Here is a 122,657-nt window from a genome sequence, read left to right on the forward strand (position 1 = left end):
ATATCCTCTAGCACAGTGGTTCTCAACCTGTGGGTCGCGACCCCTTTGGAGGTAAAATGACCCTTTCACAGGGGTCTCCTAAGACCATCAGAAAACACATATTTCCTCTATTCATCTCCGGGCAGGTCCGCCCACATGCAGATACACCCACATACGAGTACCCGGCGTGAAGACTGTTACCCATGCTACACCATGCTTTAAGACAAAATTTCATTTATTTGTAATTAGAAATAAATATTTCACAATATATAACTACATATTGCTTATGTGATTCATCACTATGCTTTAATGATGTTCAAGTTGTAACAATGAAAATACATCCTGCATATCAGATATTTACATGATGATTCATACTGGTAGCAAAATGACAGTGATGAAGTAGCAACAAAAATAATTTTCTAGTTGGGGGTCACCACAACATGAGGAAGTGTATGAAAGGGTCACAGCATGAGGAAGGTTGAGAACCGCTGCTCTAGTATATCAGCGCTGATGAAGATGGCACAGGACAGGCAAGGTTTCATTGTCACACAGGGTCACTGTGACTCAGAGCCCGTTTGATGGCAACACATAACAAAATACAGTATCATACGACACCTTTGAGAGGAAATGGAGAAATAAGTTGCACAAATGCCCAGCGACTGTGTACTTCCTAGTGCGCAGGATGTGCCTACGAGTTGGCCCTTGGAAAGTTTTGGGTTATTTTGATCGCCACTAGTTTCCTACCCCAAATCCAGGAGCAGCAACCCTCTTTGGGCAAAGTACTTCATGCAAATGCACTGCAGGGGACTCTTGCTCTATGCGCTGCAGCTACCTGACCCCGCTCTGCTAAGACACTGGGGAGCAGCGCCTCCAAGATCGCGCTGGACCCCCAAAGTCTCCGGGAGACAGAAAATGCATAGCCCACGTGCGGTGCCCTAGCCTGGCTTTCCATGCCAACTCTGGCCCTCTATAGAAGGCACTTAACTTCTCAAGACTGGTGTCCTCTCCCACATATAAGCTCATTTCTAGAAGGGGGCTCAAGGAGATGGTGTCTGAGGTTCCCCAGAAATACATTTTTATGAAAAGCAAAGTCAAACTCACTAGTGATTCCCAACACATAAACAATTCCAGTCAACCCGAAGAATTTTCTGTGAAATAAATGAGAAAGGGCTGATCCCTTTTTGAAGGAAAGGAGACTTTAAATGAAACCACGAATCCTCATACTTGAGCACACATGACATGTCTCGTGGCCAAGACCACCTAAAACAGGTGATTGCAAGACGATATGCCTTCCAGGAAACTGATCTGTCCAGTTTAATATCTTGACTCTGCCTCCTAGTCCTCTAGATCCCTGTCTGCTCTGCGGCCCCACTTGCGATGGCCTTTAGATGGCCTCTAGAGTTTCAGTTAAACGTTTGCTGGACCCGGAAAGGTTGAGACCTTGTGAGAGAACCTCCTCAGTGATATACAGTCTGAGCATCTCAGAGTTAGGAAGGACGTCAGAGATCCTCTTATTCAAGGGTTCCCAAAGTTTCCAACATGAACCCTAACTCTTGGCTTCTTGAATCCTAACTTTTTATGTTAAAAAGGTGAGTTTTCCTGAACCCTCATTGATACTTTTCCTTTTCTCAGAATAAGTGTGTATATGTGTTTGCATGTAGTGTATTTGTGTACATATATCTGTATATACAGATATATGAGTTCATCAGATATTTAAATATTGGCTCTACTTTTTCATATTCTGACCATTGCCAATTCTTCTCTGAATAAATGTCTTTGGGTCCGCAGACTACTGCTGACTTGGTTTGTTGTAAAGATCCTTTATCAATGCCCCGAAGGTGCTCCTCATTGTCCTTTTTTCTTTCTCTATGTTCAGATTGTCATGATTCCTGGTGGTGTTGTGGGTGATGAGTTGGACTGCCAAGTACAAGGTCCTCAGTTTGAAACCACCAGCTACTCTGAGGGCAAAAGATGTAGCTTTCTACTCCTGTAGAGTATTACACTCTCAGAAACACACAGGGGGCACATCTACCTTGTCCTGTAGGGTTGTTATGAGCTAGAATTGACTTGATGGCAATGAGTTTGGTTCTCTCTCTCTGTCTCTCTCTCTCTCTCTGTGTGTGTGTGTTCAAAATAAAATTAGCCTAGAATCTATAAGGGGAAAAATGAAATTAAAAACCATCTCATGATTTTTGCCTTTACATGTCCCACACAGTATGCACAATACAATCTTTCTTTAAAGACTGAGAACATCACACGTCTCATGGCTACCGCACGCTGTTATCTCACTGTTAGTGGCCCCATAGCCTCTGAGAGTTCTTGGAGTACTTTCAGATTCAATCATTTGGAGACAATTTACTGGAAGCAATGCGTAGGCTTTGTATATCACCAAACAAGTTGGCAATCAGTACAGCACAGCCACCAGCCCCATCTCTCAGCATCTATTAAAAGATCCACAGTTGTCATACCATATACTTGTCCAACTCTTCGCTGCTTCTGACACTGTGTCATTCTGTGACCATGTATTCTCAAATCCTTATGAGACAGGCTTCTCATCTTCCAGGAAACAAGAGGCCTTTCTTACATGCCGATTAATCGTCTCAGGGTCTGCTCCTCACTGTCTACTAGCCAGCAGACATTCCCATTACCTGGTGTATACTCAGTTCTAAAACCAAAACCAAACTCACTGCCATCGAGTTGATGCTGACTCATGGCGACCCTGTAGGACAGGGCAGAACTGCCCTTGTAAGTTTCTGAGACTGTAACTCTGGGTTTTTTTGGGGTTTTTTTTTTTGAGACTGTAACGCCTTATGAGAGAAAAAAGCTTCTCCTTTCTCCCTCATAGAGGCTGATGGATTCGAACTGGTGGCCTTGGCATCAATAACCCCGTGTGTAACCACTGTGCCACTGGGGTTCCTTATACTCACGTTTAGTAGAAATAACTTTTGTCTCCTGTGAGTTTATGGAACATTCGTTAAAATCCCTAGGTCTATGACCTCAGCTATAGCAAAATTAGGTATAAAAATTGAATTGAAGTTTGTCAAGTATCCCCTCAAAGGATATTTGAGACACACACTCCCAGCTGTAATACAAATTTGACCATGGGTGAATTTTCTTAATTCTATTTCTGTTCATTCCTAACCAAAGAAATACAAATATAATGGAGCCTGCCTCTGTGGGCTATAAAGACATTTCTGAACAGAAGTGGAGCATCTAATTTAGGTGTTAAATTTTGCTACGGAGTAGGGCTTTCGCATGTCTCCTTATACAAATTGTAATGGTCCAGGTGAAAGCAAGGTAGGAGCGATGTTCTGGTACTATACTTTGGGAAATTGTCCGGTAAAACCCCCAGGGACCCCAACAGGACTTTGTCCTGGATAGCGATGAAAGATTAGCCCCCAAAGTTGGGGGGCACTCAGCATCCACAGGGATGCTAGGAGCCCATGTTTGGGAAGATGGTCCAGGACTGGGCAGCACCTGGGTGTGTTGTCCATCCACTGTGAGTCACTCACAACAACTGAATGGTCATAGCATCCAGCAGGCATCCGCTCCACAACTCCGTACACCCCTGGGAGGATTTCCCATGTTCTCCTCACCTAGGGAATTTTGTAGGATGCTTGCCCTAAATAACTGAGTTTTAACTTCAATATCCAAGAATCATCACCTTCCTCTCTACGCTTTTGTGGGGTTATTATCACTGGACCTACTTACTCTCAGGTGCATCAAGATGAAAGACAGTCTTGACCAGTTAGGTCAGTGGACAGACAGTTCACACAGACATCAACCCCCACTACGGTGAGGCCAGAAGGACCGGATGGTGCCCAGCCCCTGTTGCCGACGGCTCTGAAAAAGGTCACAGGAGAGAGTGGGAGAAAAGTGCGGAACAAAACTGAAAATCCTGAAAGAGCCCATTTAAGATGCAAAGGGCAGCGGTTACCCAAGGCCAGTGTTCAGAGGGTTAGGAAGAAGGAGAGCGGCGCAGGAAAGATTGGGAGCCGCTGATGATGGTCAGCTGAGGGCACCACGACAGAAGCATTTAAACCAAAGGATTGTTGAATGTAAAACCGGTGATCTGCTCGTAACCTGCACCCAATTCACAATTAAAAGTTGTTCTTGTCTTGTTTTTCAATCCATGTGTACTTACATTACTGAGTTGCTGAGATTCTTGGCTGCTGTCCCCCCCATTCACGGCTGGTCCACGTCTCAGGCAGCAGCCTTGGGACAGGCCTGGATCAGGCTCACAAACGCAGTCCGTAGGACCTGGAATTGCATCGACAGCAGGGAGTTAGAGTTTGTCTCTATGTGCAACGCCTGTACAGGGTGCAACCAGGCTGGGCGGTGGGGTGGCGGGGGGGGCGGCAGGCGTCCCTTGAACTTTGAATGGCGTGTTTGACGCTGCCCGACACACCTCATGGCTGCCGTTCCAGCTCACAGTGCAGCACAGTTCTTAACCCATTCCTCTTAGATTGCTCTGCTGCCCAGCTTCGGTTCCTGCTGGCCTCTGCTGCTGCTTTTGCTGTCTGCTCCGGGGCCAGGGATTTGGCCGTTTTGGGGTTTTTTTGGTGCCAGTTTCTTCTGATGGCTCTGCTGTCCTCCGAAGCTGATAAATACCTGTACCTGGGGCAAGGCTGGGGCCAAGGGGGAGTTCTTCAGCAGAGAGTGTCTGGATCCCCAAGGGACATATTGGACTTTCTGCGAGGGAAGAAAGCTTACATTTTCCAACTCAGAGTACTCCCAGAGTCCAGGACACCTAGGCTTTTGTGGGCCTCACCAGAGGGCTCTGGGGGCTTAGCGAGCACCGGGGCGCCCAGGTGATCCTTCTTAGTCGGGGCTGCCCTCACATTGGCCTTAATTGAGATGCTATAATCAGAACTAGGACGCCAAGACCAAATGGTTCCCCGTAAAGGAGTCACCGGTATCCAGGGAGAGCAGGTCAAAGAACATTCGAGAATGTCTGCCCTTGGTGCATCCAAAAGGTCCTAGATACGTACTTTACTTAATTGGAACATAAGGATCATCGGATCATAGAACCAGGAGAGCCCTCAAGTTCAAATGTCTTATAAGTGAAAAAGAACGCCATTCTTCCAAGGCTCAAAATCACTCAGCTCCATGGACAAGTGCCGCCCCAAATCCATCAAATGCCTCGTGGGTGTCAAGCACTGCAGCACAAAGATGAACTAGGGCGCTCCCCATCGAAAGAGTCAAAGTGATGTGGGAACAACGAAGCCAAGTTCTTTGTGATGAGCAGCCTGAAGAGATGTTTCGGGAGCTCCGTCTGACCCAGTGGAGTCTCCCCTGAAGAGGCAGCCTCTGCGTGTTGTGGGGAAGGATGGTTATGAATGATTCCAGCGGAGAGAGAAGGTGAAGGAGGCGAAGGACATTCCAGGCAGAGGACCGAGCCCGAGCACAGCACAGAGGCATGAGAGTCCCGGTTATTTTGGGAGAAGAGTGATTAGAACTGAAGAGGCTGGATGATAGGATAAAGCCAAGGGCGGTGCTGGGAGAAACTGTTGCAAAGTAACTTGGAGCAAGAGGAAGAAACTTGAATGCCATGCCAAGAATGTTTAACATGACCCCGTGGTCAGAGGGAGCTCACAGGTGTCAGGAAGCAGGAAAGTGTCACCTCCAGACTTCTGTTTCCAAAGACCCCTCTGGTGGCAGTGTGAGAGATGGAACAGAAGAAGGGGAAATGGAAGAAGGCTTCTAGGAAAACATCTAGAGGCAGGATTTTGAATCAGGGCCCCAAAGAATAAGGAATTCAATGAAGGGCTGAATTCCAAAGACCATTTAGCGACCTGTTGTTGTAGCCTTTTTAGGAGCCCCGGTGGTGCACTGAGCTGTGTACCACAAGGCCAACATTCAAACCCACCAGCCACTCCATGGGAGAAAGAAGAGGTGGTCTACGCCCACTAGGATTTAAAGTCTGTCTCAGAAACCCAAAGGGGAAATTCTATTCTGCCCCATTGGCCTTCTATGCATTGGAATTTACTCACTGGCAGTGAGTTTGGGTTTTTGGTTGATGTGCAGAGTTATACATTGGGCTGCAAGATCAGTCGTTTGTACCCACCAACCACTGTGCAGGAGAAAGAGGCGGCTTTCTGCTCCCGGAAAAAGTGACCACCTTTGAACCCCATAGGGGCTCTTCTACTCTGTCCAGTAGGGTTTGCTGTGAGTTGGAATCGCCTCAGAGGCAGCGAGGATGCTGACACATGTCAACAATCAAAAAGAGTTGACCCACAGAAATGCCGCCTTAGAAGATCCCACGTTCACACCTCTGAGTTGATTTGCCTGGAACGACCCCCTTCAGTTGTTTGTCTAGAGAATTCATCCTGGCTGCATAGTAAAAGTAGGAATAGCCTCTAAGAGCCAGATGGTCTATTTATGTTAAGCCCCGATCCTATTTCAGTGCAAGATGGATGTGTTAACCATTCACACCCTTTAGCGATTCCCCAATGCCAGCCAGAGCAGTTAACCTTTCTATCAGAGTAGTGACTGTCATTGAGAGTGTGGGTTCAAGCCCTGGCTTTACCTAATCTTTCGGGCTAGTCTCTAACCCATCCGGAGGCAGGTGATAATGACATCTCTATCAGAGATGAAGGGGCGAGAGACAGAGAGCAGAGAACTGCATCCGAGACCAAAAAGATAAATAAGTAAAACCCATGGCAGTGCTTTGAAGCCCAAAGGCATTCTGTCAGGCACAGTTATCACTTTAACCAGCGAGAGAGGGACGGACAGAAGAGCAGGGACACAGTGAAAGGGACACAATGAATCCAGATCCTGTGAGTCAATGGCTATTTGTTTCCCTGAGTCTCATTTGATGCAACGTTGCGTTTCTCTTGCAGGAAATCGACGGGCTGGCCATGAGTGCCGAGAGCGACGGGCTGCGTTCATGACTGTGTTTTTCACAAATGGCATACACGGCCAGGAGCAACCTGCAGAATGCAGTTTGAATTAATTCTCTTTTTGGAATAAGAGCCAGTGACCAGTGTCAGGCCACTGGTGCAAAGAAAAGGCCTTAGTTACGCTAAGAATGTGGCTGGCATGGAATACAATGTCCAATTATGCGGCTTTTCAATGACGCTTGGGTGGGCAGGTGGAAGCTGAGTTTGGCAGCCGATGAGTTCTTCCGGAATATCCCTCCTTTTGTGTGGTCAGGTGTAGAGCAGGGGGGCCTGGAGCAGGAGGCAACAGCCCCTGGAGGGCGTGGAATGAGGCTGGCGCACGAGAGAAGTAACGAGAATGCTTACTTATTTTTACCCTTCTCAGTGCAGTCATGATTATGTTTGTTTTCTCTTTTAATTATTTTATTGGGGGCTCATACAGCTCTTTTCAAAATACGTAGATACGTCCATTGTGTCGAGCGCATTTGTACATTTGTTGCCATCATCATTCTCAAAACATTTGCTTTCTGCTAGAGCTCCATACATAATACAATGATAACATGCTCACCTTAGAAATAAGTAAATGTATCCACATCTAAACATTCATCACTATCTATCTAGTTAGGAGAAAATGGGCTTTCTGGTCCCATAAAGAGTTAGAATCAGAAACTCACGGGCCAGCTCTACCCTGCCCTATAAGGTCACTATGAGTTGACAGCAACTCAGTGGCAGTGAGGTTTTTTGAGAGATGTAGATGTAGATCTAGAATTCTCAGAAATGTTTCCCGAAGGGAGCCTGGTCAAATCCATTTGACACCATTCTTATAGAAGAAAGAAGTGTTTGGAGTTTTCTTTGAGTTTTATTCACTGCCAACTCCGTGATGAGTCTTTTCTGAAGATGTACCACGTTCACTTAGCCTGGACAAAGAGTGGAGTAGAAAGAGGCGGTTCGAGTCTTAGCACTGCCATTTCGCTCATTGTTGGCCCGCCCATGAGACCCTGGAGGAATTCCTTACGTCTCATGGGCTGCATTTTCTTCATGTCTCAGGCACCCGATGGAGCGATGGCCTTTTGCAGAGTTGGTTTGAGGACTCAAGAGGGTTCCGTTAATCATTTGCTGCCCCTTTCTTTCTGCTCTTGGGTATCAAGGCAATGTTTTCAGGTGTGCGTGTTCAGATTGCTCTCACGGTCCCGCCTCCCTTGCTTGCCTGCTCTGCTCTGTGACCTGTTTTCAGGGGCTCGCTCATTCTGATTAGCCAGGAATCACGAGGCGGACTTTAGCCATAGACCAATTATCCACTTGTTAAGTGGCCAGTGTGACTGAGGAACTGGGTTTCTAGTTCTGTGCATTTAATTTTAAATCATGTCAATTAAATAATGAATTTTTACATGATTTAAGAATTCAACTATTGAAATAGCCACACGGGGCTATTGACTACCCTATTAGGACAGCTCTAGAGATTGCCAAGGAAACACAGAAATGAAGATATTTAAAGGGCGGTAAATCACTAATGGCATGGGGGAAAAAACGAAAGAGTTCCCATCACCCGGTCAGAAACTTTGGAGGATCCTGGAGAGAAAGCAGAAAGATGTGGGTTTACAGAGTGTGTGGCTCTGGGAGCCCAGAAGCAGCAGAGTACTGTGGTAAATGAGAACATTCCGAACTCAGAATCTGTCTCCCCAGAAGTTCAAGGAGGCTCAGGGTCATGACTAAAGTGACGAATCAGAAACCAGAGCCAGCTCGGTTGGGCCAGTAGCCTTCCTTGCCTTTCCCTACTTGTGACCGGTGGGCATTACCAATAGGACTCCAGCCGAAGAGGCCAGGAAGTCAGAGGAATGTCTTCATAGGTATCCAGAAGCTGGACCACGCTTTCAGAAGACCAAAGAAGCACTGGTGCCTTTGAATGATGGTGTTGGGGAAGGACAATGATTATCCCAAGAGTCACCAGAAGAACGAGCAGTTCCCTGTTGGAATAAGTACAGCCAGACTGCTCCTTAAAAGCGCGATGGCACGGCTTCATCTCATGGACTTTGGGCGTAGTCTCAGGAGGAGCCAGTCCCTGGAAAGGACAGTAAGCTTCGTAAAGTAGAGGCTCAGCCGAAAAGAGGAAGACCCTTGTGAGGTGGACGACAAGTGGCTACAACGTCCTGACGTGTAGCAACGACTGAGAGGATGACCTAGGGCCCGGCCCTGGTGCCTCCTATTGTACATCAGGCTGCTCGAGATCCAAAATGATTTGACCACATCCAACGACAACTGCACTTTCTACTCCCGTCAATAGTTACAGTCTTGGACCCCACAAGGGGTCGCCAGGAGTCAGCATGGACTTGATGGCATGAGTTGGGTTTTGGGTTGGAAAAGCAACAGTGACTTCCAAACGAAACCTGTTGGCATACTGGGACCTTGTTCGATGCCAACCAAAAGAGTGGTGACTTCAGTCACTGTGGGGGAAAGATGTGGCAGTCTGCTTCTGTAAATACTTACAGCCTTGGCGGTTCTGCTCGGTCCTACAGGGCTTCTATGAGTCCAAATGCACTCAGTAGTGATGGGTTTGGCTTGGGGTTAGTGACTTTCAAAGGCAGAAAGACTCAGCCCCAACCCAAACCAACCTCACTGCCATTGAGTGATTCTGACTCATTGTGACCCAATAGGACAGGGTAGAACTGCTCGTGTGGGTTTCCAAGACTACATCTCTTTACAGGAGTCGAAAGCCTCATCTTTCTCCGTTGAGCATCCGGGGGTCTCACACCTTGAGGTTAGTGTCAAATGTGAATGAACAATGTATGGGCTAAGCCACTACCCAGGACAGCGGCTAAGGCCCCTACTAGCTTTGATATTCTGGAGTTTGCACAATTTTTATATTCTGGGGTTTCATCACTGCCCTATTTCTATGGTGAATCCCATGTAAAGCTGTGCTAGAACTATTTTTGTGGAAACTACACATCTTTCTTCAGTGAAACATTCCTTCACTCATCCTATTGATTGGTTGACTAGCTGCTGATAAGGCTAAAGTTACCATTTAAAGGACTGAGTTCTAGAAACCTCTTGATTGGATACCACTGACAACCGACCTTAACATCCAGATCCACTCTACTAGAAAGGGCCCTTGTCTGGGTGACAGGTGACCCGAATTTCATTATGGACCCTACCCATAACCCATTATGTAGTATTGGGTAAATTAGGTGCCAACCTTTCTTAAAAGTAACACAAGATCATGGTCTTTATGTCAGGCATAAAACTCTCTAACCGCCTGAGTCTATAAAGTATATCCAGAGCCCAAATGTGTACATGCCAGCCAAAGAGAAACTACCAGAAAACACGGGCTGCAAAGAACTGTCATGACGCATCGTTACAAATCCGATGCGGGCGTTTCAAACACGTAAGTGGAAAAGGATGACGAGCAAGGGGATGCAAAACTCTCTTTGGAGGAAACGCCTCGTAGGACACCGGGCCTGGAATTTGTAGCCCCCCACCCCCAGCTTCTTTAAAGAGATTATGTAAGTATAATTTCAGGCACCTATCACTCTTATTTTTAGCTCTTACATCTCTACATGAGTGAGGAGACTTGTGTCTTGGAGTTCCAGTCTTCCAGCTATGACTCATGACTCATCTGCAGGTGCCTTGTACCGATTTCCAGGAAGGTCACGGGAGAGGGGGCTGGAAAATGGTTCTGTGCATGAATTCCTTCTTTGTCTTGTTCCCAGTCCAACAACGGGATCAGAAATCATGCATTCCCCAAATTGATATCTTGGTGCCATAGGCAATTAAAATAGAATCCAAGTGATGCTGCTCTTCAAGGGCCTCACAGCTGGTGTGTGTGTGTTGGGGGGGCGGCGGAGAGTGGGGGACACCAAGCTCAGGCCTTTGGTCACAGGCTATTTTCAGCCTCTGATAGCAGTTGTGTTACTCATGTCTCATTCACCCTCTCCCCTCAGCCTCCCTCCCCTGCCTCCTCCATTGGCCAAGGCTGGTGCCGGCCTCCACCCTATTTAAAGAGGACAAGAGACCCCCTTCGTCAGCTGAGCCGACACAGAGCACACCGGCAGGTAAGTGGAGCGGAGCAGTTTGGGCCAGGGGTGGGCTGGCCTGCGGGCTGGTTGGGACTCTGAAGGGATCCACAGAGTCATGGTTTGTTTCAAGTCCAAAGTACCAGCCCCCACTCCGATTCTGTGTGACGAGGCTTCAATTAGACTTAACTCTGGCCTGGACCTAGTGGTAATCACAAAGTTTGTGAAAGAGAGTGATTCATAGTGTCAGACTCAAGGGAACCTCATCGACAAAGAAATGGTCACGGGATTATTTTTGGCTAAAATGATTTTCATGATGGAACGATGTTTTGTATTGGTTTTGTTAGGATGGTGAGAGAACAATAAGAAGTGATGGAAAATCCACTGGATTCAGGGTCAGAAGACCACTAGTCTAGTCCAAGAATTAATGGGTGTGACTTTGAGGCAAAATTTCTACCTATAGGGTCTTGGTCTCCGTTCATGAAAGGATCAATACTGAGGGGTGACCCTTTTCTAGGCTGTCAAGTACTGCACGATTACTAAGTGGTTGCCCGAAATGCAATATAGCAGAAGTGCATTTTCTTGAGCTCAAAAGATGAGGAGCGTGTCTCAGAGATCCAGAATTGGGCAGGGAATACGAAGGGTGTTGGCTTAAAATTGGTTTTAACTTCCAGAGATGCTTCTTAAGAGATTTACTCTTAAGAAATTGAACATTAATCAAAGCTAGCCCCATTTGGGGAACAGTCCATTAAACATTCTATAATTTGGTGCTAAATGACCCCACGTTGGATAAGGGCTGGGGGAGGGGTGACTCCAAACTTTCTCTAGGCTTCAGTCAGGATGTTTTTCTTCTGGGTGTGGCGAATGACAGGCACCGCAAGAAGCGGTTTTAAGCAATGATCTGAGTGGACATGCCCCCCAAAGTTCCACACTGCCGCCTCAGTCTCTGGTCCCACCCTGATCCGGAGTGGACACTCGTCTAAGGAGGAGGAGTCGGGTGACTGGTCCCTGAACTCGAGTCTCTGCAGCACAGGTCAGTGGACTGACCACGTCCCGTGTCAGGGCTGGGGAAGGCAGCGCAGGATGAATGCAGGGAGGGCTAATTATGACTGCGCGGGGGAGGGACAGGAAACAGTCTGACCGGTGTCTACAGTGTACTGCAGTGGGTCCTCAGGAGCGACTTGGCAATTGGGGGAAATGGTAGAGACAGACAGACAGACAGACAGACAGCGGGGCCCAGGGGCTCCTCGTCCCTCTATCAGTAGGGTTTCTGACTATTGGCTATATCCAATTCACATGAGAGTATCAAACTGCTATAAAATGGCTTAGATGGATTCCAATCAATGGGCTCTCTGGATTGGCCTTGGGTCTCTTCTGAACAACTCATTCAGTTGTGGTCAATGGCAATGAGCCCTGGCTGTTGGGCAAGGGGTGCAGCCGACCTCCAGGGCTCAGTGGCCTCCTCAGGGCCAGGTAGACAGGTGTTCTCAGCACAGATGCACAGGTACAGGGCAGGCAGGACAGGGGGCAGAGGGACAGTTCAAGAAGGGACGAGTGAATGGGAGCAGCCAAGAGGCAAGTAACTTCAATCTTGTTGAAAGGGTAGAGAATGGTTCTTTGTGGAATACTGTGGCTTGAGGGGGTCCCCACAGTCGAATGGGCCCTCAGGAGCGACTTTGTAATTGGGACAAATGATAGAGACAGACAGCGAGGTGCAGGGGCTCTGTCAGGACCAAGAGAGTAAATGTAATTTCCAATGAGTATGTACAATGGGGCCTACAGATCTTTCAAAGGGCATACAGGTCATACAGAGAACATTTTACATAGTCAGTGGTTAATATCACAAGCGGGTAACATGATAAACAAGCACTGAGGTGAATCACCATCTTGACCTGATGTCAGTTGACCTCAGACACCCCGGAGCACTCCCCAGGGGAGTGATTTATCCAAAGAGTTTGCTACATTTTACAGTGGGTTGGGCTATAGAACCTGAATGTTCTTATCTGCAGACAACCTCCAGGCACAGGCAACAGTCAGCCACAAGAATGATTCATCTTTTATGGTAGCTCCTTTATGACTGTGTCCACTCATGAGAATGTGTATTAGGATTTTTGTATATCTCATAACTCTAAGGGGCGTCCTCCACCAGAGTGGAGGCTTTCAGACCCATAATCATGCACATAGGGGATTTAGCTGTGTTATATTCTCATCCAGCCCCTCCGTTTACCTTAGAATACAAATCCAAAAGCCCCAAGGACAGAGCGAAAGAAGTAGAGCAGAGCAAACAGCATCAGCCAGCCACAGAGTCCGTTCCAATCCCAGCTCTGAACTCTGCTTCACAGTACTGAGCCCCTGCTTTCTGAATAGTACCGTCCAGGCCACGCCAGCCACCTGCTCCAGGGGGTTTGTGGAATGAAATGAGACAGGGGACAGGAATGCACTCTTTAAAGGGTAATATTCCAAACCACGGACACCAAGTCAATTCCAACTCTTGTGGCCTTATGGGACAGGATGAAGTGCCTCTGAGGACTTCCAAGGCTGCGCGCTTCTACGGAAGCAGACAGCCTTATCTTTCTCCCGGGGAAAGTTTAATCAGGGGCCAGGGAGACGCAAGGTCTCTGAGAAAAGGTGCTGGGCCAAACCCTGAGGGCGGTGGAGGAGCTCCTACTGAGAGGAAATGCGGTGATCAAACCACAGAGCTCCGCTCCCTCAGATGACAAGCTCAGCAGGTGCTAGAAGATGATCAGTTTGTTTCCCGAGGGAGGGACACGACGGAAGGCCTATAACATGCAGGAAACCCAACTCCTGAGGCCGGTGGATCTCCAGCCTGAGCCTGTAGCTCAGATGGCTGGAAATACCGACACCAGGGTTGGCTTCGTGGCCAAAGAGAAACGGCGCCTGCAAACGTGGAAAACCGCAGCTGCTGGCCCTGGGAATGAAAGCAGGAACGGAGACAGTGGTGATTCTGAGAGTTTGTGTTGGATGGAAGCCTATCCTGAGCTTCAGCTGGACCACGGGTGCTGAGTCGGCTGGCTGATTGTACACGAACCAGGTGTGGACCAAGCACGGCTGTTTGCTGTGATCATCAGCTAGTGGGACTCAGGCAACCCCAGGGACCAAACCCAAACCCAAGCTCACTGCCACTGAGCTGGTTCTGATTCATGGATGCTGCCCAGCCCTGTGCCTTCCCCACATTTAGACCCATAGGTGGCTGCTTCTTCTTCTTCTTCATTTTATTGGAGGCTTGTACAAATAAGCGTTGACTTCCTACGGGCTGACTTTTGGAAACAGGCCACCTGCTCTTGGATCCTAGTCTGTCTTCATTCGGCAGCTCCCGGGAAGCCTGTCCAGTGTTAGTTCCCACAGCAGATTCAGAGGGAGAGAGTGGAGTTCAAGGGACCCAAGGATCGGCTCCGTGTCACAGGCTATAATACGTGGCAGAGCCGTGATGTCAATCGGCTTAGAAATAAATGACAAAGGTCAAAAGGGAACAGGGAGTGGGTTTCTGGGAGTACTTCAGAGGTAATTTCAGAAAAGGTGTCATTTGATCATGGGTCCCAACAGTCGCTTAACTGGTGTGTGCACAGGTGTCCTCAGCCGCTGTATTGTAACTGGTCAGAGGCAATGCTGAGGTTCTCCTCTGGGCCGGACTCAGCAGCCTGTGCTTGGCAGGCTGTACCATGGGTCTGTGGATGAAGCACTGTGCATATCGAGTGAGGTTCAGAGGCTGACCTTGAGTGTCCTACACAGGATTGGGGAGCTGCATGTATGCTCCCCTCACAGCCCACAGCTCAGGGGGCTGAGCTCCCTTAGAGCACCCAGGGTACCAAAAGACACCTTGACTGTCCCGAGGCAGAAGCGCAGTACCTCTCTGACAGGACGTCAAAGGCTCTAGGAGCTCTAATTCTCGCTGGGGACGCCACTGCTCTCTGGACACACACCTCCGTCCCTGAAGTCTAGGGGGCAGCATGGGGTCAGTCGGAACCAGCGGAGCCAGGAGAAGGAACAGGGAGAGATTTGTTTGTTTCAAAAACAGGTATGAAAATCTGGAGATAACATAGTAATAGCAGTTCTTAAATAATCACAGCAATAATGAGTGATACGGGAAGTCACTAAAATGATTAAATATCTGCTCTATATTAAGTGAAATCCTGGGGTGGGGAGAGGAAGTGTTCTCAACTGTTAGATTTAAGGTTCAAGTCCACTCAGGGATGCCTTGGAAGAAAGGCCTGGCAATCTACACCTGGAAAAACAAAACAAAAACATCCATCAAAAATCCTGTGGAGCACAGTTCTACTCTGATACTCATGGAGTCACCAGGGATCAAAATCGACTGAATGACAACTGGTACACACACACACACGAGGGGGTACACCCCCCAAAACAGGTGTGGCATTTATTTTTCCTGCTAGGTGAGCATCAAGCAACACGCTCTGAGTTAGTGCACCCAGTGGTGATGCCTGGGAAGATTCTCTCTGGTCACAGTGGCATTTTTCATAAAAGCAGTTCCACTCAAACCTCATTTGTGTGCGTGAGTGTGTGTGTGTGTGTGTGTGTGTGTGCGCGCGCGTGCGCCAATTTAAGAGAACAGCTTGTGGCTGTGAAATTTTGTTTCCTGCTCGGGAAAAATGCTGCAGAAACTGATGTGATGTGGAACACAGCTTACAAGAACAGCCCTATGGCAAAAACTCAAGTGTACGTACAAATGGTTTTCTCGTTTCAAAGCATTTCTCATTAAAATGTCGGTTGATGACAAACCTTTTTCTGAACATCCATTAACTTCCTGAATGGACGAAATGTCGACTTGCAGACTTGCAGTGCATTTGGAGTTCGTTCCACCAGGTCAGATTGTGAATCACACTTTCCATTTAGAGGTTCAGAAAAGATTGCATAACAGTGTGCGACCCCAAAGGCCTGATGTGTGGCCCAGGGACTGGTTCTACCACCTCACCAATGTACCTGCTCACAGTCTTTCTCTGGGCAAAAACCAGCATGCCCTGTCTTGGCCCACACACCGGACTCTCCTGACCTTGCTCCTTGGGACTTCTTCTTGTTTCTGAGAATGAAGAGGACCTTGAAAGGACAGTGATTGGACAATGTAGAAGAGGTAAAAAAAAATTTTTTTAAGAGGGAGGTGCTGTCAGCCATCCAAACAGATGAGTTTGAAAAATGTTTCCAAGAATGGACTCGCAAATTTGACAAATGTATTAAGTGTCATGGAGAGTCTTTTGAAGGTGATAAGGTTGATTTGTTAAAAAAAAATTAAACCCAGGTTTAATGATTTCCTGGGTTATACATTTTTAAAGAGGCAAGATGAAACTAGAACTCCAGCCTCCTAACATCTGATCCAGTGCTTTCCCCACTCCATCCACTTCCGGTGTGCCTCCAGCAGAATCCCATGCATGGTATTATTTGTTTAAAAGGCTGCACAGGTCATGTCTCAGTGAGCTCTGCATAATTTCCAAAGGTCTGGAATTGACCCACCCCCCAGCTGCTGTGAGCGGGGCCCCTCGAGTGCTCTTTCATCCTCAGAAATCCCAGTTCGTGTCTATTTTGATCCTGAGTATAACCCCATCTGTGACAAGACAACCCTCGCGGGGGCCAACCCAGAGAATAGTTCCAGGTGGCGCGATGGAGACTACGACCCAAGTGACAAATGGGGCTGAGTGACGGACCAGCCTATATTTGGTGCCCCACCTTCAACGACCCTGCCTGTGCCAGGCAACAGGGATAAACAAATGGCCCGTCCCTCTGTGCTTTGGCCAGGGCAGACTCACATTTGGGGACTGGCTAGCAGAGTGTTGAGACACAGGAATGCCACAGCATTGTGGGAGGCCAGGAAGGTCATGCTGTGTGTAAGCCAGACCCTAAATGTGGCTCCCAATCATAGCGACTCAATTAGCAGGCTGTGCTGTTTGAGCGCCTAAAATAAAATGTGGAAGAATGCCTTTCCTTTGAACGGCCTCTCAGTACTACTTTACAGTCCATCCTGTTTCCATCATCTTCACCACCTTCACAGCGACCCCCTGAAGCATGTGCATGGCATACTATGACAGTCATTTCCACCCAAGTTCAAGGCCTCGCAGAAATAAATGGTAAAGCAGGATTAGAGCTCAAGTCTCTGGATTCAGGACTTTTCCCAACACCTTCCAGCTTTGGGCCAAAGAAAATGGAAGAAGAAATCGAATGCCTCTTCTGTGCTTAGCCCTGTAGCTACATGCCCGTCTTCAGAAATGGAACCAAGCACCTGCTTCGGAGAACATTTAAGAGGTCTATTTTGAGCGTTGAGTCCTGATAGATGCATGTCAGGTATTTACGATCACTTAAAAACAACCCGTGAAGAAGATATTATCTGCAATCTTATGCTTGTTTTGAAAAGGATCATGTTTAGGCAATTGCTAGGAAAGAATACATATGTGTATGAATATCTATGAGTGTGTGTATATGTAATCACATGTACACATATATGTCTGTGGGTTTATATCTATTCATTCCCTGAGAGGAATATCTATCTGTCTGCTAGTAACTTGCAGTACATGCCAATGAAATTTCCACTGAAGATTTAAAATGAGAAATTTGACCTAGGGTTGTTTTCATGGAAAGTTTCCACATCATTAATTTCACAAGTGTCGCTGTCCTGTTCCTGGATGAAATATATTATATTCTTTTCTATTTTACATTATGCTGAAGCTCAGATCACAATGAACATAGCAAAATCACCTTTTCCAGACCCTGCGTCACTGTTCATCAGAAAAGGAGGGGTCTTGGAAAGAGAAATGAGCTTAGAAAACACTCTCAAATCTGTACTTTTAACGTCTCACCACATTGATAGATGAGGAAGCTGGTCATTCTTGAAAGTCTACTCCAGGCCTCAAAGAAGAGAATTTAATTGGAGTCCAGAATCCACCATCTAGGCTCTTTTCAGGGATATAAAGGTCCTCATGTCTTTCTGTGTGCTCACCCTGCCTCCCTCCTCTCTCTTTAAAGTTCTTGCCCCTTTGTCTACCTGGAAATTCCCTACTTGCAAGCCCTGTTTGGATGCAGTCTCTTTGTGACCCTTCAACCTAGGTCCAAATGCTCTCGAGACTCTTATGGGCAGAGCAGGACTTCAGTTCCTGTCCTTTGGGCTTTACTTACATTTTCTTTACAATGCAGGGGCACTGGATGATATTTTCTGATTTTTCTTCTCTTCGATCCTGGACAGAGGAGCTTGGGGAGTGCTTGACACATGATAAAAGAACAACACGAAATGAAATCGGCTGCCATCGAGTCCCTTCCGACTCATGGAGACCCTGTGTGACCGAGCAGGGAAGGTGCACAGGGTTTTCTTGGCTGTGATCTCAGTAAGAGCAGGTCGCCAGGCTCTCCTTCAGTAGGGTTTCTGGGGAGCTATGAACCAACAACCTTTAGGTTAGTAGTCAAGCAAAAAACACACGATAGGTAGGTAATAAATGCATGGTGAATGAATGGGGACTTGATTCACAGCAGCTCAATTAACTACCTATTCCTGTCTCCACGATAGTTAACCATCTGAGCAGCAGACATAGGGAGGTGAAAGGTTCCTCTCTTTTTTATATAGTTTAAAAAATTATTTTAAGGAATTGAGAAAAAACAAACAAACAGAGAGCAGCCTGCTGCTGTGAGGGGAATGACGGGATGTTCCTGGCTGGCTGCGCAGTTTCTCTGTCAGGCAAAGCTCTTTAGGGGCGTATTTAGATAGGAATGTTCCCTTCAGCCCTAGTATCAGGTTCAGTGATCTGTTTGCTATTTACCTTCTGTTTCTTAGTAAAACTGTCTTTGTTATGAGGCTGTGAGATACAATCCGCACCAGTCAGCCCAGGAGGGCTTAGTGTTAATCACCAGCTATTATAAGAAGGTGACTGGCTTTCAGAAGGAGGAGAGAGAGGTCAACAGCAGCCTCTCCCGAGGGTCTGATGGAGCTTGGTGTCCACGACAAACCACACACTCCACACCAGCATTCTTAAAAACCGGAAGTTAGGAAACCCCAGACAGATTGGTGGGGGCGGGGGGGGGGGGGGACCGGGGTGGGGCGATTCAGCCCCTTAGGACTGGCAGGATTTCAGTATATTTTGACTGGCAATGGCTTATTTCACTTCTGCCCAGGGGAAATGGAAAGCTTGGATTCAGACTTTAAAAACTAGACAGAAAAAAAGAAAGAAAGAAAAAAAGGAAGGAAGGAAAGAAAATTAGGATTTCTCTTCCAAAGTATCCTCTTTCAATAAACTTGCTCTTTCCGTCTAAACATAAAAAAAGAAGAGGAAGAAGACGGTCATGTTCTAACTTGGCCCCTCGGGTGGTGCCTGTCCCACATAATCCTCTAGCAAGGACGCAGGACAGCGGGGCTGTGGCTATCAGCAGCTCTTTACAGGGAAAGAAGAGGCCCCAGAGCGAGGTGCTGCCTCGTTCTTGCCAAGCCCTGTGTGCTCTGCCAGCCAGCTCCCTGCACATCATGCTGTTCTGTCCCCCAGCAACACTGCGCAGCAGTCAGGCGTGCACACGGCCTCCCTTTTCTCGCTGGGAAAATACATGTAAGCAAAAGCTGTTCTGTTCATCTCGATGCCCTGATGATAGCTAGTTACGCACTTACATGTACTATCGTAGTCCTCTGGGGGCAAGTGGAAGGTAGTCTAGGTGTCCCTGGGTGATGCAGTTAGCAGCTGACTATAAATGCATGGTAAGTGGATGAACGAGTGGGGACTTGATTCACAACCTTGAAGGCTGCAGCCCACCCACCTTGGAAGCGAGGCTTGGCAACCGACTTCCACAAAATCAAACCCTGAATCATGATGAAGCACTACTTTCTTCAGACACAGGAGGGTTTCCTGTGAGTGGGTTGGCATTGACTTGAAGGCCACTAGCTCACTTTGCATTGGAACCTAGTCGACAGTCCCTTAACAAGAACCACGGTGTAAGTCCAATGTATCCTACTTTCAGGATCATTATCATCTTAAACGGACTTAATGAAATGTAGGAGTAAATCTGAATAGATGGTTTTAGATGTTCCATGTTTCTATCAGCCTCTGCAAGTTCAGGTCTTGCTACCACAAAAGGTGGTCCACTAGTTACAGCCTCTGTGTTTGCTGAGCGTCTCAGAGAAGGGAAGATTGGACCCTCCCCAATAGCCACCAAACCAGACGCTGCATTCTAACAAAATCTCAGGTGGTTTGAGAAGTTCTGAGCTAGATAAGGAGGTTGTCATGTTATTCCCACTGTCAGGGGGACACTTTTTAAGACCCTAGATGGAACCACTCACAATACTTAGTGTTTGTGCATGATTTGATGCACACCAAGTTAGCTTGCTTATTCATTCTTTCGAAGAACCCAATGCGGCCCAAAGGGCCAGGTGCTATTGAAACTTTCCAAAGGAGAGAACAAGAGTCCCAAGGCGGTAAAGTGACTTGCTCAAAGCCATCTGAGTACGTGAAGAGAAGTTCATAAACTGCACCAGGAAACGATCCACCAAATGAATGGATGAACCAGCAAGCAAGCAGGAGCCTGGATCCTGGTCTTCAGACATGAAGATGGGCTGCCTTCCCACGGCGCCCCTAGGGGCGGGCCACTCCTGGGTACTCAGAGAATTTGCTTTGTCTCCGTCAGGTCTCACCTTGACAAGAGAGCCTTCAAGATGCCAAACTGGGGAGGAGGAGCCAAATGTGGAGCCTGTGAAAAGACCGTCTACCACGCGGAAGAAATCCAGTGCAATGGGAGGAGCTTCCACAAGACCTGCTTCCTCTGCAGTGAGTAGAGGGAACATTACTCAGGGCATTGGGATCAGGGACGGGGGGACTTCTAAGCATACATTTAACTGAGGGCCCCAAACCCGCAGTATCAGCATCACCTGGGAATTGTTTGCAATATACCTTTTGGGGCCCCCTTAAGAAGGGCTAACTCCCAGAGTGCCTTTCTTCACCCACTTGCCCAGCTCAGAGGCCCTGTCGCTGTAGATCAACAGCAGAACAAGCTGACCCGCCATGACTGTGCTGAAAACCTTGACCCAGTGGCAACATTTACCATATATGACTTGGCAGGGAAGGGAAGCCAGCGCTTACCTGGAGCCCAGATGGATTCGGCTCTCTGGGCCGCCACACTGGCCAGCTGCCACTAGCGCCGGCTGTGATGGCCCCTTCCTAAGAACAAGCCTGGGGCTTTTTCAACCGGAGCCTGGGGCTGGGGATAACATGTGCCCATCCTGTAAGAGGCACAAAGGGACATTTCGGGGCATGTGCACCAAACTTGATGAGGGACATTTTTACCGTTGCCTCTTGGTCATGGTAAAATTCATTAAATGCTGGAACCCTGATAGTATAGTGGTTTTGTGTTGGGATGATAACCACGAGGTCAACAGTTCAAAACCACTAGCTGCTCGATGGGAGAAAGATGAGACTTTTTATTCCCATAAAGAGTTAGAGTCTCAGAAAACCACAGGGCAGTTCTACCCTGTCCTAGGGGGTCGTTTTGAGTTGGCATGAACTCAATGGTAATGAGTTTTAGAGGAAAGCATGTAAGCTCTTGGGTCCATCTGAAAATCTGGTTCTGTCTTAAAGCAAGTGACTTTGGACAAGCCACTTCTCATCTTTAACACAGCGCTCATGCCTCTGGTGCAGAGCCAGGAGTCGAACCGGTACCTTCAGCCCTCCATGTCAGTGCTCTTTTGATCCTACTGCATTCTACAAAGTGTCCCAGTTCTGTGGGAGCCCTGGTGGTGTAGTGGTTATGTATCGGGCTGCTAACCACAAGGTCAGCAGTTCAAACCCTTGCTTCTCTGGAGGAAAGATGAGGCTTCCTAGTGCTGTCGTCAAGAGCTACAGTCTCAGAAACCCACAGGAGAAGTTGTACCCTGTCCTATAGGCCAGCTTTGAGTCAGACTTGACGGGATGGCAGTGAGTTTGGCTCAAAAAGAGTCCTGTTTGGGGCTCCCTGGATGGGTTACGCATTGTGCTGCTAACCACAGCGTCAGTGGTTCCAACCCACCGACAGCTCCACGGGAGAAAGACGAGGCTGCCTGCCCCTTTGAAATGCACAGCCTCAGGGCCCACAGGGGAAGTTCTACTCTGTTCTACGGGGTCACGGGGAGTCAGAATCAACTAGATGGCAGTGAGTTTGGTTTTGATGGGTTGCAAAGGGGTCTTGGGGATGCAGTGAATTAAGCACCTGGCCGCTAACAGAGACGTCGGTGGTTCAGACACATCAGTTGCCCTGTGGGCTGAAAGATGAGGCTGTCTCATCCTGGAAAGAGGCACAGACTTGGAAATTCCAAGGGGCAGCTCTACGCTGTGCCACAGCATCGCTGTGTGTTAGAATCAACTCAGTGGCAGTGAGCTTGGGGGTGGCAAACGGTTAATGTCTCAGCTGCCCATCGAAAGTCCAAGTTCACCCGGGGCTGCCTCAGAACTGCTCAGTGATCTATTCTGAAAAATCAACCCACGAAAGCCCATGGAGTCTAGTTCTGTCTTGACACACGTGGGGTGCAAGTCAGAATTAACTTAATGGCAACTCGTCTGGTCCAGTGTTCGTGCTATGGGGGGGCGGAATTGGCCGTGACTTTGAAATGGTTGCTTCCCACTTCCACGCACCCCCAGTAGGTTTAGCTTAAAAGCTAGCTTAGCCTGATATCTAGCAGGCTCCCTCCCTACAGAACCCTTAGCCACCCACCCCACTGGGGCCTCCGCTCAGTGACTGTTTGGCACCCACATGCCTCCAAACTGTCTGAAGCAGCACTTCAAGGGCTCGGCGCCATCTGTTGGGACTCTGGGGATCCTCCATCCTTAAGCTGCCAGAAATAGAAACATTTTATAAGCTTGAAGAGCTTCCGTTTCCCCTCCCTCCCACAGAAATCATTATTGTCAGGGAAGGACAGGGGGAAACGCTGCTTGTGGGGAGCGTGCTGGCGGGTTTACTGGTGTTTGGGGTTTCAGCGATGGGGAATTATTTTCAAGCCATCTTACACTGGTCTTTATTATTACAATCATCCGGAATTCACTGCTCAAGACAGCTCATTTCATAGTCCTCTCCGGCGTTTGTTAGAGCACGAGAAATGTTCTTTTCAAAGAGTGGGGTTGGGGAATATTGCCAAGACTCAACCCCTGGGAGTGGTGTAGAGAAGACCAGGGTTGGAGGCCGGACTCTCCCGTGGTCAACTGTGTGCCCTGGGGCAAGTCAGCTCACCTTTGCCAGGCTCACGGTTAGAGATCGATACCTTCGGCAGACAGTGCTCCAAGACTGGAGCCCTGTCTTTGAGCTCTGTATACTTCTTTGATCTCACTTTGGTGTCTGGTTTATTTCCCTTGGGGTAGCTGGAAAATTCTCTGCTCAAGGGAGCCACCATAAAAGGGGGTTGAGCATTGGGTGGGAGGCGAAACTACCTTGAACCCTTGGGTATCATCCTTAGCACTTGCACATCATCCGTAGAACTAAGTACACACCTAGAACTTGTCCATCTGCGCAGTGAACACCTCTGCGGTGGCAGGCAGGAGGCTGTGGGATGAAGAACACTTTCCTGCATCAGCCTCGCAAGACGTACCTGCCCATGGGGAGTTGCTCAGGAGGCAGGGTCTCCTCTAGCTTTCCCCGTACCCCGTCTTCTCATCACTGCTAGACAAGTGCTTAATCCTCCACACCAGCACTGTCCGAAAGAAATCCAGTGCAAAGCCACACACGTACATGTAACATTTCCCATACACTTACCATCCCCAGTGTAGTTTCTGTGGAAAGAAAACACAGAGACCGGTGAGAATAATTTCTAAAATTTGCACTGAAGCCGGTATAACCATGTTCTCATTTCCACATGTGATCAGTGTGAAACTACTACAGAGCTAGTTGACATCCTTCTAGTGTTGACCTATGTCTTCCCAGGCTGGTGTGCATTTTACACGCATGGCACACCGTGGGGCTGCTGCCCACCGTGGTGTACAGCATGGTTCCAGGTCGCCTGCGACCAAGAGTGATTAGAAGCCAGGGAGGGCTGTGGAACTGGCACAGGCAACCTCGGCATGACGGGGATGAACAGTGGACCACGTCAGAAGGACCCAAGGTCATGCAAAGCTTTGCCACCCCCTTGTGTCATCTTGGGAAGGTCACTGATCTCCTCTCATTCATTGTGCAGACAGACATTTGCAGAGGGCTAACCCTGCCACGGGCCTCACGCTAGGGTCTGAGGACTTACGATCAAACAGCTCTGTGCCCAAGTGATTCCGAATCCAGAAAGCTAGCAAACATGTGAGGAGTTGTTTTGGGGGTAGTCTCAGACTGCGGCCATACCCCAAAGAACACAAGTTGGGGGCTTTAAAGAACAGAAGTCTATTTTCTTGCTGTTCTGGAGGCTCAAAGTCTAAGTGAGGGCATCAGTTGGTGGGGAGAGCCCTTCCCTTGTTGGCAGTCTTCAGGCCTTCCTTGGTTTGTAGACAAACTTTCACAGGACATCCATCTCCTCCTTGTCTGTGTGTCTCTGGGACCTGTTTTCCCCATCAGAAGTGATTAGGTTTAGGAACCTCGTGCCTCATCAACACACAAAAATAAAGTCTCTGCTACCAAACAGAGTCCTATTTACAGATACAATGAGTTAGGACATGACCATCCCTGTCTCAGGGGATGCTATTCACCCTGCGCAGTGACTGGTGGTCACAAGGAGGGCTCTGATCTGCTGTGCAGCCAGGACTCCCAGCAAGAAGAGTAGAGACCGTATATGGCCAAATATAAGGAATGTTTTATCCTGCCAAATTTTCCCTTGTGAAAAAGTTTTTGCTTGGTAGGCGACCCAAAGCCTTAAAGAGTCTCTCTTATTATATGGTATTTTCTCAATTACTTGGTTTGTTTCTTTAAACTTCAGTAGAGATTTATAATACATGCAAATGCTGATGTGCTCGTTTAATGAAACTTCCACACGCCCGTCTTCCTAGTCCTAAAGCACCAGCCCCTGCCCAGTCCTCTCTTCTTCTTCCCCCAGCCCCATGGTCAATGGCTTCATTTTTCAACAACAAAATATTGTTTGAGGAAGACAAAAGCCCTGTTCAATACTGATTTTGATGGTTCATAGAGATCACTTGGTAGAACTGGTAGTTTGGGGGAGGGGGGAAGGAGTCAAGTAACTTTAATACAATTTTGTTATTATTCCGGGGGGCATGACTTTAGTATGATAAGTGACCTTTAAGAATCACGATTACAAAGTTACACAGGAGGTTATGAAGTTGCAGAAACCATGCATCTTATAAAGGCTGCTGCCTTATGCGTGACTTCTGGTTGCGGAGCAGTTTCTGGATGACAGCCTCCCACTCTGGCTCTCAAAAGGCTCAGACAGAGGGAGGAGGAGCTGCTCTGGGAAGTGGGGCAGCGGCCTGGAAACGTGACCTTGAGGATGAGGAAGACGCTGGGGCTGAAGGGGCAAAGGAAGGATTTGTTTTCTGCATTAAAAAAAATTTTTTTTCCTGGGGGCTTGTACAACTCTGATCACAATCCATACATCCATCCATTGTGTCAAACACATTTGTACATTTGTTGCCATCATCATTTTCAAAACGTTTCCTTTCCATTTGAGTCCTTGGTATCAGCTCCTCATTTTTTTCCATCCCTCCCTCTCTCCATCCCTCCCTCCCTAATGAGCCATTGATAATTTATAACTTATTATCATTTCATGTCTTTCACTGACTGTTTTCTGAATTTTTTTCTTTTTTTACATTTTATTAGGGGCTCATACAACTCTTATAACAATCCACACATATACATACATCAATTGTATAAAGCACATCCGTGCATTCTTTGCCCTAATCACTCTCAAAGCATTTGCTCTCCACTTAAGCCCTCTGCATCAGCTCCTCTTTTTTTTCCCTCCCACCCCACTCCCCCCTCCCTCATGAGCCCTTGATAATCCACAAATTGTTATTTTGTCATATCTTGCCCTATCCAGAGTCTCCCTTCCCCCACTTCTCTGCCGTCCATCTCCCAGGGAGGAGGTCACATTTAATCAGTTCCCCCTTTCCAACCCACTCACCCTCCACTCTCCCAGCCTCGCCCCTCACACCCCTGGTCCTGAAGGTATCGTCCACCCTGGATTCCCTGTGCTTCCAGCTCCCATATGCACCAGTGTACAATCTCTGCCCTATCCAGCCCTGCAAGGTAGAATTCGGATCATGGTAGTTGGGGAGAGGAAGCATCCAGGATCTGGGGGAAAGCTGTGTTCTTTATCGGTACTACATCGCACCCTGATTGACCCGTCTCCTCTCCTAAACCCCTCTGTGAGGGGATCTCCAGTGGTCGACACTTGGGCCTCGGGTCTCCACTCTGTACTTCCCCATTCATTCACTATGGTATACACACACACACACACACACACACACACACATATATATATATTCTTCTTTTTTTTTTTTTTTTGCATGATGCCTTATACCTGGTCCCTTTGGCACCTCGTGATCGCACAGGCTGGTGTGCTTCTTCCATGTGGGCTTTATTGCTTCTGAGCCAGATGGCCGCTTGTTCGCTTTCAAGCTTTTAAGGCCCCAGACACTATCTCTTTTGATAGCCGGGCACCATCAGCTTTCTTCGCCACATTTGCTTATGCACCCGTTTGTCTTCGGCGATCATATCATGGAGGTGTGCAGCTGATGATATGATTTTTTGTTCTTTGATGCCTGATAACTGATCCCTTTGGGACCACGCGATCACACAGGCTGGTGTGTTCTTCCATGTGGGCTTTGTTGCTTCTGAGCTAGATGGCTGCTTGTTTATCTTCAAGCCTTTAAGACCACAGTTACTATCTCTTTTGATAGCCGGGCACCATCAGCTTTCTTAAGAAAGTCTAAACAAGTATGTTATGAATTTATATTATTTCATACTATGTTATGATATGACATTGTGTGAATGATATATCATTGACATGAACTTAATTAAGTTAAATTAAGTAGACATTTGATACTTTCCTTAACAACCCCTAAAGTTGATTTAAGCATATAAAATAAAACATCTTTCTTCATACTGGTACTAGACAGCAAACAGGGGCTGGAGCAAATCAAACCTCAGAGTTGACTCGGCCAGTCTCCCCTTCGCCACTTCCCCCACTCCAAGAACTTGGTCAAAATTGGCCTCTATGACAATTCAGGCCTGAAGGACAGGCCTCTGCATCTCAAAAGCCATGAACAGTACAGAAATGACTCAGTCCTGAGTCTTATGGGGTTAAGAGAAAACTGGCTTTCTCTCCACCCACAGACCCCTCCGCGTACGTGCGCACACACACACACACAGACACATGGCCTTCCCTACTGTCATTTGGGCTGAGACATCCAGGAGTCAGGCTGTTCCAAGGTGGAGATCCCTCACCTGCTTCTGCTTCTGGGCCCCGCCCCTTTCTCGCTGGGTGCCCCTTTGGGCGTGACTTCCCTTCCCCTCTGTGTTCCTGCCCTCTCTATAGTCAGGAAGTGAGCTGTGTCTGGAAGGCCCCTGGCCTTGGGACTGTTGGCTCCCAGTCTGCATTGAGTCGCCCGGGGAGGAGGGGGCACCTCAGCCCCAAGCCTCTGACCCTCCTTTTCTCGGCAGTGGCCTGCAGGAAGGCTCTGGACAGCACCACAGTCGCAGCTCACGAGTCGGAGATCTACTGCAAGGTCTGCTACGGGCGCAGGTACGGGCCCAAAGGGATCGGCTTTGGACAAGGCGCCGGCTGCCTGAGCACGGACACTGGCGAGCACCTCGGCCTCCAGTTCCAAGAGTGAGTTACCACCCCCTCCCCCCTCCCGGTGATGGGTCGGCAATGAGCCGGACAGGCCATTCCGTTCCCATAGCAATGCGATCGGCAAGTGGGAGAATGGACTCCGTTGCTGACTTGCCAACAATAGGAATACTCAATCTGACCAAGTTTTAACAATGCCATCAGCTCTGCGAAGGCCCTCTTTAAGGGAGCCGCCTCTTCTGAGGGGCAATTACTCCTACTCCTGGGATCTTAGTTTGCCTGTCAAGAGAAAACCCACAACATCACAGTGTACCATTGTGTGACCTTTGCAAAACCACACGGAGCCTCCTTTTAATTGCCTGGTGCTCGTTTCTGGGTAAATCACATCTACGTGGTAGGGGAGCAATGGGGATTCTCTGTGCGCTTGGCCCAGAAAGAGTTCCTCCCTGGGGCTGTGGGGTGACTGACGGTCCCGGGCAGGGCAGGCAGGTCTCAGGGGAAGAGCTATGTTTCAGAAGGGAACGATCCCTCAAGACCCACTTGACTGGGCTGAGGTCCTGCCCCAACATGATCCCGGGGAGCTTGGAATCCACCCTGTCACCCTCACCCACCAGGCCCCAAGCCCACGGCCTTGATGATCTCGCCAACCCCCAGCCCAGACCTGACGACATCCTGACCTGCAGCTGCTCTCTGGCCACTAAAAGAAGCAGCTCTGTGGTGGGCAAGGCCATTTAGGCCAGAGAATGTCCCACGGAGCACTTCCCCCGAGAGCAAAGGGAGCGTCTGATCCTACATTTACCCCTGGCCCTCCCCTCTCCAAAACCAGGGCCAGTGAATCCATTCTCACTCACACGGGTCCTCTGGGTGTCAGACAAGAACTGTGTCCATGGGGTTCTCAATGACTATGACCTTACTGAAGCAGAACACCAGGCCTTTCTGCAGAGCCATCTCTGGATGGATTACCATGGCCAATCTTTTGGCACGTAGCTGAGTGCTAACTATTTGCCACCATCCCTTCCGCCCCACCCCTCCTCCAGGCTGCCTGCCTCCTGGTGGAGCCTGGGCAACTGGAGAACCATGAAATGAAGGAAAGATGGTCCTGAGGGTCTTTTCTGCCTCCCATCACTCAGAGCTCGGCGCCAACTTTTCTCTTTAGGGGCTTGCTTGTGAAGCTCTGGCAAAGAACAGCAAGAGTCTGTAGAGCAGAGATTTCCACCAGTTACGGGCTGCGTGACCTTGGGCAAGGACTTCTCTGATCCATGTTCCTCCAGCCAGTCCCTCCTACTTTATAGAGTTATGGACGTTCAAGGAAGTGCCAACATTCATGGAAGCAAGGGGGTTCATTGTTGCCTCCCGATGGGTCATTGTTCTCATGGGAGCAGGTGACTTTGTGTGCAGGGTAGCAACCTGAATTATGACAGGGAGTGCCTCAGCTCAGTGCACTGTGGTGTGACCGGCGCCGATGTGCTGACAGTCAAGGGCCCATTCACAAGCCATTCTTGCCCTGGGCAATCCTTTTTTCAGAACTCATTTCAGAAAGAAAAGGCCGGTGTTTTTAGGATAGGATGGGCAAACCTAACCCAATGACCACAGCACCAAGGACGGCACACAGCAATGTCCGCAATCATACATGGCGCCCTGGCGAGTGCTTTACAACAGGAAAGGTGGAGTTAGGCTGAGCTAGTGTATGAGCAAGAACCAGTGGTGCTGAGTAAAGAAGTCCAAGCTGCCCTGAAAGCACTGGCCTAAAACAAGACTTCAGGGATTGATGGAAGACCAATTGAAATGTTTTGAAAAGCTGATTAAGCACTGGCATGGCTCACTGGTCTATGCCATACAATTTGGAAGACCACTACTGGATCCACTGTCGAGAAGAGATACATAGTTATACCTCTTCCAAAGAAAGGAGACCCAACAGAATGCACAGACCGTGGCACAATATCATTTTCACATGCAAGGGAAATCTCACTGAAGGTCATCCGTCAATGGCTACAGCGCTATATTGCTAGGGAGCTGCCAGGGGCTCCGGCCAGGTTCAGAAGAGGATGTGAAACAAGGGCCATCGTTGCTGACATCAGATGGATTTGGGCTGCAAGCAGAGAACATTGAAAGATGTCTACTTGTGTTTCCTTGGTGACTGTGTGGACTGTCACAAACAATGGCTATTCTTCAGATGAATGGGACGTCCAGAGCCCTTCATTGTGATCATGTGGAACCTGCACACAGATCAAGAGGCAGCCATGCAAACAGGACAAGGGAATATAACATGGCTTAAAGTCAGAAGAGATGTGCGTCAGAATTGTATCCTTTCTCCACACTTAGTCAATCTGTAGTCTTGAAAAACCATCAGAGAAGTTGGATTATATGAAGACAAATAGGGCATCGGGATTGGAAGAAGGCTTATTAGCAACCTGTGATATCTATGCACATGCTACGACTTTGCTGGCGGGAAGTGAGGAGGACTTGAAGCACTTGCGTGATTGATGACTATCAAGGATTTCAGTCTTTCGTATGCATTACGTTAGTATGGATTACAACTCAATGTAGAGAAAACAAAAGTCCTCAGAACTGGACCAATAGGTCACATCATGATAAACAGAGAAAATATGAAAGTTGCCAAGGATTTTGTCGAGCGTAGGTCCTCAATCGGTGCTCAGGGGAGCAGTAGTCAAGAGATCAACAGATGCACTGAACTGGGTCAATCAGTCAGTTACACAAGACCTCTTCAGAGTACCGAAGAGCAAAGCTGTTTCTTTGAAGACTAAGGTGCGCCTGACGCAAACCAGTGTTCTCCACCGCCTCCTGTGCATGTGAAAGTTTGGCATTGAATAAGGAAGACCAAAGAAGCATCACGGGATTTGAATTGTGGTGCCGGCCAAGAATACCCAAAGAACCCTGGGCTGCCAAAAGAACAAACACACCAGTCTTGAAAGAAGGAGCCACAATGCTCCTGAGAGGCAAGGATGGCGAGATTTCCTCTCATGTACTTTGGACATGGTCTCAGGGGAGCCACACCCTGGAGAAGGACATCATGCTTGGTAAGTGGAGGAGTAGAACCAGGAGGAAGGCCCTCACCAAGGTGGCTTGACATAACTGCATCAATGGGCTCCAACAATGAGGATGGCGCAGGCTGGGGGGTGCTTCCCTCTCTGTATGTACAAGGACACCTCACAACAACAACCTCCCAGCAGGCGCTGGTCTCGGTTGGAGCTCTGGCACCTCATTCAATCCTCTCTACAATGCAGCACTGTGACTATTCCTCCCTTTCCCATGAAGACCCCGAGGCACAAAATATGTAAGTAGCTCCCCACGGTCACATAGCGAGTTCTTATACCTGTCCACCTGTCTCTTTCCATCAGGTCCCCCAAAGTGGCACGCTCAGCTACCACCAGCAACCCTTCCAAGTTCACAGCCAAGTTTGGGGAGTCAGAGAAGTGCCCTCGATGTGGGAAGTCAGTCTACGCGGCTGAGAAGGTCATGGGAGGGGGCAAGGTAAGAGCTTGGACACAAGGCAACGGAGAATTGCTCACCTTCACAGCATTGGCCAGTGGCACTGAGAGAAGAGAGTCGGAACTCTGGGCCAGCGGGGCCCAGACTCCTCATTCTCCTTATAATCCTGGTGGTTCCTTTAGAAAACACATCCTTTCCCATTTTCCTGGTCTGTGGCAATCATCTTGCTGCACCCCGGGAAAGCTAGAACCCCTGTGATCGATGTCACATGCACTAATGTAACTATCTTCTGAGATGGAAGGCATCAGCCAAAAGATCTGGGCCACCCAAAGGTGGACAAGTTGCCCTGTCTTTGCAGAATGTCACTAGTGCACGGCTAAACCTGCTGCTGGAATTGAACCTGAGCCTATTCCAAACCCCTCACAGTGAGGAGGCGCTTCCCCAGTACCCATATCCCGGCTGCCTGGAGAGTCCTCAGTAGCCCAGACAGCAATGCAGGCTTGCTCGCTGCCTCTGGCTTTAGGTCTGAAGCTGGGCTGATTCACCAGAGGGCTAGGGCTTGAGGGAAGCGACAGTCTTCTCAGGCTGAAGTTGCAGGAGGAAAGGCCATGGAGAACGTCTGACTTCAAAGACCAGGGCAGTTTCCATCCCGAGACAGACCAATGGAAGACCCATGGACACTTCCAAGCTGCATCGGGGGGGTTGGAAGGAAAGCCATCTTCCAGATGAAAACCAAGCCAAAACTTCCCCTTTAGCAGAAATGTACCCTCAAAACAATGTTGTATAACCTGGTAACTGACTGACTTCATTGTCTAAAATGTGAATGTTACCCACTGACCCAAGCCCTCTGGGGAGCTGGTCCCTCAGCATGGAGACACCACTCCTAGTCTCTCTTTAAGGAGTGCAAGTGGAAATCTACAGGGTCAATCTATTTTGAAGGTGTTCTGAGAATTGATACCAGCTCCGTAGCATCTCATTTCCTTCAGAACCCTCATAAGAAAATGATTTCGGGATTGCTGATGACATCAGATGATGGCTAAGACAGTGACATTCCTATAAATATGCTGGTCAGGGGACCACATGGAAGTAGATGATGCCGCTGACTCCACTGCATGCCCCACTTTCCTCTGCCCCGCAGCCTTGGCACAAGACCTGTTTCCGCTGTGCCATCTGTGGGAAGAGTTTAGAGTCCACGAACGTCACCGACAAAGACGGGGAACTTTATTGCAAAGGTGAGTGTCGGTGAGGGGGGCTTCTTAAGATTATGGTTTCCCGGGGAGGGTCCTGGGGAGGGACAGGTGTCTCCGTGTCTACAGACCGCCCTGTTGTTCCCCAGGAGGGATGGCTGCAAAGCCTGCAGTGTTTGGGCTCTCAGAATGAAGGGCAAAACCAGCCAAGAGAAAGAAATCCTACCGGATTCAGTTCTGCCCTCTCCTTTGGAGCACCTGGAGGATCTGTGGTTGGGAGATGCTCAGTGGTCCAGGAAAGCTGGAGACCTACAGGAAGAGAGGCAGAAGGGCAAGCATGGCCTGGCCCCAGCAGAGGGCCCAGAGAGCATCACAGTCATTTTCAGAAACCCCAAGACGTTCCATCTATCTGAGTGGCGGGTGGTGTTGACCAGAGCAGACGGACTCAGCTTTCTTCCTGCCTCCCCCTCCACCCCTCCTCTTCACTGCTCTCTCTGGTGTTGGGCATCACGTAATGATCACGGGGATCTGACTGACAAGCTGAAGTTCCTCCTGGTCCTCATACCTCTGCTCCTATCGGCCTCCATGAGCCCGTCATCTGCTGGGGAGGCCCTTGAGAGTGAGCTCCTTCCCCCTGCTTCCAAGAGGCAGACAGGCACTGCCTGGCCGCACCCTCGTAGTCTCTCCTGCGTCCACTCTATTGCTCAGTGGGCTTCTCCCACCCATTCCCTCGGTGACGGTGTCTCAAGGTCCCCACATGTGTGGGTTAAAATGGGATGAGTGGACAGGAGGGAATAGGTTGTAAGTTGTCCAAGCTTTCCCCATGATGATCAAGGGATGCAACCGAACCCACGTACCCACCAGGTAGGTGTTGCCTTCTCCCAGCACTAGAACTCACAGCGAGCACACAAACCTGAACTTGTCATGTAGCCAGCAAGGAGAGCGGCACGGAAATAAACAGCGGTGTGTGCAAATGCGGAAGCTCTAGAGTCGAGGAACTTTCCCAGTGCGGGCACGGGTGCCCAAAGAAGACACGCAGCTTAGAAGAGACGCGTCCTCTGGGGCCCCCAGGGTGAATGTAGATTTGGGAGGGGGAGCGGAGCGCCATGGGTGCCAAGGTACCAAAGCCTGGGCGTCCCAGTTCATGATGAGAAGTGCTGTGTGCTGGCTGCTGGGAGGGAGGCAGGGAGCAGCGGTAGGTGAAGTTGGTCCACCGCCAAGACAACCGTCAGTCAAGCACAAAGGATGATAGTTGAGTTCTCTTGGTGGGTTTGAATTATGGTTAAATGTGTTGAAAAGCGAATACATGCATAACTTCATGCAAAGGCATCTCGCTGTGACAAACAGGAGAGGGCTGTGACCAGAGGGAGGCTTCTGAGATCATGGCACTGACGCCTCTCTGTTCTCTGCCCTGACGCCTTTTCCCTGCAGTTTGCTATGCCAAAAATTTTGGCCCCACGGGCATTGGGTTTGGAGGCCTCACACAACAGCCGGAAAAGAAGGAGTGAACCGGGTCTCTCCCACAGCTTCTGAACCAGGAGTGAACCAGGTCTCTCCTACGGCATCTACCGACAGCCTTCCCCAAACAGCCTCTCATCTGTAGCTGGAGACGATTTCCTCTTCTCTTCCTCACCCTGGTAGAAAATCATTTGAATGTAAACTGTAACAGAATGCTTTCTTGTTTGTGATACTTGGGGTGGGAGAGGCAATAAATGTTTTAGTCCTACCTTCCACATCTCTGGATCTTTCCTTTCAAAGAGAGGGAAGCTTTCAAAAAACACGTTGGCATTGTAGCTAGGTGCCCTCCCGTCGGTTCAGCTGCCTAGTGACCGGACAAAAACAAGAGCCCCGCCCAGTCCTGCACCACCCTGACAACTGTCGCAGCGTGACGCCAATCCATCTCATCGAGGGTCTCTGTCGTGTTTACTGTCCCCCTGCGTGACCAAGCATGATGTCCTCCTGAGGACTGAGCTCTCCTGACAACATGCCTGAAACATGCCCATGAGACACAGTCTCACCACCCTTGCTTCAAATGAGCATTCTGGTTGTACTTCTTCTAAGAGAGGGTTGTTTGTTTTTCATGGACTTTTATTGGGGGCTCTTACAACGCATATCACCATCCATACATTGATCCAGTGTGTCAAGCACATTTGCACATATGCCGCCATCATCATTTTCAAAGCATTCTCTTGCCTCTTGAGCCTGTTATTAGCTCCCCATTTCTTCCCCTTCCCTCCTCCGCCTGCCCTCCTTCACAAACCCTTAATAAGTTGTAGATTATTGTTTTCATATCTTACATCATCCTCCATTGCCCCTCACCCACTTTTCCATTTTTCGTCCCCCTGGGAGGGGGTTATAGCTTGATCCTTGTTCTTGGTTCCCCCTTTCTCCCCCACCCTCCCCTAATCCTCCTGGTGTCTCTACTCTCCTTGTTGGCCCTGAGGGGTTGATCTATCCTTGATTCCCTGTGTTGTGGGCTCTTATCTGTAGCAGTGTGCATGTTCTTATCTAATCTGTTTTGTAAGGTAGAATTGTGGTCATGATAGTGGGGGAAGGAAGCACCAAAGAACTAGAGGAAAGTTGTATGCTTCATCGGTGCTATACTGCACCCCGACTGCCTCATTTCTTTTCTGTGACCCCTCTGTGATCAGGTATCAGGCATCTAAAACCCAGAACCAAATCATACCCAATGTAAATGGAGTGGGGAAGGGCATGGAGTGGGGACCCAATGCCTATCTGAAGACAATTGGAAAGACTTATTTGTTCATGGTATTTTTCATATACTTTGCTAGCCCCATAATTCAAACGCATCTATTCTTCGATGGTCTTCCTGATCTATTGACCAACCTTTACATGTATATGAAGTGATTGAAAACACCATGGCTTGGGTATAAAACATAAAGAAAGTAATAAAAAACACTGCTATTGAGTCAATGCTGACTCATAACGACATTATCGGACAGGATAGAACTGCCTCTCTGGGTTTCTGAGACTGTAACTCTTTACAGGAGTAGAAAGCGCTGTCTTTCTCAAAACAAAACAAACACACACACACACTCAAAACAGAGATAGGTAAAAGAAAAACTATCTATGAAGGAATTAATTTGGATGTCAAGTGGTGGAGGATGGAGAAGGAGGAAACAACAGGCTACGGAAGGAAGGTCTTCTCCCAGAATCTGTCCGCAGAGCTGCTCCCAAGTTCCTGCTGATGGAGAAGCAGGCTGTGGTGGGAGGTGGGCGTTGGGTAGCCGGAATGAACAAGCCCGCCGAGTCGTCAGCCTTTGGTCTCATAGAGGGCTTTGCGGCGCTCCACGTTCCTTGCAAGGCCCACGTGACGACAGAGTGCGGCCTTGGCTTCAGTGCTGTCAGCGAGGCGGGACGGCTTTCCTTTATTGGGGGACCATTCCCTGGGGTCTGGCAATTTTCTTAAAGCTTTGAGAACATCAAATTGGCAAGGCCCCCAGATGAAATGCGGCCAGTTAAGAACACCTTCCCCTGCCTCCTCAGCAAGTTCTGCGTGGCACCAGTGCTCGCCTCGCCCTGGGTCTCTGCTTTAACACGCACGGCACTCCTCGCGATGCGGAATGATCTTCGCTAGGCGAAAATTCACTGAGACAAGCTGCGGAACGTCTGGTTCAAGGGTGCCTTCCTGCACACTCCACATCCCAAGCAGGCAGTCTTTCAAGTGGCCATTTAGTCAGGGCTGTGAAGTGCTGTCGTGGACACAGCCCCGGCGATGGGTGGCCGGCCTAAGACACACATGGGAAAAAGCCACAGGACGGGGCGCATGTTTGTGGCCTTTGGATCCCCCTGTAGCTTCTCGCTCTCCCGCACGCATCCTTCCTTGCTTCACTCCCCAAACCGCCTTGATGCTGAGGGGAAGATGTCCCAAGAGGCCCACTTCCTTCCTTCTTCTGTCATGTCAGGCCTGTCACAAACGTACCTCAGCCTATCCCTGAAATTTGCTTTAGACCCTCTTCCACAGCGTCCAGCGACATCAAACGACAACAATGTGCCTAGTAGTTCAGCTCCAACTCCGTGATGGGAAAAGGCCCAGTGGCTGTCAATCAATTCCCCCCAGCGAGTCGGCATCCACGGCCCCAGGCTTTCTTGGAAGCATGTCTCCACTCCATCTTCTGTGGCTCCACTGGGGGAGGCCGTGGAACAGCCAGTCTCCAGGCTAGCAGCTGATCACCAACCACTGTGCCACCGCATCAAGGGTGTGACGCTCCCCACAGATGGGCATGCCGGGCACGTCTTCAGGAACACTGCTCTGTCTCCAAAATGCCTGAAGATACAAGCCCCTCCACTGAAACTCCTAACCCCACTGCTGTCTGGTGAGCTCCTGTTAATAAAATCATAGGTCAAAGCTCTCTCTTCTGCAAAACTCCTGACTACCTGAGCAGAACTAACCCACCCCGGGGTGCCCGCAGCCGGGGTGTCATCACACAGTGCTGGGCTCATTACGCTGAAGTTTTGAATTCCCATTTGCCTCCTGATTGGAATGCTTGCCTTGACAAATGGTGTACTGAATAAATACTTGCGGACTGAATCAAGTTGGAGAGGCCATAGGTCAGACTAAGTGCGAATTTGGCTGGGACTTAAAGGGGGAGGTTATCATATACCAAAGAGTTTATGTAGGAAAAATGCAACATAGAAACCAATTTCCTGTGCCTACCCATATTCGTGCGGCTCCTCTTTCTCCTGGGCACCCTGTTTACGACATGCCCTTCTGGGGTGGACGGGACATGTGACTGAGCTTGGCAAGTGGAGGCCTGACCTTGAAGACGTCTTAGAAGAGTTTCCATTCTTTCTTCTCATGTGCCTGGAAGCAGAAGACCCAGTGGGTAGGGATGCCCTTGACGGTGGTGGAACCACTAAGTGGAAGGCAGTGTGGGTCACTGCATGGAAGGCCACCTGCTCACAGCTAACTGGACGGTGCCATGCGGGGTAAAAATAACCTATTCTTTGTGAAGCCACTGAGATTGGGCAGGGTTATGTAGTTCCCCAGAGCTTCCTCACAGTGGGTGACTGACAATGGAGTTTACTCTCTCAAACCCAAACCAAGTTCATTGCCAGAGTTGATTCGGATTCATAGTGACCCTGTAGGGCAGAGTAGAGATGCCTCTGTGGTGTTCTGAGACCCTATACTCTTTACAGAAGTAGAAAGCTTCATCCTTCTCGCTCAGTGACTGGTGGTTTTGAACTTTCAACTTTGTGGTCAGCAGCCCAGCTGTGTCACCAAGGCTCTGGTGACAAGTCCCAACATTAAATTGTTGGTAGGACCATCCTCCCTCTGAAGCTCCTCGTGGGGGACCTTTCCTTGTCTATTCTAGTTTCTGGGGACCCCAAGTGTTCACTCACTGGCTTGTGGCATCCTAACTCCAGTCTCTGCTTCCATCCCCATGTGGCTGTCTGCGTCTGTCTCTACATCATTTCTCCTTTCTAGAAGGATGCCAGTCATACTGAAGGCTCATCTACTTCTACTGTGGCTTCATGCTAACTAGTTATGTTTGAAATGGCCCAACTGCCAAATAAGGTCATACGCTGAGGTTCTAGAAGGCCATGGGTTTTGGGGGAGATCATATGTGTCTAAGTAGAAGGTGTGTGTGAAGGTGAGTGGAATCACAAGTTTAATTTCAATTTTGGACACATTCGGTGTGAAGTCTGTTCATTTCACAATGGATGTCAACAACAGATTGGAGTTTGAGAAGTCTGGACTAGACAAACATCTGGGAGCTTTGGCATATAGATACACTTATGCCATCTTGTAATTGGATGAGATTATCAAGGAAGAGAGTTTAAAGAAGAGGTCAAGGATTAAACGTTCCAGCGTTGTTGTGGGTCATTGAGTAGCGTTCTACTCACAGCAATACCAATGACAGAGTAGGTACGCCACATTGCCAACGTGTCTTGAACTGAAGGTGAAGGTGCGCTCCAGCTCCCTGGGTCGGTGCACCAAGTGCCTGGAGGCACCTTACCTGCCAGCAGGTCTCCTGCTCAAAGGCACTCAGCGTTCTCCCCGTGGGTCTGGAAGCCAACTGCACCCTTTCCGGCCAGTCTCCTGGTTCCCCTGCCACTGCTGCTCAGTGTCCTGGATTGAGGAGGCTCAGCTCGGGGGGGGGGGGGGGTGTCTCGGGCCCAAGGAGGCGCTCCGCTCTGAGCTTCTTTCAAGCTGTGGGATGGAGAGCCCCGTTTCCTGCTTCGGGGCCTGCTCTGTCAGCCTAGTAGGAGAGCAAACCTGACCAATTTCCCTAGAGGGTCCCACCAGGTGCCCAACTGACATTATTCACAAGCTCTCCAACACCCTGGGTGGGCTCTATTCACCTCCTTTTTGCATCCTGCTGCTGAGTTATTTGGTGGAGTAACAGAGACTATGGGTAGAGGCAATATTGCTTCTCGAGTAAGAGAAATGAGCAGTTACAGGTGCTCCAGCCTAACAGGCTGAGGAGACTAAGTTATATAAAAAAGTGCTTCGGCAGCGGCGTGCTGACGTGCTTGACTGCTAACCAAGGTCAGCACTCTGACGACTCCAGCCACTCCACAGGAAAGAGTGCACTCGGCTTCCGCACAGAAGCCGCCTTGCAAACTACTCTGTCCTGCAGGTGGTTTTGGGGTTTTTTTTGGGGGGTGGGGGTGAATTAAAACTTGCAATCCCTTGTTCAGACTTTCCTATGTTTAGTTCCGAAGCAAGACAACAACTAGTTAAACCGGGCCTCTCGGTGTGAACAGGGACCTCCCCGCTCTCCCAGGACTGTGAATCTTGTCCTTGTGCCCCGAGTCCCTGTTTTCAAGATTCTGTGACTGTCATGTGTTAGAAATGAAATCTCAACTACAAAAAAAGGAAAAAAATTTATGTGTGAAAGCAAAACAGACATCTATTTAAATATATTTTACATATTGAAAGCTATAACAAAGACAAATAATTTATCAAAACTCTCAAGTTTAAAGAATAGAACTATTTTGAGACGGCCAATGCAGTGTCTGAAAACACTCCATTTGATCATAATTAGGGAATGTTATCTCCAAAAAGAGTGACTTTTACTTTCTGGTGAAAAATACGTTTTTTTTCAGACGTGTGCCACGATCATCGTCCATCTCGCCAAATCTAAAACTGTGCAACGCCTTTCTCAAGAACTTCCATCTTCTCCACACGGCCTGTGGGACGCCCCGCGTTTTCCTTTGGGTCTAGGGGAATTCTGACACCTTCGCTTCCCTGCCCGTCCACAAGGCAGCGTTACAACGTTACAAAGGAAAGCAAATCGGCGCGCGGGAGCCTCTGCTCAGACGGAGCGCAGGACCTTCTCCTTAGCTGGGTGGAAGACCATGGTGTACTGTGATGTCCAGTCGACCAGACAGGGCTTCACCAAGCCGCAGCAGCCGCACCGGAAGAAGTCTGCGAGGTTCTGCGTGAATCCCAGGCTGCCAAGAGAAGAAGGGACACGCTCCATTCACCACAGTGTCTGGTTAACTCAACACTCATCCGCTGAAGCTCCGGCAGGAGCCAGACACAGTTCCTGCGTCTACTAAGGGACCGTGCAAGGGAAGCCTGCTCTGTTTATGAAAGCGAACCCCTATTCTGAGATTCCTTGGCCTCTGTCCAGAAATTTAATTGGGCCTTTTGTCACCATCTTATCGTTGGCCCCTCACTCTCTAGAGTGGTCACCGGCTTTCTTTCCCTCCCCATTGTCCTAATTCAGACTCTTATTGGTTTCGACCTAGGCGACCACAATCGACATGATTAATTTTTCCCTCCTGAACCCTATAAGCAGGTCTCTAAATGTCACCACTGTCTCCATTCCTCCCAATGCATCTTAGGGACTGGAGACTGTCAACTCTTCCACTCACAACCCCTCACCTCCTCATCAAAACCCTGGACCGTGCCACCTCTGCCCATAGGCTCAAACCCAAATCCCTCGTCTTGGCACTCAATCCACTGCATGGTAGGGCATAGGCCAACTCCCCTCCCCCCCGCCCATTTCACAAACCCCTTGCTCCAGCCACGCTGGCACTATTTCTTCTCCCACAATCATAACAGCTGGGGCCGCTCTTGCCCCCTGGGACCCACCGGGACCTCAGCATCACTCCTTGTTCCCGTAAGGCCTGCTGGTTCCCGTGGCCCAGGCTCTATGCCCACGTTTCCTCTGGAGCCTTACTGACTTCAATCATCTTGGCATTATTCTTCTCCTCCAGTACATTCTTGAAGCACTACTATCAATCTCAGTCATGAGGGGCATTTTTATGCAAATAACCGATCTTTTAAGTGCCAGACCCAATCCTCGACCAAATGATGCCCACAAGGATGCCTCCTGCCCACGAGGATGATTGTGGCACGGTGGCGGCTGCAGCCAGCTTAGTGACAGCGATCAGGAAAAGGCTCCACACGACCCAGAAGTAGTGGCCTACGAGAGCACTCTGTGGAAAGGATGGGGCGGCAGAGGAGACATGCTGGACACAGACGCGTCTGGCTCAAGAGTGAGCAAAGGGACTTGGGCGACAGCAAACAGAGGACAGCAAGCAGCCCCAAGGTTTCACCCGCTAGTTTCTCTAGCTGGGGTGCCATGCCTCTGTCTCAGCTCTTTCCACTCTTCTCCGGGGCTCAGAAGGGCCTCCCTCCAATCTCACCATGCCCTGCCCCACATCATTCACGAGCGGCTTGACAATCCCACTGCGAGCACACGGGCTTCCTGACTGCCAGGGAGCATGTATTCCCTGGACCAACCCCCGAGAAGGAGACTTCAGACTGCTGCCGGTCTGGGCTCCCACTGCTGCCCCTATAGTGTCCTCCTTCCCACAGTCCATTTCCCTCTCGCGGACGCCCTGGTCTAACAGCCTAGCAGTTTCACCTTGTACCACGAGCATGCTTTAAAATAGACTGCTCACGAGACGGGTGGTGAGTGTCCCCAGCCTCGAGGGTGACCGCGGCGGCACTCAGAGCTCCACGTGGCAGTTAGATACGCTTGAGAGTGGGCCATTCTAATCAGGTGACGCCAGTCCTCCCCCAGCGCTCACTTCAACTCAGGACAGGCTTCATGCCACCGGCACGCTGGGGAGGAACCTGTCAAACTTGCACCTCTCTGACCCCGGTGGGCGCCCTGAGCACAGGGCTCCAGCAGCTCCCGGTGGTGGGGAGCGAAGCCGCAGATCTTGGCAAGGCTCATGATCCAACGCTGTCTTCAGCGTCTGGTGCTTGGCGCTCTCAGCCACGCGCTTAAGTGATCTCATGATCTTACCTTGGCTTCATGCCAGCAGCACGCACCTTGTGACCAGGCGGCTTCACTGCAGAGATTCTCTATGTTGGCAACACTTCAAAGTCACTTGCTATTTGCACTGAGACCAGGAGACTAAGTCCCAGACTTTTCCCACCTTGGGGCTCCTGACCACCCTGTAGCCCCGTCACTGACGTGTCCTCAGAAGAAGGGGCTTGGGTAACCATGACAGATGGCAATTCAGAGAAGAGAGATGTGGTCACTGGTGGGTCCCTAGGGTCAGATCTCCCATAGCCCTGAGCGGCAAGTGACTCTCACGTACTTGTAGGGTGTCCTCCGTAGGGACAGAGGCTGCTTCATCTGCCGGCTCTGCTTCAGCAGGCTGGTTTTCTCGTGGGAGGTCAGGCCCAGGAAAGCAATCTGAAAGAGAAGAGTGGATGGTCCATGAGAAACTCCATGGCACGGAGGCTCCATCCCTCTAGCCAGGCCATCAACAAACAGGCCCCTGGCAGGTGTTCAGTGCCTCCCTGAAGGCACCACCATGAGCGCTCTAGCTGAACTGAAGAGCCAGGACACGGTGCAGCAGCCAGAAACTACGGTTTCAAGTCTAGTCGTTGATCTGTTTTGTTTGCTGTTTCTGTGTGCACCAACTTACGAGTCATGACATGACCGCTTTACGAACTGAAGCCAAGGCTTCTGGTCATGGTGGGATTCGTTCACACAAGTAGCATCTAACTTCTAAGTGAACACGCAAGGTTAAAGTCTGTTCAATTATTTTAACTTGTTTGGTTCTCTTAGTGGCTCTTTGAAAAGGCCAAATAAAAATGCTAATAATCAAGTGAAGAACCTTACTTATTTGTGAGTATTATTTTATTCAGTCGATTTGGGGTTTATAATAGACACCTGTGGAACTCAATATCAAGACCCCTGCCCGTGAGGTTCTTATCAGCTTCAGAAGGGTGTCAACCTTGTGCTCTCCATCGTTCTGTTGTGCTTTGTCCAAGTGAACCTTTAGAAGCCAACTGCCGCCGAGTTCTGCATGGATCCTCTGGCGCACACTTTCACTCGGGAAGCCCAAGTCTTCCAGGACCGCGTCGTGTCCCGCGGTCAGAGCGTGGCTGTTCGGAAGCTTTTGGCTGTTCTGTTTTAGCTCTTCTGATTTGGTTTAGGCAGAATTCTCCTCTGAGCAACAATGTGCTTTGTGCTTTCCAGTGAATTGGTTCTCCAGCTCAGGTACTAGCAGGCTTGGGATCTCTGGAAAGACTTCAGTGGAGTTAGAAGGTACAGAGATGGTAACAGCTTTCTGACCACCACCAACTTCAATCCCTGGATGCCTTCATTCAGCTCCCCTTTGAGTCTGATCTTGTTTGATCTCCAAGTTTCATCTTGGTTTTGAGGTCTGGGTTCTCCTGCTCAGAGGAGCCTGAGAAATGTCAGACTCAGACCCATCCGGCTTCCCACCCCTGGGCTTTACATCTTCGCCTTGAACCGTCATGGGCTTTCTGAGTTCATCGACAGGACCCCCACTGGGCGAAGAGACTGCTGCTCTCAGACTAATTCCAAAAAGCATTTTTCTCCATCTGAAGTAAAGGACTTTAACCCCAGAAATCTCAGGGAGCGTTAAGAATTAAAGGAGCTTAAACGACCCCAGACACCGAAAAACACTACCATTCAATGAGCTGTCGTATTTAATCCTCATTTAGACAACTCCAGCAGGATGTTTCGCACATGGAAAGCAGAGGTCATAATACTGTCCTGCTCAGACTGTGTTAAAGCCTGCTGATAGTGTATTTGGAAACCTTCACCCGGAGCCTGCGAGACGCGCAGCCCCTGATTGGAGCCACACAGTGAGGAAGTGGCAGAGCTGGGCTGAACCTCGCCCATAAGAGTAACACTCATGACCCTAAGCAGCAGTCTAGACTCAGTGTGACTGGCGACAGCCAAACTCACTTAGGAAATAAAACCTTCCAAATAAAGGAAGGGTTTTGTTAACTAAGGATGGATCAGAAAATAACTTTTCTCTGGATCTTTGCTTCTGAAAACTATGCAACACTGAGTTTGTTTCCCTGCCTTAGAAAGTACAGAAAAACACATTAACCTTTCTGTAAAACTGAAGCGTCTTATAGTCTCATATAGTTGTCCTTGTTCCAAGAGCCCAAACAAAATAAAAAGAATTAGAATTGACGTCTTGGTCTTAAGAAGCCCTGGTGGTGTAGTGGACTTATGCTGCCGACCCCAAGGGCAGCAGTTTGAAACCACCAGCCACTCCAGGGGAGAGAGATGAGGCTTTCTGTTCCTGTGAAGAGTTACAGCCTGGGAAACCGGAGGGCTCCCACGAGTGAGAACTGACTTCCTAGCAACACGTTTTGAGTTTTTCAAATTTTGATCTTGGTCTTCGGTTCTTCTTTGAACTCCCACTTCTAAATTGTCTTACAGCATTTAATGACTTAGGAGTATTTTAGCACTTGCTTAGACCTCAAGTACTTGTGAGGAAAGGACACGAGAGTGCTCCGGGCAATATGCAGCATATATAAATATTAGGGATTACTAACGATACTCACTCATATTCATAATCATGGATGTTAATATCCATTCTCACTGTCTGTGTCTGAGGATGGGTATTAAGAAACCTCAGTTCAGTTAATTTGATAATTCGATTCCTTTCCGTAACACCTTTACTTTTCTTTTCTTTGCTTGGAATTGCTTCCTTTTGGAATTTCTTTGCTTCTTGATGAATAAAGCTCCAATTCTTTGAAGTCTCAAAGTAACTGGGTTAGGCTGGTCACCACTGTCCACTCCATGGAGGCAGGCCTCAGCCACAATGAAGAATGGCTGGGTCCCTAAGCAGGAGAGGAAGGCAGCAGGGGAGACAGCACTTGCTGTGCCTCTGAATAAAATGTTTAGTCAACTGCAGAGTGACTGTCCGAAGTTCTGAGTTTCCTGTTCTAGTTCTGTCACTCATTGACTGACCTTGAACAATTCACTGCCTTTCTGCACACCTCCACCTGTAGCATTAGAGGTCAGGATAATACATTTTAAGGCTCTCCCAGCTCTAAAAACGTATTATTCTAACTTTTCAACCATCCTGGGAGACTTGTTCTAAGGTGCCTGCAAGTCACTTCCACCTCACAGCGACCCTGCGTGCAACAGCATGGACTGATGCCGTGCTGTGCCACTCTCACAGGTGACATCTCGGCCCTACCACTTTAAGGAGCTGCAGTACAGGGTTTGGTTTCTTGACTGCTGCTTCCACGAACACTGATTCCTAATCCAAGCAAAGCAAACTCCTTGACAGCTTCGGTCTTGTCTTTATTGTTGTTATGCTGGGTGGTTCCGTGGTGAGGATGGCAAGTTGATGTTGAGGTGGACTACTCTCCACACTGAAGGCTGAAGTCCTTGCTCTTCAGCAGTAAAGGCTTCGAGTCCTCTTCACTTTCAGCAAGTACTGCTGTCCATCTGCATCCCGCAGATCATTAATAAATCTTCCTCTGATGCTGTGCTCCTCAAATAATCCAGCTTCCCGGATTATTCGCTCGGCATATAAGCTAAGAATGGTGAGAGGATGCAATCTCGATGCACATCTTTTCCAATTTTGAATGACACAGCATCCCCTTGTCCTGTTCAGAAAGATGGCCTCTTGGTCTGTGCAGAGGTTCCGCATGAGCACAATCCAGTGTTCTGGGATCACCATTCTTGACAATGTTATCTTTAGTTGACTATGACCTACACAGGGGAAAGCACCTGTACAGTCAATAAAACACAGGTAAGTATCTTTCTGGTATTCTATGCTTTCAGCCCAGATCCCTGTGGTATCAGTCATGATACTCCTTGTTCCATATCTTCTGAATCTGGCTTGTATTTATGGCAATTTCCTATTGAGGGATTGGTGCAACCATTTTTTAATTTATTTCAGCAAAAATTACTTGGGTGTGATATTAATATCACTTCAATAATTTCTGCATTTTGTTGGATGTCCTATCTTTGAAATGGTCACAAGTGGGAATCTCTTCCACTCCGTTGACCAGAAGATAGGCAATATTACCCAATTTTCAGACAAGGAAACTGAAATTCAAGTGATCAAATTAAAAAAAAAAAAAAAGCATGCTTAGGCCTACAAATTAAATGGCTGGAGAGGACCTAGAATCTAAGTCTTATGATTTAAATCCCAAGTCTGTCTACCCCACTCTACAGTTGACTAAACATTTTATTCAGAGGCACGGGAAGAGTGTTAATTACCTGAAAAAGCTGATTCAATAATAGAAATGTTGACCATGAGAAGTGGAAAATTGCCAGCCCGAAGATATACAGAACCCATGGGGAACAGGCCACAATCTGATTGAGGTATGTCCATAATCCGTCTTGTTTGAACGTTGTGGTGCAATGATTGGACCAATCTGTGAATTCATAAGAGAAGAATGAATGAGTGATGCTTTTCCAAGAAGATGTAATCAGTCAAGGAGAACAGAAAGTAAGACATGATGGCATCTATCGGAACTCGGGGATTTTGTCTTCCAAGTGACAGCTCAACTAGCGAAGCTGAGAAAACGGCCCCCGATGTTAATGAAGGCTACGACAGCGCTGTCTCTGTAGTTGGCAGTGAAGGAGTAAAAGTGAATATTCCCTGGAACCTTCTCTAAGATCAGCAAATTCAGCATAAAAATGCGCTGCCAAGAAGTTAACAGCTCAAAGATATGACAACTGAAAATGATTATATTTAATAAAATACTTTCCTCCGGTGAGTCACATTTCCCCCTGGTTTATGCAAAAGAAATATAAACTATGAGATCAGTTTAAAAATCTGAAATAGAATCCACCTTATCCATGTGGCAGCAAGTGATGGGCCCATTGCAAACCCCACTGAGAGTTCAAAGACATAGTTATTGTGGATATCACAGCTCCTAGCACCACCCAGCACCACATGGGTGTCCTTCTGCACAGACCCCAGAACTACTCTAGCACAGGAAGGCTGACCAGGCTAGGGAATGCGGGGGCCAGACACCCCAGGCAAAGAACACACAGTAAGTGATACGCTCCCCATTCAGCTTCTCCCCCAGAACATTCAGAGCCAAAGGCCCCCATGATCTTGAGGGTTAACTATGCAGCTGGGAACATCAGGAATGGTTGGTAAGTTCAATGAATTCCACAGGCACCATGCCCATGATGGAAGGTGGCTTCTTCGTGAAATGAGAATTCTGTAGATGGGCCCCTTGAGGTTTCATAAATACCTCTGACATGACACAATGCTGGGTACACACACAGTGTCCCTATGCAGCACCCAAGGGCTCCTGGGACCGGAAGGAAACACGCCCATGGCTTCACTAACAACTGTCTGATTTTGTCCTAAAAATCTAGTTTATTTTTTGGGTCTCATCTGATTCCAAACCATTTCCCATGGATATCTGCTAGGATCACACTTAGAGCAATCATCACAGAGGAACAATGAAGGGAACACGTGAGGCAAATGACACTCTCTCTAGTCTCATCAGGACCCACCCCGAGAGAGACGCTCCCCAGGCCCGACAGCACAAGGGAAGGACCAAATTTCCATCAGCAGGTTGCGGAGACAGCTGCCGCCTGTGAAAGCACCTCTACTTCCTTCAGCCTAAGCAGTCCTTCTGCTGCCTTCTGGGAAGCCCTCTGACAACATGGCATGACCCCAAACAGGAGTTCTCAGAGAACAGATGGCAAACTTGACATCAAAGATACAGCTGCCCCAGACCAGTGCCCTTGGTCACCCTCACGTCTGAGGCTGAACTCCCCTCTCTGCCAGAATCACCAGCCACCTGAGACCAGAAGGGCAGCATGCAGTTCAGAGTTAAGAGAGGAGGCATTTGAGGAGCCGATACCAAAGGCTCAAGTAGAAAATGGACTGGAAATGAGGATGACAACATATGTACAAATATGCTGGATACAATGGATGTATGGAAAACTGTAAGAACTGTAAGAGGCCCCAATAAAATGATTAAAAAACAAACTGTTTTTCATATCTCCAGTTCTCCTCAGGAGAAACATGAGATTGTTTACCCAAAAAAAAAAAAAGTAGGAATGGAAAGAGGGAAACAGTATATTGAGGGGAATACAAGGGTTGAATTGAACCAAAATGTGTATGCATTGTTGAATGCTAAAACTGACGATCTGTTCTGTAAACTTCCACCTATCTCTCTCTCTCTCTCTCTCTCTCTCTCTCTCTCTCTCTCTCTCTCTCTCTCTCTCTCACACACACACACACACACACACACACACACACACACACACGAGCTACAAGTGGCTGTGTACATTATTTATGCAACTGACTATTTTAACTTACTCGTATGCATTCCTTTCAAGTGGTCATTGGCTAATGACAAGTTAACCTTTTCCGTCCTCGGTGAGCTCTGACAAAGCTTCTCCTGACCCTGAACTAAGCATCATTCTCTCTGTTGTCACTAGTAGCATGCTGCCCCTCCGGAGGGGAAGACGGCCCTCACATAAGAGGCCATGGATGGGGGCGGGTCTAGGGCGGGGCCGCAGCAGCGGAAGCCTTCCTGGTTAAGGAAGGCGGTGCCAACAGTGAGGACTTGTCAGGGGAACGGAGGACAGGCTCATCTTCCTGCCCGTAAAGCGGTGATAAGGCGCATTACGCCCTCCATCAGGGTACAGATACACTGTCAGAATACAGATGGGATACACGAGACAGAACATGCCCGTCTACACAGCCACACGTGAACGTGAGAGAACACTTCCCGAGGAAGAAGGCAGAATATGAGAACCGGTGCAGGTCAGAGAAAGAGCACACACAGAAGTCATGAAGCAGCATGTGAGGGAAACCTGCTTCTGTCTTTATCAAGGCCGCCTTGTGCCACACACAGACGCCCAACAAAGGTGACTATTTTTGGCGAAGGGGCAGAGAGGGGAGAGACAGGAGTGGTGCCAAGTCTGGCTCTGTTGCCCTAGGAGCAGGTCCAAGAGATGAGCTGGTCCGAGGACCCACTTAAAAAGGTTTTCCAGGAATATGCTTTACTGCCAGGCCTTAAAAGGCAGCTCTTTCAACAGCCAGGAAAATGGTCAAAACAACCTTTTCTTTCATACGCCACGGGGCATAATTCAAAGCGGTTTTACAATGCCAGTGCTCAGGATCACTGGCGTCCTTTGCCAAAACCTGGGGCCCTGTGTTCTCAACCCTGAGCCTTTTAGACTCACTTGACACGGGGAAGGTGATGCTTCGCTACGGAAGCATTCCCAAGGGGCAGGGGCACCCAGATCTAAGGGGGGAAGGGCTGACCAGGGCTGAAGCCTCTGAATGCTGATGGCCCAGCAAATAAAGAACCCATTTCACAGATGTTTTAACTAACAAGTTCTAAAAATGAAAAATAAAAACAAACGACAATTTTGGATGTCTCTTGGGAGGGGCCCTGGGAGGCTGGGAAATAAGTGCGGGAAGAAACATGACCCCAACTTAAGCTTGAGATACAAAAGAGCAGTGACAGGAGGAGGGAGGGTGGTGGGCTGAGGACCCAAGGGAGAAATAAGAAAATGTGGAGGGGAACCCCCACCCAGGGAACCCCCACCCACCCACCCACCAAAAAACCTTTCCTAACATCTCCTTCCATTACTGTCGATTTTAGCTCCAGCAGCAAATGAGTAAGCTACTGGGCAAACCACACGTGGGCAAGAGCAGAGCGTGAAAGGGGCGGGAAATGGCTTAGAAGCACCCCTCAAATCCTGGCCCCCCTTCAAAACAGACCAACGAGAGGCAGCTAAACAAAGTAGGAGTAGGGTCACCAGGAGTCAGAATCGCCTCGATGGCACTGACTGTGCTTCTGGTTTTGGAGGTGGCACGTGAAATGCCTGACTACTAGCTGGAAGGCCAGCAGTTCAAATCCCCGTCCCCGTAGGCCCCTGAGCAGACCTTTCTGGCCATCTGCTTCTGAAAGGTCCCAGCCTTGCCCAGGCCACAGAGCACAGCTCTCCCCGCACACAAGGAGACGCCGTGAGCCGGCGCAACACACACAGCCTGCGGCGGACACACCGTGAACCGAGGGGCGCTCATCAGAAAACCCACTCCACCTTCTGGAAATACGTCCTGCCATGCATTTCGCATGCCCGCTGCCTTCTTCCCTCGGTTTAGACCCTGTTCTCAATCAACAACAGCTGCCTCAGGACAGCGGGCTAGCGATCTCAATTACGAGAACGCCTCTCCTTTAAGCCGATACTGAGAATTCCTTTGCCTCCGGAGGAAGTGGTCAAACATTCTCTTCCCAGGTGTTTTCCCCAACCTTCCAATGACCGCAACGGCTTTCCTTCCCTTTAGCTCTCAGCTGCGACTTGGTAAGCATCACAAGGCACTGTTTCCCGTGTGCTGTGCGCTGTTCATGTTCTGTAATGACTGTGACCAAGGCCCTGTCCATGACCTCGGGTTTGTTTTCTATTTTAATTCCTTGTCAGGCTTCGGGCTGCACGTCAGCCGCTGATTTGCCTTTCGGCCACCGAGGAACTGGCTGCACTTGCTGGGACCACCGCGTCTCCGATGCGTCACCATAGAGGGGGAGCTAACCTCCTTAGCACTTCCTCCCACTCCCCAAAGAGGCCTGGCCTCTTTTTCACCCAGGGCACGGTTCAGCAGCCCCCGCCGGAAGGCGATACACCAGGGTCGACCAGGGGAAGCAGTCATGGATCTGGGTCATGAGTTTCTGGTAAGAAAAATTATACTTACAGACAAAAGATTCATAGATAATCCAGTCACACACCACCGAAAGGAAAAACAAGAAGAAGATGTAGTAGTGATGGTTGCCAAACCCTAAATCAAAAAGGGGAAAAAACACACTTAATGCTTCAAACAAGGATATTCTAGATTAATATAGTGCTAACATTTTCCTATAAAAAATTCTCACCAAGTAAAACAGAAATAAGGCTGTTGCTTTTAGATATCATGACACAACAACAAATCAAATGTTTCTATCATGCCACGGGCAAACGTCCACATTAGCAGCACTCGTTGGTTGCTCTAAAAGAAGGCACTGTTCAATAGAATGGACTTTATTAAGCACAGCAGTTGTAGGCTGCCCTATATCGGTCTAGAGGGAGAAGAGAAAGCTGGGTCCTAGAGAGATTCAAGTCATCCCTCTCTTCCTTCGTTCTCTCCTTCCCTCCCTCCGTTCCTGCAGGTTCACCCCAATACTCTCTGAGCACCAAATAGTGACTTCATGGGGAATCCAAGCACAAGACTAAAGAGTCAGCTAAGTTGCAATGGTTGACGGGAGCCAAAGAGGGACACCTGAAGTGTGGGAGGGATCTACAGAGAGGAGTGGGGGAGGGTGCCAGGTAGCCAACCCCTCCTCTTCCAGGCCGCCTGGTGCTAATGACACACACTCCTCAGAGGACACACCCTGTTCCCCGCATCTCCTGAGGCAGGAAAGCCCAGTAGAAGGAGCAATACTTATTGGATCATGAGACCAGGGTGCCCATTTGTGTGACTTCTACTATGCCTGACTTCTCCGGTACAGAGTCCTGACTCTGATACGTTCTTATTCCTATTTGACGGGCCGTGGGAACCAAACCAGTTGAAGTCTCAGAAAACACTGTGTTAATTGCAGTGTGGGAACACCATATAAATACATTACTTCCTTTTTCTACTGCCATTCGGGGTTGCCTGGCATTGGCATCATCTGATCTCTACGGAGGGATGGGGCCCATCAATCATGGTACCTCAAGAATCCTCCATCTGCCTGTTCTTGAGGAGCAGAAGAGAACATCACAATGCACCCAGGAAACCTGACAGAGCTGAACCAGCCCCTGCAATGCAGTGGTTGTGAAACTATACTCTCTCGTAAGGACTGTGGCCAGAGTTTCTCAAGACACACACACACACACACACACCACCACCACCACCACCACCCCCCAACACGGTTTTTACCACGTGTTTACCATGATGGTTCAAAGGAAACCCAGGGCTACAGAACAGGGAAGGGAATAAATATTCCCTCAGTGGAAAGCAACCCCCAGGGCTCTGATATTCAGGGATTTTAGTTTCTACCTGAACCTTGAAGGAGGCAAGTGGAGAATATAGACAAGCTTCAAATATGAGAAGAGCAGGGCATGTGGAGTAGAAAACTGACACTTATGAGTGACCTCAGCCAATGAATGTCACCGTCAATATGCCTTGTCATCACTGAGACTGAGAAGCTCAGACCAACCTGAGGTGCACGGATGGCCGAGGGATGATGCTACAGGAGAAACTACACTCTACAGGGTGATCACTATGAGCAGCCTTGGACAACTGTTTTCTAAGTCTCATGCCATAGAGCTGCTCCACTGACAAAGGAGATCCAAACAGACCCCCGAGATGCCCTTCTCCCCCCACTCCCACCCCCAGTCACACAGTGACTAAATGTCTGCCTCACGCCCCAGGGAGAAGCAGTCAGTTGCGTCTCACCAATGCACCGTCCGGTCCACAGGCAGTGTTGGTCGTAGCGAGCCACGCAGGAGTTGCACACATGACAATGGAGCGACCTCAATGGCTTCCGGATCTAAATGGGTGACCGAGAGAGGCCTGAGCAGAAGCCCGTGTTTCCAGATGGCAGCAGTGGAGGAGACAGAGGCACAAACAACCCCAACCAGACCATCGGCTCACACAGGCTCTGCATGCCTTCTGGCTGCGCCTTTCTCCACGTCAGCCTGAGCAGGCCACCACAAAGAGAGATGCGCATTCCAGAGCGGACTAGGGGAAAATGAGGCAGCATCCCGTAACAGAAGGAGCACTGGGCTGGGTAAAAGGGACCGAGAGTTCCAATTCTTGTCTTGGTCTGCCAATATTTGGGGGCGGCCCCTTCCTCCCTCAGCCCTTGATTTGTCAGTTGCACGATGAGTGGGTTCACTAAATGTTTTTCGGGGTCAGCATGAGCCTGTGACTTGAAGTTGCTCCCATAGTTCCCTCGTGAGAGTAAAACCACACAGCACGTACTGTGGATGTTTCATAAAGAGAGCTACCACAGGCAACTCCAAAAGCTATAAACATCAGTCTTCCACGGGCTTAAGAGCGTTGTTCCTACAGTGTCTCAAAGTTAGGACCTGAGAGAAACAAGACCGTGTAACGGTGCCATAAAGGTTTGACAAATGCTTACACGTACAATGATATCAAGCATTTACTTTCACTGTGGAGGGAAAAAAATACAGAAAAGACTCACTCACAAGACACGAAGAACAAAATGTTCTGAAGTCCAGAGAACCCGTTTCTGCCAGGGTGATGATACTCTGAAAGACATGAAGCTGACCTGACAATCCTGTCTTACTGGATGATAAAGTACGCATCGTTAGATACATCCCCAAACCGGGGTAGCTAGAAAAGCAATTTGAAATACTTGCCACCAAATCATTTCATGCTTGAAATCGTGTGACTTATCAAGGGTGCATTTCAAACCACAGCCAGTAAGCTAGAATGCACAAAATTACACCACAAACCTTTCTCTCTGCAAGTAGTCATCACGCCCCAGCTCACCCCCAAATCGGTTAAAGAAGCACACACACCATCAGCATAGGAGGGTATGTAAAATAAGCACAGCTACGAAACCATAGAGACCTTCATTAAACACACATAGCCGAGTGTGACGCTATTGTTTCCCGACATGGCCTCCCTCTAGGTCTCCAGACTTCTGAAGGCGATGTTTCCACCCCTGAAGGGCTCCTTGTGGTGCTGCTGGGTAACCACTGTCCGTGGTTCAAATCCAGCAGCCACGCCACGGGGAGAAAGATGAGACTCTCTGCGCCTGGTCGCCTGCAGTCTCAGCACCCTACATCAAGTCCCATGCACTGGACTGACCCACCAGTGGGTGGGTGCCTGCGTAAACCTACAAACACTGGTGTCTGCCACGTCAGAATGGCAATTTGGGCAATCTCAAGGTACTCAAACTGTATTCCTTTGGAATGTTCTATAGCTTCTGGAAACAAAAAAAGAAGCCAGAAGGGACAGGATATGGGTTATAGGGTAGAGGGGATACGGTTTCCCAATTAAGTTCTCGCAGGTCAGCCTTTGCTACCCTTGAAAAATAAACACGTGCACTGTCACAAATTCAGGGTGGGGATGGGGTAGGGTAGGTCTTCAGCACAACTTTTTTCATATCAATGCAGATTCCAATTTTCTTAAAATGCCTTCACAATATGCGCCTATGATCATCTTGTGTCCTTTAAGAAAGCCTATGGAGATTGCCCCTTTGGATAATGAACCAGTCACCATAACCTCTTGGCTTTGAATTCATCTTTGAAGTCTTCTTGACCTTCAGTCCGATGCTTGATCCATCTAAAAATTTCAGTTTTGGGGGCAGCCTTCTCAAGTGCTTGATGCACAGCTGCAATGACTTTGGGAAGATGTCCACTGGAGTTTAATTGGAAAGGTGACATCAGTCCTGATCTCAAACTTGCTTTTTTCCCAGTGGCACAAGATGCTCTGTTTTGAAGGCATGGGACGAAGACAAGTCTATTTCTAAGAGAACTTGCTTGCAGCCATCCACTGACTGCAGAGACATGCTTCCACACATGCTGTGCAGGAATGAACTGGAATCCAGGAGCAATGCTTTGATTTGCCTTCATAAAGCAAAATGGATGGTTACAAGCACCTAGAGTTGAGTCTCCTCTTCTCCCAGAAACAGTCTTTGCCCCTTTCCCACCTCTCTGTCCCCCGCTCCTAACGACTTACAAGCAACAGAAAATGAACCATGTCATTTAGCACCGTCACATTTGAGGGATATCCCCTGACAGTAAAGAGGGCTTTCCCTTGACTTAGCTGCCCTTCATCTACAAAAATGGGAAAAATGCAAGTGAAAGGAGGAAAATTTAAATGGCATCATAAAGAAGTGGGGGTCATCGAAATGACTCTTGGAAGACACAACACATAGATGGAGAAGCCTCCCCTTGGGGGGGCTTGCATCACCTCCCATGGTGGGGCGTCTGTTTTGGTGTCCGGCCTTGCAGGTGCGATGATGAAAAACCCCAGTGTGGCTGCTGACCTGCTGGAGTTTGCACACCTTCCTGTTTGAAGGGCGAAAGCTCACCTTGTTCCTCTCCTCCTCGGACGACTTGGTGTAGCCTGGATCCGTTGCCCACGTATTGTAGAAAAAGTAGAGGAAGGCTAGGATGCTGAGAATGAAAGTGAAGTAGAACGGGCTGCCTGCCAGATGTTAGGACCAAGTTAAGGCAAACACAGGGAACTCCCACAGAGCCTGGCACAATGACGACGCAAGAGAAAATCTGCGCTGGTGTCCAAAGGCTCTCAGTGAGGCACTCGACTACACGGACCGCCGCCTGGTGTGGCCCCAATCTACGCTGTAACCCCCAGGAGTTCTTCACTACGACGTGGCTAACAAGTAATCCCGCATTACTGCGATTAGGTACACCAGGGAGAGCTGCAATTCACGAGGTGCATTCTGAAAACAAAAATCATTCAAGGGCTCAAAATACATTCATCTCTCATGGTGTGACCGTGGCCAGCCTGTGAATAGCCGGGAAAAGATTTTCCGACAATTTTGACTACGCCATCCAAACAAACTCCTTCAAAAATTACAACTGCAACCATTCCCCTATAGATCAGATTCAAATTGCTTGCCAAATTTTGCCTCCTCGGAGTTTATTAACCAGTCTTTCCAATTTTGTTAGGCTGGGCTAATTAAAACACCAACAAAAGGAACTCCTCTCCTTGCCAAGTAATTACAAATCCAGTGGTACTGGGGGAGGGCAGATTTATGGATAAATTGAGATGAAACTGCTTCAAGTATGATAGTTGCCTTGAAATGGTTTCAAAGAGGTATACATTATTTTTATAAAGGGTAAAATTGTGCTGCACAGAATACAAGTGACTGTACAGTATCAGTGAGCTTATTTTTCTTGCTCAATTTAAACCCTGCTGGATAGGGTGGGTGCAACAAGCAAAACTCACTGAGCGTTTGAATGATACTCTCTAGTGGCAAACTTGGCCACAAAATAGACTCCCAACCCTGGCTGGTCAAAGCGGGGTCCATGGACCCATGGCGTGGACATCTCCTGGAGCACATTCGAAAGGCAACACTTCATGCACCAGCCCCAGCCTTCAGATCCTAGCTCTTGGTAGACCCCCAGGTGATCCAAATGCACTTTGAAGTCTGAGAAGCTCTGGTCAAACCCACAGAGCCCACCACAACCACACCTGGTTCAGATGAAAACCAAAACCACACGAGTCAATTCTGACTTGTAGCAGAGCGCTTAAGGAGCTCTGGGGGTGTCGTTAGTTACAAGCAGGCTGCTAACCACATAGCCAGCCGTCTGAAAACTCTGCTCCGTGAGAGAAAGATGCAGCTCTCTGCTCTTAAGGGGATGTGCAGCTTCACAAACCCACAGGGAAGTTCTATAGGGTCACCATAGGATTACTGGTATCCCTTGCTGTTATCTGCAGGTAGTCTGGCTTCAAAACCCAAAATAAAAGATATTGCCCAGCATGAACCAGTTCAAAGCCATGGCTGACTCACTGGGCAGTCCTGATCCCACACACTGAGCTGGGAGCTGACTGCCTTTTGGGCTCCTGTTGCACATGACTTTTGCACTGTTGTCCAAAACTGCAACTAAGTAAAATCCAGTCAGAATCACTGACTGAACGCCCCCTCCCCTTTCCAAGGGAACAGAAGTGCCACATCAGGGTGTGTGTGTACTTTTCTGCCCAGTGTGGATTGGGATGGAGTAATTGTACCCAGTCCTCCAGGGTCACTGTAACATGGGATTGAATCCACGGTGGGTAATGGACCAAAAAGAAACAAGGACAGAATTAAGAATAGTAAAAGACTTTAAGGCAAGACGGGCCTTCTCTTAATAGTCATATGTTATCTTTTCTCATAAAATTCATATCAACACACAAAACATTGTCCAGTTGAATCCAGAGCTTCAAACTGGTTCATTGTGGTTTGCCTTCCACTGCTGAGAATTTGCATTTCCACCCACATATCATGAATCACAATCTATGTGTTAAGAGCCCAGGTGAACTTTATGCAGACTTAAGGTGTAATTCACCAACCTGTGGGTCACGATCCCTTTGGGGGGATCAAACGACCCTTTCACAGGGGTCTCCTGATTCATAATAGTATCAAAATTACAGTGATGAAGCAGCAACAAACATATTTTTATGGTTGGGGGTCACCACCACATGAGGAACTGGATGAAAGTGTCACGATATTAGGAAGGTGGAGACCCACTGTGCTAAATGTAAATTCTCAGCAAGTGGCTGGACTGGAATGCGCAGGCTCGAGGCCTTGGCTGATTCATTGCATGATCCTGCTCAGGGAGCTGAGAGCTGACTGCTATTTGGGTTCCTGTTCTAAATAACATACAAAAATATAAATATGTAAAATCCAAGAAAACCACAAGACAACCCCCTTTTCCCAAGTAAATGGAATTGCCCCTCCCTTGCTTTGATGCCTGTACTTGTGGGGCTCACCTACGACCCGAAACACTCCCGTGTCCCTCATTCTGACACTTAGAGGATTCATGTCCTAACTACTTCCAGGGCCAACTGACATCACCCTCCGCTTGCAGGCCTTTTCTGGGTCCCTACAGGAGGGCCCGCTTCCTTTCTCTGGTACGTCCAGCTCTTTGTAGACAAGTCACCCTCTTCAGTGAGCTTGCGAACTAACAGGCAAGTGTCTCAATGTGGAGGGAAAGCACGGCGTGCTGTGATTTCCATCAGTCAGTCAGCGGTCTTTCTTGAGGTCTGTTAGTCCCACTACCCACGGCCTACCCAGCTACCCGACATCAGCTCATTCTCCCGATTCAATGAATGTGGACTGAGTACCCATTCTACTCAAATACTTTGGCTTCCAGTGATACAAATTCCAGCTACTTGAAATGGAATGGCAAAGATCATGCCTGCAATAGAAACAGCGACACTGCTCCTTCCGCGGCCAGCTGGGCCCCTCTGCCCCTGCTCTTGTTTGGCGTCTTTTAGGACAGACTTGAAAGCTGAGCAAATCCACTGCAGGTGTCGACTGAGCAGCAGGGCTGAGACGGCTGTCTTTGCCTGGATCCTCAAACCCTCGTAAGAGGGAGTGAGAACACGCCGGCCTCCCGGAACGCCAGGGCAGCGCCCACCTCGGGCTTCCTTCCACACTCCTTGTTCTGTCTCACTTGCCCTGACTCCATGACGTGTACGGCAGACTCTGGAATCAAGCACAGGACTTGCCTTGCCTGGAGCTCCGGAGAGTGAGCTCCGTCAGCGTTACAGCAGCATCACAGCTCACTGTTGCAGGGTCTTGCTTGACCACCGGCCTCAGCAAAGCCCTATTCTCTTTCATTCGTGCCCCCATAAAAGCCAAGCACATGGCTTGCTGAACAGACAGAGAAGCGGAATGCCTGGGGAGCTCATCCAGAGCTGTCCGGAAAGCTAGTTTTAGCATGCAGCCCCTTTATAGATGTTTTTTCCCTAAGAATAAGGAATAACACATCTTCATAATAAAACGAGAAAACACTTGTCAATCTGCTCCTGTGACAAACACAGTTTTGGAAATCCTATGGGGTAATTCAACTCGGTCCTCTAAGGTGACCACGAGTCAGAATCAACTCCAGGGAGACAACAGAATTAACATATCTATTATTTATAAGATACTCAGAACAGGGGCGGTGGGCAACACCTTAAGGTGGCACAGCCTAGTAAGCCATGTAGCCAGCCCATGAGCTTGGTACTGTTGCCCCCAATTTACAAGAACATTTGCGACTCAGTGAAATAAATGGCTAGCCCAAGGTTAGACAAGTGGGAACCCAGTCCGTGCGGATACAAAGATTCCGCTTTCCCACAGAGGCCCAGACCCCTTCCCACAACGGACCAGTGACTGTGGGAGAACGAAGCTCACCTCAGTACAGAATTGGCAGCCTGGTAGCTCGTCAATGTGCCTTAGACAGAAACGCGCGGCATTTCAGGTTCAGCTTGGAAATATCTGACAGTGAAGTGTGCCACCTACTGACTCACTCCAGCTCCCGCGTAGCAGATCCCAATGGGTGCTGAGAACAAAAGGCTTTATGCTGTACACGCAAGTGAAAGATTCATCTCATCACCTCTGACCCCTTCACATTCTGCCCCACTATGGAAGCCCATTCCCAAGTGTACCACGTAATAGCATCTTCACCAATCGCGTCCACAGAGCCACCCTGCAACGGAGGTGACAGGCTGAAAGTGAGGTTTCCTGGCTGCAATAAAAGCAGAGCTTTGCCAATTTAGAATCTACGAATTTGAAATAACTCAAGTACATAAGAGAGCTCCTTTTATGTGCAAAATGTGAAATGACATGACTTGCTCAAAATGTAAACATGCGTCAAGTAACACAACTTAGAAAACGGTTTATTTCACGGCTAACCGGGTTGGTATACGAACAGGTCAGCCGGCCCTTCTCAGCATTGTGCTCATTGTCCTGGAACGCCCAGCACTCGAACTTCTACAAGTAATTTCCGCTATACTTTACTCATGGCCTGATGAAGCACTTCTTTATCATGTAAGGATATCCCTCAGGTTGTCAGTAAGTAGCTACGATGGCGAGCACTTCAAAAGCTATGCCGAAATCAGTAATTGTGAGAGAAAAGTTAGTTGTGGTACAATCTTTTTTAAAATGCCAAGAGACTTCAAAGGCATGTTGTGCTATTAAGTTACACTAAATAAATTTGTAAAACATTAGAAATACTACTCAGAAAATAAAAAGCTGCAGTAAAGCAAAAATGTGCCATAGCGGACTACATGCAGATCTAGGCGCCTTATTGATTAAATTAACATTTATTCCTATGAAAACCCATTCTTGAATTAAATGCATCTCTCCCAAACACTTCTTGCTTTTGAAAAGATGACATAACCAGGAAAAGAAACAATTTAAATAAATATGCTTAAAGATATATTTCTCTCTCCTCCATCCATGTGCTACACTCTATGCAAAGCAAGGCAATATTCACTTCCCAGAATCCTCAGGAGGGGAGAGGTGGGGAGAGGTAAACAACGGATGCAATAAATGGCTAAAAGCCAAGAAGTAAAGCCTGTCCCCGCTCCCCACAGGCAACTGAACTTGGCCAACCCTAAAAGCACATCCCACTCCTAAACTGGGAGTAGGCCTCGACCTTGATCCTCAAACAATTTAACCGTCCCTTAAGCAGTATTGTGAAACCATGGGTTGCTATTCATTAGTAGTCATGAACCCAGTTAATGGTAACATGACCTACATTTTTATAAGAGGAAAGATAAAATAAATGAAATGAAGTTTTGAAATAATGTGCTAAGGACACATTTTAAGGGCTGCTATCTGACGCTTTTGTTTCACCTATGTTGGGGGACAGCAATGTACATTCATTTCTCCTATGGATAACCTCCAAAGGGCTTGAGAATCACCGACTCGCATAATACCACTGCCATTGATCTGCTGCTGCCCAGTACCCTGCCCAATAATCATGCCATCTTTCTATCCAGAAGATTTACTCAACAACTGTCACTGCTGACCAAGTTAGATGAACCACCTGGCCTTGAAGAGAATCTCAGGGCAATCACACACATGATTATAGGTTCTAGTCCAACACTCACTGAAGCCACTGTCTCCCTCGTGTGAGGAATTAATACCGGCCCCTCCATTTCCTTGGTGTGCACGGAGATTATTTCCAGAGTGGGGCAGATTTTCAACAACCAGAATCGTTCAATGAACATCTTCAAATATCTAACTTCCTAACAATGGCATCACGCATTTCAAAAGGCAAAGGGAGACACGTGCGCATTCACAGTCGCAGTGGAAGGATATGAGGAAAGAACAAGACGAGCCACGTCATAAATATCCAAAAGACGGAGCTTAGTAGAAAGACTGTTGGCAAGTACACAAGGTTCCTATAGCCGACCAGCAACCTAGAAGGAAAAGGATACACACGGCATTAGTGGACTGTGCGACTCGTGCGCATTTAGTTCTGATTGTCCCCAAGGCAGTCAGAGTGGTAACAAAAGCTTCCACTTCCTCAGTGCTTGTTGGGAGCCACTTTCCATGTGGCCACGGAGTTCTGCACCCTCCACCCACTGCACGCGAGGAAACTGAGGAACAATGCTTCTAAGGAAGTATGTGTTCCAGGTCTGATAACTGACGTAGGCATGATTTCAGTCCCCGTAATAAAACATGGGTTTCCATGATCTGGAGCCCCGGTGGCAGAGTGGTTCTACATTGGGCTGCTGACCGTAAGGTGCATGGTTTGAAGCTACTGGGCGTGCCACGGGAGAAAAATGGGGCTTTTCACCCCTCTAACAGTTCCAACCTCAGAGATCCACAGGGGCAGTTCTGCCCTGTCCCATGGGGTTGCTAGGAGTCAGAATTGACACCCTGGTAGTGAGGTTGTTTTGTTTTTGAGTTTTTTATACTGTGATGCATATTTTGCATTTCTATTCATCTTCTTTGCATATTTGTATTTTCTGACATGTTGCATTTCCAAATACTCCAAAAGTGCAGAGGTTAACACTTAGAAATCCGCTTTCACATTTAACACGCTCTCCTCGAGGGTTACTTGCTTCTGTGAAACACACAGGTGCACATGATCGTAACAAGCACGTCTGTCCTGCTAGCAGCTCGAGCAGCCAATGCTCCACAAAGAAGAGTGAGGTACAGGGCTCAAATGGCCTCGTCATTGAACACGAATGGATCCCACTTGGATAAAAGGCAACCATAAGCCCACATCTAACGTACTCAACTGCCTAGCATTATAAGGTCGTGGAAAAATGTCTTTCCTAATACTGAATACAGTCAGTGTATCTATATGAATGCATTTTAAGTTTATCCCAGGAATTGATGGTTGGTGGCTATGAAGTTTTAAAAATGACCAGGAAGCCCTCACTAAGGAGATGGTGCTTGAACTGAGGCCTGACTCCAGCTACAACGTCATATAGATACAAGCAAGGGCTGTGGCCCCAGGTGGGAATTGCATGTGATCAGGGGGGCGGATATATATATATATATATATATATATATATATATATATATATATATATATATATATATATATATATATATATATATATAGAGAGAGAGAGAGAGAGAGAGAGAGAGAGAGAGAGAGAGAGAGAGAGAGAGAAGGCTGGGTGCAGGGAAGGAAGACAGGGAAGGAGCGGGTGACTGATGTTCACAGCCCATGTACATTAGGGCCTTAGGTTCTATTCGAAGCACAGTTATGGCAGCCGGCCTGTATAGAGTTCTGGGCCTCTGCTTTGCAAGATCAGAAATACATTTTTGGGGCACTTTGGGGTTAACTGGATGCCAGTTTGTGACAATAAATTTGCAAGAATTTAATTTGTAAACTGCAATCCCAATTTACTGAGTGTCTTACAGGTTGCTGGACTTGCTCACCCAAAGGCCCTCTCTGAGGATGGCCGAATGGCTCTAACCTACAGGTCTAAAGGGCTGAGTCAGAAGTGGGCACAACCAAAGCTGGGGGCCTGGTTTGAAAAAGAAAATTGGAAAATGTTGAGAAAGAAAAGCAATTGGAGGGTTTTGAACAGGAGAAAAGACAGGAACTAGTCCACCTTTTAAAGAGACCACCCAGGTTGCTAGGTGGAGGTCAACTAACTCCAAAGAAGTCAGGGTCAAGTCAGAAAACCAGGGGAAGCTTGTCGATGTCTGTAGGGCTGCAGAGGAGCCAACTGACTGAGACTAAGCAGGCTTTGGAGGGAAATGAGGAGGGCTGGTGAGGGGCTCAGTGGGAAGGGAAAGGAAGCATCAGGATGATGTCTTGCATGAGGGACTGGATGCCAGCTTGCGAAGATGGGGAAGGGAGAGCGCAGGGAAACCGGGGCAGTGAGAGATGACTAGGAAGTACGAATTACGTGTCAGCCGTTGTTTTACACATATAAACTCATTCAGTCATAAGGCAGACATGATCACCATTGTTATTCCCATCTCACAGATGCAGGAATGAGGCACTGAGAGGCTAAACAACCTGTTCAAGCACATGCCGATACGTCGGGAGATCTGACTAGAACACAGGCAGTCTACATTGACTTCTTAATAATTATAGCAAGTCTATCAAGACTGTCCTAAAAATGGGATCAGACCACAACGAACACTTTATCACCTCCTGCCATTTAACTAGGTTGTTTAAACAAAAAACCAAAAAGAACAAATACTACTGCATTAATCTGGACTCAAAAATCAAAACAAGATTTCTAGAAAATGGGCAAAAATGCTGAGAGGCATAATGGTGTCCCGAATCATTCTACACTCACCAAAATTACTAAGTAAAAAAGTGACAAATACTTGGTTTCCCCCAATTATCATTTCAATAAACTTAGTAGGCTGACCCATTTGCTTTCAGTCAAATCATATGGTACTAAGACCTGTTTCTCCCATCAGTCCTGAGGGTTTTGCTATGTAGTAACAATATGTGATTCTCTATAATTACCAACAGAAACAAGCAACTGAATTAGCGATGTGATGATGAGCCTTGGGAAGACTAATATACACACCTTGGAAATAAAGACGTCAGGAAGAACAATGTTACGAGAAGGCTTCCTTTCAAAAGCCAAGAATCGGAATTGAAGTCCAGTATGTATCCAACAGCGCCCATGGTAATCAGGGAGAGCAGCAGCAGCAGGAAGAGCTGTAAGAGATTCAGATTTCAGAACCCGATGGGTCTTAGCTCCGAAACGTGTAACAGTCATTCATTCAGTACAGGAACTTAAGGGTACAGTAACAATGAGTCCAGCAGCAGCACTAATGAGAAGAATGCTTCAAAAGAGCGCATCAGTCAAGTCTGACGTTGGAAAAGTCACAGATTTCATAGACGACCTTTATTTGAACAGCCCTACATGTTATAACATATTGCTCAAACTTATTTTGTTTGTTTTTCTCCCTATGAGTTGTGGTCCTTTGAGAAAAAGGCTGGTGCAAAGCTGTGATGTTTACAAGCAACCTCCTTCCGATGGCGTTACCTATCAGAAAGCGTAACGTAAGCTAAAGGGAGCACCCCAAACCAACATGCCCAAGATTCAATGGAGGTGGGGGCGAACAAGAGCTCCCACGGGAGCACCACAGGGTACCACGCCCCAAGGTTCCAAGAAGCAAGTTTTCAGAAGAGCAGAGTTTACCTTGGGCATATGCAATCTTAAAGGCCCAGGAATGTCTGGGAGAGAGCCAGTTCCCAAAGCAGGGGTGTCCTTCCGGAGAAGCCTTGGAGTTTATCACTACAAGTCTGTGCCACTGAACGACCCGATATGCTCTGTGAAACAGAAGGTTATGTGATCCGGATGCTGTGCAAACACCCTATTAAAGCCTTCTGGGAGCCCGCTGCCAGCATCTTCACCTAGCTGCTCTGCTGTGCCTGCCGTTGGACTGTGGATGCAGGCGAGCCTGACAGGTGCAGCCTCAGTGGATGAGAAGGTAGCAGTGGGAACAGACTGAGAGCCAGTGGGCGGGGAAGAGCAGCAGGAGCCACCTGGACCCCCCCCGCCCCGCCCACTGAACAAAACCTGAAGCCCAGGTCAACAGCCATGTCCTCTGCCCGTATCTAACCTGTGCAGCTTTGCAAGAGTCTACTTTGGGGCTTTTAAAACTAGTAGGAACAAAGAATAAACAAAAGGAGAACTACTTCCCCTTCAAAACAACAACGACAACAACAACAAACCCCACACACACAAAATACATATCTATATGCAGGTAGGTGTTGCCCAAATGGATGTTCAGTGATGCACACTCATATGAGGGGGCTTCAAAAAGCTCTGCTATCTTTTCCTTCGATTTTTAACAAACCTTTTGAAGCACTTCATATGGTAGGCAGGGAAGCCAGGAGCAGGCAACACACCACTGACAGCCTGCGGAGCTGGGGCAACGCACTTGATTAGAGAAAAAGAAAAGCCAGAGACCCAAAGGAGCGCAAAAGGCAGAAATAGGAAACAGAAAGGCAGAATGAGAATGAGGGAGGAGAGGTCCGGAGAAGCCATTGGAAGGGCTTCAAAAGGGAGTCATCTCGATACCAAACTCCTCCGCAGAGGTCAAAAGCGGATGCGTGTCCTCAGGATGCAAGTCACTCGGTTTATCGGTTTATCTTGGAACAGAGCGTGAGCCTCCATTCTGACTGCACGATGAAAGGCGCCAGGTAGGGTATTTGGGCTATGTGTTTCCTTAACTACAACATACATGACCCCCTCCCCCCGCCCACACATACCCAACAAAGTGTCTCTTTGGAACAGCAAAGAGGAAAAATAAATTTTGCCCTATCTTCTTTAATGTTTACTTCTTTCAGCCATATTCTGGGTGATGACTTTGAATCTTTAAAATACTTCTGATTCTAATACACATGATCACCCGTAATGAGTGAGTCCTAACTAAAAAGAGAGATAGATTTAGAATCTACAAGCAAGGCACACTACTAGGCACTTGGGACACAATGACTTTAATTAAGGCTGTTCTAATAGAACTTACATCCTACCAGCGGATAAACAAATAAACATAGTGGGTGCATTGCAGTCTGTGGACAGATGGCTCGGGTAGGCCATTCTAACAGATTTGGTGTTTACTCTGGGTGCATTGGGATTTTCAGGAGATAGTGGACAGGATTTGACTTTTCCTTTAAAAATAATTCACCTGGCTGCTATGGGGAGACTACACGGAGAACAGAGCTCAGAGAGGTTTGTCAGAGAGGCAGCTACAGGAATCCAGTGGTGGGTGGGCGAAAATGGTATTCACTGGTAAAGCGATGAGAGGGGGTCAAGTGCTCAGACATGCTGAAGGCAGAGCCAGCAGCATGCCTTTCTGATGGACTAGAGAGGCGGAGGGCAGAGACCAGGCAGAGATGACTGGAAAGCTGGAGGTGCCACTGAGTGAGATGGGGCAGGTTACAGGGCGAAGGGCAGGGAGGAGCTTGGGAGCTCAGTACTGAATAGCTTCTGTTGACAATGCTTAGGAGACACTGGATTGGTAGCTGAATATATGAGTCTGGAAAGGTCTGAATTAGAAAATTTGAAGTTGTCATCATATAGAGAACGATATGACAGCATCAGTGGAGTGGGTAAATAGAAAAGAGGTCCAAGAACAAAACCCTGGGACACTAGCACAGTGGTTGTCAACCTTCCACATGCCGCCGCCCTTTCATACAGTTCCTCATGTTGTGGGGATCCCCCAAGTATAAAATTAGTTTCGTGGCTACTTCATAACTGTAATTGTGTTACTGTTATGATTTGGGCGACCCCTGTGAAAGAGTCATTTGAGCCACAAAGGGGCTGTGCCCCACAGGTTGGGAACCGCTGCATCTAGCAATAAGAAGTAGGGAGGAGAGAAGAATTGGCAGCGGAGGCTAAGGCCTAACTGTTACTTCTTTCACTCCCTCAATTTACACCTATGTGCAAACCAGGTATAGTATGCATGACCCTCTGCCTAGAAATCTGTTCATTTAGGATCACACTAAAAATGGAATTACTAATTATTAAAACAGGATAAGGTCACTATGTTTGAAAAGCAGGGAATCAATCCAACATCCCGCTTAATAACCTGAATTGTATTCACTGTGTTTTCTTAAGTCATTCCTAAGAATGAGCTGAACTTCTCAACTTTTCCAATGGTCCGGTTCACTCCAGATTGCTAAGCTAGAAAAAAATGTCAAATCTGAATTTCAACTTTCAAGTAAAATGCCAGATGTGTGACCTTAAGAAGAGGCTGCATGTTACATGTAAGTGTCCCAAGCTTTTCAAAAATTCACTTTTACAAAAGATCTACGGGAGTACCTGTTTATGCTGATAGGAAGAAATTAAGAGGATTTTTGTTTTACTTAAGAAAGGAAGAAAGTGGAACCACAGGGGACAACACTGGGGACAGTGTGGGAGCTCCGCCCGATCTGGACCCACCACACCGAGCCAAACACTAAGGGCATGGAACAGAACAGTAAGGGGAACAGAGCAACGAAGTCCCCAGGGAATACCAAAAATAGACTTTGGGGCCAGGGCTTGGCACCCCATCAGACTCGACTGGAAAGCACCCCTAAAGGCCAACAGTCCCTGAACTAACTACAAGCTCTTCTTTCTTGTGTTTGGTAATGTTTGTTTTTTTGTCATTGGCTTTTTGTTGTTGTTGTTTTGTTGCTTGGTTTTGCCCTGTCTTGTTTTTGTGCATGTTATTATCTCCCCAGGTCTGTTTAAATAAGATTGGCTGGATGAACAATCTGGAGGAGAAAACAATGGAACGGACAGTTCTGGGGGGACATGGGAGAGGGGGAGGTTGCGGGACAGGTAGTGGTGTTAACAAACCCAGGGACAAGGTGATCCAAATCGGTGGTGAGGAGGGTGTAAGAGCTTGGTGGGACTTGATCAAGGATAATGTAACCAAGAAGAATTACTGAAACCCAAATGAAGACTGAGCATGATAGTGCGACGAGGAAAGTAAAAGGAAATAGAGGAAAGAACTAGGAGGCAAAGGACATTTATAGAGGTTTAAATAAAGGCATGTATATATGTAAATATATTATATACGAAGAGAGGGAAATAGATCCTTGTGCATATATTTAAAGGTTTAATATTAAGGTAGCAGATGGACATTGGGCCTCCACTCAAGTACTCCCTCAATGCAAGAATACTTTGTTCTATTAAACTGGCATTCCATGATGCTCACCTTCCAGACACAATCACTGAAGACAAAGTGGGTGAATAAGCAAATGTGTGGAGAAAGCTGATGGTGCCCGGCTATCAAAAGATATAGCGTCCGGGGTCTTAAAGGCTTGAAGGTAAACAAGCAGCCATCTAGCTCAGAAGCAACAAAGCCACCTGGAAGAAGCACATCAGCCTGTGCGATCATGGGGTGTTGAAGGGTTCAGGTATCAGGCATCATCAGAACAAAAAATCATATCGTTGTGAATGACGGGGCAGAGTGCAGAGTGGAGACCCAAAGCCCTAGGTCACTGGACATCCCCTTACAGAAGGGTCTCTGGGAGGACATGAGCCAGCCAGGATGTGATGTAGCAACGATGAAACATACAACTTTCCTCTAGTTCCTAAATGCTTCCACCCCCCCGCCCCTATCATGTTCCCAATTCTACCTTACAAATCCAGCTAGACCAGAGGATGTACACTGGTACCGATAGGAACTGGAAATACAAGGAATCCAGGGCAGATGATCCCTTCAGGAGTAGTGGTGTGAGTGGTGATATTGGGAGGGTGGGTTGGAAAGGGGGAACTGATTACAAGGATCTACATGTAACTTCCTCTCTGGGGGACAGACAACTGAAAAGTGGGTGAAGGGAGACATTGAACAGTGTAAGATATGAAAAAAATAGTAATTTATAAATTATCAAGGGTTCATGAGGGAGGGGGGAGTGGGAAGCGAGGGGATAAAATGAGGAGCTGATGCCAGGGGTTTAAGTGGAGAGCAAATGTTTTGAGAATGAGGAGGGCAATGCATGTACAAATGTGCTTTACACAATTGTTGTATGTATGGATTGTGAGAAGAGTTGTATGAGCCCCTAATAAAATGATTAAAATAACAACAACAAAGAGAGGAAGGCCCTGAAGCCAGTACTCAGCGTTTGCTTTGCTGCAGGTCTGCCAGGTGGCAGTGCACACCCGGAGCAGTGAGAGCGCCATCACTAAGCTCCTTCCCCAGAAACTAAGCTTAGCTCTAGACCAACGGGCCTGTGCATGCTAGGTGAGTGCCACCTTAGGGTTCATATGCCATTTGGTATGACCAAATGGGCTATTTGGGGGCACGGGAATACCTGAAGCATTTCCCTTAGGAAGCACTGGTAAATATTCTCCACTTTATGCCATTTTGGCTTACAACAGGTTTCATTAGAATGCTCCCCTCTTCGGATAATAGGGAAGCTTTCATTAGTCTAACTAACGAAAGTTAGCCAAGTCTGACTCTTGATTCTCAGAAAACATTCTGAGTGTTAACTATTTTCCTTTCAGAATATCACCATAAAAACTTCAATGAGCAACAGGCTAAGAAAACATCTGTACAGTTTCCTGCAGAAATATTTTTTTCTTTTCTAAGAATCTACACTGCTTGCATTTCATTTCAACTAACGGATCAAGGCAGAAGTACGCCGGCAAAATGTTCACAAGGCAGCAGGTGGCCGGGTGCCACTTAGTTGGGGACTGGCCTACAGAAGTCGATGAAGACATCCAGCTTCCAACCCTGGGGGAAGAGAGACTCCGCAGAGAGCGCGCAGCATTGAGCCCTCACTCAGGCTTCCCTCGTGCCCTATAAACTAACCCCCTACCCCCCAATGTTCTTAGATTCCTTAAAACAGGGCCCAGAAGAGAGTACCTCGCATTTCTGTAGCCACCTCCAAAGTCTGAAGTTCTTGTTGGCTCTCATTTTGGCCTCTGCTTGTAGCATGTGAATAATGAGTCGGTTTTTGGTTTGTAGAGCCATGTCAAGAGGCGTCTCTCCCTTTAGAAGAAAAAACCTTTCAATTTTATTTTCCCTCTATCATGCTTGTGAGACTTTAAAAAAATTCACCAGATTCAACACACAGATTATTTACATCTTCCTGAGGTAATGGAAACGAAAACATACAGGTTATCTTTACGCGAATGTATAAATCTTCTAGTGAGAGAGATAATAAGCTAAGGAAAAGAAACACCTGGTTCGTACCTTAGCATTTTGGATATCCAGGCTAGAACCAGCTTCCAAAAGCTTGTCAACTGCATTAACATTTCCCGCTGTGACTGCCCAGTGAAGTGGAGAGTTTTGGTGTACTTTGTCAACCACGTTGAGAGAAGGATTGAACTTTAATAGAAATCCAGTTGGCTCTGGCCTGTCTCAAAACAAGAAAATGCCAATGGGCACTTACAGGGATGAGGATTTGAGGGGTGAATGAAATAACTAACCTCTTAAATGAATGCACCGACCAACCAGCCAGCACCTGCTCCGAAAGAGCAGGGGGGCTTCTTTGGGTATGGCAGTACTCTATATGCGACAGAAGAGGTTTTTTAAAAAGTCCCATCTATTAGAGAACAATCTGCTTGCTGTACAGATGATGGTGTTGTTCTCTTTAGTTATTGATTAGGAATTAGATGAAGCTTTACAGAACAAATCTATTTTCCATTCAAAAATTAATTCACTTTCACTCCCCCCAAAATAAACATTTAACACACAGTAGAATAAGTGCTTGTGGTCTCCATCCGTTAGTTAATCATTTTTAAAAGAAATCTTAAATTTAATGCTGTCCAATAATAAATGTTGTGTTATCTATCCAATTAATTACTGAATGTACGTGATTATATTTTAGGAGGTGGCTGTCCTGTAAAGAAAAAAAAAACCCCCCATTGGTCGTTCTCAAAACTAGTCACCGAAACTGTCAGCACAGAGAACATTATTTCACGGGTGCTTTTAAAACTAGCACTCCGGCAGAAGTCTGTCTCCCTGTCCAACACGTGGACGCCACCTTTTCTTCTTGAGACTGTAAAGTCATGTCACACAGACTGAGAGGCTTACATTACACACACAGACAGGAAGCTGTCAGAACCAGCAACCAGAATGAGGCATTTCAGCTAAACTCACTTACCCAAGTACTTTGTGAGCTGATAACATGAGAGGTGTCTGCCCATTTAAATCTGTCATATTCACACTCTATTCAAAAGAGAGAGTCAATCAGAACAACTTTTCAACTATGACATCTAAACTCAGTCAAAATTCTTTTTTTTCCTCTTCCCTAAATATGAGAACCTCTTTAGTACACTCAACTCAGCAAGATCACTGCGTCCACAGAAGAAGGTTTCTCATTTCCTTTGCATAAAAGAACACTCTGCTCCACCACCACAGACCTCTACAAAAGATTTTTCAAGGGGAAATCTAAGCATCAGCTTTAAACTACGGGATAATGTGAGTCAAAACTCACTGCCAAACACACTTGGCTGCTGTGGTTGGCAGTTCGAACCCACCAGCGTGCTCCTTAGGAGAAAGATGAGGCTCTTTACTCCCATAAACTCCATCTCAGAAACTCACAAGGGCAGTTCTGCCCAGTCCTAGGGGTCGTTATGAGTCAGTGTTGACTCGCTGGCAGTGAGTTTGGTTTTGAGGATAGGGGGAGTGGAAAAGAGCAGGGAGAAAAACAATGCTGATAACCTGATCACTCTCACCAAGTAGACACGACTATAAAAGGCTTCAGAGGTCATTTGGTTTGAGCTGCTCTGACATGAATTCATACTGTAGCTATTGTCTCTTACACTAAGTTACTCAGCCTCTGCTTTAAGCACGTCCAGTAAAAATAACTCCAGGTTTGCGGTCCACAACGAGAATGGTGCCAACCAAGCCAAAGAGAACGAGAAAATTATTTTGGGTCTTCGAGGAACGCAATTTGGGAAGGGGCTCAAAGAGAAGCTGATAGGGCTCCTTCTCAAGCATCCTTTCAAAATGAGACTCAAGAGGTTATAATTATTCCCCTTCAATTGGCTAAGTCTGAGAGAAAGTGCTTATTGAAATTCAGCCCAACAGCATTTGTGCAAACATGTCTCCCTGACTGTTACAGGAGCCGGCCGATACGGAAACGAGCCAGTTAGCAGGAAGCACATCCCAAGCGAGTGCAGTCGACAGTGAAACTCTCACCAGCAGTGACCTATAATTTCACCTGTGCCGTAAGTGGAGGCCCCTTCGGGTGAGCCAGTTTTCATGAATCACTTCAGAGAACATTCAACTTGCCCTCCCATCTGGGCTCACATAACGCAAGCAAATGAGGGGTTAATTTAGCGATCTAATTACCATTTCTAGAAGGGTCCAGGCTTTGAAATCTTATTTTTGAAAAGCAGTACAAATTGCTGGGCTCACATAGAAAACTATTACAGGCTTACAAGTTTCAGAAACACCCAGCTGTATGTTTCTGAGCTAAATGACCTGTCTTTTTGTCACCGTGAAAGCTAAAAAAGCAGAACTCCATAGCTAGGCTCACTGAAGCTAATGTGTCAAATATCTGGGTAGCTATAACTTTAAAAATGAGGACGTGCTATTCATAATACTCTACCGAACCTTTTCAGATTTACAAATCCCAGCGTATAGAACACATTCAAAAAACATACCTGTCCTTTTGAGATGAGATATGCTATAATAGGCATGTGCTGAAACAGTACTGCCAGGTGGATGCTGCTGAATCCCTCTCCATCAATGAGAGTGGGGTCTGCCCCGTGCTGTAGTAACAATATGACCATAGGTAAATGCCCTTGTCTGTAAGCAAAAGACAAACACATTACGTTGTATTTTGTAGGGGGTGGGGTGGGGTGGGGTGTGTGTGTGTGTGTGTGTGTGTGTGTAAGAACAACAACTTAGGGAGAACCTGACATGAGGGACTTGGGATAGAGCATTTCCTAATCGAATTTATAAATGTTTTATATTTAGATGCTCCAGACTTAGAACTATCTGGACAGTCCTTCTTGGGTACAGGTGATAAAACTTGGCAACAATGTATAAAACTTACTTATGGCCAATGCTATGGTATTAGGAAAGGCTACAACCCTGACACGTCCCTTTTCTGGTTTTAAACGTCTGTTTGACCGTCTGCCTCTTGGTGTGTGTACAGGTTCCACACAAGCATGGTGAAGTGTTCTGAGATTCTCGTTCTTCGCAATATTATCTGTCATTTGTTTTGATCTGCAGAGTCAGCAGCATACAAGTCAACACCTCTCTGGTATTCTCTGCTTTCACCTCAAAGCTATCAGCAATGACAGCCCTCATGCCATGTTCTCCTCTGCAGCTGGCTTGTATTTTGGGCAGTATTACTGCAACTGATATTATTTTTAGAAATGATATGATGGGGTTTCAAAAAGTCAATGGAAAGAATTCCTAGCCTTTCATTTTTTTTTCACCCGTGTTTGAAGTCCCCATATATATAAGCTTATGTGGTTCAACTCTCTTATCGTCTTCTATGTAAAGTACTGTCCCTCAAAGTTTAAAGGGGATGATGAGCTAACTCCAGATTCCTCAGCATTCTCAGGGACTCACCATACTTTACAGGGGGCTTAAGATCGCTGTATTGGAGAATGCAGAATAGGCAAGAAGAATAGACACCTGCCGCAGCATACATGACTCTATTGGCAAACCATGGTTTGTGACATTCAAAAAATGACCTTGATTTTAAACAGTGATTCCCGGCTTTAAAGAAAATCTACCTGATGGCCCAGTGAAGAGGAGTCGAATTCAAATCTCCCCCCAACTGGTCTACAACAGCACCTTTTGAAATATAGAACCTGTGAAAGCAAACACAAGTTACAGTAAGATTTCAAATGAATAAATTCACATGGAGAAAGAAAACTGTTTTCTTTGTAATTTGCGTGTTGGGACACAGAAATTACAGTGCTGACATTTCTAAAAACACCCTAGTACTTTCTGATCGAGTCAGAGAGATCCACAGGGCAGTATCAAACCAGTTCCTGGTAGAACATTCTTAGTATGCACCTCACTGTTCCTGCTAAAATCAGAATTCAATTAGAGCTGACACACCAAACACAGGATAACCACTTTACGCTTTCTAACTACCACACACTCAGGAAAGACTTTATTTTGAAATGGTTTCATATAACAAACAAATATTCTACTGCTTAACTTGGGAGGAAGAAGGTGAAATAATGTCATTTGGCAGGAGTAAAATCGGAATCATTGCGTGTGAATGAATTCCAAAAGAAGCAAAAAGCAAAATCCTTCCAGAAAAGATCAATCGATTTGAATACTTTGGAGCCTGCTTTTACAGCACAGGTGTGACGCACCGTTTACAAAGGTTGATGCGAGCCCATCCGGGAAAGAGACTGGTTTCCTGGGTGACGGGAACTAGCCTCCTTATTTCAAAGCGGTGCCTTCCTGTACACATCACCTCAGCAGTGCGTCCCCTTAGTGCCACAAGGAGTTCGCCTGTGAGCGCAATGTGCCTTTTCAATTGAAAAGTCTTTTAAATTTGGTATATTTCGATTTCTTCAAACTGCATGGATTTTAATTAGGCATAAAATATCCACACATTTGCATACATACATTAAATGAAGAAACTAAAGCTACTGATGAATAGGCAGTACTGCATTATGAAAATGAAATAGTTCATAAAACCCAGGTCTACTGAAAAGTGTCTTCTCTATTTAGTTTACTTGAAAAAGAGAAAGTTAGGTGCTTGGCCAGCCAGTCTTCCTGACATGACAATGTAAAATACTTCAGTGCTTCTTCCTCCCTCGGGGAAACTCTGTTTCACTCTGAGAATGTTCTGCGTTTCCTTTTTAGAAACTGCTCAGTTTCACTCCTGGGGCACGGCTCTCTGGCACGACAGGATGTTAACAGGTGCACATGGCAGCAAGTTTCTGTTCACTTACAAGAGAGACCCGTGGTTGGCTCCTGACTCATATATGCACTTGAACAAAAAGAAAAGTGACAGAGTGGTCCAGACAGAAATACACCCGTGTCTCGTCTTACTGCACTCTGCAGAGACTGCTCTCAAACAACAACGACACGTGGAAGGTTGGTGCCCACGCTGCATGGAGCAAGTCGATTGGCGCCATTTCCTCAATGACCTGTCGTCACGCTGTTTCTCTGAGACATTTCATGATGCTCACAATAGTTCAAAGTTGTTCATAATGCTACTACGCACTTATTAATTCCCAAGCCCCAAACCCAGGCAAAAACAACTATCTTCAAGTTGTTTCGGACTCATTGCAGCCCTAGATAGGGTTTTCAAGGCTTTGTAAATCTTTACAGGAGCAGGCGGCCTCATCTGCCTCCCAAAGAGTGGCTGGTGGGCTTGAACCGCCAACCTGGTGGTTAGCAGTCCAATGCTTACCTGACAGCACTGCCAGAGAGCCTCTACTAGACAATGGTCTAGTGCAAACACAGCAAGACACTCTTCTGACCCCCTTTTTATGACACTTGCTTTACTGATTGGTCAGGAACCAATGTGCCAGAGCTCCGAGGTATGCCTATGACACACGTTACGTCTTGAACACACATACACTGCGTCTTACTTTACAAGATCCAGTCTGTTGTTAATGGCAGCCCAATGAAGAAGCGACACGTTTTCTTTGTCTGGTTGCCTGACATCGTAACCGGCATCTACCAACTCTTTGCATCGTTCAAAAATCCCGTATCTTAAATGAGAAGAGGGTAAAAACGGCATTGTAACACCAGTTACTACTAACAAAATTTCTCACACTTACCATAACAAAACTTATTAACACCAGTTGAAAGCATTCCAAATATCAACATTTCTTCATCTTATCAAGTCTTTGTGTAACCTAACTTTTCTTTCAGCCCACAGAAATACAGTAAGGGCACATGAAGTCCCAGCAGAAGTAACCGTGGGTCATGTACTGGTCAGCTTCATCCAGGTGGGGTGAACTCTGGTTTGCTAAGTACACTCACATTGCTCTCCTTCAGAAAGGTTCATGGGATGCCCTCATCTGCCAGGAATGCACAAGGCCGATTCCCAAATACCACCTCATCCCTGAATCAATCCAAGCTCAGACCTCACAATAAAGGAGAAACAACAACAACTCATTGTCATCATTTCTGACTCTACAGAATAGGATAGAACTGCCCCTTTTGGGTTTCCTACACTGTAACTCTTTACGGCAGTAGAAAGCCTCATCTTTCTCTCTAGGAGTGGTGAGTGGTTTCGAATTGCTAGCATTATGCTTAGCGGCCCACTGAATAATACACTACAGCACCAGGGCTTCTAGAAGCAAATGCGGCCTGGGAGAAGTTGAACAACGAATACCAAGACAGAGCAGATGCAGCATGATCAGGCCCTCGGGAAGGAGCAGCAGACCCATGAGCTGGGCTATCCGGACGGGTGGGAGGAACATACGGAACTGCACGGCTAGTCAGAGAAACACAAGCGAGTCAGCATTGCGGAAGCACGGCCGTTAAGACACTGGGTGGCAAGGTGTGAGCGTAGAACTGCCAGAGCTTTCCGCAGCATGCTATGAAATAGAGACTTTAGAACTCGACAGAAACCACCAATGAAGTTTTTGAAAAGGAAAATATTCGAACTTTGAGTTTGAAGGAAGATGGTATTACTGGCAGTCCAGAAGACGCTTGGGAAAGGATGAGGCTAGGAGGGATACCATCTTAGGGGTTGCCACATGGACGCAGGCGGAGGCGGCAAGCCCCTCGGTTCGAAAGCGGAGCAGGACGAGAGCAGGGGGGTGGTCCGGGGAGAGCGTTTAGTGATAAAGTTGTTGTGACTGAGCAACTCTCTGACTGAGCAGGAGGAGCACGACTCTTCAATGCTGTCATAATCATTATTATGTTTAACTTAGCACCTTCAATCACGTTATTTTCCCAACAGAAACCATTCAGTCCCGACAGACCCTTTAGCCCTTTCTTTGACACTTATTTCTATGCAGAGAGATCTGAGAGTTTCTATAGGCCTTTAGAGTCAAGAGGACACCAAATAGTGGGGTCACCTCCCTTTCTCAGACTGTTAGATTCATCTCTGCCTGGACAGGAGGCAGCGCAGGCGCATATGTGGGCCTTTATGGCCTAGCGACAACATCTGCAAGGCAGCAACACCTGCTTGACAATGGCAAGCGGACACCTTAATGAGCGAGAATCGCCAACAAGGGGACAGAGGCTAAAGCTCTTTGTTTTTAAATGTCAACTTCAACATTTGACTGGAAAATAAATGCTCCCTCTGGAAACACACACACCACCACCACCACCACCACCCACATCCTAGTTCTTTTTGCCCAAATATAACTCAAGACCTCCTCACAAACACTTGAGAAGGTTCAAGACCGGAAGCAAGCCTTAAGACAGATGGAATATTGAAGTTTATACTGAGACTTCTCCTTCAATGTGGCCCCATTTCTCACATTACCCTAACAAAATTTTACTGGTAACAGAAACAGTTAAATGCAGGTATCTTCCTGCTTTATATTCCTTATATTTTTAATCCTCAAAGAAATTAAAAATATAAGGAATATAAAATTATACTTCTTTAAAGCAGTCTGGCCTTCTAGAGCTCACAGGAATGAGAATCCTCAAATTATCATTATTTTTTTAATAACGAACCTAAATCATACATGTTAAAGCCAAACACAAGCTAATTAACCACCAAATAGCTTTGCTTTTGACAGAAATGCTTATCAAGCTACTGTAATAACTTTCTTCCTGATTAGAAGGAGTGATGGGCAGATTTGGGTCTTATTAACTAAAAATAGGAAATACAAATGGGAAATTCAGGTGGCCTCTTATTTGCGGGCAGGTGGACGTGAGGGAACAGCCCGTGCTATGGGTGATGGTGGGGAAGTTGTGCAGAGACCCGCAGATGGCAATCTCAGGTAGGGAAAGCTATCAAACGACTTCCGGGTTCAGTGAAGAAAACCACCCCCCACACACTCTGAGGGGTCAGAGGGCACTCCCTAACTCGGCGCCCTGCCCCCACTGCTCCCAGCATAAAAGGCTCGATGACCACACACTTGTTAAAAAGTACCCACAGATGCATGGCTTTTTCCATGAGCATTGTGGTTATGGTACAATTTAAGAGGCTCTGATTTGTGTTTCTAAATTAAGTTTAGAGCCAATTTTAATCACTCACTCAGTTATGAAGCATTTACTAGGCACCTCATGTAGCAGAACTCGAGGCGGCGGGAGCTGGTGGAAGGCACGAGCCCATCAGAGGGGAAACTCACAGAGCAGGAAAGTGGCAAGTCTGAAACACTCGGGAGGGAGGGACCCATGAATTCAGGCTCTCACAGCTTTCGCTGTACAGGGTTTCAAAAAGTTCTTGGAACAAATTCCATCTTTCCACCAACTCTTTAACACCTGCTCCATTCCTCCCAACCCCACCCCTGTATCCCCGACAGAAAGTGTATGGAAGCACTGGCCAACAGAACCACAGAGCGGGAAGAGGTTACTCACACGCTAATCACCCATAAGCCACTAGGGCCCATCACTGCTGGTTATGTACCATAACGATCACTGCTGGAGGTGCTCCGGGCCGGCATGACACACTGCTTCATGAGCAAGCAGCAAAGAGGGAGGCCGGCAAACCTACAGGCTACCGTCAACTGCATGTACAATGTTACAGTCCGGCGGAATGTAAGGATAGGCAACGCATCTGGAAACTTACTGAGTGGCCTTTACAATGTCACAGTTACTGGAGTCCTCTATAAGAGGAAGGATTTCTTTTGCCTTTGCCAGCTCTTTGTTCTCAGGGGCACAGGTGCAGTGCCGACCAAATCCGGGCGGGTGGGGTCCGTGGCTGTGATTCCTGCACTAGAGAGGGGGAGGAATTGGACAAGAGCACAGGAACAGAATTAGCATCACATCACATACGATTCAGCTCCTATCAGTAATCGTCGCAGTACTAAAGCCAACATGGTGGGGAGTCTTTGGTGGGTATCCTAGGGAAGATTTTCTTCATTTAATTCTGTTCACTAGGAAAGATGCTTAATATTTGACCACCTTATCTATTTTGTCATGAAACAAATGGCCACCTGCAGAACAAGGGCCACCCACGAACCTTGTTATTGGCCCGGGGCGGAGATCGCAGCCATGTATGTGGTAGGACTGTTGTCAGGTCTGTTCGCAGGAGTTGTGTAGGCACATCTAAGGACCCCTCTCCCTTATAATGAAGCACCCACTCATACACTCTCCTGTCCCCTTGACAACAGGTAGAACCTATAACTCGATTCTAGCCCACAGAATATGACAAGGACAATCTTTCCCACGATGATGCAATGTTATGCCCTGTCTTGGCCGACTAACGCAGAAGGTTCTGCTGCTAGCCTTGACAAAATACAGGGGACCATGTGGGCCCCGGTGCCTTGGTGGTTACTAGCTGGGTTGCTGAGTGCAAGGTCAGCGGTTTGAAATCACCAGCCGACTGAGCTGCAGGATAAAGACAAGGCTGTCCACTCCCATAGTTAGTCTTGGAAAGCCCTGGGGACAGTTCCCCCCTGTCCTACAGGGTCACCAGGAGTCAGCATTGACTCGATGGCAGTGAGTCTGAGGGTTCGCTGACCAGGAACTATGAGTGGCCTCTGGGAGTGAAGGTGGTCCCAGAATGACAGCCAATAAACAGGACCTGCTTACTAGTTGCAGCTACAGGTCTCCCATAGAATTAGCTGGAAATAACCTGCCTGTCATCCAAACTGTTTGTTTAGACAACTTTCTCACTGGATTGCCCAAATATCCCATCAAGACAGTCCACAATTTCTATATTCCCTCATAGGAACACAATAATAAATAACAGTGCTTCAAAACATTCGTGAAAAAACAAAACTAAAAGATAATGGAACTTTTCTATAAATGTTTTGGAACCCCTTGTAATTATTATTCTACTAGTTTTTATCGTAAAGATACTCGTGTGAGTCTGGGTACTCTAGAGAAACAAATCCACAGACACTCATGTGTAAGAGAGAGCTTCATATAGAGGTTACGTGCACAGCAAGAAAACATCCCAATCCGGGGCTGCCCAAGCCCACAAGTACAACATTAACCCCTACGTCCGACACCAATCCACAAAGTCCTCCTCCATCTCACAAAGCACACACTATGACGCCAATTGCAGGAGGAAAGCCGAATCAGTGAACATGTAAGCATCCCAGCACCGGCATGGGTCTCCACACGGCAGCGCCAGTACCCAGAGCTGCACCAGGGTAGGTCCATGCGATTTCTCCTTGGAGATGTCTTGCAGGAAGTGAGCCTTGCCAGCTGAAGCAGGGAACTGACTAAGGCAGCTGCACCCTGGTCCGACCATCACAAAGCAAGAGAACCGAGAACTTGAAAGGTGAGGCTCACTGCAGCCATTTATCTCCCAACCCTTCAATTAACCCCACAAGTGCTTATCGGCCAGGTTGGCACAATAGACTTTATATCAATGCTTAACCCAGTAATTCTAGAATGACCATCCCTATTTCATACATGTAGAAAGAATGCCTGTAGCATGTAACAGTAAGAGATGTAACACATTTTTTTAAACTCTAAATTCAACTCATTTCATAAACACCTGCTTGAATATAACACATATTTCAGAGTCTGAGACTAACCTCTCCTCAAAATATTAAACTTACATTTGTGAATTTTCCTACTGCGTGCTTTTCTACTTTTACCTACCGTATATACTCATGTATAAGCAGAGTTTTTTTAGCACGGGTCAGTGGTACCCCAGCAAGGTGTAACATCTCACGGGTGATTGCCGTTCCTCCGCTGTTCATTCAAAGCCCCGCGGACGCTGCAGGGCTTTGAATGTTTGTTTACTCACATCTAACCAATCAGAGCAGTCCTATGACGTGGACGACTACAATTCGCAGAAGTACCTGTAGTGATTCACTTAGTCGCAGCTGAACTGGTAAGGATGTGTCTGTGGCTGCGCTCCATCTCTCCCCTCTGGTCTCTTTGTTAATTCATATCCTGTATTTCCCACCGTAGGCTTATACTCGAGCCAATCAGTTTTTCTGGTTTCCCAGGTAATAATTAGGTACCTCGGCTTATACTCAAGTATATACAGTACTTCTTAAATGTTTATGGCTTTAAGAGTCCCTCTTCTTACTTGATGTTTTTTTCCTGTGAGACAGCTGGTAGGTCTTACTTGATGTTTTTTCCTGTGAGACAGCAGGTAGGACAAACCTTGTTGGTCCTGCAGACGTGTCTTAGCTACACTGGGCTTTGTGATTTTCCAAGGAACTGACATATTCAGCTCAGGCCAATTTCACACACATACAACACAGGCTTTTTGCGATGCTGACTAGAATTTTATGAAGTCTGCAGGTCTCCCATAGTGACTCTGAAACACGTGTGTGAGTACACCGGCGGGTTTTCGAGACTAACTCTACACAAGTACAAAGTCTTGTCACTATAGGGTCGCTGTGAGTCAAAATCGACTAGACGGCAGTGAATTTGTTTTCTGTTTTTCCCATAGGATTGTTATGCGATGAAGTCAACTAGATAGCAGTGAGAGTTTGTGAGACTGATGAGTTTCGAAAACAGCGGCTATCTTTTCAGGATTGAGTCTTCCAGGTCACGAGCAGTAATATTCTAGTTCATGAAGCGTACAACAGCATTTGTGAAGAAGTCTGAAATACTGTGAGGATTACTGCAACGTGACACAAGACATGAAGTGAGCACATGACGTTGGAAAAATGCAACCGGCCGACTTGCTCAACGCAAGGTTGCCCCAACTTCCATTTGTGCAAGTAAAAATGTGGAATATTTAAGAAATGTGATAGAGTGAACTGCAAAAAAACAAAACCGGTATGTATACACTTGATCTTTGCCAAAAGGTTGAGAAGCAATTTGCTATTATGAATATTATATAATATATAAGTATTATATAGCTTGTCTGTTTCAGGCACTTACAGGCTTATGCTGTTATAAATTGCATATTTAAAATCTTCAGTTTGTTGCTGGGATATAAGTGCAACTGATGGGTTATTTCAGGTGCGCCTTTTTTCAGACCCCCAACATTCCCTCCTCTTTCTAATTCGCCAAGGACGGCATTGAACTCAGGAGCCCTGGCGGCCCAGTGGTTACACGCTGGGCTAATGGCAAGGTCAAGGTGGGCAGCTCCCACTCACTATCAGGAGGCTGGCAGGGGCAGCGCTTCTCTGGCCTACAGGGCTGCTGTGAGTCCGGATTAAGTGAATGGCGATGAGTCTGAGTTTGGGTGTGGTGCAGAAATTATGGAATGGTATTTAAGCATCCTTTTAAAACAGGAACGAAGGAAAGCTTCGTGCTCTCACGATCACAAGGAGTGGATTCTGCCCCTAACCATGTGAGCATGAAAGGGGACCATGAGCCTGGCCAGCCCCTTGATTTCACTGGCAGGGACCCAGCTGTGCCTGGGCTCCTCCAGAACAGAAACCGCGCCCATTATGGGGTATCATCTAAGCTTTTACATTGGGGTAGTTTGTTTTGCGGCCATTGATAACTAACACGGAAGCAATCACAGGGTTCAGCCAGGGTAAAAGGGCGCACGGCCAAGCCCCTCCCACCAGCTGACTCAACAAATGTGCTACCAAGATTGCACATCAGCAGGTGGCAAGCTGAAGGCTTCTCTTTAAAGAAGGGCTTAATCTCAAATCCGTCAGGTCCTGCCTGATAGCTCACCAGGCCTTTCTTTCTGGTCACCCCTGGTGAACCCGGAGCTCCATCTTTTTGGTAAGCAACTGAGTGGCCTCTTAAACACAGGCCAGCATGGACACCACCCAGGGACTCTCAGGACCACGCTAACCACCACATGCCCTGGAGCTGAATGGAGTTCACGGAGACCCCAGTGTGCTGGAGCAGAACTGCGCTCCCTCGGGTTTTACTTGGTTATTTCTTTGAAAATTGATCACCAGGCCTTTCTTCTGAAGCAGCTCTGGTCGGTCTCCAACCTCCAGCCTGGGGGTTAGCAGCGCGTGTGGTACCCCTCTGCACCACATGGACTCTAGACCGACGCTGCTCTTGCTGCTGGGGGTCACTGGGCAAATTTTCAACTCATAGCTTCCACTCTGGTTTCCCTGCCTGTCATCTTACAGGGCTGAGCACCAGATCGTGCCCCTGTGCAGCCCTGGGTGGGTCTGAACTACCAACCGAACCTTAAAACCTTAATGCCTGGCCGGCTGCAGGAGAGAATCCTGACTTCAGGGTTTCCCAATCTGACCTGATTCATTTATTTCAAAACAAAGGATGTGCCAGGTGGTCCATGTTGTAGCTGCTGAGGTTATCACAGTGAGCAACAAAGAAACTCCCTCCCTCCTGCAGTTTACACTCTGGTTTAATAATTGAAATCATACTAGTGAAATGATTAGACTAATTCAAAACACAGCATCTAAATTTAACAAAAAGGACCCCTGGTGACACAGCAGGTTAAGTACCTGGCCACTAACTGCAAGGTTGGTGGTTCTAACCTACCAGCTTCTCCTTGGGAGAAAGACAAGGCTGCCTGCTCTTGTAACGTTACAGCCATAGAAACCCTACGGAGCAGTTCCACTCTGTCGTATAATGTCACTATGCCTCTAGAATTGATTCCACAGCTGTGGGTTCACGGGTTGATTTTCCGAGCAGTATCCTCCCAAAGCTATGTATGAGGTTTTCTGCAGCTACTCCCTCCAAAGTGGGCAGCTGAGTCCTTCGTGATCTGCTTAATCTGGAAGCTCTGCTGAAGCCTGTTCACTTGGGGGACCCTGCTGCCATTTGAAATACCAGTGACACAGCTTCCAGCACCGCAGCAACACACAAGCCACCACAGTGCAACAATCCGACAGACAAGTGCTGGACAAACTGAATGAGGAGGATTATGGAAGAATCGATGAGGCTGACTGAGGGTCCCGGCGGAGAATATTGGAAGTGGCAGGGGCTGCTGAGAGAACAAACAAATCTGTCCTGGAGTAAGTCCGGCCAGCGTGCTCCTTTGTGACAAGGATGGCAAGACTTCATGGGATATATGTTGAGCATGGTGTCAGGAGAGACCAGTCCCTGGAGAAGGACGTCATGCTTGGTAATGAGGAAGGGGGTGAAGAAGAGGAAGGCCCTTGAGATGGGCTGACAGAGTGGCCGCGGCAATGAGCTCGAGCACAGCAACAATGAATTGTGAGGATGGCCCAGAAACCCTTTTCATTCTGTTGTGCACAGGGTTGCTATGGGTCAGAACCTATTCGATGGCACCTAACAACATCCTCCTCCTGAAATGAACAAGTGGCCTAGCATGACTCGTACAAAGAAGCCATGAATCGAAGAAGTCATGAATCTTTTACAGTAAGAGTAACATAAGCACAAGCAAACACGAATGACTGGTCACACGACGTAAACACAGTCTAATCCAACCTGATACAAAGTCAGACCCTTCAAAGGCAAATCCAACTTACCAAAAAAGGTGGATTTGAAGTCAATTTATATAGTCTTTCTTTTCCTCAAAACCAAGCCAGAAGTATACACTAAGCAATTAACAAGATTAATTTGGAAACACAGCATAAACAAAGCTCTTACATAACACCTCTCATGACCATGTGAATTTGTCTATTGCTTCCTGGTCCCGGCCCCCAAGCTCAGGCAGAGGGGAGCTGGGATTTTTGTTTTCTGTGGGGACTGAGTGGGGTGAGGAGGCGGAGGGCCAGAACAGGCAGGGACACAGACAGCTGCACTCCTACCTCTGGTCTTGAGAAAGTCACCTTGTGTCTCCAGCACTGTCTAGGACAGCTCACTCCTGACTGCACGATTATGCAGATGCCAGCCCTCGGTGAGAGCCCTGCAACTGTCACCGCTCTCCTGGGGTCCCTGCCAGCTGCATGATGCAGGATCATCCCCACCCACACTTACGGGGGGAGTGCCTGCCGATGAGTGGCATCAAACCCTTAGCACCAGCACGGTGCCGCCTGTACAGCAGGGCCGGAGCTCCCACCCGGCCTGAGGAACAGCAAGCTGTCACTCCAGTAACTTCCTAATGCATGACATTTTACACAAATGGGAAAGTGTGGGGCTCCCACCTTCACATATGGTGAGATCTTAGTCCACATATGACAGTGGAGAGGGTGGGGAAAGGCAAGTTCAAAATCACTCTACTGAAAGGAGTACATGATCAAAGCAAGCTTGGAAACTATAGTGCTGAGTTATCTCCATTATTCTGCCTATGGCTCCCGCCCAACATTTTACCACAAGAGCTAAGAGGCTGGTCTGCACTGGAGGATGCTCCCTCTGCCTGAAGACAGTCCTAAAGATCTTTAAGGAAAACAAGCAAGCTTTCTCATTACAGAGACTAGAACAAAGCTTGTGGCATGTTATGATAGCCTTCCTAGAAATTGCTCTTTCGTTTTTAAAAAACACCACATACTTTTCCCCCCTCTTTTATTAATTTTATTTTGTTGTTATTGTTGAAGATACATACAGGGAAACATGCACCAGCTTGACCATGCTAGTTGTAAAATTCAGTGCAACTTCTTAAAGAGTCTCGGGACGTTTCATTTTTACTACACGGGGATCTAAACTCCTCGAGAACAAGGACAGCTGTCTCCGGTGTCTGGCTGGCTGAAGGATGGCACTTACTCGCCGACCCTATTCTTGGCTTCAGTTTCTATTACTGTAAAACAAAAGGGTCCGATCGATACAGCTACATGAAGTTCCTTCCAAACCCGCGTCACATGATCCTAAGGTGCTATTACTTTAAGAGCCATTATTAATGTGGATACCGATAAAGACAGCCCCGCATACGCCGACGCCCTTTGTGTTTAACTGCTACCCAGCTACACAATGTTAACAGATTCTCATGATGCCGGCGACCTCATGTGGGGTTCCATTCCTTAAACTCAGGTGAACGTAGAGAGCAGCTAGTCTGCACCACCACGGAGCTAGGCAGCAGGAATAAAAGGTGAGTGAGATACGATTCCTGCCACAATCCAGTCACTTCCGCATTCGCCACTTCTTTACTGAACGCCTACTAGGTACCAGGCGCTGGTCTCGACACACAAGCCACCACAGAACGGCACAACAGACAGGACCCCGATCCCTGGCTTTCAGGGAGCTTGCATTTGTGTCCTGGAGACACGCGTTTATCTCATCTTGCAGCCCCAAATACAGACGACTCCTCAGGCCTTGGACTGAAGCAGGCTTCCGGGTGACAGCAAACACACAAAGAGTACCATATCTCGAGCCCCAAGACCTGCCTCTGGCCCCCCTAAAGTAAAAGGGTTTGGCTAGATCAATGCTTCCTACCCTTCCTAAGGCCCTGGCCCTTTGAGAAAATGGCATCAGAGCGAAGGGCCTAGTCAGAGAAATGCACGTAAGCACGTACAAACAGAATTTCACAAGTAAATGTCGAGGTGTCTGCCAGCCCCCAGAAGCTTATCCTGAAGACCAGGTAAAAAAAAAATCTCTGAACTGGACAGTTCATTGAAGAGGCTTCCAGGTTTTCTGATTCCATTCCATTTACCCCACATGGTCCTTCTAGGATTTCTAGTCTACCACTGACTCACAAGAGGGTAATATTTCGTTTGTTTGTTTGTTTACGATAGTTTTAGCTCGAACCCCTGAAGCTAGGGCCTGGAGTCCCCTTCAGGTCTGGAAATGAACTCTCAATTTTCAGCCAAACAATAGAACTCTAAGGAGGAAAAGAACAAGCGGGAGGTAAGCACTCCTAAGCACTCCCAGAACAAAAGGACAGCATCTGCCCAAGGGCTAAGTTGGCAGAAGGCAGGAAGGGATGGACAGGAGGAATGGAAACAGGAAATACAAGCACAAGTGTATGCGTGATGTTACACTGTGGAGACTGCAATCAATGCCAGGGCTCTTGGTTTTGCAATACAGTCCCGAATTCTCGGAAGTTTCTCCCATCAAGAGACAAGGATCCATATCCTTCCTTTAGGTTCTGCCTCTGCTTTGCCAACAGAACACTATAGCCATGACGCCGTGCCAGTTGGCAGGCCCAGGCCTTAGAAACCAGCGCTTCCTCCTCTTCCTGTCTCTTGACATGCTCGCTCTTGGAACCCGGCAGCCATGCTGTGCAACATGTGGCTGCTGCATGAGCCCAGGCCACAGGTAGATGACCTGCTGAAAATCAGCATCGACTGCCAGACATATGAATGAAGACCCCTTCAAATAGTATCAGTCTCCGTTTTGGAGTCACCCCCGAATTAGCTCCAGACACGGTGCAGCAGAAACAAACCATCTCTTACTATGTCTTGTCCAAAATCCTGGTCCACAGAGTTTCCGGAGCCTAACCACTGCAGTTTGACACCACCAAGTTTTAGAGTGCTTTGTCACATAGCAGTGACAACTGGCTCATCTGTAAGCTATAAAGGACAATGTAATAGCTCCCGTTGAATCAAATCATTTTTCTGAGTAGTAAACAAATACCATTGAAGTCCCAAGCAAAATAAACCCACTGTCACTGAGTCAATTCAAACTCATACTGACTCATGTAGAGGTTCAGAAGCTGAAAATCTTCATGGGAGCAGACAGCCTCATCTTTCTTCTGAGGAGTGGCTGGTGGGTTTGAACTGCCAACACTGCCATTAGCAAGAAAGAGCTCTCCAGGCAGAAGGAACAGCAAGTACCAAGGCCATGAGGCCAGTGTAGCTGGGGTTAATTAAGGGAGCAAGAAAGTAATACAAGATGTGGTCACATCGGAAATAGAAAAGGCAGTTTCTAACCAACAAAATCCCATCCACCCTGGACTCTGAGTCAGGAGAAGCAAAGTTACAAAGAAGAACTGTAATGCTTCTGTGTGTTTTGTCCACTGGATTATCACTAGTGTCTGGAACAGTGACCAACACCTACGATTCAAAACACTCCAAACACACGTGTTGAACAAACTGATCCAATCCTGGCTGTTACTCACGAGCCATTTGACTCTGCAAGTGACTCCAATTTTTTTTTAAACTTCACTTTTCTGAGTTGTAAAACTACAACAGCAATCCCTTCCTCCGGAAAGGGTCAGAGTGAGGCTCAACAATGCAGGCGGCCTTTTAATGACTGCACATATTCCCGATAGCAGTTATTATGAACAGTGGTCGCCCTACATGTGGCCCCGCCCTTGCCCTGCTAATTTCAACCTTCCTATCATGCTCTCCCTCCACCCGGCCGGGAACTGGGGAAGGGTATGTCTTCCCATCAGTAAGGAAAAAGTGAACTTTGGCTTCTAGCAAATGAATGACAGCAATTAAGACCTGATTGCTACTCCTACCAACTTTTCCTGGAGGCTGAGGAAATGAATGGATCATAGCTTCCATGTGAAGAATCTACACCCATTGGGAAAAACTAGTCAACCTGCAAACCATTTCTCCCTCCTTCCCCCATCCCCCAGACTGAATGCAAGAACCACCTGATAAGAACACACTGCCATTTCCCCAAACATCTTGCTCCCCATTTAAACCGACCCAGAGTGGACTTAAGTTAGGAAAATGATGGGAAGGAAAAGGGGGGACATGAGGCATAGGTGTTCAGGATGGGAAAAGGCACAGCTTGGGTCCCACTTCAAAAGCAAACCTACACTCGTGGCCATCAAGCGGCTTCCCATTCATAGAGACCCAGAACTTTACCACCCCACAGAGCAGCTCACTCCAGGGAGACCCGCTGCAGAGGTTTCCTCTGTAAATGGGGAGAGGACCGTGCTCGCAAAGAGGCTTCAAGCACGAAGTAATTTAACTGGGTGGTGGCAAGTACTTACTAAATTCACTGAACCTGGGACTCATCCACTTAATAATAAATAGTAAGTGGACGCCTGCCATTATGTCAGCCAGTATTGTGGGCACTGGGAAAATGCCCGAGAACAAGACACGAATCTTGCTTTCTTAGAGCTTAAGCTCCAAGTAACTCTCCTTCAGAAACTCTCCACTAGCCCAGTTCCTCCCTCCAGAACCGTATAGATGGCTTCTGTATATGAACAATCCCCCACAGAAAGTCCCTTGAGATTTGGCAAGTAGAGGTCACTTGCACCCCCCTTTCTCTGGCCTAAGAGGCCAGAGAAAGGCACCCTGGAGCCACCCTGGACTGCTCACCAAAAGGTCACGACAGGGGAGAAATCTGTGGCAATCTGGGTCAATAGATTACACCACTACCATCTAGGGCAGTGGTGCTCACTCTGTGGGTCGTGACCCCTTTGGGGGTCCAACGACCCTTTCACAGGGGTCGCCTGAGTCGTAACAGTAGCAAAATGACAGTGATGAAGTAGCAACCAAAATAATTTTATGGCTGTGGGGTGGGGGTGGGGGTCACCACCACTTGAGGAACTGTATGAAAGGGTGGCAGCATTAGGAAGGTTGAGAGCCGCTGGTCTAGGTGATGCCGACTCCTAGTGACTCTATATAAGGTTTCCAGTCTCTTTCCCCCAGGGAGCAGCAGCTAGTGGGTTTGAACCCCACCCCCACCCCCCCGACATTGAGGTTAGAAGTCCAGGGCACCCCGAGGCCTTGGAGATCCTATGGGACTGTTTTATTTCAGTCACCACTAGGAGTTGGGACTCAATCCAGGGCGTCGGGAAGTGCGGTGGGGTGTGTGTTTCTTGTGCGACAGCCTAAACACTAAGGTGTATGTGCGTATATCTGGATTTGCTATCCCCTAAATAAACAGCCTGACTTCTTCCAGCGAGTGAGCGAGATGTGGGAACCAACCTTGAAACAGGGCTGGGCTGGGAGAAGCGGCCCCAGTCAAAAGAAAAGGATCAATCAAGGAACCGCTCAGACTCCAGGCCAAGGTCAAGAAGGGCTGGTCCAACGCAGGTGTGTCACCGGACACCTCTTCCAGGGACGGCCGCCTCCTCCCTCGGCAGCCCACAGCGGTCCCCACAAGGCATCGGGGAGCCTGCCACAGGGGGCGGCCTGGGCGGGGGTGCCGCCTGGGGCCTTCATCCCGTCTCTTTTTTTCTCTTCCTGCGCGCCTCGGAGAGAATTCCCAACATCTTTCTCGATGCTTCCAGGTTCCCGCCTCCCAGGCCCAGGTCCCGGCGTCCCCAGAGGCCCTCCCCTCATCCTCCCTCTCCCCGCAGCCGCCGCTCTCCGGGACCCCAGGACAGGCGACCCTCCGCACTCACCTGCGAGCCCAGAGCCGGGCCCTCCATGTCCTTAGGTGCCCGCAACAGTGGCGGCGCTGGCGACCGGGCACAGTGGCGGCCGCAGCCCGTTCCCCAGCACGCCCAGGGCTGCCCCTACTCCCACTTCCTGCTCGCGGCCCCGCCTCCGCCGCGCCGCGCCGCTGGCGCCCAGCGCTGTCAATCAACCAAGGAAAGCCAATCCCAGCCCTCCCTTCGCTTGGGGGCGGGATTTTCGCGCCGCCGGGGGCTGAAGCCCCGCCCCCAGACCTGCCCTCCGACCGCCCCCAGCCTCAGCCCAGGCGGGCCCCCTCGCATCGCAGGAGTCCGCTCCTGCTAGCTGCTCAGGAATAGCATCAGGTCGTTATTCCAATCTTACCGAAATCCACGGAGAGCAAATCCGAACGTGGCTGTTTGCAAAATGACCTTGTGAAAGTCTTCTTTTGCATCTGACTTCGACTCCGTGGAACGGGGAAAAAACGTTGTCTGCTTCTCCGAATTGTCCGAGGATTAAATGAGAACAGGTCCCTCGGCCCCAAATGACACATAGTCAAAGACGAACAAATGTTTGCTATTCCGACATTGGCCACACTCCACCTCACTGACCCTTGGCCAATCGCTTCTACAAGTTAGAACTCTGTCTCAAACAACTCTATTTCTGTATCTCAAGTCCACTGCCAATTAAGTCAGTTCCAGCTTATAGAGACTCCACATAAAGTTTCTGAGACTGGAGCAGACGCCTAGGGACCCACTTCTTAAAGGACCCTTACCTATTTCCCAAATCCCAGGCCCCCTCTTTTTCCAACTCCCTCAGTCCCGAACTGTTTCATCCTTCCCTTTCAGCCATTCCTTAGAGCTCCAAGACACTAAAATCCCAATCCAAGAAAAAAAAAAAGTTTCTGAGACTGTGCCTTTTATGGGAGCAAGTGCTGATTTTGAACTGCTGACCTTGTGGTTAGCAGCACAACACTTATCTGACAGAGCTATCAGGCTGTGTGTGTGTGTGTGTGTGTGTGCGCGCGCGCGTGCGAATTTCAAAACCACAAACCATTTTAGAGACGATGTACAGTTTTGGAAATCTTATGTTTACACACACACACACACACACACACACACACACGAGCTGCCCTGCTGTGTGCAGTCCTGTCCTGATGGGAAGGCTGTGGATCTAGGATAATGCTTGCATCTGGTGGATTTGAACCAGCAACCTTGCAGTTAGCACCCCAATACCTAGCCCACAGCACCACCACGGATCCTTAACCATTGCACACAGGATTTTGTTTGCGATTATTTCATTATGTGTCTGTTGCCAATAGGAACTAGATGAAGTATTTTGAAAAAACAGAAAATATGGCAGCACAGTGGGCCTGGGGCGGGGTGGTAGCCATCCCTGGAAGATGTGTCCAGTGTCACACCTCGGTTAGACCCGCCCATCGGACCTTGGCCTGGAGTCGGTGCCTTTCTATTGATTCCTTTTTTGGGCAGATGCGCCTGGGCACTCCCCTTTTCCCAGCCCAGCCCTGCCTGTTAGGGTTGGTTCCCACATGCTGCCTCCCTCCTTGGAAGGACTGGGGTTGTTTACAAAGGTCAAGCAAACCAAGCAAAGAAACAAAACAAAAAGTCTATGATTGGGCCCTATAGGTCAGGGGTGGGAAAGGTCTGGCCCACGGTCTGTAGAAAACTCCAAATCAGACTCACTGCCTTCAAGTCGATTCCATGCATAGGGATCCTGTGGCACCGGGTGGAACTGCCCCTGTGAGTTTCCAAGACTGAAACTCTTCATGGGAGTACAAAGCCCTGCCTTTCTCCCTCAGAGCAGCTGAAGGTTCCCGCCTGCCGACTTCGCAGCCAGCAGCCCAGCCCTTCACCCCTTTACCACCAGGGCTCCTCATAAGGCCCCACATCATCAGTCCCAGCCAACATCATGCACTTCACCCAAGAGAAGCGGTTCTGGCCATCCTCTCAACTAAAAACAACAACAACAACAACAACAACAACAACAAAATATCCTACAACAAATCAATGCCATCAAGTCTATTTAGAATGACAGAGGCCCTCTGGGTCAGGGTAGAAATGTCTCTGGGTTTCTGAGACCAATCAAATGTTTGACTAAATGCAGCAGGTTAATTTTTAAGTTGATCATCCCGTACAACCTGCTAATGATGTTATAAATATCCAAGGGCGTTGGCAGAAAAGGTTCCCCACCTCCACTACAGGACAAGGAGCTGCCCCACAGGGTGTCCTAGGCTGTGACTCTTCACAGAAGCAGACGGCCAGATCTCTCTTCTGCAGACAGGCTGGCAGGTTCGAATCGCTGACAGTTTGAGTAGGCCACCTGGAGCTTAACCGCGGTGCCATCAAAGCTTCTGATGACTCCTCTTACCCTGGAATATTAATTTGATAAGATTAAAAGTGTATCTGGAATGGAGATGGGTGACACGGATCTCAGAAGCTTGGGAGCAGCCTTCTAAGATAACCACCGCTCATCTTTTCCCCTCTGGAGCAAAGAAGCGGGAAGAAAACCCATCAAAGCCTCCAGAAACAATGAGTCCAGAGGATGAAGGGACTACACTCCCCCACAGTCTCCCCTAGCCTAGTGGGGTGCACTGCCTCCTAGTCAATACCAGGAGACCGGAAGGGCAGCATTTGGCCCATAGAAGGTGGGAAGAGCTGGAAAAAAAAAGTGAAGAGAAGTGAGGAATTCAGGAACAAAGTGAGAAGAATGTGGTCACATGGAGGGGATTGGCACTAATGTCATGAAACAAAACAGGTGTATAAATTGTTGAAAGGGAAACAAATTGGAGCCATAAACTTTCACCCAAACCATTTGAGAAAAATACTTGAGTGGGGAGCAGGGGGAGTCTCTGGAAATCCAACAAACACTGCTTTTCCCAGCAAAAACAACAACAAAAAAACCTACCTTAATGCAAAGCAAGTGCAAATTATTTAAGTTCCCCTGTCTATAGGGCACACCGCCTTTCCTCCCATCACTACTGGGTCAATACCAACTCATAGTGGCCATATAGGACAGAGTAGAACTGTCCCTTTGGGTTTCTGAGGCTGTAAATCTTTACGGGAGCAGACAGTTTCAGCTCTCTCCCTGGAGAAGCTGTGGGTTTGAACAGTTGGCCTTGGGGTTAACAGCCCCACTCACACCCGTGTATAACACTGGGCTCTTTATACCAGTTTCAGCTGCCCACAAAGTCCAACCCTTTGAGGGTAGCACCATGCCCTATCTATGTCTGAACTCCCAGCACCCAGCTCGGCACTGGGACAGGGAAAATGCGCTGTCAGACGTTATTGAGTGGGCGAGTGGAGGAAAAAGTGTGTCACCATCAACTTCTATGAAACAAGGAAGGACAACTTGAGAGGCAACAAGAAGTACAAGCAACTTCCTGGGAGAGTCCGAAGAAACAATTAATTCTGACAGCGAGGATGAGACTCGAGCCAAGACTTACGAAGAGAGAACTTTGGGGTGAGGTCATTTTGCTTCACTAATAAGAGCCCTGCTTATTAATCACGTACTACATGCTGTCACCTAGGACAGTGTTGCGAACACATTACATCTGATCTATGAGATGGGTGTTGCCATGTCCATTACCCAGAAGAAGAGACTGAGCTACCGACAATGTCCATAAAAACAAGTCAGTCTGCTGGTAAGTGGTGACTCAAACTCAGATCTCTTCCTACAAAGTAGCTTGGTCAAGGTGGTTTGGGTTTATTCCGTTTAGGGTTGGAACTAGAAGATGTATTGGATGAGAAAGACTTTCTGTGAGAGAGACTTGAAAGGTGCTATCTGAGTGCTTGGACATTGATACCATAACGCCAACACACCTCCCACTTCTGAGCGCCGTTTCTGGCCCCTCTTTGCTTGTTTTGCTTTGGGAGAAGCATATCCATAAGTAATGGGTATGCTCTTGGGCAAATCGCTCCAGCTCTTTGTGCTTCAGTTCCCTGCTCTGTAAACCTGGGGATAATAATAGTGCATACTTCACTGGGCTGTTGAGAAACTTGCATGAGCAATGTATGTAAAGTAGTCAGGCGAGTGCCTGGATCATAATAAGCATGAGATATGTTTAGCTGTTACTCCCCTATCATTTTCATTGTCTTCGTCACCATCATCAGGAGTGGGCGTCTGAGGAAAGAGAGCACTGAATGGACCAGTGGGATGGTGTCATCAAAAGGTCCAGGATAAGATCCAGCAGATCCGGATCCCAGTTCTGGCTTTACTATCACTCCCTGTTTGTCCCTGGCCATGTCATCTCCCCTCTCGGGAGATGTTTTGTTTGGAGCACCAGGGTGAGTAGGGAGGCTGGAAACACTAACTTCTCGGGTCATCCTTAGCTGGGTTGTCCAGGTCATGTTTCCCCAGCTGAGAGCAGACTTTGCCTCTCAGGTCCCTCATCACTCACTGCCACCGAGTCCACTCTGACTCATAGCGACCCTGTAGGACAGGGTAGAACTGGCCCTGTGGGTTTCCTGAGACTGTGCCTCTTTACAGGAGTAGAAAGCCTTGCCTTTCCAGATCCCTCACAGCACTTTTGAAAATAATCTCTTTGTGGTAACACTATTCCTTTAGCAAACATACACTGAGTGTGTCTATGTGCTAGGCACTGTTCAAAATTGAAGATTTATGGAAAGATAGAGATCGGTTCCCTTGACTTTATGGGCTTATTGTCTAGCAGCAAGAGACTCAAGGTTTTGTGTCAACTTAAGTGGGCCAGAATCCTCCGCACTTTGGCAGTGAACATGTAGTAAGCTCCCCTAATGAAATCTAGCATACCTTATCACATAAGTTTTCAAATAATCACCTCTCCTAGAACCCTGGGGCTGGCCTTCCTCAGTGGCTCCATGAATACCTGGCTCTGTTGGGCTCCTTGTGTGCATGCCTCTGGTCCTGCACTCTGCTGTTTCTGGAGTTCAAATATTTTAGGGTGTCTTAGGCTGGATGATCTAGAAAAACAAAACCAGGGAAGCTTATATACGGATGTATTCAGAGAGATTTATATCACTGCAACGGCTAGCACAGTTGTAGAGGAAGGCAAGTTCCAAGACTGGGTCAGATGTCAGGCTGGAGGTATCCTTTGACTCATGTAGCAGCAGGAGCTGAGAAACTCAGTATTCGCAGGTCAGACGGCAAGCTTCTGGCAGTAGAGGTGAATGACCCTATGGTTGGCAGGCTGTTGATAACTCCCAGGACTGATGGGCAATGTGTCAGGCCACTGGCTCAAGTCCAAAGAATCTGAGGTCAGAAAACCAGCCAGATGCGGGATCCAGATCAGGAACAAAGCAGGCAAGTTTTCCCACAATGTTTACATATACTGGAAATAATCCACACCTCTGAAAAAAATTTCTTTAACTTGATTGGCTGTTTCCACCATGGTGGTGATTATAATATATTAGATCTCATTATGGGGAATTGCCATCTAAACTACCCAGCCACTGAGAATCCTAACCCAGCCAAATTGACCCAAAACCTTAACTACCAAATAGGGGGAGACAAATATGTAAAGAGATAGGTGAGCAGATAGAAAGAAGAGACAGTCATAAAAGCTAAGAAAGTTGTATACAGGACAATATAGTGGCTTATGGTATAACACGGGACCCAACTCAGTCTAAAGTGGGGCATCTAAGGTGGGGCAGAGAGTCTTCTTTAGAAATCCTTCAAACTGTCTCCAAGGAGCTTTTCTAATTCTCTGTCTTCATAAATGGGGAATATGGGGTCTAGGGAGGGAAAGTGACACACACAAGGGCCTTGTGTTAGCCTCGGTAAACTAGGGACACAAATCCACAGAAACTTGTATCTATAAGAGAGAGTTATTTTTAATAAAAGGTAAGTGTACATTAAGAAAGCATCCAAACCCAATGCTGTCCAAGCCCACAAGTCCAACATTAGCCCATATATCTGACACTGATCTACAAAGTCCTCCTCAATCTCACAAAACACACGCAATGCCGCCGACTGCAGGAGGAAAGCTGAATCAGTGAGAGTGTAGGCATCGAAGCACTGCCAGGGGTCTCCACACGGCTGCTCCAGCACCCAGGGCTGCATCAGGGTAAGTCCATGTGTCTTCTCCTCAGGGATGTGTCACAGGAAGTAAATCTTGCCAGCTGAAGCAGGGAACTGGCTAAGGCAGCTGCACCCTAGTCCTACCATCAGAAAGCAAGTGACCTGAGAACTAGAAAGGCGAAGCTCACCGAGCCATTTATTTCTTCGTCCTTCAATTAACCCCATGTGTTTATCGGCCAGGTTGGCACAATAGACCTTAACTATCTCAGACTTTCTGCAAATTGGAAGTGAAGGCACCACTAGGATAACACAGAAGACACCCCCAACTCTTTTACCAGTCCGAGGACAGCCCTGACTTTCTAACCATAACCGGCCTCCCAGATGCTCAAGGGTGGGTGTCAGGGACAAGATGGAAATTGCTTAGTTGCCTTTCTCGATCTCTTGTCTTCCACCCATGGACAAATGTCACTATTAAAAAGTGACAATCTACATGCAAACCACCAAGATCTGTGCCATAATTTTCCAGGAAGCACAGTTAATGTGGGTAAGGAGCCCATGCTGGGCTTGTACATTCTCAGATGTGTGTGTATGTGTAAGGGTGAGGGAGCAACAGAGAAAGTCAGCAAGGCAAAAGGACGTGTTTCCACCCTTCTTTACTGGTTGCTATTTTGAGTGACAGTCACCTGTGCACCGTCATATATGTAAGTGTCTATTCCTATGTTAGCTTTGCTGAACGTATCCAAATCATGACAGCAACACCCTGGCTTGGGCAGAAAAGCCGCTTTGATGCTGATAACTCTGGGGGCAAGGTTTACCTCTATTATGTAAATTCCACTATCATAGCACGTTCTTTACATACACATCTCCCCATCCACCTCCCGCATCTCTATGCTCTTAGAGGGCACTTTTTAGGGGAACTGTCCCTACCTCTAGGCCAAGGGAGGATTCCTTATTAGGAGCTCCCAATAGCCTCCTGGAACATCTTTGCATTCACCTGTTGAACATCTGTCTTCCCTGTGCACCATCAGCAGTTCTGTGCTCTGTGGGCACACTTATCTCATTCAACATTTCCAACAGGCAGCACAGTACATAGTCCACGGTGGGTGCTCAGTATTCTGTGGTTGAAAAAGTAAACAGCCATCTGTTATGCATCTTTATTTAGATCTCTGACATCTAGCACAAGTTCTAACTCTGACTAAAAAAAATGTTACTCTGAGTTAAAGACTCCTCTCTATGACTCCCACAATGGCAGCGATAATTCCGCAGCAGAACGCTTGGCCAACGCACTTCAAAAACGCTCCGTTGGCTCTCCTTGCGGGCCTCTGTGCCACCATCATGCCGAGGGGGGTGCGTGGAACTTCCAGAGTAAGATGGACCAGAACGGAAGGCCTGGACAACTTCTTCTGAAGAGTTGCCGAGGAAAACCCTGTGGATCGCAATAATCCAATGCTATAATTCATAGCACCGTGCATGGATCTGACTTGATGGCAGTGAACAACAATATCCATTGCTCCGTAGGGTTTGACATGAAAACATCTTAGATGCTTTAAAACATCTTAGATTGCTTCCACTATCTTATCTTGAAACTCATAACATTCCTGTGAAGTAGGCAGAGTGGCAATTAGCACCCTGCTTCACAGACTATAAACTGGGGCCCTTAGGGATCTTGAGCAGCTGGCCCACGGGCCTTGGGCAAGAGAATGTGAAAGATCTGAGGCTCACAGCCCCTAGTGCCCAGGATATGCCGTCTCCCTATTGTGACCTGGTTCACAATGAAGGTCAGGGTTCATACAGATCATTTTTTAGTTATTGTACAACTCCTGCCTTCTTGGGTTTCTAACTGTGTGAACTTGGCAAGAGACCTTGCCACTTTAAGCCTCTGGGCAGTCATCTATAAGTTGGAAATAATTACAGCCCACACTTTATAGAGTCGTTGTGAGGATTAGATGGGATAATGTATGTAGATGAGGTCATGAGTGTAATGCTCTATACCTGTTGGTTGTCACTCGGTACAGAAGCTCCTGAGAAAACCTCTTGGGGGTAAAACTCAGCCTTAACATCCCAGCCATGGCATGGTCATGACTCCCTAACACATCGAATGACTAAAGTTCCCAAGCTAATGCAGTCCTCAACTAAACAGATGCCGCTTGTCCTCTGTCCATCACCGCCGTTCCCTACACAGGAAATTGCTTGGGTTGATGAGAACTGCTTTCCCCAGAGCTCTGCCTTCGCCAGAGGACAGGCATTGGTTAAATCTGTTGTTGGCTGTTGCCTGCCTGTTTCCCATTATAGCCATAGAGTGGTGTCCATGGTAACCAGCCAAGCTGTTCAAGGATATCGAGAAAGCGATCATCGGAAGCTGAATTGGTTAACTGGGATCTCAGTGTCTACATAATATAATGTCACACGGTACTTTGACCCTAACACAATCAGGATTTCTTGGGTCGAAGGCACTGTTTGTCACAAATCTGACCTATAGAGATGTAGGTTACAATCAAGGACAGGAGGGGGTAGGTACGATGGCAGGCACTCAAAGAGGCAGAACACGGAGTAGAATGGTGTAGAATTCTGCCCCTCCCTTGACCCGTCAGCAGCTCCCTTGACTCCTTCAGCAATCTGTTTGGCTTCAATGCTCGCCATCATCCATCCATTCACTACACAGCTCAGTTGTGATTTTGGAGGGGGATATAAGCAGCAGAAACATATTCAACCCAACTCAAATAAAGCTTAGTGGAGTGAAATTATTAGAAGGACCCCCTAAAATTAGTTAGGGCTTGTGGGACTGGAGTTGAGCACTGAGACACCTGCAGGAGCCAAGATAAACATGCTTGCCATTCTCTCCCTTGTCTTCTCTCACATATCTGGCCTTTGTTCCTGTTCTCTGGCCATGTGTCCTGTCCTCATCTGTGTAGAGCGGAGACCTCTTTGAACATACAGTCCTGCCTCCTTATAACTTCTACAGGCACATGATATGGACTCCAATCCTGACCCTACAAGATTGTACCGTACCCACTGTCACTTGCCACCAACTCCATGCCTCTTCATTCAGAGCAGAGTCTGACAGGTTCTTGCTTGTTCCGTGGCCTAGATGGCCCTCACTTATCTGCCCTGAGCAGCCAGCTGTGATGGAGAAACTGATTTTCCGAGATTACCAAGGACTTGGGCAAGGATTGTCAGTAGGGGCTATTAATAGAAGGGGAGCCACGTGATTTAAACTGGAGGTTTGTCTGGCTTTTCACAGGACCAGCACAAGACTTTCTACTCCCAGAAAGAGTCACAGTGTCAGAAACCTACAGGGGCTAGTCTCCACTGTGGGTGAGATTGGACTCAGTGGCAGGGAGTGAGCTGCCCTCCCAATTAAATTTCTTTGGGAGGGTTGTTGTTGTTGTTAGTGGCCATCAAGTTGACTTTGACCTGTGGTAAGTTGACATACAACAGAAGGAGCTGCTGCCTGCACCCTGCCATCTTCCCAATCATGGGCGTGCTCATGTTTTGTAGCCATGGTGATTTGAATGCCTCCCCACCTAGTGGGCCATCTTCCAGCATGTGGACATTGGACAATGCTTGATGGGCTAACTTGGGGAAGTAGAGGGCCAGACTTTTTATGTCTTAGTCTTTCTTCATCTGGAAACTCTACTGAGACCTGTCCACCGTGGGTGACCTTGCTAGCATGTATAGATTCCAGCATCATGCAAGGTGCCACAGTAGAACAAACCAACTGGTGGGTGGTTGGGAAAAGCACGGAAGGAAGAAAAATGGGTTTCATCCCGGTGCATCTCTCTGAGCAGTTCTGAGAAAAACAGCAGTTTTGATTTGTGAGATATATGAGCTAGACTGATTCTGAACTGAGGTTCTGCTTCCTGGAGGGAAAGGCCAGAGTAAGGTGGACAAAGAGTGTCTTTGGACAGGAAGTGGCCGTAAAGGGTTTCCTGAAATGAAAGTGTCAGGAAATGGAGGGAGACGGAAGAATCCACTTGTTTCAACACTCTGTCTAGGACCATCTCAGTGGATCCAGAGGATCCCAGCCCGGTAACCCCCGTGACACCTAGGACACTGTCCGGGGAAATAGTAAGTGTGGAGGGGGTTTAGCATGAGAGGGAGAGGTGGGGGGCACAAGGAGTGACAAAAGGAGAGGAGAAGGGAGACAAAAAGGAGGAGGAAAACGGAAGCGAAAATAACAAGAGTTGGTTCGGGAGCCGAACAGTCCACCTCCCACCACAGCCAGACCAGGAACTCAGATGTCAAGGAAGCCACATGTGACTGGGCTCAGACTCATAGGCGGGGATGTCCTCAGGATGGGGCAGATCAGAAAGGAACTTCAAGACAGGGTGCTCCACGGTGACCTGCACAGAGGGCACCAGCGGTCAGGGCCCCTAGCTGTGATCAGGGCTGGGTCACAGGTGACCAGAGGGCCTGAGGCAAAAGGCCAAGCTTCCTTGGTTCAGGTCCTTCCTTTGTCGGCCTCATGAAATAGTAGCTACCTGGGCAGAAGGAGATGTGTGTGGAGCAGTGACTGGAGAACGGGACAAAAAACCAGGGGGTCCAGCTCTCAGGTCTTTACACAACCAATCACCAGCTGTTTGGCCTTTGGTAAGACAATACGTCTCTGTGGGCCGTAGTGTCTGTACCAACAAAAGGGAACTTAGGGCTCAGCACATCCGAGCAGCGCTGAAGAATGCCATCTGTGCCATCGAAATGCTATCTGTGTAGGTCTTCGTGTGGGTAGTACAGATTGCTAATGCACTGAGTTACTAAGCAAAAGGTTGGAAGTTCAAGTTCACCCTGAGGTACCTTGGCAATCTTTTCTGCAAAATCAGCCACGAAGAACTCCAGGGAGCACACTCAGGCCCATGTGGCTCCCCAAGAGTAGGGTTCGACTCACTGGCAACTGGTTTAGTTGCCAACTGGTTTAGTTCTTCATCGACCCCAGAGGAGAAGAGAGAGCCCTGAGCGCCAAGGCCTCACTTGGTCCCAGCCTAAATGTCCATGGGCATCTGCAGGCGATTCTCCACATGGAAGACACACGGAGCCTCTGCCTCGGGAAGTGGCATAGCACCACACCAGCACCTCAACACAGAGCTTGGGGGTAATGGCTACCGGAGCAGAGAAGAAGGAATTACTAACAAGATGCTTCCAGAGCCCAGGCACATGGAACCCTTGTCTGCCCCCTTTCCTTGTGTCCTTTCCCCCACCCCCCTTTAAAAAATGTTTTATTGTGGTAATATATATACAAGGGTGCTTCAAAATTTCATGGAAATGGAATTTTCAAATAATGGGATTTTCCCATGAACATCTTTTGTTTTTCACTGAATTATTATTTTTTAAATTTTTCCCCATGAACATTTTGAAGCCCCTACCTACAGCCAACCGGTTGCTATTTGAACCATGGCTAAGTGTACGATTCGGTGCCGTTAGTCATAGTCACCGTCATGTGCAGCCGTCACCACTGTCTTCTCCCGAGTTCTTCATCGCCCCAAAGAGAAACTCAGCAGCCTCTTTCCCTCCACCCTGGCCCCAGGTATCCATTAATAAGTTTTTGTCTTCATGCCTTTTTCTATTCTAGATATTATATATAGGCTCATACACTATTTGTCTTTGGGGTCTAGTTTATTTCACGCAACAGAATGTTTTCAGGGATGACCCTTGCTGCAGGGTGCATCCGAACTTCATTTCTCCTTAGGGCTGAATACCAATGATATGCATGTTCCACAGTTTGTTTATGCACATTCATATGTTGATAGGCAGATGGGCTGTTTTCTACCTTTTGTGTTTTGTGCAGAGCACATTGGTGTGCACATAGATGTGTGAATCTTTGTTTTCCAGTCTTTGGGGTACATACCCAGGAGTAGAATTGCTGGGTCATGTAAGACTTTTGGGAGAACTGCCAAACTGCTTTCCACAGTGGCTGCACCATTTTATGATCTTACCAGCAATGGTTCTCACCAGAAATGGTTCCCATTTCTCCATGTCCTCACTCAGACTTATTTTCCATTTTCCCTGAAAATAACCATCCTAGTGGGTAAGAAGTGATATCACACATGGTTTTGATTTGGTTTTTTTCCTGATGATGTTGAGCATGTTTTCAAGTGAGTATTAGCTATTTGTACATTTTCTTTGGAGAATTGTTCATTCAGGTCCCCTGTTTAATTGGGGTAGGGTGTATGTGGATTTTATGCTTTAGGTGAAAATTTAACCAGCAAATTAGTTTCCCAATCAACAATTCATATGCAAATTATTCCATGAAGTTGATGTCTATCCCTGCAATGTGTCAATGTGCTCTCCATTTCCACTCCGCCAAAGTACTCTGGAGGCATTGGGCTGTGAACTGCAAGGTCAGCAGTTTGAAACCACTGGCCCCTGTGAGAGCGATGAGGCTTTCTACTTCCTTAAAGATTCCAGCCTTTGAAACCCACCAGAAGCCCCTCTCTCCTGTGGGATTGCTCTGCGTTGGAATCCACTCAATGGCAGGGAGTTTGGTTTTGGCTCTTCCATTTCCATCCCTTCAGTTCCTCTGCCCATCCTTGACTTCTTATTTCTTTTGGACACCATTGCTCACTTAGTCCTGTGTAGTTGGATTTTCTAAGGAGCACATTCCCCATGGGTGCTATTATTTAATTTATTGGCCAGCATATCCTTGGCTGAAAGATGACCTGTAGGAGTGGCTTCAGTTACAGATGGTAAGGGTGCCTTAACAAGAGACCCTCTAGGGTTCCTCTCGTCTCTGGAAGTCTAAGAATCTGGTTTGTTTTTTAAGAATTTGAGTTTTGTTCTACCTTTTACCTCCTATGTGAACTAAGACCTTCTGTTGTGTCCCTGGTTCGCGAGGTCGGGCACCATCTAGTTCTTCTAGTTTCAGGATGAGGTTCATGTAGGCCATTAATCTTATGGACTAGTTGCTTCCTTGAGTTTCCTTTGCTTTCTTGGAGGAAAATAGTTGTATCTTACACAGCACTCTCAAGTTTTTAAGATCTCAGATGCTTCTTGGCAAATCAGGGTGCAGAACATTATCTTTATGAACTATTTATGCCAATTGACCTAGATGTTACCTGCCATGATGGCCTTCAAGCTCATTAACTTAGTTCCATGAGGTATTTGGGTATGACCCAGTCCTTTTTCCCTAGAGGCAATTCACTAAGGGTCTGTGACAAAGTATTAAACATAGTAAAAACACTTTGAAAAAAGCAAAATAATCTTGGATAAAAATTGAGTGGTTTTTTTTCTGGTTAAAAATTTTTTTTAATTTAATAAATCATTTTATTGGGACTCATACAACTCTTATTATAATCCATACATACATCAATTGAGTAAAGCACCCTTATACATTCGTTGCCCTCGTCATTCTCAAAATTTGCCTTCCACTTGGGTTCCTGGAATCAGCTCATTTTCCTTTTTTTTTAACATTTTATTAGGGGCTCATACAACTCTTATCACAATCCATACATATACATACATCAATTGTATAAAGCACATCTATACATTCTTTGCCCTAATCATTTTCTAAGCATTTGCTCTCCACTTAAGCCCTTTGCATCAGATCCTCTTTTTTCCCCTCCCTCCCTATTCCCCCTCCCTCATGAGCCCTTGATAATTTATAAATTATTATTTTGTCATATCGTGCCCTATCCGGCATTTTTAATGACCAACATGGAGTTCAAAACTCTAGAAATTTCTAAATCAGATTAAAATGTTTATAGATACATAAAAGTTTATGAAACTTCGCTATGACGTATCAACACATGATTTTATCTTTCAACCAATGTATCAAAAAAAAGAAAGAGAGAGAGAAAAGCAATTTACTCTCTGGAATTGACCTGAAATCCTAGGTCAACTTTACAAAGATATTAAGATATTAACTCAGTAAAAGGTTGGGCAGAAAATGGAAAGTGATTTCATAAGCATAGCACATCAGAACTGGAGGGAATCTTAAAATCCTTCTAACGTATCACCTAATAAAACTATGGGCCTTTTGGAGACTTCACCTCCTGAGTATGCCAGAGAGCACAGCCAGGACATCACACACACACACACACACACACACACACACACACACACACACACACACCAAAAGAGGAAGAGAAAGAGAAAGAGAGAGACTGATTAAATTTAAGGAATCCACTCATTGTGGGCACTGACACAGCCTGAAATTTTTGGGCCAGGTGGAATGGCTAAAAACATGGTTGAAGTTCACACTAGTTTATTTGTTTTGTTTTGAACACACTCTAGCCTTGGAGTAGAACTTCTTGTTCAGAAAACTTCCGTTTTTGCTCTATGGCCTTCAACTGATTCATTGAGACCCACCACATTACTGAAGGTAATCTCCTTTCCTTAAAGCTAACTAACTGTAGATTCTAAGTATATCTACAAAAGACCTTCACAACAGCACCGAGATTCGTGTTTGATTAAATAGCCTAGTCAGGTTGACAGATAAAGTTCATCGACACAACCTGCTATTCACCCAATCACGGTCCCTGGAAGCCCTGCACAAATCCAAGTCTATGGAGTGAGCGGGTTCACCCCTCAAGCAGACCGATCCCAAAGGAAAGGGCACGAGGCTGCACTGAGTGTGCATAGCTGTGTCCCAAATCCTCGGATCAGAAAAGTTACTCCTCCTCCTCTCAACAGGGGTGGGGTGGGGTGGAAAGGATGGACAAGAGAGGGAGAAAACAGTAGAATTATTCTGATTTTCTTTCCCTGGAAACACAAAAGTCAGGGGAAAGGAGACTCCCCAAAAGGATCTATTGAATTACTGATTGATTAACCAATCAATCAACCATCAAATAAATACTACAGATGCTGTTCCTTTCTAATCTTACTCTTTGATCATTTGTTGGAGAACTTGATGCTGGACCTGGTTCACTCGACCTGTAGCTACGAAGCCCATCCCTCAGGTCCAGCGTGTAGCGAGGACAATGGTGTTAGCATGCTGACCACACGCTAAGCTATCCCCCGTTTGCTTAGGGTGGGGATGTTGATGTTGCTGGCGGTCATGATGGGGTTCTCTGGGGTTTTTGCATAGAACAACTGATATGATTTGAGGTGATAGTGGTAGATCAGAGAAGATTCAACTCAACAAGAGGGCAATTGAAGTCCTGCTCATTTCCCGCTTGTCCCCAGTGTCCCTACTTAACTTGAACCCTGGTACCCAAGGCTAACTGGCTAGGGTTTAATACATCCAATGAGCACACTATAAATGGTCATTTCTTTTTTCTTACACAGCCAAGCATAAAGCATTGAGGTGCTTAATCCTACCTAATAAATGCCTGTTCCCAATTAACTTGGTTCAGTAAATCTATGAGACTAGTGGTAAGGCCCATGGACAATAAAAGCAGTGTGTAAGCCAGGGCACCCTGGAAGATGACAGAGCAATGAAGACGGGGCATGGGCCTAGGAGTAGGGCTTCTTCCAAGTCCTTCTTCACTATAAAACAGAGGCTCACTGAGTCTCCAGTGGCTCATCTGTGAAATGGGGTGCAGGGGCTGGGATAAATAACTTCCTCAATCTTTGCCAGCCCAACCAGAGCAAGGACTGCGGCCTTCAGTATGGAACACAACTCAACAGAAAGAAGACCCAAATCCTTACATCTGGATCAACAGATAACATCATGCTACATGGAGAAAAGATGGAAGTTGCCAAGGGTTTTTGTCTTGCTGGGATCCACATTCAATGCTCATGGAAACAGAAGTCAAGAGATCAAAAGACACCTGCATTTGGTAAAGCTGTGCCACAAGACCTCTTCAGAGTATTGGAAAGCAAGGATGTTACTCTGAGGTCTAAGGTGTCCCTGACCCAAGCCATGGTATTTTTCAACTGCCTCCTATGCCTGTGAGAGTTGGAAATGGAATAAGGAAGACAAAAGAAAACTCGCTGCACTTGAATTGTGACGCTGGCAAAGAATATCACCAGCACCTTAGACTGCTGAAAGGACAAAAATGCCCATCTTGGAAGAAGTGTGGCCAGCTCCCTCGAGTCAAAGACGGTAAGACTTAGTCTCACCTACTTCGAATGTGTGGTCAGGAGAGAGCAGGTCCTGAAAAGGACATCATGTTTGGTAAAGTAGAGGGCCAGTGAAAAGGCCCTCAACAAGATGGACTGACATGTCTACACGAATGGGCTGAACCACAGAGACAATTGTGAGGATGGCGCAGGACCAGGCAGTATTTGTTTCTGCTGTGCAGACAGTTGCTATGGGTCAGAACCAATTTGATGGCACCCAACAACAACTAGGGTGACCAGCCTTTTCTGAGGCTCTCTGACAACGGATTTTCTGGTAGTCCCACGTCTTCTTTGTTGCCATGTTTTCTCCTGAGTATTGTGTGTATGGAACATTGAATAATAATAATAAGTATCCCAACTACCCATGATTTAAGACCTGTCATATGATTATTTATGACAGCTATCTCCTGGATGGTCAGATATTAACATCCCAAGCTTCTCCAAGTCATATTTCAGAACCTCCCTAACACATATTCATATAGAAATAAGATTTCACTATAAAGAATTTCATTTCCCATGCTGGCTTTTTCCCCCTAACTTGGAAGCATAGGCTATGAGCTAAGATTACATGATTTATTACTTCCAGTTTGCTAGCTGTGGACCATTTTGTGTATTCACTAATTTTACGGCATGCTGACTTCTGCTTCCTCCTCAGCTGGTTCCCAGAGGGGGTCGAAATTACATCCCTAATGTCTTCAGAATGAAGACCCCCAAGAAGTGGAGGCAACAACTTTTCCTTAGAATGAAAGACCCAGATTTGTTAAAATACTATTATTTTGTTCATGGCTATTAAAAATAGACTAGAGAAAACTTCAGACAAATAACTGTTGGGAGGGAATGGTAGGAAATGGAGCAGACTGATTAATTCCTAATTAGTATCCATGTAGCGGAAACATCCTTGTATGGGAAGCGTCTAAACATAGTCTTACTAAGTCTGAGATTTTCCTCAAATTGTATCTGTTTACAACAAAGCTGGTTCTCATTGTCAGGGGAGTACGAATGGAAAGACTTACATGTGTTGTCTAAAGAATGTGTGCACTTCAGCACTCAGAGATGACCAGGAGGAGAGCAAACAATTTCCAAGTGTATGAGTTTCCCGTGACTGCTGTAACACACTATCAAAAAAAGTGGCGACTTTCACAAAACAGCAATTCCTTTTCTCACAGTCTGAAGGCCAGAAGTCTGAAGTCCATTTCACTGAGGCAAGATCAAGGCGTCAGCAGGGAAATGTTCCCTCAAAGACCTTGGAGAAGGATCCATTCACTGACCTTTCCAGCTGCCAGTAGCTGCCGGCGGTCCTTGGCTTGTGAGCACATCTCTACATTTCTGGAGAAATCACCTTTTCTTCCCTGCGTGAACTCTTCCTCTACCTCCATGGGATTGCATTTAGGGCTCATCTGGATAATGCAGAATAATTGCGTCTCCCACCTCTAAACTTTATCACATCTGCAAAGACGACTCTTCTTCCTCCTCCCCCACCTCCTCCTCCTCCTCCTCCTCCGCCTCCTTTGCCATCTAAGGCTACCCTTTCAAGGACCAGGACATGTATGTCATTTGGGTGGCATTTTTCAGCTCATACCTGGGACCATCACTTGATCTATCTCTGTTCGTGGGTAGGGCTTCTCTGAGGAACTAGCAGGAGGAGGAAACAAACAAGCAAAGCGAACAAAAGCCCCTTGGGCTGGGAGTTAGGAAATGTGAACCCCTTGGCTCACCAGAATGGGCGCCCTCTTCCTCCTCTGGGCCCACGGCAGCCTTTCTACAGGATCACAACACTCTTTCTTTGCTGGACCCGTGGACTCGCCCTCGGAACCCTCCACACAGTGCTCCCAGCAACCCCTGCGAACAGAAGTTCCCCTTACACTGAGCCCTCAGCTTCCTGAGTTGTGAGATAGAAACACTCCCTGCAGACCCGCCTCTTGTTCGCTGCCTTTGAGTTGGTTTCAACTAAAAACAGTGTTATGCGTCGCAAAAGAAAATGTTGCCCCAAATCCTGTACCACACTCAGAATTGTTGACTGCTTAAGCTCACGGCTGCAGCTATTGTGTTGAGCCACCTCGCAGATCAGTGGTTCTCAACCTGTGGGTCACGACCCCTCTGGGGGTGAAACCACCCTTTCACAGGAGTTGCCTGATTCATAACAGTAGCAAAATGACAGTGATGAAGTAGCAGTGAAAAGAATGTTGTGGTTGGGGGGTCACCACCCCTTGAGGAACTGCATTAGGAAGGTTGAGAACCACTCACCCTACGACACAGAGGGGTTCTCTCATGTTTCCTGGACCTCTGCTTCATCGAACTTGATGCCCTTTCCCAGGAATTGGTCGGTCTTGATAAAGTGTCCAGAGTCAGCATGATGAAGACTCAACAGGCTCATTCTAAAGAGCATGCTGGTTGTATTTCAAAACTAACTCCTCGAGGTGACCAGACTCATTCCTCGATGACGCAAACCCTCAGGATGGTGTAAGGCTCAGCGACGTATTGATGGAGGAGGACTAATGTAGGTCACTGAAGAAGATGCTATGTTCTCAAAAGGAATTTGTGGGGTGATTGTCTAGGAGACTTCTGCCTAGAAAAGCTGGGGGCTGTCAATACAAAGAGATTATTGTGAAGGTCAGGTTCACAGTAAGGTGTCTAGATCTTAACCCTCCAGCATGACCAAAGCGTCCTCTCTTTTCCTTCCCGTTCTTGGAATGGGAAGACTAACTCTCAATATTTTGATAGCTCTGCCTGGGCTACTTTACTGGGCCTTGGTTCTAGGATTGATCTTGTTATAACTGTGTGTGGGTAGCAGCATCCTGTTTTATTGGTGAGAAAAATCAGCTCAGGGAAGTTAATCAGCTTCTCTTAGTCACACAACTAGAATGACATTAAGCCTGGATTTGAAGGCATCTCTCTGCGCCATTCAGTCTGTGTTCTTAGTCATTCCTGACAACCCTAAGGGGCAGGAAGGGGAGGAATTCCACCTCCCCAATATGTGCCAGCTTGGCTGACAATGGATCTCAATGGTTTGGCCATTGGGTAATGATCTGATCTGATCAATCCATTGTAAAGGGATTAAGGGATTAGTGTAGGATGAAACAGCCCTGGTCCAATGTAAGGTGAGTGCCACTGAGGTGTGGCCTGCCTCGCCTTTTTCCTTACAGGAGGTCAAAGGAGAGTGAAGTGAGCCAAGAGAAAAGAACGGAATGCCCCCAAGAGAGGAGAAGACCACGGAATGGACCATGAGTTTAGCCGGGGAGTCCATCTGCTGGGGACCGTGGAGACCCAGAGGAAGACTGATGCCACGACGTGATCTCAACGGGACATGAGGCCCACAGATGCTGAAGGGGGACAAAGAGACACAGAGACAGCCTTTCCCTGGAGCTGGCACCCTGAATTAAAGCATTCAGCCCACCCTGGGACAGAATGCATTTCTGTTCATTAAAGCCATTACTCGTGGTATTTCTGAAGCAGTCGGTAACTAAGATGCCATAATAAGCGGGGCATGTGAGTCAGGCAGGGGGAGCTTCTGGGGAGGTGAGCTTGGCATTCCAGGTGATGCAAGCTGAGGGCATCACGAATTGGACAGATGGAAATCAGGATGTAAAACTGAGGAAACCATTCTCCGCAGCTACAATGACTGAATTTAGGGTAAAGTGAGCCGTGAAAGCTCACACACTGGCAGAGGTCGTCTTGTACCAAGACAGACTCAACTTCCTGGTACGTATAAAAGCCTCTGAGCCCACAGGGACAGTAAGTAGAATAAGGGTTTCTGGGTGGTACAGTGGGGGGGGGGGGAGTGCGGGGGGGAGGGAGCTGATGTCACGGAGCTCAGGAAGGAAGAGAATGCTTTGAACCTGATGTGGCAGCCACTGCGCGATACTGCCTGATGTGACTGAACTACGGAATGATATGATATCTGTATTAGCTCCCAATAAAATGATCTTGGGGGAAAAAAAGCTTACTCTTTCTGCCCTACACACATTTTTCTTTCCATTGAATCTTTCAAATAATTATTTATTCCTGACTTCCTTATAGTCATAAAAAGGTGTTAACCTGTAGCCATTGCTGAAATGCAAATTAAAGTTTCATGCTTTTTCTTTCAATCTTTGTTGAAAACAATGTTTCCACTATGATAAATAGTCCTAAAAGCTATTCAAAGTGTGGCATCCATAAAAAAAACACCCACGTGGTGAAGGGTGGAGCGTTACGGCTTCCTGAGTGCTGAGTTTCAGTTTGGGGTGATGAAGAGTTTTTGAAATAGGGAGATGTGATTGTTGCACAACACATTGACTAGAGTGACTGTCACTGAATTGTACACTCACATAATTAAAGGGGTAATTTTTTGTTGTATTTATCTTACCACTTGTAATACAATTAAATCCAAATACTTGTATTTAATTTAAAAGAACTTTTAAAGTACAATGTGATCCAGAGTAGACAAAAAAGAAATGGCAATGTATTCTTATTCCAGTGCCTTTTCCTGGTTCCATAATGCCCTCTGCTGTAGTGCTTGAAAGGCTGGGGCAGTCTGACAGAGGCAGAAACAAGCAGAGCTGACAGGCTGGAAGGCCTGCTCTCCGAGAGAGGATTGCCAACTGAGCAAGGTCACCCTAGAAGATGGGGCTTTGAAAGAGCAGTTGAGAAAGGGTGTCATTTATGAAAGCGCACGGGTGCCATCGCTGTACACCAGCTGGCTATGACTTCACCTAGCTCTGGACTCCAGGCTGGAACACAGGGGACACGCAGAAGTGTGATGGATATGAGGCTGAACATGGAGTTAGACCACGTGTGGAAAGGCATTCAGTATCATTTTAGCCTTCTTCCAGTTTGTTGCCCGGAGCAGTGTCAGGAATCTCTCGCTCCTTTGGGGATTAGAGTTCTGAGCACACTCTCGTTCCAGGCACCGTTGTATAAAGGAACTTCACACTCATGCCAAGCAGTGGGCTTGGGAGTTAGTCAGATCCAGATTCACATCCTTGCCCTACCACATAGCAGAGGATTTCAAAAAGTTTGTGAAAAATAGAATGAAAAAATAATGACGTTTTTCTATAACCCTTGTGAAGCTCTCTCATATTCTTCCTTTCACAGGCTTTTTAATCAATTCAAGGTCACTGGCACCAGAACGTACCCCTCAAACTCAATGCTATCGAGTCAATTGGGACTCATAATGACCTTATGGGACCGGGTAGAACTGCCCCTGTGGGTTTCTCAGACTATCTCTTTATGGAGTAGAAAGCCTCATCTTTCTTCCTGGAGAGACAAGTGGTTTTTGAACTTCTGACCTTGCAGGTAGCAACCCAACATGTAATTTCCTGAACACTAGGGTTCCTTGTAGAGGGGACAGAGGAAGGCTATTTATGCTGATGTTTGATGGATATGACCTTCAGTTTACATGGCTGATGTGTCCCCATAAGGCGGTGTGCAAAAGAAGTGGTGGTTTGAACCCATGAGGGTATATTCTCTCTCACCCTCATATTCTCATACATGATAAATACAACCCCAAGGTAGAAATGGAAAAAAAAAAAACTGTTACTTTTTAAATGTCCTGAACCAAACTTTTGCTCCTGCCTGGTTGACAGTGTCAGGACAGATGATCCCATTTGTTCTGATATGGCCAAGCTAATGTGTGGTCCATTCATGGGGAATGACCCCACTTGGGCTTCCTCAACCTCTTAGTCACACATGTGGCTCTAACATGATTTTGACACAGTTCCATTCTCTCTTCAAAAATCCTGTTACCGGGATGCAGGGATAGTTCATCATATGAAAGACCATTAGTATCATTTGCTACATTGACATGAAAAACTTTAAGAACCATATGCTAATATCAATAGATGCGGGAAAAGCATTCAACAGCATCCAACACCAATTCCTGTTTAAGACACTCAAGAAGATAGGAATGGAAGGAAAATTCCTCGAGATAAGATAAACTATAGCTGAAAAACCAACAGCTATGGTAGTCGATGGAGAAAAGACAAACACAATCCCACTGGAAAAGGGGACCAGACAAGGATGTCCCTTGTCCCCACTCTTTTACTGGAGGCTTTAGCTAACAACATATGGCAAAGAAAAGACATCAAAGGTCTGGGGAAGGAAGAGGTGAAACTATCATTATTCATAGATAATATGATTTTATATAGGGAAAATCCCAAAAGCTCCACAAGGGGAGTACTGGAAGCAATAGAGGAATATGGCAGAGTGGCAGGATACAAGATCAACAAACAGAAGTCCATAGGACTGTTATACACATCAGATAAGCCCACGGAAGAGGAGACCAAAAGGTGGTACCCTTCACAATGGCCAAGCACAATTGAAATATCTAGGGATATACCTGACTAAAAGAACAAAAGATCTATATGAGGAAAACTACAGAACACTATTACAGGAAACCAAAAGTTACCTCAACAAATGAATGAATATCCCATGATTGTGAATTAGAAGACTCAATATAGTAAAGATGTCAGTTCTGCCCAAGACACTACATAAATTCAATGTAATCCCGATACAATTACCTTTATCTTTCTTCAAAGAAATGGAAAAACTGATTACCAACTTCTAATGGAGAAGGAAGAAGTCCAGAATTAGCAGAGAACTCAAGAAGGACACAGTGGGAGGGCTTGCTTTACCTGACTTTAGCACACACTATACAGTCACAGTGGTCAAAACCACATGGTATTGGTATAATGACAGATACTCAGACCAATGGAAAAGAACCGAAAACTCAAAAATAAAATCATCAGCATACAGACAACTGATCTTTGATAAGGGTCTCAAAATATCAAATGGGAAGCAGATGCCCTCTTCAACAAGTGGTGTTGGGAAAAATGGATACATACCTGGAGAAAAATGAAGCAAGACCCTTATCTCATCCCATACACAAGAATAAGCTCAAGGTGGATCACAGACCTTAAGTTAAAACCCCAAACTATTAGGGCCATCAATGAGGGAATTGGGACAAACCTGAGAATACACAGGCTATCAGATATAGGGAAGGACACACACACAGAGGAGGCACAAATTGACAAGTAGGATATACTGAAGATAAAACACCTGTGTACATCTAAAGAATTCATCAGAGAGTAATAAGAGAGTCCACGGACTGGGAAAACATCTTTAGTATTGACAGATCAGACAAAGGCCTTATTACTAAAATCGACAATACTCTGCTAGCTACCCCAAAGAGAAAAACTAAGTGCCCACTGAGGAGGTGGGAAAAGGACCCGAACAGAAGTTTCACAAGGGCAGAAATTAAAATGACCCCCAAAAAACATATGAGGAAATGTTCCCAATCATTAGCCATAAGAGAAATGCAAATTAAGATAATAATGAGGTACCATCTGACACCCTCAAATGTAGCCCAATTCAAAAAATCAGAAAGCAACAAGTGTTGGAGGGGCTGTGGTGAGATAGGAACTCTCATCCACTTTTGGTGGACCTGTAGGTATGTACAGCCACTATGGAAATTGATTTGGCAATACCTAAAACAGATGGAAATTGAGCTACTACACGGACAAGCAATCCCCCTACTGGGCATATACCCAGAAGAGGCAAGAAACAAACCAAGGCAGCCATCTGTGCTCCAATGTTCATTGCGGCACAGTTCACAATTCCAAGGAGTTGGAAACAACCCAAATTTCCATCAACAGACAAATGGATTAAAAACTGTGGTACATATATACAATGGAGTACTACACATTGCTAAAGAGCAGTGATGAACGCATGAAGCATATCACTGCATGGGAAAAACTGGAGGAAATTATGCTAAGTGAAGTAAGCCAATCACAAAAGGACAAGTACAACATGAGTCCGCTGAGGTAAGTTTATTAAAAGATAGAAAGAAATACAAAGGGGGCACAGGGAAAAAGCCACTGTATACAAACATTCCTGGGGTGAGGTTCAGGTAGTATGGTAGGGGCCAGACCAAATCCAGCGGTACATATGGTAGCCAACTAAAAAGGAGAGGGGAGGAAAGGGGGCGGGGAAAGGATAGACATGTGTATCGGGGGAATAGGAAACTAACCCACCCAAGGGGAGGATATTGTTTGTGTCTCCACAGGGAAAGAGGGACCAGACTTCAATCCGGTGTTGCGGGGTGCAAATGTAGTGTGCTGGCACGGAGAAGGGAGCCAGTGGAGGGGTCTGAGGGCTTGGGCCCCAATCCTAGCTAAGTGGACAACTGCCCCTCCCCCCAGAAGAATTTACTTTAGAGGACGGCACTGAAGCTGCAGCTCAGGGAGAGGGACATGTCTGATCAGAGCACATGGGAGCAAATGAATGGGGAGGAAGAGAGTGGAACACATCCTGGCCCACCAGGCTTGGAGGATGATATCCTGCTCCGAACAACCTATGCACAGTGTGGACCATATGGCTGATCCCACTATGAGACACGGCGTCACTCACTGACCCATGGCCCTACTGGGGACAACACTGGAGACTCAGTGTCTGGATTGGCTCAGTATGATCCCATCATACCGAGGCAAAACACTAAGGGCGTGCCGCAGAGCAATGGCGGCGGGGGGTGAGGGTGGGTGTGTGTGCAGATCAGGGAGATCCCAAGGGAGCGCAAAGGATAGACTTTGGGGCCAGAGCATGGCACCTCATCAGACTCAACTGGAGGACACTCCTAGAGGTTAAAAATCAGACCTTGATCCATTTATAGGCTTTTCTTTCTTTTTAATTTTTTTTCTTTTTTTAAATTAATTTATTCTTCTCTGGATCATTGATTTTCTTTTTTGTTGTCATCGTTGTGTTCTCTTTTGTTGCTTTGTCTTGCTGTGCCTTATTTTTTGGTGCATAATATTATCTCTACAGGTCTATCTCAATAAGATAGGCTGGATGAACAGTCTGGAGGAGAAAACAAAGGGACTGGTGGTTCCAGGGAGACATGAGAGAGGGGGAGCTGGGGGAAAGGAGGTGGTGTTGACCAACCCAGGGACAAGGGAGCAACAAGTAATCCAAAATCAGTGGCAAGGAGGGTGTGAGGGGCCTGATAGGGATTAATCAAGGGCAATGTAATCGAGAGAAATTACTGAAACCCAAATGAAGGCTGAGCATAATACTGGGACAATAGGAAAGTAAAAGGAAGTAGAGGAAAGAACTAGGAGGCAAAGGGCATTTATAGAGGTCTAAATACAGGTATGTACATATCTGAATATATTTATATAGGATGATGGGGGAAAATATCTATGTGCACATATTTATAGGTTTAGTATTAAGGCAGCAGATGGACATTGGACCTCTACTCAAGTATTTCCTCAATACAAGAACACTTTGTTCTATTAAATTGGCATTCCATGATGCACACCTTTCCGACATGATCACTGAAGGCAAATGGGTGCACAAGCAAATGTGGTGAAGAAAGCTGATGGTGCCCGGTGATCAAAAGATACAGCATCTGGGATCTTAAAGGCTTGCAGGTAAACAAGCAGCCATCTTGCTCAGAAGCACACCATGGAAGAAGCACACCAACCTGTGTGATCACCAGGTGTCGAAGGGATCAGGTATCAGGAATCAAAGAACAAAATATCATATCATTGTAAATGAGAGGGAGTGCAGAGTGGAGACCCAAAACCCATCTGTAGGTAAGAGGACACCCCCTTACAGAGGGTCGTGGGGAAGAGACAAGCCAGTCAAGGTGCAGTGTATCAACAATGAAACATACAACTTTCCTCTAATTCTTAAATACTTCTCCCCCCCACCCCCCACTATCATGATACAAATTCTGCCTTACAAATCTGGCTAGACCAGAGGATATACACTGGTAAACATAGGAAATGCAGGGAATTCAGGATAAATGATCCTTTCAGGACCACCAGTGAGAGTGGCAATACTGGAGGGTGGAGGGAAGGTGGGGTGGAAAAGGGGGAACAGATTACTAGGTTCTACATATAACCTCCTCCCTAGGGGATGAACAAGAAAAAGTAGGTGAAGGGAGATGTCGGACAGTGTAAGACATGACAAAATAATAATAATTTATTAATTATCGAGAGTTCACGAGGGAGGGGGAAGCAGAGAGGGAGAGGGGAAATGAGGAGCTGATACCAGGGGTTTAAGTGGAAAGCAAATCTTTTGAGAACGAGGAGGGCAATGAATGTGCAAATGTGCTTGACACAATTGATGTAGGTATAGATTGGGATAAGAGTTGTATGAGCCCCCAATAAAATGATTTTTTTAAAAACCCAAACAACTGTGGTATATACATATAATGGAACAGTACACATCCCAAAAAAGCAGTGATGAAGTTATGAAGCACGTTGCTGCATGGGAAGAACTGGATGAAATTATGCTAAGTGAAGTAAGCCAAGCACAAAAGGGCCAGAACAACACAAGTCCATTGAGGTAAGCTTAAAAAAAATGCAAAAGGGGCATAGGGAGAAAGCTACTGTATACAATCATTCCTGAGGTGGGGTCCAGGTAGTATGGCAGGGGCCAGACAAAATCCCAGGATACATATGGCAGCCAACTATAAAGGGGGGGGGGGAAGAAAGAAAAGACATGGGTAGTGGTGGAACAGGGCAGTAACCCACCCAAGGGGAGGGTATTGTTTATATCCCCACAGGGAAAGGGAGACCAGACTTCAACCCAGGGCTCCAAGGTGTGAATGCAACATACCAGCACAAAGCAGGGAACCAGTAGAGAGGTCTGAGGGTCCGGCCCCAATCCCAACTACATGGACAGCCCCCTTTCCCCACAGAAGAATTTACTTCAGAGGACAGCACTGAAGCTACAGTTCAGGGAGAGGGGCATGTCTGGTCAGAGCACACAGGAGAAAATGAAGGGGGAGGAAGAGAGAGTGGAGCACATCCTGGCCCACCAAGCCTAGAGGACAATATCCCTGCTCAGAGCAGCCAATCGCAGAGAGGACAAGCCGATCCCACTACGAGACACGACATCCCTCACTGACCCATAGCCCTACGGGGGACAACACTGGAGACAGTACAGGGATTGCGCCCAATCTGACCCCATCACACCGAGGAAAAACACTAAGATCATGCAACAGAACAGCAAGGGGAACAGAGCAAGGAAGTCCCGAAGGAATACCAAAAATAGCCTTTGGGGCCAGGCCCTGGCACCCCGTCATACTCTACCAGAAAACATTCCTAAATATCAACAGACAGGCCTTGAACTATTTTCATGTTTTTCTTTTTTATGTCATGGTTTTTTGTTGTTGTTATTTGGCTTTGTTTTCTTGTTTTGATCTGTCTTGTTTTTTGTGTATATTATTATCTTGCAGGTCTATCTAGATAACATAGGTAGGATAAACAATCTGGAGGAGAAAACAACAGGACTAATGGTTCCAGTGGGGATATGGGAGAGGGAGAGGCTGGGGAAAGGAAGTGGGTGTTAACAAACCCAGGGAAAAGGAAACAACAAGTGATCCAAAATCAGTGGTGAGGAGGGTGTAGGAGGCCTGGTAGGGCTTGATCACCGGCAATGTAACCAAGAGGAATTACTGAAACCAAAATGAAACCCATGATAGTGGGAGAAGAGGAAAGTAAAAGGAAATAGAGGAAATAACTAAGAGCCAAAGGGCATTTATAGAGGTCTAATACAGGTATGTACATATATAAATATATTTTTGTGATGGTGGGAAAATAGATCTATGTGCATATATTTATATGTTTAGTATCAAGGTAGCAGGTGGACATTGGGCCTCTACTCAAATGCTCCCTCAATGCAAGAACACTTTGTTCTATTAAACTGACATTCCATGATGCTCACCTTCCCAACATGATCGCTGAAGACAAATGGGTGCATAAGCAAATGTCGTGAAGAAAGTTGATGGTGCCTGGCTATTAAAAGATATAGCATCTGGGGTCTTAAAGGCTTGGAGATAAACAAGTGGCCATCTATCTGAGAAGCAACAAGGCTCACATGGAAGAAGCACACCAGCCTGTATGATCACGAAGTATCGAAGGGATCAGGTATCAGGCATTAAAGAACAAAATATCAAATCATTGTGAATGAGGGAAAGTGTGGAGTGGAGCCCCAAAGCCCATCTGTAGGCAACTGGACATCCCCTTATAGAAGGGTCACGGGGAGGAAATGAGCCAGTCAGGGTGCAGTGCAGCAACAATGAAAAATATAATTTTCCTCCAGTTCCTAAATGCTTCTTCCCACCCACTATCATGATCCCAATTCTACTTCACAAATCCGTCTAGACCAGAGGATGTACGCTGGTACAGATAGGAACTGGAAACACAGAGAATCCAGGACGGATGATCCCTTTAGGATCAACAATGAGAGTAGAGATACCAGGAGGGGAAGGGGAAAGTAGAGTAGAAAGGAGGAACTGATCACAAGGATCTACATATAACCCCTTCCCTGGGGGACAGACAACAGAAAAGAGGGTGAAGGGAGATGTCGGACAGTGTAAGACATGACAAAATAATAATAATTTACAAAATACGTAGTGTTCATGAAGGAGAGGGGAACTGGGAGGGAGGGGGAAAAATGAGGAGCTGATACCAAGGGCTCAAGTAGAAAGAAAGTGTTTTGGAAATGATGATAACAAATGTACAAAAGTGCTTGACAGAATGGATGTAAGTATAGATTCTGATAAGATTTGTAGGAGCCCCCAAGAAAATGATTTAAAAAAGAAAAAAAATCCTGTTCCCTCCAAGGTCATGGGAAAGGGACCGTACAGGGACGCCCCACCCCTCTGTTATCCCAGTTCTCTCCTGTTCAGACCACAAATCTCTCTTACTTCCGTACCCTGAAAACCTCCAGCTTTTCTCTTCCTTTTGGAAGCTGAAAAAGAGACACAGTTAAAACACCACTACCCCTTCAGTTTAGGGGAAGTCAGGCCTGAACACTAACTACGAGATGAGCTTTCTGACAGTTAAAAAAAGGAACATCTAACTTTGCTTCCCCGCCCTCTCTATGTGTTAATAGCTTCTGTAGATTACACGTCTCACAAAGGCAGTCATCATTGGCTTACTTCTGTATTTCCAGATTCAAGTCCTGCTACAAGGCATTCAATCAATTCAATGAATAAAACATCGAAGGCTCTTAGCACCAGCCAGACGTTTAATACATTTGAGGTTTCTTTGACTTCGGTCCAGTCCATGTCTGCAAGCTTTTAGTGTGAAATAATTTTAGACACACAAGAAAAAAATCAGGATTGAGAGGTCCCAGGTGCCCCAAGGAAGACATCTTGCACAACTCTGGTGCATTACTAGAAGACACAGTTTGCTACAGTGCCTGCTTTACTCGAGAGTCCCTGGATGGTACAAACTGTTAACACACCCAAGATAGAAGGATAAAGCCTACCCAGAGGATCGTGAGAAGAAAGCCCCAGGGGTCTACTTCCCCAAAGTCAGCCTCTGAAACCCCCAAAGCCCTGTTCGACTCTGACACACATGGAGTCCCCCGGAGTTGGAGCTGACTGGGCAGCAACTCATTGGTTTACACACCTTACTGAGAGTTTTACCCACTTTTGCAGGCACTCCCCTTTGGGGGGGTATATTTTTGTGTATACAAGCAGCCCAGATGGTACAGTGTTTAAGGGGTGGGCTCTCAGCAGACTTGTCTAACTACCACCAGAACCAAGACACAGAACTCTCTGTCCATCACAGAAGCACAGCTGCCTTGTGCTGTCCTTATCAGGTGCCCCACCACCACCCCACGCCCTCCCGTGACCCCGGCAACCATGGATGTATTCCTCATCTCTTTGATTTTTTTCTTTTCAAGAATGCTATCTTGATGGAAACATAGTATTTAACCTTTTTCTTCCCTTTTACTCCTCATCTTGTGACCCATACAGGTTATTCATTTATTTTTATTGATGCGTGGGGCTCTGTGTGTGGTTGTAAGTAAACTCCAGTTTATTGAGCAAATACCCCGTCAAGGACTCTGGATGAGTTCCAAGCTGCTATGATTATTTATGTATAATTTTTGTCAGAATGGATCTTAATTTATTTAGGATAAATGTCTAGGAATGTGATACCAGGTTATATGAGCAGATTTAATCTTTTAAATTTTATTTTTATTTAATCATTTTATTGGGGGTTCAAACAACTCTTATCACAATCCATGCATACATCCATTGTGTCAAGCACATTTGTACATTTGTTGTCCTCACCATTCTCAAAACATTTGCTTTCTACTTGAGCCCTTGATATCAGCTCCTCATTTCCCCCCTCCTTACCCCGTTCCCCTCTCCTTCACAAACACTTCATATTTTGTAAATTATTATTATTTTGTCATGTCTTGCACTGTCCGACATCTGCCTTGACCCACTTTTCTGTTGCCCGTCCCCCAGGGAGGAGATCATATGTAGATCCTTGTAATCAGTTCCCCCTTTCTGCCCCACCCTCCCAGTATCGCCACTCTCACCACTGGTCCTGAACGAATCATCTGTCCTGGATTCCCTGTGTTTTAGTTCCTATCTGTACCAGTGTACATCCTTTGGTCTAGCCAGATTTGTAAGGTAGAATTGAGCTCATAGAGTGGGCGAGAGGAAGCATTAAAGAACTAGAGGTAAGTTGTATGTTTCATCGTTGCTATCCTGCACCCTGACTGACTCGTTTCCTCCCTGTGACTCTTCTGTGAGGGGGTGTCCAGTTGCCTGCAGATGGGCTTTGGGTCTCCACTCTACACTCCCCCTCATTTACAATGATATGATTTTTTGTTCTTTGATGCCTGATACCTGATCCCTTCGACACCTGGTGGTCACACAGGTTGGTGTGCTTCTTCCATGTGGGCTTTGTTGCTTCTGAGCTAGGTGGCCACTTGTTTATCTTCAAGCCTTTAAGACCCCAGACGCTATATCTTTTGCTAGAGATGTTTCCAGAGAGGCTGTACAATTTTAAACTCTGGTGGTATAGTGGTTACGCATAGGGTTACTAACCTCAAGGCAGGCAGTTTGGAACCACCAGCTGCTCTAAGGGAGAAAGGCTTTCTACTAACAAAGAGAGTAACAGTCTTAGAATCCCGCAGGCTCAGTTCTACTCTGTGCTAAAGGATCGCCATGAGATGGAACAGACTTGATGGTGGTGAGCTTACCAGCAATAGAGGAGCAATCTAGTTTCTCCACACAAATCCTTGCCAGCCTTTGCATGATCGTTTGAAAAATCGTAATCCTTCTATAGCATCCCAGCGACGCTGCAACGTGCGTTTCTGTAATGGCTCACTGTGTTAGCTATCTTTTTGTGTGTTTATTTGCCACCTGGAGGCCTTCTTGGCGAAATATCTCTTGCCTGCTTTTCAACTGGGTAGTGTGATTTCTTGCTGCTGAATTGACAGTGCTGTCCTCTTCTGGAAGCCGGGCCTTGGTCAACAATGCAGCTCGCCAGCAGGCTTTTCCAGGTCTGGTCTGGTCTTGTCACTCTCTCACTGTGTGTTTCATGGCGTAAACGTCCAACTGGAATGTACTCATTTTCCTTGTTCTTTTAAGGATAATACTTCTGATATTATGTCTAAGCACTCTTCCACACTCGATTGTAGCCAAAAGGCCAAGAAGCGGTGTCTAAGCACTCTTTGCCTAGTTCTAGGTCTCAGAGCTGTCCTTCTTAGCTGCCTTCTAAGTTTTACAGCTTTATATTTCACACTTGGACCTATGATACATTATTCTTGGGTAAAGTTTCTCTTTTTAATAATAATTAAAAAATAAACTATTGATGCTGTATCCCTCCATTTCTGCCAAGCAAGGTAACAGTACTGGGCCCTGTAAGAGTCACAGAGTAAGTATGCCTAGTTAATGCAAAGAGACATGCGATGTCTGAATACAGGCACTGGCAGGAAACTAACAATCCTCCCATATGTATCTAGAATAAACTTGATTCCACAGAAACCAAACACCCCCCCCTTCTGTAACCCTTCTGTAATCATATTGTGCAACAAGACACCGTTCAAACTAGCTCCCTGAGAAGGCTCCTGTTGGCCCTTGCCTCATGGACTAGACATAATTTCTTTGAAGCAGGAAGCAGACATTGGAAATTCTTGTCATACATGATAACCTATCTTTTAAGGATAAGAAAGGGAATGTCTTGTAGAATCATAGTCACAGAGGTGGAACGTCTTCCAAGAATTCCTCTTTAATAGCTCCTTTTAAAAAAAAAGGACAATCCATTCAACACCTATGCACTGAGCACCAACTCTTTGTTAGGAATCATGGACTGAGATACTGAGGGGGGGCAGAGAGAGAGAGAGAGAGAGAGAGAGAGAGAGAGAGAGAGAGAGAGAGAGAGAGAAAGAATAGAAGAGGAGAGGAGAGGAGAGGAGAGGAGAAAAGAGAGAAGAGAGGAGAGAGAGAGAGAGAGAGAGAGAGCAGAGAGAGAGCAGAGAGAGAGCAGAGAGAGAGCAGAGAGAGAGCAGAGTCTGTCTTCTAGTGGGGAAGGAGTGGGACAGATACAGAAACTAGTGACAGGCTGCTCAGGGACTATCTAAAATGCTCATGACAGGCTACTAAAGGAATAAGGCAGGGACATCTAATCTAGATTTGGGGAGACCAGAATTATTTCCTGGAAGAAATGACACCCAGCCTGAGACCTAGTGGGCGACTCACAGAGAGCCCAGGAGAGGAAAGTGGGTAGGGTGTAGCCGGGAGGAATAATGGGTGGGGTGGGTGTGTTATATTGAGGGGTGAGGAGCATGTGGAAACATGAGGGAAGAACAAATGTGATGGGGCCAGGAAACTAAAGCATCCAGTCCTGCTGGTGTGCAAGGGAGAAGGGGAAGGATGAGACAGGTCAGGTCAGGTCAGACCATGAGGGCTCTTGAAGGTCAGATCGTAAGGAATGAATACAGGAAGGACATGAAGAATCTACTGGTGGGGTTTGAGCCCGAGTATAACGGATTCAGATATACCATATATATAACACACACACACACACACACACACACAGTATATACTCGAGTACTCGAGTAAAAGCTGACCTGAATATCAGCCGAGGCACCTAGTTTTACCACAAAAGCTGCATTAAATATATATGGTATATATATATATATATATATATATATATATATATATATATATATATATATATATATATATCTCCATGTGTATATCAGGTGTATATTTGAGAAAGGTGCCTCTGGCCACATGGAGGCAAATGGTCAGGGACCTGGATGGTAGTCTGGGACAGGGGTTAGAAGGCACTTCCAGGGACGAAAGGATGGAGCCGGAATGGGGCCAGTAGAGGTGGAGAGGAGCGGATGCATTCACCTTAGGGCAGAATCTGAGTTTTAAGGGGACAAAGATGAGGTTTCAAAGATCACTTGGAGGGACGGGAGGAGGATGCTGTGCAGGGAAACAGAGACTGTGATCTGTGTGGAGGGAACCGTTGCCTGGGTCCAACTTCCCCCTCAGGGACCACAGGGAGCCAGTGCATTGCTGCTAGCCCCCTGTATCAGAGGTTAAAGTGTAAAGACGTGGCTCACATGCTCTCATTCTCTTTTCTTAACTTTCCCTCAGATCGAATAACCACTTCCTATTTGGCACATATTCCAGAACACTCCTTTTCCTGGTTTCTAGTTGCTTCCTATGGTGTCAGGACTCGGTGGTGTATGACTGGCCAGAACACAGTAAGCACCCCCGCTGGGGGCCCGGAAGGCCTGCGCCCAGCAACCAGCACACTTTTGCTCTGGTTGGGGAGCTCCCTGCCTTCTCTGAACATTGGAGTCTGTGGACATTTGAGGACTGCTGTCCCCCTGGGCACTGGGGATAGGCCTGGGCCCAGAGCTTCCACTGGGGAAACAGGTTTGACAAGGTCCGCACTGAGTCACCCTCCAGCAGCAGGCGAGCTGAGTATGGGAGCATATGACCCAGCCTCCGGAGGAAATGGCTTTTCTGCCTTCTCTCGGGGAGAATCAAGGCACCAGCAACTGCGCCCTGGCCAGAGATAGGTGTGTGGTTCAGGAGGGAATGTAGATCTAGATGCTGGTTCTGTCTTTGCGGTCATGTCTG

General features: G+C 47.2%; 2 protein-coding genes across 3 annotated transcripts; one reads left to right on the top strand and one right to left on the bottom strand.

Annotated features, from left to right (window-relative positions):
• Positions 1-20,513: 20,513 nt before the first annotated feature.
• Positions 20,514-33,687, top strand: CSRP3 (cysteine and glycine rich protein 3). The gene is made up of 5 exons (XM_075548409.1): positions 20,514-20,625; positions 27,413-27,581; positions 30,902-31,034; positions 32,131-32,224; positions 33,611-33,687. Exons 1-5 carry the CDS (start codon positions 20,514-20,516, stop codon positions 33,685-33,687), a joined length of 585 nt encoding a protein of 194 aa, XP_075404524.1.
• Positions 33,688-39,018: 5,331 nt separating this feature from the next.
• Positions 39,019-88,908, bottom strand: ZDHHC13 (zDHHC palmitoyltransferase 13). 2 transcript variants are annotated; one of them, XM_075545978.1, is made up of 17 exons: positions 88,768-88,908; positions 77,392-77,537; positions 74,282-74,404; positions 72,455-72,532; positions 71,369-71,513; positions 69,862-69,926; positions 68,949-69,111; positions 68,619-68,744; positions 62,834-62,967; positions 60,136-60,238; positions 54,411-54,533; positions 52,555-52,617; positions 51,800-51,893; positions 50,081-50,164; positions 45,625-45,782; positions 41,711-41,808; positions 39,019-39,601 (listed from the first exon to the last, which is right to left on the bottom strand). In XM_075545978.1, exons 1-17 carry the CDS (start codon positions 88,792-88,794, stop codon positions 39,463-39,465), a joined length of 1,869 nt encoding a protein of 622 aa, XP_075402093.1. In that variant the 5' UTR covers positions 88,795-88,908; the 3' UTR covers positions 39,019-39,462. The 2 variants fall into 2 exon arrangements, with proteins under 2 accessions (XP_075402093.1, XP_075402094.1); XM_075545979.1 differs by having other exon boundaries at positions 77,392-77,532; positions 88,768-88,887.
• Positions 88,909-122,657: the final 33,749 nt, after the last annotated feature.

Source organism: Tenrec ecaudatus, chromosome 4, assembly GCF_050624435.1.
Source record: "Tenrec ecaudatus isolate mTenEca1 chromosome 4, mTenEca1.hap1, whole genome shotgun sequence".
Lineage (NCBI taxonomy): Eukaryota > Metazoa > Chordata > Mammalia > Afrosoricida > Tenrecidae > Tenrec > Tenrec ecaudatus.

Excerpts from the sequence above, each read along its gene's own strand:
- ZDHHC13 (XM_075545978.1), bottom strand. The coding sequence starts at position 88,794 with ATGGAGGGCCCGGCTCTGGGCTCGCAG. Across the intron at positions 69,927-71,368 it reads ATCTCATCTCAAAAGGACAG|AGTGTGAATATGACAGATTT; the intron begins GTATGTTTTTTG and ends TCTTTTGAATAG. Across the intron at positions 41,809-45,624 it reads TATTGAATCAGCTTTTTCAG|ATTGCTTTCCTGGGCCTGAC; the intron begins GTAATTAACACT and ends CTTCTCTTTCAG.
- CSRP3 (XM_075548409.1), top strand. The coding sequence starts at position 20,514 with ATGCCAAACTGGGGAGGAGGAGCCAAATGTGGAGCCTGTGAAAAGACC. Across the intron at positions 20,626-27,412 it reads CAAGACCTGCTTCCTCTGCA|TGGCCTGCAGGAAGGCTCTG; the intron begins GTGAGTAGAGGG and ends TTTTCTCGGCAG. Across the intron at positions 27,582-30,901 it reads CTCGGCCTCCAGTTCCAAGA|GTCCCCCAAAGTGGCACGCT; the intron begins GTGAGTTACCAC and ends TCTTTCCATCAG.